This window comes from Stomoxys calcitrans, chromosome 1, assembly GCF_963082655.1.
Source record: "Stomoxys calcitrans chromosome 1, idStoCalc2.1, whole genome shotgun sequence".
Classification (NCBI taxonomy): domain Eukaryota; kingdom Metazoa; phylum Arthropoda; class Insecta; order Diptera; family Muscidae; genus Stomoxys; species Stomoxys calcitrans.
In genome coordinates this window covers 121,724,801-121,868,979 of record NC_081552.1, presented here as the reverse complement: position 1 = coordinate 121,868,979, position 144,179 = coordinate 121,724,801, and the positions used below count along the sequence as shown (strand labels likewise).

The 144,179-nt window shown below is 39.5% G+C and overlaps 5 protein-coding genes and 3 long non-coding RNA genes across 18 annotated transcripts; 4 read left to right on the top strand and 4 right to left on the bottom strand.

Moving 5' to 3' along the window:
• Positions 1-8,478: 8,478 nt before the first annotated feature.
• Positions 8,479-11,781, bottom strand: LOC106094589 (uncharacterized). Of its 5 annotated transcripts, none has more exons than XR_001222584.2 (3): positions 11,326-11,781; positions 9,294-11,271; positions 8,479-9,248 (listed from the first exon to the last, which is right to left on the bottom strand). It is a non-coding gene; the product is annotated as an uncharacterized LOC106094589 (long non-coding RNA). The 5 variants fall into 5 exon arrangements; XR_009396616.1 differs by having other exon boundaries at positions 8,479-9,480; positions 9,533-11,271; XR_009396615.1 differs by having other exon boundaries at positions 8,479-9,832; positions 9,910-11,271.
• A 10,158-nt stretch (positions 11,782-21,939) lies between these two features.
• On the bottom strand, positions 21,940-36,125 carry LOC106094591 (guanine nucleotide exchange factor subunit Rich). The gene is made up of 2 exons (XM_013261813.2): positions 34,674-36,125; positions 21,940-25,848 (listed from the first exon to the last, which is right to left on the bottom strand). The coding sequence occupies exons 1-2, from the start codon at positions 35,950-35,952 to the stop codon at positions 22,634-22,636; spliced, it is 4,494 nt and encodes a 1,497-aa protein (XP_013117267.2). The 5' UTR covers positions 35,953-36,125; the 3' UTR covers positions 21,940-22,633.
• Positions 36,126-43,399: 7,274 nt separating this feature from the next.
• On the bottom strand, positions 43,400-44,095 carry LOC131994308 (uncharacterized). The gene is made up of 2 exons (XR_009396618.1): positions 44,010-44,095; positions 43,400-43,817 (listed from the first exon to the last, which is right to left on the bottom strand). It is a non-coding gene; the product is annotated as an uncharacterized LOC131994308 (long non-coding RNA).
• On the top strand, positions 43,559-49,364 carry LOC131994307 (uncharacterized). 5 transcript variants are annotated; one of them, XR_009396613.1, is made up of 3 exons: positions 43,559-47,131; positions 47,304-47,562; positions 47,657-49,364. XR_009396613.1 is itself a non-coding variant. In XM_059361056.1 (2 exons), exons 1-2 carry the CDS (start codon positions 43,559-43,561, stop codon positions 47,431-47,433), a joined length of 3,606 nt encoding a protein of 1,201 aa, XP_059217039.1. In that variant the 3' UTR covers positions 47,434-49,364. The 5 variants fall into 5 exon arrangements, 3 of the variants coding, with proteins under 3 accessions (XP_059217039.1, XP_059217038.1, XP_059217040.1); XR_009396612.1 differs by having other exon boundaries at positions 47,654-49,364; XM_059361056.1 differs by having other exon boundaries at positions 43,559-47,034; positions 47,304-49,364.
• A 910-nt stretch (positions 49,365-50,274) lies between these two features.
• LOC131994200 (uncharacterized) lies at positions 50,275-52,894 on the top strand. 3 transcript variants are annotated; one of them, XM_059360718.1, is made up of 2 exons: positions 50,275-50,544; positions 50,988-52,894. In XM_059360718.1, exons 1-2 carry the CDS (start codon positions 50,438-50,440, stop codon positions 52,189-52,191), a joined length of 1,311 nt encoding a protein of 436 aa, XP_059216701.1. In that variant the 5' UTR covers positions 50,275-50,437; the 3' UTR covers positions 52,192-52,894. The 3 variants fall into 3 exon arrangements, with proteins under 3 accessions (XP_059216701.1, XP_059216703.1, XP_059216702.1); XM_059360720.1 differs by lacking the exon at positions 50,275-50,544 and adding an exon at positions 50,659-50,896 and having other exon boundaries at positions 50,991-52,894; XM_059360719.1 differs by lacking the exon at positions 50,275-50,544 and adding an exon at positions 50,659-50,896.
• Positions 52,895-60,264: 7,370 nt separating this feature from the next.
• Positions 60,265-61,323, top strand: LOC106094822 (uncharacterized). Its single transcript, XM_013262060.2, has one exon. The coding sequence runs from the start codon at positions 60,385-60,387 to the stop codon at positions 61,078-61,080; it is 696 nt and encodes a 231-aa protein (XP_013117514.1). The 5' UTR covers positions 60,265-60,384; the 3' UTR covers positions 61,081-61,323.
• Positions 61,324-69,105: 7,782 nt separating this feature from the next.
• Positions 69,106-140,376, bottom strand: LOC106094824 (uncharacterized). The gene is made up of 5 exons (XM_059360899.1): positions 139,999-140,376; positions 139,305-139,933; positions 81,590-83,401; positions 69,536-70,086; positions 69,106-69,470 (listed from the first exon to the last, which is right to left on the bottom strand). The coding sequence occupies exons 1-5, from the start codon at positions 140,117-140,119 to the stop codon at positions 69,398-69,400; spliced, it is 3,186 nt and encodes a 1,061-aa protein (XP_059216882.1). The 5' UTR covers positions 140,120-140,376; the 3' UTR covers positions 69,106-69,397.
• Positions 75,425-75,994, top strand: LOC106094825 (uncharacterized). The gene is made up of 2 exons (XR_001222642.2): positions 75,425-75,732; positions 75,803-75,994. It is a non-coding gene; the product is annotated as an uncharacterized LOC106094825 (long non-coding RNA).
• Positions 140,377-144,179: the final 3,803 nt, after the last annotated feature.

Genomic DNA, 144,179 nt, shown 5'->3' with positions numbered 1-144,179 from the left:
ACACCATGTCTGAAATCCCACGTGATCTGTCAAATACTAATGCATGAAAATCCTAACCTCAAAAAAATCACCCTTTATATGCATTTGTTTGCTGCGATAAGAAGGAGAAGAGCTAGACTTATCAATAGGTTATCAATCAGCTTAGAATCATTTCTTGATTCGATTTTGATATCTCCGTTTGTCTGCCCATATATTCTTGTGGTCAAGGTACAGTTTGCATTTGTTGTCTGAGTGTCGTAAAATTTAGCACAAGTCAATTTGTTGGTTCAAGGACGAACGCTATTGGTTTGGAACAAAATTGGATCAGATTTATTTATAGCTCCCATATATAACTTTCATCCGATATGGCCTTTAAGGTTGTAGAAGCCACAATTGTGGTCCGATCTTTACAAAATTTAGCATGGGATGTTTTTTTCGACGTTCTTCAACCAATATGGCACTTTTCGGCTGTAGTAGCCACAATTTGGCCAGAACTTTACAAAATTTAGTGAGGTTTTTATTTGCGTGCACAATTTCTTCAAAATCGGTAGGGATTTACTATAGCCCCCATATATATATATATATATATATATATATATATCTTTTAGCCGTGTACGCTTTTAAAACTGCATGCACAGCCTAAGAAAATCTTGCAAAGTTCAAATAGAAGGTTTTGCCCGACTTTTTGTTTTTTTCATAAAACTGTTCTAATATATATATATATATATCAGCTTAGCTTAAGGAGTAAAATCGGATTTAGACCACACTAGGCAAATGCTCCTTCTAGAGGCTTAGGAAGTAAAATCGCGAGATTGGATTATTAGGGAGTTTTTATCAGGTTATGGACCTGTTTAGACCATACTTGGCAAGAATGTTGGTGACCATAAGAAATAGAATCGGAAGACCGGTTTATATGGGAGTTATATAAGTTAATCAGAATGTTGGAGGTCATAAAAGTAACCGCTATGCCAAATTTCAGCCCAATCGGGTAATAATTGCACCCTATGGAGGCTCACGAAGTCAAATCGGGAGAACGTTATATAGGCGCTATATCTAAACATGAACCAATTTATCTCGTTTACAATCCCTAACGACCTACATCGATGAGAGGTTTTAGTGCAAAATATGAAGCGAATTGCTTTATTCGTATAGACGCTATTGTTATTTCCACAGAGACAAGGCTAGAACGACTAAGATGTCATGGCGATAAAGAATATATTTACTCGTTCTTTATAGGGTCGTAGATATATATTTCGAGGTACTGCATGAAACGAAATGACTAGATTAGTACACCCCATCCGATGGTATCGGATTAAAAAAGATGCCATTTATGAACTTGAGATGTTCAATCGGTATATGTGGGGTTTCATAATGATATAGTCCGATAAAGATGGCAATCAAAAATACATATAAAAGGATTTGGATATAGCTAGATGTTGTAAACCTGATGACAAAATTAAATACCACTTGTTCTATGATGGTGTGGGTAAAAAAGTTTGGAAAAATAAATGTAAAGAAGCGTGGCGAGGAGCTGAAAAAATGTACACCACTGAATCCCTGGCTTTGTTGTACAACGGTTGCGGTGGCTAGGTGATGTTGTCGGAATGAATTTAAAAGCAAGCAATGTGGTATACGCAAACAGGGACGAATAAAACTATGATGGAAAGAACAAGTGGTGAAAGACATCTCGAAACTCGGTGTCAGAGATTGAAGAAAGAGCTCAGAAAATCGAGGCTAATGGGACAAATGTAATAAATATAAAAACAAGTAAAAAGGCGTTAAGTTCGGCAAGGCCGAACTTTGGATACCCACCACATCGGGTATATTTGTAAACCACCTTTCGTCAAAATCCGGTGCAAAACTCATAACTTATGTCCCATAGCAGAAATATGTGGAGGGGCTTAACTTAACTCTTTGTCCACAATTTCGGCAATATCGAACAATAAATGCGCTTTTTATGGCCCCAAAACCTAAAACCGAGAGATCGGTCTATATGACAGCTATATCCAAATATGGACCGATCTGTGCGATAATGCAGAAGTATATTAAGGGGCTTAACTTAACTCACTGTCCCAAATTTCGGCGACATTGCACAATAAATTTCGTGTTTTATGGGCCTAAGACCCTAAATCGGAGGATCGGTCTATATGGCAGCTATATCAAAATCTAAACCGATCTGAGCCAAATTGACGGAGGATGTCAAAGGGCCTAACACAACTCACTGTCCCAAATTTCAGCAAAATCGGATAATAAATGTGGCTTTTATGAGCCTAAGACCCTAAATCGGAGGATCGTTCAATATGGCAGCTATATTCAAATTGGGACCGATCTGTGCCATAATTAAGAAGTGTGTCAAGGAGCTTAACTTAACTCACTGTACCAATTTTCGGCGACATCGGGCAATAAATTCTCCTTTTATGGGCCTAAGACCCTACATCGAATGATCGGTCTATATGGCAGCTATATCCAAATCTAAACCGATCTGTGCCAAATTGACGGAGGATGTCGAAGGGCCTAACACAACTCACTGTCCTAAGTTTCAGCAAAATCGGATAATAAATGTGGCTTTTATTGGCCTAAGACCCTAAATCGGCGGATCGGTCTATATGGGGGATATATCAAGATGTAGTCCGATATAGCCCATCTTCGAACTTAACCTGCTTATGGACAAAAAAAGAATCTGTGCAAAGTTTCAGCTCAATCTCTCTATTTTTAAAGAATGTAGCGTGATTTCAGGCGTTCAGACGGACGGACATGACTAGATCGTCTTAGATTTTTACGCCGATCAAGAATGTATGTACTTTATAGGGTCGGAAATGGATATTTCGATATGTTGCAAACGGAATGACAAAATGAATATACCCCCATCCTTCGGTGGTGGGTATAATAAATGATGACTATTTAATAGGTAGTCATATGGTATGGTAGTTGTCTATGAATGACTATTCATCAGAGATGGCCTGTCAGAAACAGTGACGTATATGACATACATCTCCGACGTATATTACATACGTCGAAAACGTCGTAAACCTAGCCAAAAAACTAGGTTTCTGACAGAAAAAAAAAATTCGAACGAAAATATGTCGAATTTTTGATCTGATTAACTAAAAATTTTGGCATAAGTAATTTTTTCCTCCTGGAGACGAACAATATTGAAATTGGAAAAAATCGGTTCAGAATTAGAAAAAGCTACCGTAGGTTTACACGATTTTTACCAATATTGTTATAAAATGAATGACATCTGAGGTAGTGTCAAGTGAAATGGTAGATGGCGTGTTAAGTATGCTAATGTGAGGTAATGTCAAGTGAAATGGAAGATGGCGTGTTAAGTATTTTATTGAATAAGTAATATTATTTTTAAGTATTGTTATTGAATAACATAATTAACACTCCATGTACCATTTCACTTGACACTTCCTCAGATGTCATGCATTTTTAACATATGTCGTTTACAACAGCTTTCAAAAAGCAAATTAAAACGGGAGAAGCAAATAATTTTGCAAAAGGATACAAAATAATTGCAATTTCTAAATATAATTGATGAAAACTAATAATTTATTGATTTTTTGCTTCACAAAAAAATCCTTAAACGTTACTTTATAAATTGACTTGAAATTTGCGTATATTTCCAATTTATTGTGTGAAAAATGTAAATGCAAAAATTAAAAAAAAAACTTAATATTTCTTTTATTGCGAAATTTTTTTACATATAAACTCTTCTATATACAGCAAATAAGTGACAATAATATTTGTTAAAAATCAAACTTTTACACTGAGTTATTAAGGTTTATGACGTTTGCGACTTTTTCTACGTTTTATACAAGTATACGACGTTTTCGACTTTTTGACAGTCGGAAACCTAAAAAATCGTCTTACGGACCATCTCTGCTATTCATAGACAACCACCATACCCTATGACCCACTCTTAGCGAGTAGCACTAACATTTAAATTAGCGTCATCTAGCAGTCTTCAACTGAAATTGTTTGATCCAATTTTATTTAGTTTATCCAATTAAAAACATGCCAACATGAACAGAGAGAGGGCTGAGTGGTAAAAATTAATCATCAGCATGTATCTTGGTTATAACAATCTATCGTCCTTTGAATAAAGAAAAATAAAAAGTAAAAAGTCGTTAAGTTCGGCCGGGCAGAACCTTGGATACCCACCACCTCGGGTATATATGTAAACCACCTTGTACAAAATCTGGTAAAAATTGCATACCTTGTGTCCTATAGCAGTTATATCGAAATGTGTTCCGATTTGGACCAAGTACTTATAAGTACAATTCAATTGTTCAATTGTGATTAACAAAATAGTGATCTTTTTAGTAGCTATATCTAAAAATAAACCGATCTGAACCATATACGGCACAGATGTTGAAATGCCTAACATAAGTCATTGTGTCAAATTTCAGTGAAATCGGATTATAAATGCGCCTTTTAAGGGGCCAAGACTTTAAATCGAGAGATCGGTCTACATGGCAGCTATATCCAAATCTGGACCGATCTGTACCATATTGCAGAAGTGTGTCAAAGGGCACTACTTAACTCACTGTCCCAAATTTCAACAAAATCGGATAATAAATGTCCCACCACCGTAACAACCCCCAAATAGGACGTATTTGCTCACCAAGACAATTTGGATCGTAAAGAGAGTGGAACTAAAGATTTATAGTTTTTAGGGCCAATACCCTAAACCGGACATATTTACTGACTTTTGCAATAAGGAATTTAAATGAGATTTGAAAACGAATTTGATATCCAATTTTGAGGCCAATGGCAATATGGGGTTTAAATAAATCATATATAGATATATGAGAATAGAGCACGTTGCTGATATATTTTCCGGGCTTAGTGTGTTTGGGGGACCGAACCAATTACCAAAATACCCCTAAATCGGGCATATGTACCGACCATATCAATGTGGAACTTAAATGAAAGGTATTGGAGGGTAGAGCAAGAATTGATACCCATTTTCGGGACCAATTTTCTGGGGGTCTACCCCTTTCCCAAAATACCCCACAAACAGCAATTTTTTAGTGACCATCGCAATATGGGGCTCAACTAAAGGTATTTGGGAGTAGAATACGAATTTGATATCCAAATGTAGGACCATGTATTTAGAGCATCACCCCTTTCCCAAAACACCCCCAAAGGAAACAAAATTTTCGACCATGCCAATATATGGCTCAAATGAAAGGTATTTGATATTAGAAAACCAATTTGATAGCCTATTTTGGGGCCATGTGTTTGGGAACGCCTCATCCTGTAAACTCCTCTTAAGCCAATAGCAATATGGGGTTTAAATAAATGGTATTTGAGAGGTGCTGATATTTTTTCAGGGCCAAGTATCTGGGAGACCACCTCTCCCTCGAAGACACCACAAAATCAGACATCATGAGAATATCGGGCTGAAATAAAGTATTTTAAAAATATTTTAAAAATAGAGTACACCTTACATCCAAACTTAAATTCGTTGACCAATAAAGATCATATGGGATTCGGACAAAGACACTTATATTGTTGAACAATTAGTCAAGCGATATACTATATTCGTAGCATGGTAATTCACTAAAAGCTCTTTAATTGCCGAAAATTAATATTCCAAGGAAACTTTTGTTCCATATAAAGTAAAAGAAGGCGCAGCGGAGCGGGCCCGGGTCAGCTAGTATTATATAAAAATTAAATTGATTTGCTTTGTTTGTTAGTTTGTTTGTCTATTCCGTATAGGCTCAAAAACGGCTGAACCGATTTTCGTGAAATTTTCACAGACGGTAGCCTCCGGTGAAAATAGGGTGCAAACATTTTTTTATATCCGAAGGGGGGACGGACCCTCCCCCTTACCACAATTTTCAAGGACGCCAGATCTCGGTGATGGATGCACTGATTTAAGCGAAATGTTGTATGTCTATGTGAAATTGGTTTAAAACTTTGGAGTCGAATAACCTTGGGGGACGCCCCATCCCAAAACCCATCCGAACGGACATGTTGATTGGGACGATATGGGTATCAAATGAAAGGTTTAAGAGTAGAGTACGAATTGGCATAAAAATGTCACCCTTAATGTCCCCAAAAACACCACCCAACAGGATACTTTTACCGTTTTGGGCAATATGGGTATCAAATGAAAGCTATTTAAAAGTAGAGTACAAATTTTACATAAAAATGCATACTTTGGTCTCTAAGGGGCCAATTTGGTATACATATTCCAAACATATTTACCGACCATAGCAATATAGGGCTCAAATGAAAGAAATTTGGGATTATAGCAGAGTATGATATCCACATTGGGGCTAAATATCTGAAAGGCCGTACGAGCACCCCAAAAAGGACTTTTTTCCTAACCGTGCCAGTATAGAGCTGTGATAAAATAAGAGAGTGAAAGAAGGCGCAGCGGAGCGGGTCTTGTCCAGTTAGTTCGATATAAAATCTGTCTTTCAATTCCTCTAGATGATCGCCGTTATGTGCGCAGACATGTTTCGTTAAAACAAGGAAAAAAAGAAGTAAAAAGGCATTAAGTTCGGCCGGGCCGAACTTTGGATACCTACCACCTCGGGTATATATGTAAACCCCCTTTCGTCACAATTCGGTGAAAATTGGATAACTTATGCACCAAAATTCGGCACGGATATTAAGTGATCTAATAAATATAAGTCACTATTAAACTTTGTGTTTAAAATTTCAACAAAATCGGGTAATAAATAATTATGAGCTTCTGACCCTTAATTAACATATCTAAATACAGTCCGATCTTTACCATATTTAGGATAACTTATGCACCAAAATTCGGCACGGATATTAAGTGATCTAATAAATATAAGTCACTATTAAACTTTGTGTTTAAAATTTCAGCAAAATCGGGTAATAAATAATTATGAGCTTCTGACCCTTAATTAACATATCTAAATACAGTCCGATCTTTACCATATTTAGGTCAGCTTAACCAGCGTGCATCAAAAAGACGTATCTGTGCCAAATTTCAAATCAATATCTCAATTTTGAAGGCTGTAGAGTGATTACAACAGACGGACGAACAGACACACGAACATCGTTAAATCGTCTTAGAATTTTACGGCGATCAGAAATATATATACTTTGTAGGGCCGCAAATTGATATTTCGATGTGTTGCAAACGGAATGACTAAATGAATATACCCCTATCCTCCGTTGGTGGGTATAAAAACTTTAAAAATAGTCTTGTCTGGCCATTGACTTTTTGTAACGATCTTAAATAAAAGCTCCCACTGCTGCCAAAGGTTTACATTGATACGGTTTCTCTAATAGGGAGGGCAATTATCTGTTTGGTCGCAGCTATGTTATGTTCTGGAAGAAGAGCAATCTCTGAATTGGTGGGATTGGATATGTAAGGGTTCAGAGAAAAATCACATGTCAATGGCAATGTCTCATGAAGTCTGCATGCACTTAGCTTAGGATGGAGGAACAATTCATCATTCTTTTAGAATTTATGCTTCTTTTTTCGATCAAATCAAACAATTCTGTCACCAGACGAATGTACATTTCATGAAAGTTATAAAGATTGCTGATGCATTGAAATGAACCTATATGTGTTTTGGAGCTATAACATAAAATGCCTAGCTTGAGATTATGCAATAAATGCTATAACGAAGGTTCTTAAAGCAATTCTGCTCATTTCATCTTACAAATTTCACAGAACAATCCTAACAAGCCGTATTATTTCAAATTAGAAAACTTAACATACCTTGACTTTTGGCTCATTTGAATGTAAATTCTGATTGCTGTTACAACTGCTTTTCGAATAATTTCCATGTACACCTGTGAGCTGAGGTCTGGGAGTAGTGGACTCACAAATGTAAATCGTAGACGTGTGAAGAAAAGTAAAAGTAAAAAAAAAAATAAATAAAACCACGAATTAGTTTAAACCACGAGCACTTCGTGCAAAATATCAGCCAAATCGGATAAGAATTGCGCAGTCTAGGACTCAAGAAATCAAATCAGGAGATCGGTTTATATGGCAGCTATATCAGGATATGGACTGATTTAGATCATACTTAACACAGTTGTTGGAAGTCATGGCAAAACGATATGTGCAAAATTTTAACCAAATTTGATTATAATTGCGCCCTCTAGAGGCTCAAGAAGTCTAATCGGGAAATCGGTTTATATGACATCTATATCAGGTTATTGACACATTTAGACCATACTTTGGAAGTCATAACAAAACCCCTTATGCAAAATTTCAACCAAATCGGATGAGAATTGCACCTTCTAGAAGTTAAAGAAGTCAAGACCCAAGATCGGTTTATACGTCAGCTATATCAATACATGGACCGATTTGACCCATTTACAATCCCAACAGACCTGGACAAATAAGAAGTGTTGGTGCAAAATTTCAAACACCTAGCTTGAATGTTAGTTTGCTTATGTCGTTTTGAAAAACATCAACCGTTCACACAAGTAGAGATGTTTTGGAAATTTCTCTTTTTCACACTCCAACATAAATGTTATGATACACAATCGTTAAGATTTATTTCTTCTTGCTCTTTATCTGTAAAATTTTGTTGATTTTTGGAAAAATTGGCAGGCAATCCAGGCAATATTTAGCACATTTAGGCATTTTTTTGAGCTCGCGCGCATTTTGTGCCAAACGAGTCGTTTTGTCATTTTATATACGAGTCGTTTGCTCAAAACAACTAAGGTCTGAACAATTGCGTAGCGGCCAATAAGAATAATTTGTAACTCTGGATTATTCTATTTTTAGAATCTAGTTTATTTTTTTTATTTAGGTGCGCTTTTTTCTTTGATGATTTCATAGTACACAAACAACCACACAAAGAGTGAATGGCGTTTGTTCTTCTAAGTATTGTCACTTCATTGACTGGCGTTCCAAGCAATAATTGTAGTTTGTGGTTAGGCGTCTTTAAACACCAGAAACTAGGGCCGTGGTTAGGTCGAAGGTTAGTGTTCCAGTGTGGCGTTTGCATAAATAAAATTTATTATTTGCGTTTTAAAGGTGGACTTCCTGCACGTGGTGGATTTTGGTGTTTAGATTCTATTTTCAGTTATCCACAATTTAATAAATTTTTTTGATGATCCATTATATGGAGCTTTGTGCTACCTTTAGCTTTCCAAATATATAATATTTTTAGGAAAAGAGATGTTCAAACGGTAGCTCCCATGCCCATTCATCAAAATTGAAATATCTCGATTTCTATAACGAATTCAGAATCCTCAAAGTTATACAAATGTAGGCCTCTATTTTGGGGGTGTATGTTTCAGCTACCTGAAAGCTGATTACATGGTTAAAGGTACTCCCCATACCTTTCCATACATACCAAAATTACTAAAAAACTCCTTCCAGAGATGTCCAAACTGATGTTCGCATGCCTATTCGATTTCTATAACGAGTTCAGTCAACATCAATACATTGGCGGATTTTTATTTTAATCCCAGAAATGTCCAAAATGTGGCCCGCAAAGTTAATACAAATGTAGGTCTCTATTTTGTGGATGTATGTTTCAGCTACCGAAAAGCTGATTACATGGTGAAATAGTAGGGACAGTACTATACATACCAAAATTTTTAAAGAATTCCTTCCAGAGATGTCCAAACTGATGTTTGCATGCCCATTCAAATAAATTTTAATATCTCGATTTCTATAACGAGTTCAGTCAACATCAATACATTGGCGGATTCTGCTTCCTTGGGACTTTCATTTGAGGGCCACTTTTTTTTTCAATCCCAGGAATGTCCAAAATGTGGCCCGCAAAGTTTATACAAATATAGGCCTCTATTTTGCGGGTGTATGTTTCAGCTACCGAAAAGCTGATTACATGGTGAAATAGTACTCCCCCTTACTCCAGAAAAGTCCAAACTGCGGTTCGTATGACCAACAATTAATTAAAAACAATATATGTAAATTTCTATAACGATTTCAGAAAAGTTGTTTACTTTGGGGAATTCTGCTCCCTTAGGTTTCTTTCGAAAGTCGCTTTTGTTTTTTTAATCTTTTCTAGAAATGCCCGAAAAACGCCTCTCAGATTTTTTGCGAAAATTGTGTGTCAATCCACAGCTGCACAAATGAAGATATAGAAGTGAAACCAACTGAAACAGATTCTCAAATTGTGTGTCAATTCACAGCTGCACAAATAAAGATATAGAAGTGAAACTAACTGAAACAGATTCTTCCTCAATTTAAGCTTTCTTTGGATGTAAATTTTTTTAAAATCCACCCAAAATTCCCGCAGAAATAATGATTTTAATTTTGTGTTTCAATCTCACCCATTCCTGGTTCAAAACAACTTTAACTTCACACCCTTGTTAATGGCCAATCTTACAAGCCCGAAATAAGTGGGCTACGCTATGTCTGGCCATAATCGTCTGGTTCAAGGAGACTTTAATGCGCATTCCGTTTCATGGCATTCTCCCCTAGGTAACGAACAGCGGGGCATAGCTTTGGCAGAGCAGATTGAAGGCTCCACGTTTTGTACGGTGAATGAGGATGCCCCCACTAGGTTTATGAGGAGGTGCAGCAGCTGGCCAGACATTTCCATTGCATCCCCTGATCTCCTGAGTAACGCAACCTTGCAAGCAGTCATTTCCTTGGGATCAGACCACCTCCCCATAAATGTCACCATCGACCGACCACCCGAACTCAGAACCTCTGAGCGCCGGACGTTTATCAATCAGAAAAAGGCCAATTGGGTCGACTTTAGAGAGTACACCAATCGCTGCTTCACATGAACTGACACCCCCCTCAAATGTGCTAGTTGCCGAGTGGAAATTCGAAAACATCATAAACGAAGCAGCCGCTCGCTTTATACTAGTCGGTCGAATACCCATGTCCCAGCACAGGCAGTGGTACTCGCAGACGAGCATGATGGTGTACTAAACGAACTTAAGCAAAATTTGTGGCTGGAACACTTGGAGCAACGTAATTTAGGTACTGTGGTCTACTGTTAGGTCACTCTCGAACTCGGGTAGACGGGATGACAAAATCTCAGTCACTTTTGGCGACGTATCTGCGACTCATCCGAATAGATCCGCCGTCAATTTATTGTGCATCCCGAGACCCGAGCCATTCGTCGTATCCGTGGTCTCCGGGCCGATGGACAACCATCCCAATTTACCGTGGACGATGTTACGAATGTCATCCGTGGCGCCAAGCCATCGAAGGTGTTGGGCCCCGTCGGAATCTCTACACTGATGTTGAAAAATCTGGATCGAGTACCTTACGACTGTCCTCAACTGTCTTTGAAATCTCTTATAGTACCCGAGTTCGGAAGATGGGCAGAGTAATCCCGCTACTGAAGCCTGGAAAGGACCCGAATTAGGGGGTGTTGTACAGACCGATCTCTCTTCTCTTACCAGTAGCCAAGACGCTTGAGAGACTACTCCTACCGAGCCTCGTTGGAGAATTTCCATTCGCCGAGCATCAGCATGGATTTCGAAGACTGCATACATTTGCCGTGGCTTCAATCAGCCCAGACCTTGTGATAGGACGGTGCTCGTGGCACTGGACCTATCGCAGGCATTCGACACAGTAAGCCATGCCAAACTTTTTGAGAACAACGCCAATACGTCCCTCCAGCCAGGCCTGAATCATCTGTGTGGTCTCTCGTCTCGTCTACCTCAACGAACTTGCCTCTTATTTTGCTTCAAGAGATCATAAGATATCTGGCACCAATTAGTTTTTTGGTAGAAATTAGGAAATCTTTAAAACGGCACAACATCAACGTGGTATAGACCCGAATTTTAACTCCTTCCACCTTTAATTTAAACTGGACAGGTTTTCTACACATAGCAAGCGCACATGGTCCTGGTTCCCCGCGCCTCTTTCTGTATTATGTACATTTATTTTATATAATATATTAGGTCTGTTCACGTACTTTTCCAATAAAAATTTGCCTGTAAAAATTTGCAGCAAAGTAAGAGCCATTTTACTGCCCTCAAAAACCTTGCACGCAAAAGTACGCGAACGACTTCCAGAGAAAATTTGCAAAACAACAGCTGATTTTTGTTTTGGTTAGTTTCTTATTTGCTTGCTTAGGAAAAAAATCGTTTTTAAATAAAACAAGTAAAAGCGTGCTAAGTTCGGCCGGGCCGAATCTTACATACCCTCCACCATGGATCGCATTTGCCGAGTTCTTCTCCCGGCATCTCTTCTTAGGTAAAAAAGGATAAAAGAAAAGATTTGCTCTGCTATTATTATATTATTACATGTTGGAGACCTATGTAAAATGTCAGCCAATTCGAATAAGAATTGCGCCCTTTGGGGGCTCAAGAAGTAAAATAGAGAGATCGATTTATATGGGAGCTGTATCGGGCTATAGACCGATTCAGATCATAATAAACACGTATGTTGATGGTCATGAGAAAATCCGTAGTACATAATTTCAGACAAATCGGATAATAATTGCGACCTCTAGAGGCTCAAGAAGTCAAGATCCCAGATAGGTTAATATGTCAGCTATATCAGGTTATGGACCGATTTGAATCATACTTGGATATCATAACAAAACACGTCGTGCAAAATTCCATTCCAATCGGATAAGAATTGCGCACTCTAGAGGCTCAAGAAGTCAAGACCCAAGATCGGTTTATATGGCAGCTATATTAGGTTATAGACCGATTTGAACCATACTTGGCACAGTTGTTGGATATCATAACAAAACACGTCGTGCAAAATTTCATTCCAATCGGATAAGAATTGCGCACTCTAGAGGCTCAAGAAGTCAAGACCCAAGATCGGTTTATATGGCAGCTATATCAAAACATGGACCGATATGGCCCATTTACAATACCAACCGACCTACACTAATAAGAAGTATTTGTGCAAAATTTCAAGCGGCTAGCTTTACTCCTTCGGAAGTTAGCGTGCTTTCGACAGACAGACGGACAGACGGACGGACGGACAGACGGACGGACATGGCTAGATCGACATAAAATGTCGCGACGATCAAGAATATATATACTTTATGGGGTCTCAGACGAATATTTCGAGTAGTTACAAACAGAATGACGAAATTAGTATACCCCCCATCTTATGGTGGAGGGTATAAAAATGCTGGCGATACTTGTGAGATATTTTCTTTAGATAAACGTCAATTTATTGACCCGAGAGTGACAAGGCTAGAAGGGAAGCCATTCGTTGTATCCGTGATCTCCGTGCCGCTGGAGAGCCATCACAAATTTACCGTACACGAAGTTACGAATGTCATCCGTGGCGCGAGACGCTGGTCCCAGATATAAGCTCTACGTTGATGCTTAAGAATCTGGATCAGCCTGGAGTCGAGTACCTTATAAGTGTTTGGAAGATAAGCAGTGTGGTTCCGCTACTGAAACCTGGAAAGGACACGAGCAAGGGGAAGTCGTACAGACCGATCTGTCTTCTTTCATCTGTAGCGAAGACGCATGAGGGACTACTCCTTCCGAGATCCTCCAGTTGGACAATTTCCATTCGCCGAGCATCAGCATGCATTTCGAAGCCTGCATATGACTACAACTGCTTTACATGCCATCACCGTACACAAAAGTAGAAACAACGTTTTTAAGTCCCCTTCTGGCAGCACTTGGTGTGCTGACAAAGGCACATTGGACTAACCACCTAATGCTTCTGGATATTGTGGCTAGACAAATTGCTGCGACCACTGATGTGAAGCTAAGGGAGTTTTTTTTGATCATGTGGCGGCTACAGACACTGTATTTTCATTGAAGATATCTGTATCCGTTTACAATTGGCAGACTAATTTGCACTAATTAGTTCCAATCCCACTGTACGTAACTTTTAACTGCCCAGCCAGACCCACTAAATACCATGGCAGCATCTTCCTTCCTTAACAAAGTCAAAGGTGCAATGTTAGTTTCATTGTAGCTCTTTGATGAGGATGATTCCATCAAAATACTTACGAAACCGATCATTGCTCTTTTCTAGAAGGATACAATATTTTAATTTTTCAAGATTTTCCAAAAAATTCTGCAAACTTTGCACTCTCTAATGTAGAACAACCGATTTGAGGTAAAATACAACTTCTTTTGGCGAGTTTTCTGTAACTGAATACTAGCTTATGCCTTGGATCTTCATTAAAAGTAAATAAAAAAATAAACAAATTTAATAATTAACAATAAACAATATTTTTATTATATCCTCCACCATAGGATGGAGGTATACTAATTTCATCATTCTGTTTGTAACTCCTTGAAATATTCGTCTTAGACCACATAATGTATGTATATTCTTGATCGTCATGACATTTTAAGTCGATCTAGCCATGTCCGTCCTTCTGTCCGTCCGTCTGTCTGTTGAAAGCACGCTAACTTTCGAAGGAGTAAAGCTAAGCGCTTGAAATTTTGCACACATACTTTTTATTAGTGTGGGTCGGTTGGGATTGCAAATGCGCAATATCGGTCCATGTTTTGATATAGCTGTCATATAGACCGATCTGGGTTCTTGACTTCTTGAGCCACTAGGGGAAACCGATCTTGAATATTGACTTCTTGACCGACTATAGAGCGCAATTCCTATCCGATTTGGCTGAATTTTTGCATGAGGTGTTTTGTTATGACTTCCAACAACTGTGCCAAATATAGTTCAAATCAACCAGATATAGCTCCCATATAAACCGATCTGGGATCTTGACTTCTTGATCCTCAAGAGGGCGTAATTATTATCCGATTTGGCTGAAATTTTGTACAACGGCTTCTTCCATGACCTCCAACATACGTGTCAGATATGGTCTGAATCAGTCTTTAGCCTGATAAAACTCCCATATAAACCGATCTCCCTATTTTACTTCTCGAGCCCCTAAAACACAAAATTCTTATTCGATTTGGCTGAAATTTTAGACATAGACTTCTACTGTGGTCTCCAATATTCAATTCAATTAGCATAGCAATTCTTTTCGTTTATCCTTTGTTTGTCTAAAAAGAGATACCGGGAAAGAACTCGACATCATTACATTAAGAGGGACAGACGTGTTTTTAATTGCTCTGTATTTCAATTTCATATTATCAGTTTATCCTAAAATTTATCACTACATATTGGCACTGAATAAAACTTTGTCCATCCGTGTAATACAAAAGATCAATGTTTTCTGGATACAACTGTTGTTCGTGGTAAAATCAGAAAAAATATTTGTACGACATATCCGGCATTTTTAAACAAATCATTGTTTATTTTCTAATAAACCAACCTTACAAACACATACACACTCAATCAAGCATCTCTTCCCAGCCAGCATTTGGATGATCGAATTTTTCGATTGTCTCCATACGGACTTCTTTTTGATTACTTTAGGTGATTAAAAACTGAGGTTCCATACAATTAATCACAATAGACAATCAAATGTGTATGCTCATTGTGATTAAAAACTGATGATCATTTTTACATCAGTTTAACTAGCCATATTTTAACACATTTTGTGATCAAAAAACGATTATTATGTGCGTGAGTTTTTATTTGCAACAAAAATTACAAGGAAATCATTTTTATGTCTACAGGTGATTCAAAAGTGATCGTTGTGTTTTTTTGTGTTTATTTTAGTAACGGGACATATTTGGAATGTGTATAGCGTGCGGAGAATGAGTGGAAAAGCAGTCGATATTCATTTAGTTTGAAGTGTTGAAGTGAGAAGTTGCGTTTATTAATACGGGAACAAATAAATAAATAATTAAAGATAGTGAAAATAAGGTGAGTGAATATAATAGAAAAAAAATAAACAATTTAGAAAGGAACAATGTCAGCCAAAAAAATTAGACGTATAGCTAAAAGAGAAGCTCAAAAAATTTTAGAAAATAATGATACAGTTGAGCAAAGTATGGGAGGGGCGAATGAAATTTGCTCAGACATTATTAATAGTGGATTTAATACTAGACTTCAAACAGAATGTGACAGAAGTGAACATGAATCCCTGAATGAATCCATGAATTTTTGTTTGCTTGTTTTATTGAACAAAAAAATTGTAGTGTCAAACTAGCAAACGAAAATTTTACATGCAATCGAACTTAGGGCAAATAAAAAGCATTTTTGGATTTAATGGTTAACGCAATTTGATTTGTTTTTGGACACACAAAATGTGTTAAATAAATGTGTCTAATATACAAAATGCAAATTCAAGAATTTTCGAATTTGACACATTTTGGGCATAAAAAACAAAACAAGATGGATCAAATATTTGACAAGTTGTAAGTCAATAATATGAATTTAATTTGATTTTAGTATTATATAAATGACATTTATGATATAATTTAATGTATAGAATTGAAAGTCTGAATTTAATTTAATTTAGTTTTAATTTTAATTCAATTTAACAAAATAAATGTAAATAAAAAGACTGGTAAATGTAATGAAAAATTTTGTTTCAAATTATTATTGGATGTGGGTAAAAATGGGTCGGAAATTATTTACAATAAGATCATAAAATTATTTAATATTACGGTAAAATATGGTTTAAAAAGTGTGTCGAAAATGATACAAATTATGATCAGAAAATTACTTAAAATGTCACTAATATGAGAACAAAATATGAGACCAAAATGGATCTAAATGTGATCATAAAATGATCGCAAATGTAAGCAAGAAGAGACTTGACTAAACGAGTAAAAATGATAACAGTTATGCATGAAAACTGCTTTAAAGCAGATATCATAAATGATTCCTCAAGAATAATCATTTGCAGGGTACCATTTCCTCCCGACGACAAATTAGTTTTTGATTATACAATGTTCGCATATCTGATTGTTTTAATCATCTAGAATAGTCAAATGTGACTATCTTTTGATCAAAATTTTCCCAAAATGCTGGCTGGGTTCTCAACAAAATTAAGATCAAAATAAAAATGTCAAATCAGGGCGAGAGTGACAACCACAACCAAATACTCTCTGTAATAAATGCAACAAACCACAAGCTACAAAGTGAAATCATGGAGAAACTAATGGCATAAGTCAAAAGGGGGTGAGAGGATCAACGTATGTCGGAGAGTACGCCAAAAATACCAAAGTTACTCCAGCTTCACCAACATGCATAGAACATATGCAACTAATAAAAGCAATGTTAAAAGAAAGCGAGGAGAGAGTTGTCTCACATATCAACAAGAGAGTCGACGAAACTGAGGCCAAACTGGTATGCATGCAAGATCGTCAAATGCAAGTTGAAGAAACAATAAAAACGCTATGTGAAAGAATTTCTGTGGTAGAGACCGAATGCAAAAAAAATCAAGAGCATGGGAGAAGAAATATTCTCATTGAAATCACAAATACAGAGGCAGGAAAATTTATCTGTTGCATACGATCTGCGTGTTAACGGCATCCCTTATAATAAATCCGAGAGTTTGTACACTGTGTTCGATAGTATCTGCAACGCTTTAAATATACCTACTCTTCAGTATAAAGGCATTTACCTAATGCAAAGTAAAAATAAACGACTGAAGGATACTACAATTATAATTCAAATGCTTACACCTTGTTTAAAAAAGAATTCCCTCAGGGCGTTGTCGCAATTTAAAAGAAACACTAAAAGTCCCTTACTCCTGCAACATATTGGCTTTTCATCAGATCACCCAATACAAATTAAAGAGAATCTCACATCGACGAATTTTAAAATATTGCAAGCTGCTATAAACCTGAGAAAACAAAATATGATTGCATCCACATATTCATACCGAGGTTTAATTTATGTGAAACCCACAACAAATGGAGAAACTCTATTAATCGAAAGCCTTTCTAACTTGGAAAATTTTTTCGATCAACCCCTTAAGCACAATCTGATCATACTTTTTACTGAAACAAATATTTTTATTATTATTTATAAATACATTATTTTTGTTTATAATATTTTCATTGCTAAAATGTTTATAGAAATTAAATACATAACTTTATATAAAGTGTTTCGCGTCGGCAAAACCTGTATAAATGTTACCTATAAATAATACAGACAGTTCCAGAGACGGATTGATGATTCGCTTTCTAGCCAAGCAGAATAGAGGTTTGAATATTTGCCACACCAATGCGCAGTCTACTCAGAAAAATTGATGAATTTCGATATATATTTGAAACGTCAGGAGTCGACATTATCTATGTGTCCGAAACTTGGTTTAGCCCCTCTATGACAGAATGTATGATTGGTACACATGGTTTTAAAGTTTTTCGAAACGACAGATGTTCCTTAGGAGGTGTAGTCGCTATCTATGTTAGGAACAACATCCCGTGTAAGGTTGTTAGAAAATCAGACACGAATGAGAAAGTAGAGACAATATTTGTGGAAGCTATTGCAAATTCACATAAGTTGCTTCTTGGTTGTATTTATAGACCAAACAAATCCATACCATATGACTCAATAATAAGCACGTTACTTGATATGTCCGTGAATTATGATGAAATTGTACTTTGTGATCTGAATACAAATCTTTTCCGAGAATTTACACTTATAGAGTCTTTAAAGGCAATGGGTATTCAATCTGTGAATACGAGCACCCCAACGCATTTCACTGTAAACACTAGTCTCCTGGACCTTTTCCTCGTTTCAAATATGGACAAAGTTTTGCTCTATGATCAATAATGCTGAACCACCACAAGAAGAAGAACCAACAAAATATTATAATTTTAAGAAAATGTGTTGTGGGACTTTTACAAAAGAATTTTATAAAATAAATTGGAACGAAATTTTTGCCATGGTTTCAGCAAATGAACAACTCGAATTTTTTAGTGATAAAGTGCGATATTTACAAAATTGTGCAGTTCCGCAGCAAATGCCTTGTGCAAGAAGTCGAAGAAATAATTATTGGTATAACCCAGCTATAAAAGAATTAATAAACAAAAGAGATATTGCATTCAAAAGATGGAAAATGTTCAAGATGCCTCAGTTGCACGAAGAATTCCGATCACTGAGGACCGAGGTCAACAAGGCGATACAGAGAAGCAAAAGAATCTTACTATGCCAACAAATTTCAAAATGCTACAAATACAAAAAAGAAGTGGAAAACTATACAGGAAATAGGAATATAAAATCTAATGCTGTAGGATTAGACACCATAAACCCAAAATTTATCAAAATTATATTAAAGTTTATACTGCCATTCGTAACACATATTTTTATTACAATTTTGACGAGTGAATATCCCAGAAGCTGGAAATATGCTAAAGTCATTCCAATCCCCAAAACTGCAAAGGAATATCGACCCATATCAATCCTACCTTTCCTGTCAAAAGCTTTTGAAAGAGTTGTTCATCAGCAGATATATGAGTATTTAAATGAACAAAAACTTCTTTCAAATAGACAGTCTGGTTTTCGACCAAAGCACAGCTGTATAACTGCACTTATCGATGTCACCGAGGAAGTAAGATCAAGTTTGGATGATGGAATGCTTTCATGTCTTGTATTGTTAGATCACTCCAAAGCATTAGACTGTGTTGACCATACTATATTATGCAGAAAGCTTAAACATTTTTTCAACCTTTCAAGCACTGCAACCAAGCTAATATCTAACTACTTACGGGATCGTGTCCAGTCGGTCGTGGTAGGAAATCGCGTTTCCACACCATTGCATATAATGCAAGGAGTTCCTCAAGGGTCCATTTTGGGACTGCTTCTATTTTGTATGTATATAAATGAATTGCCAGCCAGACTGACACATTCAAATATCCAAATCTATGCAAACGATGTACATATAAATCTTTCTGAATTGCTCAAAGACAGAACTATGTCATGGAATAGAGAAGCTAAACACCGACTTAGGAAATAACAACATGTGGGCTATGGAAAACAAACTGCACATAAATCCAAACAAATCAAAGTTCATAATTTTTTCAAACCGCTGCCAGGAAGTGGTATGCGAATACCCTGTGCAAATTGCAAATAACGCAATCAAACAGGTAAATAAAGCAAAAATTCTTGGTGTAATTATTAATCAAACACTAACATGGAAGGACCATATCATATCAGCGACAGGCAAAATCTTCGGAATGTGAAGAACACTCTATAAAACACATTTATACACACCACAGAACATCAGATCGCTTTTAGCGAAATCATATCTTGTATCTATACTTCTATATGGCTGTGGGTTGGTTAGCCAATGCGAATCGAGAAGCAGAAATCGGTTGGAAATGGCACATAACGCTATAATATATGTCTATGGTCTAAAGAGATATGCAAGTGTTTCAATTTTCACAAAAAAGTTGCATCGTATCGCATTCGGTGATTTACTTTTTACAAGAACACTTTTAATGATACATAAGTTAGTGTACAACAGAACTCCTGAAAATCTTCACGCCAAACTTAAAAAAGTGTAGATCTAGCAGAAGAATTGTAATAGTACCCATCGCTATCGTCTCCTGATATCTGAATGGCAGTTTTCTACAATGCTATTCGTCTTTGGAACTCCCTGCCTACTCATATTCAATTCATTGGCAACTCAAATGCTTTTAAGAAAGCTTTATATGATTATTTCTAATAATTTTGTTACCTTATATTTATGTTAAAAATTGTATACTTATGACAGGAAACTTATTTATTAATTTGGTTACTTGTTTAATTATCTTATCTATTTTTTTTTTGTTAAATGCTGTTATTATCAACACAAATTTTATTATTAAATCAACTATTGTAACAATTTTATTATTACAACAAAAGTCACATGCTATAATTATAAGATTTAAAATCTTGTTTTATGTGAAACTGAAAACAAATAAACAAACAAATGCGATCCATGGTGGAGGGTATATAAGACTCGGCCCGGCCGAACTTAGGGCGCTTTTACTTGTTTTTTACTTACCTCTGCCTTTTTGGTCCATTTTAGCTTTTGTATTTTCATGTAACGGCTGCTTTTCTTAAAACAGCTGACCTTTACAAAATAAACTGTTAAAAGTTGCAAATTTCTGCTGGCAAAAAAGTACCAGTAGAAATTTGCAGGCTCTCTATTTTCGAACTGTCAAAATTTGCTCTCTCTTCTGCTGGCAAATAAAGTACGCGACCGACTTCCAGTAAAAATTTGTGCAAATTTGCACAAATTTTTAAGTTTCGGAACACAGCTATTCTATAAATAAATAAATATCTGCCACCAAATCTTCAGCCACATTGTTCACTACATACAGACATAAGTTGGGTAGGGAGCTGAAAGCGATGTTCGATGGAGTGACAATTCCGCCCATCAAGTATCCCAAAATAATTGGTGTCACATTTGACAACTCTTACAAATTCTTACTTACATGCCAGGTCCTCAAGCCACTTGGCCGCAGCACTTGGGGAGCTGACTTCTGTAGAGCGAGACACTAAAGATAGAGTAACATGAACAAGTTGCTGTTGAGTAGATAATTTTGAAAAACCACCACCATTCAGTGCTTGGGAGATATGAGCAATAATTTGCTGTACAGAGTCATATGAAAGGATCTCGCTGTCATTTTCAAAAGGTGAATTGATCACACAAACCGTTTTCAAACTGTTTTACTCATATAAAAAAACTATGTGTGTATGTGTGTGTTTACCAATGATTTTGTCATACTACGAAAACAGACTACAAGAAAAATAATTTATCTGAGCAAAATGTACCCGAATACATGCATTTTACAACGTGCACTCAGGGAAATCTTTCTTTTTATTGAAGGGCTCTTTTTTTGCATTCACTCATCTCGTTGTCTTGTTATGTTATTTGTACGTGCTCAACAAGGTTGAGCAATTGGCCGGTCTGAGGTCTCGTCAGCTCTGCGCAACGCATTGGAATAATTTTCAGATCTGTCAGAATGCCGCTCTTCCGCGGCGGGCTGTCTCCTCAGTTTTCACGTGGACCCCCTCCATCAGGAGACAAAGGTCATATTAGATCAAGCAGGCCATTCATGCAGAAACAGTAGCTGATGCTGTGAATAGTGACCGGGTTAATGTGGTCTTTGAAGAACGATCGCCTCTCATTGCATCTGATAAAATTGAAAAAATAGAACACAACACGCTGCTACAACAACAAAATAAAATTACTTGAGGTAAAAAAACACAGATTTAGTTAGTAAAATATAAATAATCTTTATTTATACCCATATATCTAATGTTTGTCCTACTTTGTATACATTATTCTCGTTTTAGGCTTTGTAGGGTTCAGGTTTAGCTAGAGTATAATTGGTTTAATTTCTACATCATACATTATAGTTTAAAATCGTTGTATAATACGTTTATAAATTAAATATATTGATTGGTATTGAATATGCAACTATCATATATAAATGCTACCCAATGGATGGGGAGCAAAGTTGCTTATAATTTTTTTATATAATATCTAAATATTGCTCAAGTTTTAATACAAAGCTACGATGACCATTAACAGAAACACACATATTTTTCTTGCGATAACAACAAAATATATTAAAATTGTAACAAAAATTGTTTAATGAAATCCATTTCGCCATTCGAATCATATTTGAGACGCTTTAACGACTCTTTGGCAAATTGCTATCACTAATTTCGCAAATATTCCAAAAAATAATAATCAACTAAATGTACAAATTCAGCAAAGCATCAACCGCTTTTATGTAACAGATGGGGGATTTAATTTCCAGTATTGTTTGGCTAGAGATTGAGATGTCGGGCCTGTACCATATGCCATACACAATGCACTACAAAAATACTTATTATATTGGAAGTTTGGAAGTTCGTCGCTTTTAAAAGTTTTAATTTTGACTTTATCTGACTGTATAATTACATAACAACGCAACCACTCGATTCATTTCTTTTAGCAGATGCCTGGGAAGGTGAATTGTTTGCTTTATATTCATTAACTTGCGCTGCACGTAATGTAGATGCATTTAAAGTACTATCCGTACTTAATTGACGCGACAACTTATTATTACGGTTGTCGTCATAAGGCCAATTGCAACCGGCATTGTCATTATGTATTTGTGAAATTTTATTGTTTTGCAAAGAATCTACGAGACAGTCTACTGTCTTTGAGGTCTCGTTATGATCACTGTTCTCGGAACTGCGATTATTGTTTAAATTGCCTTGGACAATTGTTGTCGAAGTTGATTTTGGCGACAGTGGAGTCGAAGACGATTGAATGAATTGATCTAACAAGTAAATATGAGGCTGGAGCGAAATCATAAAGGATCTATAGACACACTCCATGTCAAAAGACCAGAGCGCTATACGTTTTAACAAATTTTGTATGCGACAGCACGTCGCTACGGATTCTGTTCGAGTGAGAACGTTGATAATGCGCCCAACGGAAGAGGCATCTTGAAGTAGTATAGACAACACGAATGCGAAATCGATGCAATTCGCTTCGATGAACAATTGCAGCAAATATCGAATCTTGATAGCCAATTTCTCAGGGAGGATCTTCTGATGAATTTCCCCACAAGTTAGACCAAGAGCCAAAGAAGTCGATGACATCTCATCGGCAACTGAAAGAACACGCTTATAAAGTGTATAATCAAGCGAGTCGGACGAAGATTTATTAAATTCACCACCCATGTGCTGAATATGATTTTGTGTGGCCACTGAATTTGGCAATGACGAATATTGAAGTTCTTCGTTTTCTTTGATGGACGGAATATTATTGTGGACAATGGAATTCCCATTATTCGTGCTTGTGGGCGTTTCCATATGGGCTAAACTAAAATACCCGGATTCTGATGTTTGGCTAGAAGTATGTGCCAAGGTAAATTTTGTATCTAAAAGAAATCTTTTCTGAAGTTGGTTGTAGTCCTGATCAAAATCTTCTGAAGGTGATGGAAGAGAAACAGGTGTGGGTAATTGCAACTCTTCGTGCAATGCAGTGATTGCTGCCACGTAATCATCCAAACGAGCCGTTTTTTCAGCTTCCTGTGACAACCATGTTACGAGATGAAAATCCAAAAATGCACTCATATACCCTAAATCAATTAATTTACAATTCTGTAATAATTTCCTTGCATGCTTCTGTAAAATAGCTTCGATGCAGAATGTTTCCCGCTTTTCACACTTAGCAGAGTTGCTGCGTTCAGATTTACGACGAACGACGACTAAAGGTCCGCTGTTACCAGAACCAACATTATCATTGGACGATATTGTTGCCCCAGTAGACGGCTTATTTTCCTTTTTATCTTTCGTTGTATTCGATGCTAAAACAGTGGTAGAGAAACTTCGTTCTCTGCCAATAGGTCCGAGCACTAAGTTAAAGGCATCGGGATTCTGGTTTACCTGAGACTGAGATTGAGTAGGTGGTGCAATTTTCAAGTTGACCACCATAGATGAACGAGGAGAATCTATTTCATTCGGATCGATAGCTTTCAAAAACCGCATCAAATCTTTTGCCAATTCCCAATTCCTGTGCTGCAGGGCAATCTCCAAAAGAAGTGTTGCGTACTGCTTGCTTATAACTGAAGGCTCTAAATTTTGCAAAATGATCAAATAACTGGCTGCTGTAACCAGCTCTTCAGATACCAAACACTGTTGGAATAAGTCCTTCGGCTTTCCCGCCATTGAAAAAAGGTACGGCCATAAAGCTATTTCGGTTTTACGTGCACATTGCACAATCGTTTGCAAATATACTGGGAATTCTCGTATAAAATCCAATATACTAGGCAATAATGCATCTGGAATGGGATCTTTACTAGTGGCTTCTTCCTCTAAAACTTCGTGCAACAATAATTCCAAAGAGTGCGGAAAATATGGTAACCTGCGACACGATTGTGCTATTTCCCAAGCACTGTACCCTAAATTGCGTTTGATAAGTTGCCTCAATATCTTGTGCAAATAGACCTGGGATTTTCTTTCAAGTTGAGAGAATGGAAGAGAAAAATGAGAGTTCGGTTCATTTGTGTACAAAATGGTCTCATTCTCTACACCCAAAACGATGACATTATCAAATAATATTACAAGGGGATACAATTTCAAAGGAAATGAAAGCATAATGCGTTTGGACATGAATGTATGCAACCGATGGGAGGAGTCTCGTCTTTGCTCTGTGGATGGCGGTAAAATAGGCAGCCAAACACGCATGCCATGTATTCCAGAAAACAGCCATAAACAGTCACGCATTGGGCTACCGACTTGGGTTGAATTTGACAGCCAAAAACATTCTACACATGAAGCCAGACATGATGCCATTAAAGAATTCACAACTGCGTTAGTATTATCTCTTTGTATCATCAGTATACGACCGCAAACATTGACAATAATAGTCTCTGCGTCTCCGTTTTCTGGCGAGACTAGTACTTTGGTAGTCAAGTCATTACGCAAGTTTGTAACAGTCAGCGACACAATACATGCGGGATGAATGCAAATACTTTTCACGTCCACCTCGTAAACACAGTCCGCCTTTAAAGTGTATGCATCACATTTCCGCATAGCGAAAAGAGTAACAATGCCATCCGCAGTAAGAGCAATAAGTTGATCCCGAAATATATTCAATGAAATGACAGGTGCCCTCACTTGAATTCGATTTCCGAATTGGTTATCTAATTTACACTCTTCAGGATAGCAACGAATTTCATCTGTCCGATCGAGAAGAGAATAACATCCGCATACAATAAACCCTTTCCACCACAATAAGCCGCCGGATACAACAAAGTCCTTTTCTTGAGACTCGTTTCCAAACAATTTCCACTTTTTGGTTGGCATGGAGTAGTGGGCCAAACCCGTGCGACCAGCAACAGCAACATGAATTCCATCGCTATCTATAGCGGAATACCGAATTGGCCAATTAGTTGCCACATATGTTTGAGGGAGTTGCAGAACAGTCCAATATTTGCTCTCAGCCAGAATACTAGAAATATCGACATTATTCTTAATTTCTAAACAATCGTCAGCTTCATTGATGTCCGATGACTGTGGTGAGGTTGTTTCTGTTTTATTATTTGGAAAAACGAATTTTCCTCCAAAATAAATTTTTTCCAAATTATCGCCCTGATTTAAATATAAAGTGTCATCGCCTAAAATAAAAAAAGAAAATGGGGGCATATAATATAGTATATTAGTAATAAAATAATTCAAATGTAGTTATTTATTATGGTATGACCAGACATATTGAAAATACAATTGACAAGCATGCCATATCCTTCATGTATAGAGATGGGCAATGGGTAAATACCCAAAAGGTATTTGCCCGGTAAATTGGGTAAATAGCCGGATATTTACCCATATATAACCAAAAGCTGGGTATTTATAATTTTGCAGATATCTTGGCTTTATGTTATACATATTGCAAGCAATTTTTGATGATTTCGTATTCTTTGTAGATAAACCTAACTTTCTGATTTCTTTAAATCGGAATTAGTTTATATAGCCGCTATATGCACCGATCACCGACTTAAGATCATGAGGCAATAAATTGCTTATTTTTCATCCGATTTCGATGAAATTTGGCACAGTGGGCTTTGGTAGACCCGTACCCATTTCTGTGAAATATGGTCCAAATCGGAACAAATTTAAATATTGCTGTCATTAAGACCGAATGTCCTATATCACGATATATGGAATTAAGGCCGTAAAAGATCCGTTTATAACCCAATTTCGATGAACCATCATCGAAATTTCAGCGGTGGATTTCCCCTCCTACCGCTGGCAACATTTGTGAGGTACTATGCCATGTAAAGCTTCTCTCCAAAGAGGTGTCGTATTGCGGCACGCCGTTTGGACTCGGCTATAAAAAGGAGGCCCCTTATCATTTAGCTTAAACATGAATCGGACTGCACTCATTGATATGTGAGAAATTTGCCCCTGTTCCTTAGAGGAATGTTTATGTTCAAAATTTGCTATATTTGGTATATCGGGAGATCGGTCTATATGACAGCTATGTACAAATATGATCAAATCTTAACCACGTCTCACAGGAATGAGTACGGGTCTACCAAAACTCACTGTTCCAAATTTCATCAAAATCGGATGAAAAATTCTCTTCCGATATGGAAGCTACAGTGGTAGAAGTACTTAGGATATTATTGCACAAAAAGAGAAAGAAAACATGATTACTTCTGTATGAGGTAAAAACTGAATATTCGTAGGCATGTTGGGCTTTGAATGGTGAATTTAAATTTGATATTAAATATCGGGTACCCATGAATTATAGGGTACCCGTTACGATAATTTTTTCGGTAAAATTCACTTTGAAAAAATAAGAGGGATACTTTTCAAAACGTTATAATTACTTACAAATTGTTTTATTTTTTATTTTCAATAAGGCTAAGGCCCCTTGATTGCGATAGGCCTTCCAAACAAATTGTACCAGAGCTCACTGTGCCAAATTTCATAGAAATCGGATGAAATATGAGCAATTTTATGTCGGGAGATAGGTGTATATAGTGGCTATATATAACTGTAGTCTGATTTTATCGGATCAGAAGGTCAGGTTTATATACAAACAATAAGAAATTATAAAAAATGGTACAAAATGTTTACAGTTACCAAAATGTCTGAAAATTTATAAATGCCCAAAAAAGATATTTATTGAGTATTTACCCGCATTGGGAATTTACCCGGTAGAATGCCATCTCTACTCATGTACTTGAACAACGTCATAACTCCAAAATTTGACTTTGCAGAGAACGCATATTAAGGTTTCAATTGACTTGTACATTTTGAAAAAAATTTAACCTTTACCTGGTGATGTGGTGGTAAATTTTACACACTCAACACATTTTTTTTTAATAACTATCTTCTTTCCCAATTTTGCAATCCAATTCTCGATGTATCTTATCACTTTATTGTCGTGGTTAGACCGATGTGTTTTTGTCACCGTAAGTGCAAAATGTGCCGAGTAATCCATGTGCTGGTGTAAAATTTACCACACGTAGACAATAGTGTAATTTTTTCTTTGAAACATTTTTACCACCACCTCGCCATTAAGGTAAGTTTCAAAGAGTAAAAAACGACCCCGCTTTATATGAGAGCTATATCAGATTCTTGTTTAAACCGTTGAGTGGAGCGGACGTTTTGTTATTTCGCTCCGACAGAATTTTTGTAACTCGTAATAGGTCATTATTTTTGCTGCACAGGCTACCCCAAAGACTACAAGTCTCCTGGCACCCGGGATAGCTGTGAGCACCATGCATGCTCGTACATTGAGGTTCGATCTGTGTGGAGTTCATTGCTGTCACGAGAAGCTTAGCGGGTAGTGGAATGCTCCATACGAAGAAGCTGCAACGGCAGTCGTGGACAATCAGCGGTATCGAGCGGAGAGTCTTTTCCCTTACAACTCCCAGCATTGCCGTTGAATTTCACAGAAATCGGATCAGATTCAATATAGCAAACATATATATGTTTCACCCGAATTTCATTTTAAGAGCATTTGTCAGCATATTTTAAATAGATTAACTTTAACTTTTATGTCTCCTTTTTGACTTTCATTGTGTGTGCCTATTTGGGTTGAAATCGGTTCAGATTTAGAAAAAGCTCCCATAAATATTTCGACCAACATTGACTAATACTCCAATAGTTTAGTCATATGTTAACCGCTCCTAGTAAAATTTGGCACGAATATTTCTCTTACGGCTTTTCAGATTACTGGAAAATTTAATAGAAATCTGTTCAGATTAAGATATAGCTCCCTTATAAATCTCTCGATTATCTCTTAAGGACTATTGCAAAAGCATTTTTCATCTAATCTTGCCAAAATTTTGCGCAACTATTTCCCCTATGACTCCTAAATGCGTACGGATTTTTGGTCAAAATCTTTTCAAATTCAAATAATTTTAATTTCGATACCCAATGTGGGTGTCGAATGTCATCCGTGGCGCCAAATCATCTAAGGCAGAATCTCTACATTGATGTTGAAGAATCTGGATTTACCCGGAGCTGAGTACCTTACTACTATTCTCATCCTGTCTTAGAACACTCTTATAGTTCCCGATGTCTGGAAAAAGTGATCCCGCTACTGGGCAGAGTGATCCCGCTAGTGATGCCTGGAAAGGACCCGAGTTTGGGAGAGTCGTACAGACCGATCTCCCTTCTCTCACAAGTAGCAATGACGCGAGCCTCGTAGGAGAATTTCCATTTGCCGGGCATCAACATGGATTTCGAAGACTGTATAGCACAACAACTGCTTTACATGCCATCACCGCACACATATGCCGTGGCTTTAATCAGCCCAGGCCATGTGATAGGACGGTCCTCCTGGCACTGGACCTATCGAAGGCATTCGACACGGTCAGCCACGCCAAACTATTTGAAGACATCGCCAACACGTCCCTCCAGCCAGGCCTGAAACGCTGGGCCGCGAATTATCTGTGTGGTCGCCACTCATTTGTGGAATTTAAGAATAAGAAGTCGATACACCGTAGAATGAAACAGGGAGTTCACCAAGGTGGTGTGATATCTCCGGCACTGTTTAACCTCTACCAACCCTCCATTCCACCCCCTGCAGACGGAAAAGAGATCTATCATATGCGGACGATTGTACAATCATGGCATCAGGCCCACCACCGATTATTGACATCTGCGATAGGTTGAACGTCTATCTCAACGAACTTGCCTCATATTTCGCTGCAAGAAATCTGAAGAGATCTGCCACCAAATCTTCAACCACATTGTTCACTACAAATACGCGTGAGGTGAATACTGAGCTGACTGTGATGGTCAATGGAGAAACGATTCGGACCATCAAGTGTCCCAAAATACTTGGCATCACATTTGACAGCTCTTACAAATTCTCCTCACATACCACAGTAATTTGCGATAAAGTCAAAAGTAAAAACAAGGTCCTCAAGTCACTTGCTGGCAGCACTTGGGGTGCAGACAAAGAAACCTTGTTGACCACGTACAAAGCAATTGGTCGGTCTGTGGCAAGTTATGCAACGCCAGTGCAGCAGTAGAATAATATTCAGATCTGTCAGAATGCCGCCCTCCAAACTGCGATGGGCTGTCTCCATTTCTCATGTGGACCACCTCAAACGGGAGACAAAGATCCTACCAGTGCGAAGACATAACTACATGCTGTCTAAGCAATACCTTTTGGGCTGTTATCGCAGAGACCATCCAAATCATCATCTTGTGGATAGACATCCACCGCCCAGAAGCCTTAAGGTAGATCAACATGAACTAGAACGTGAGGTTCAGCGCTACAAGAGAGAATCTCTTGATCAAGCGCCATATCAAGCAGGTCTAGACAACATTCATGCAAACACGGTAGCAGATGCGGTATATGGCTACCAGGTGAATGTAGGTAGTCCTTGGAGAACAACCACCTCCCATTGCACATGAAGAAATTGACCTCCCTCGGCAAACCACAGTAGTTCTGGCTCAATTACGTTTCGGCAGATGCAGCCGCCTCAACTCCTACAGAGCAAGGACTGATGCCGACGTGCAAGATGTATGTCCCGATTGTAACCAGGGACCGCACGATACACGTCACCAGTTCAACTACCCAGCCAGACCAGATCCCTGTGGACGCACCCCATCTTAGTCTCAGAGTTCCTGGGTCTTGACACTCAACAGAATCAAGCAGACGAAAGATAGAACACAACAAACTGCTACAACAACAACAAAGAGTAAGAGGAAACTCAAATTCATAACTAATTTCCAAGAGTAACCGTCCACAGACCCAGATCCCTGTGGACGCACCCCATCTTAGTCGCAGAGTTCCTGGGTCTTGACACTCAACAGAATCAAGCAGACGAAAGATAAAACACAACAAACTGCTACAACAACAACAACAAAGAGTAAGAGGAAACTCAAATTCATAACTAAATAATTGTCAAGAGTAAGTAAAAAACAATATAAGGAGTACCGACAGGAGCAAAATACTGTTTGTTCTAAAAATAGACCAATTGTACTTGTTTTCCTTTAGCCGCGCACATTTTAAACAAGTGGTTGGCTGAGTTGGTAATGCATCTAACTAGCAAACGAGAGGACTCATGTTCAAACCCCACTGGGGGCAAAAAGTAACGGTAGCATTTATATCTGATGCAAGATATAATTGGTTCGACCATATTAACTTTCTTTTACTCGCTTAACCATTTTTCGGTTCTAATTATATCTGATGCCAGATATAATTGGCTCTGACCATATCAACTGTTTTTACTCGGGAGTTTAAGATCCATTTATAAAAAAGTATGTCTTATTTTATATAATTATAACAAATTGAATCAAATTATATCAGTATGTATCAAATTAGATCTAATTTGATAAAATTAGATCCAGTTTTAATAAACAATTTTTTGTTTGCAATTTTATCTGGTGCCAGATATAATTGGATCTGACCTTATCAACTTTTTTTTATTGCGTAGACAAATTGCATTCCCAGTGGTCATGTGGCGACCACGGACTTTGTGTTATCCTTGATACGATGTCTGATGTTCCAGATAGTGTGGATTACACATAGCCTGAGCCGTTTTTTGATAAAACGTACTATACCTACCGGGCGCGCCCAAAGATTGCGGATAGTGGGATACTTCATATACGGAGTAGTTGCAACTGCAGTGGCGGGCAATCAGCGGTATCGAGTGGAGAATCTCAGTGAGAGGCCGGCTGGGCACTGGCTCTTGCTTAATTACTGAGTGCCTATGTTAATCTATATGACAAGGCGTAACCACCTACAAATGTGGTTACAACAACGATATCCCTGGTAATAGAAGTCACATAGACTTCTATACGGATGGTTCCAAACTAGACGACCAGGTGGGCTTTGAGGTGTACAGCTGTACGACAGCTTTAGTGTGTATCGAACGGAGATCCTTGCAATTAAAGAAGTGGTGGAATGGCTAGGATATAATGGCAGCCAGACAGCCATCTGATCTCCGGGGAACATATTTTTGAATTCAAAAACCGCCTCGACTGTCGCAGATCTCTCAAGGAAATAGCTGAGCAGTTAAAAATTCACCTGTTCTAGGTGCCGGCCCACAGTGATATAGCAGGGAATTGTAGAGCGGATGAGCCTGCGAGTCTAGAAACTATCTTAAGGTCCGAATGGCAACGAATGACAGATGGTCACAAAGTAGGAGTTGTGAGCACTCCAACATTATGTGGCCCAATCTAGACTTGAAGAGCTTCGCTGTCGCTGATTAGAGCAGACGTCTCATTCTTTGTATAATGATAGGTCACGGTCTGGTTGGAAAATATGCTGACAGTCTGAAGGTAGTAACATTTGCAGAAACTATGAGGACGTCGATGAAGAAGAGACCAAGGAACATCTGCTGTGTGTGTGTCGCGCAATGGAAGTTAGAAGGGGTTCTTCTTTAATTGGCTTTGACAGAACATTTGTTCCACTAGACGAACGTAGAAAAGCATTCCAAGCGCTCATTCTAAAATCTCTGACTCCAAGTTTCGAGGTGTCTCCCACCACTTAAACTTTCCATCGGGCTTTTGGTCTTCCCGGTTTGCGTGTACCACCTTGTTTACCTTCAAGACTTCTTTGCTGGAGCTTCTACATCCATTCTGACAACATGATTTAGCCAACGCAGCCTTTATATTTTGATACGTGTAACTATGCTATCGTCGTCATACAGCTCGTGGTTCACCAACGACGCCTATATTCTCCATTAACCAAACTGGTCCATATAATTTACGGAGAATCTTTCTCTCAAATACTCCAAGCAAGCCTCAGAACCATATAACAACACGGGTAGTATAAGTGTCGTGTATAGTGTAATCTTCGTCTGTCGGGAGGTGGCCTTGTTTCTAAACTGCTTAATCCAAAGTAACCTCCGTTTGCCAGTATTATTCTTCGCTTTATGTCTAAACTGGTGTCATTCGTTTCGGTTACGGATGTGCCGGGGTAGATAAATTTGCTAACTATCTCAAAGTTGTGGTTCCCAACTTTCTCCATTGCTGGGAGTTGAAACCATCCATTTCGTCTTATCTCCATTTACTGCCAGACCCATTTTCACTGACTCTCTTTCGATTCTTTCAAAGGCTGCAATTACTACTTCCTGTAACTGACCTATGATGTCGATGTCGTCGGCATAGGCGAGTAGCATGTGTTCTCTTATGATGAGTGTGCCACATCTATTCACAATGGTTCGGAGAGATTCCTTGCTATTCTTACTGAGGAACGCGTATCAGCTAGTGTCGTCCTGCAGAGTCTTATTAATTTTGCAGGGATACCAAACTCAGATATGGCTTGAAATATCTGAACGTAAAGGGGTATCGAAAGCGGCTTTGTAGTCAACAAAGAGATGGTTGGTGTTGATTTGTCCTTCTCCGGTCTATTACAGGATTTGGCGCAGTGTGATTATCTGGTCCAGGGTGGATTTACCAGGTCTAAAGCCGCATTGATAGGGTCTAATTATCACATTGACTTCAGGTTTTAATCTTTCACACAGTACGCTCGAGAGTATCTTGTATGCGATGGGGAAGAGACTTATTCCTCTGTAGTTGGCACATCCCTCTTGTCTCCTTTATTGTGTATGGGACATAGTATGCTGAGGTTCCAATCATCGGGCATGCGTTCTTCTAGCCAGATTGCGCAGATAAGCTGATGCATACGCTTTGTCAGCTTATCCTCCTGCTGCCTTGTTGTTCTTTAGTCGGGTCACTGCTACTTGGACCTCATTTTGACTAGGAGGTAAACCTTCAATACTATCATCATGGATTGATTCTGGGCTATCTTCTTCGCCGGCAACGTCGGACACTAGCAGTTGGGTAAAATGTTATTTCCACATCCTCAGCATGTTATCTGTGTCAGTTACCAGATTTCCTTCGTTGTCTTTGCAGGAGGATGTGCCTACACCAAAGTCATCGGTTTGATGTTTAACTCTTTAGTAGAATTTCCGGACTTAATTCTGACTCCTGTACATCTCAATTCGCTCCCACTCACATCTTTCCGTCACCTTTTTCTTTCTGCGGAATAGACGTTTCTCCTCTCTTCTTTTCTCCCGATACCTTACCTCTTCTTCATCTGGTGCGTTGCTACTGATTGCAGGGTTGCTTTATATGCCGCATTCTTGGCTTCAGTAGCATCTCGACACTTTTGGTCGTACCATGGGTTTCTTGAAGGAGGCTTCCGGTACGTACTTCGCGGCATTTTCCATGGAGTGGGCAATAGTTTGCCAATGCACCATTGTATCATCGGAACAAGAAGTGCTTTCGTCAAGCAGTTGGGTAAGTCGAGCGGAGTATCCCAATGCCAACTGTTGTGTTTGCAACTTTTCAATATCCAGCTTCCGTGCTGTCAGATCGCACTTTTCTCGCCATGTTCCAACGGGTGCGAACCTTTGCTGCAACAAGGTAATGATCCGAATCTATATTCGCTCCATGGATCGATCGTACATCCAGCACGCTGGATGAATGCCTTCCATTCTATCATTTATTTGGTTCCTCGTGTTTTGATCGGGTGATAGCTTTGTAAATATTTTTAGGTTGAAATTTTATGCTACTAACTACCATGTTTTATTTTCATGCTACTAACTACCATGACTGCTATTTAAACATAACCAAAGCTACTTAAATTTCTTATAAGTATGGAGATAAAATGTTAATATAAGGCGATCTAATGTCAAGTTTGAGAGATTTCACTGGACATATTGTTGTTGTTGTAGCGGTGTGTTATACATTGAGGCGGCAGCCCTTGCCGATGAAGAACTCCATCGGGTCAATCCGGTACGTACAAACGGCTGCCATGGGTTTGGTGGACATATTGTCATTGTTATATAAAAAAAACCCCATTAAATATAATTAGAAATGACCAGCTCAAATATTTGAATGTTCATTTGAAAACTTTTTGAATGACAATTTTTAATTCGACCGATGGTAAAATATAAAAATTGTTACTGTAATAACATACGCTACTGGCAAATACATTTCAAATACAATGAAAACCACTTACCCTGTAACAATATATGAGGATGAGCTGTCATACATGGATTCATGGTGAGCGCACTTTTAACAAAACTTAATTGAAACACGTTACTGAATGTCTCGTCGCTTGATTTCTCGTCCGTCTTTTTTTGTTTGCATGTCAAGAAAAGCTGATAACCCTCAGTTGACCATTCGACTTTAGTGACACATAAAGGATTGTCGTGGACCAAATCGACATGTATACCGAAATCCCAAGAAAACGATGACATCAACAATGCTCCGAAAGTACTCCACAGAGCAATTCCGCCATTTTCCCAGGAAACAGCCAATACACAACCGTCTGGACTCCATTTAAGCTCGTTTACTGCCCCCAAAGTTCCCGGCATCACAGTTGAATTCAGAGAAAGCCGGTGGGAGAATTCCAATCCTCCAGTGGCATCTTCTATGCCATAAACTGTGACATCTGAATTTGATCTGCCATAGGCTAAGAGACGAAATTTGTGATTCACTCCACAGACGGTAGCGTCTTCGATTTCTGGAATCCAAAATCCATGCATATTTGCTGATTCAAATCTCAAATGATTCGCAATTAGAAAGGCAGCTCTGTTATCGCTAAACACTGCCGCACAGCCACCAATAAACGGCGAATATTCTAAAGCAGCCACGTAAGAATTGGGATTCACGGGAGGAATTGTTTTAAGATTACACTGTTGGTTCACATAAAACTGTATTAAACGTAAATTTATCGCACTTGATATGGTCGTAGTACTTCGGAATTCGTCCGACTCTAAGTCGGACCATTGCAGACGCATAAGTTCACAGCGTTCTGTTGCAACCAAAAGTTCGGTTAAACTTATGCAGCATACTGTTGTGACTGTTGAGTTCAGCTCTACAATACAAACTTCTTTCAAATTGAGCTTTGGAATATTTTCCTTGATAAATAATTCAGCAGAATCTCTTTTTAGGCTATATTGTGGTGAATCCATTTGAAGAAATATTCCATTTCCACTGCCATCAAAATCCACCTGGTACAGTATCAAAACACCACCGGTAGTTAGCACTATCAACTGTCGAGAATCAGGCTTCCAAACTACGAACTTATTATCCCCGTAGCTTACTACGGACTCCACACTTCGACGGTAGTATACAATGGGAACTAGTGGGTTAGCATACCAAATACTTAGGAAGTCCCGTCCCACAGCAGCCAAAAGAATCTTAACCGCATCAAAACAAATATGTTTTATATTAGTACTATCGCCAGGTAGGGCCAAATTTATAGCCGTTGGCCAACCGATTGGAAAGTACATGTTTCTTTTTGTGATATGGAAAAAGTTAGTAAATACCACATCCAATCACATACAGATCTGCATAGAAACCTTTGCTCTCGTCTGAATGTATATTACTACTTTACAATCTTATCATTTTCTATTTAATTAAATTATATTCTACGTTTGGCTAATAACTGCACAAATAATAAAGAAAACACTTTATTTAACGTAGTTGCCACATCCACAAATTGTCATTTCAGCTACATAAATTCAAAATAAAACAGCAAGGCTCATGTACTAGGTAATGCAGAGCATTCTGTTCAGCTTTCAAGCGGAATACTGTCGAACTCCATAGAAAACATTGGCGAAATATAGGCGGAAAAATAATAATCAGCTTTTGGTAAGAAAAATGCCGAAAAAATTTCTTGTGGTAACCCTTGATACTATTGCCGCCATCATTTTTGTTTGTTTTATTGGTTTCAAAGGTTTGTTTTTCTTTATTAATTTGCGAAAAAATAAATTAAATAGAGAAAACAATAAGCGCAGATGAAAAAACGCGTATTGGAAATAAATACAAAATTCTCTTACGAAACAATTGAAAATTTCCTTAACCTTATATTATGCTTTGAATATCCATTACAAACCTGGATACCGTTGGCAAATTTATACAAGGTAAAAGTTAGCAGCCCAGCTGATAGAATTTTCAAATATCAGGATAGTATCCATATCCACTAAATCCTCAAATGCTTTGTTTGAATTTTAACGGTTTTTCACATTTTAATTGTTTTAATTTAAAATTCTAACGTTTAAAGGCTAGTACTCTATTCGCTTTTCGCAATATTTTTCGCCAATTATTTTTTTAGATAATTTTAAAGCAAAAAAAAACTTGCTGATTTCATACAGCAGGACATTCATTTCCTTATGGTAAAATTTTAATAATACTGTTATTTGCGTAGTATTCAAAAAAGTAATCGCGAAAAACATGGGTTTTCAACGGTGAAAAACGAACATAGTACCAGCCATAAGGATGGTACCACGATTTTTTTTTTTTTTTTTTTTGAGGAAAAAATTCCTTTAATCGTTCTTTCAATGGTTTGACAAGGAGCATTTCTTTCGACACGAGCCTTTTTTGAGCGATTGACAAGCTGTGTGCGATTCAACGCGAAAAAATTTTTTGACGGTCAAATGTTTATGTAATATTGAATGTATGCTGATTCCACTAAAGCTTAAGGTTGTCTTTCATCGCCAAAAATTGAATTAAGGCCATCAACTCACAGTTGTCGAGTTAATCCACCTTGAAATTTTTAAAAAATAATCGAACTAAAATGTTCACGATTAAATTCCATTTTTTGGGCGGGATGAATCTTTTAAGTTACTGTCAACAACACAAATATCGCTCATATATCCAAACGTTCTGAGTACGTATAACCTCAAAAATATCAAGTTTTACGATGGAGCTGTCAGTAGATAGCAAGATATATTCATTTAAAGGTAGTGGCAGTTGCCCAACAACAAAATATTGAGTCCACTATCTGTCAAAATCAGTGATTAGTGCAACTCTGATTTTGTGTATGTTACTAGTTTGCAGGATGACATTAACGCAAAAAAATCAGCATGTACGGAAAATATCAACCGTTTTCGGCTACTGTCGCCAGAATATCAAGCTGTAAATACACTATTATATTCTGGAGGACGCACTAAATAAACGCATACCGCACATATCCCAGAACTGTTTTTCTGTAGATCAAAATCTTTTATTTAGTATACCACACATATTCACAAACTGTTTTTCCTAGAACAAACCTTCCAGATTACTGTTATGAAACTGAAGAGTAGGACACAAAATTCAGTCTAAAGACCATAAATGGACTTCGTCGAAAAAAGTGCATATGCCAAATTAAAGCAGAACAGATCAATACCTTTAATTTGGTATACCACACTTACCCTAGAACTGTTTTTCGTAGAACAAACCTTCCAGATTTCTGTTAAGAAACTGGAGGGCAGAACTCTAAATACACTCTGGAAGCATAAATGGCCTTTGTTCAAAAAAGAGCGTACGCCAAATTGAAGGGGATCAATACCATTAATTTGGTACGCAACACTTAACCCAGGACTGTTTTTCGTAGAACAAACTTTCCAGATTTCTATTCTGAAACTGGAGGGCCGGACACAAAATTCAGTCTGAAAGCCATAAATAGACTTCGTTCAAAAATGTGTTGCGTGCGCGATGAGTAGGGCCCCATATTGATGCTATTGTGAATGACACGATGGTTATTTAGTTGGCAACTCGGCCGAAACCACTGGTACAATATTTAACTCTCGGCACCGTCAGGTCGCTTGGGGACAAATATAGAGAAATAGAGGAAAAAGAAAAAAAAAAAGGAAAGGCCATGACAGGAAGTTTTGGGAAGATGGCCAGTTTCCTGGGCTTTTACCGATTTCTTTGGTTTTGATATTGGAGCTGACTGGACGTCGAAGTTGCGTGGAAAGTATACCAAACATTGTGGTTCGAGAGAAGTTTTTTTTTGTGGCAAAGTGGCCAGTCGACACAACCCATCCTAAATCAACCACCTAAACAGAAAAAAGAAACAAGCGACTTGATAGTCGAAATATATTATTTTTATTTAATTTTGTTGTGCCTTAAATCTCAATTTGGTGAAAGGAGGGCATTAGCCACTAAATAAAGTGTGAACCAGAGGTCGAAGAAAAAAAAACACTTGTGAATGTGGCAGTCGTACAAACCAAGAAGAAAAAAAATGGTATTTCAATTCTATTATGAGAACAAACAAGAAAGTTTACTGAAATCTTGCAAACTAAAGTGAAAATGTAAGGCTTACAAACTAATTAAAAAGAAAGATAAACTAAAGTCTTACAAGCTTAAGTAAAGAATTAATCGTTACAAACTATTGAAAAGAAAAAAATAAGCAACTAAAGTCTTACAGGCTAGATACAGGATTCACTGAATCCTGGGCTAGATACTTAAAAGCTAATTAAACCTACAAAATACAAACAAAAAAACACATAAGCATGTCACCCAACACGTGCAGCCACCATCACCGCTCCAGTCATCGGCGGAGGCGCAGAAAACCGGCATGATCACACCGACATGCCCATGTAAAAAAACCCTATGTGGATAGTTAATTTACTCGTAACCTTGGACAGAGGAACGACCGACGGACTTCTTTTTTATTTCCGTGGTCTATATTTGCAGCAAATTAAAAGAAAAAAAAAACAGTGAAAGTTTATTTATAAAGTTGGTTAGGCACAATTGTGCGTAGGCGAGACAACTTACCTTTCAGCGTAACATAGAAAGGGTGCCCAAGGCGACATAGGTTGAGCTCATGCTAGGTAGCTTAGGTAGAAGTCATAATAGGGATATTGTCCCATAACACATGCCGATTGTGGTGTCTCTGTATAGGAGAAAAAGCGTGCTAAGTTCGGCCGGGCCGAATCTTATATACCCTCCACCATGGAGCGCATTTGTCAGTACTTTTCCCGGCATCTCTTCTTAGGCAAAAAATGATATAAGAAAAGATTTGCTCTGCTATAAGAGCGATATCAAGATATGATCCGGTTTAGACCACAATTAAATTATATGTTGGGGCCTCAAAAAGTAAAATATATGGGAGCTGTATCGGGCTATAGACCGATTCTGACCCTAATAAACACGTATGTTGATGGTCATGAGAGGATCCGTCGTACAAAATTTCAGGCAAATCGGATAAGAATTGCGACCTCTAGAGTCTCAAGAAGTCAAAATCCCAGATCAGCTTATATGACAGCTATATCAGGTTATGAACCGATTTGAACCATACTTGGCACAGTTGTTGGATATCATAATAAAACACGTCGTGCCAAAATTCATTCAAATCGGATAAGAATTGCGCTCTCTAGAGGCCCAAGAAGTCAAGAACCAAGATCGGTTTTTATGGCAGCTACATCAGGTTATGGACCGATGTGAACCATACTTGGCACAGTTACTGGATATCATAGCAAAACACGTCGTGCAAAATTTCATCCCAATCGGATAAGAATTGCGCACTCTAGAGGCTCAAGAAGTCAAGACCCAATATCGGTTTATATGGCAGCTATATCAGGTTATAGACTGATGTGAACCATACTTGGCACAGTTATTGGATATCATAACAAAACATGTCGTGCAAAATTTCATTCCAATCGGATAAGAATTGCGCACTCTAGAGACTCAAGAAGTCAAGACTCAAGATCGGTTTATATGGCAGCTATATCAGGTTATGGACCGATGTGAACCATACTTGGCACAGTTATTGGATATCATAGCAAAACACGTCGTGCAAAATTTCATCCCAATCGGATAAGAATTGCGCACTCTAGAGGCTCAAGAAGTCAAGATCCCAGATCGGTTTATATGGCAGCTATATCAGGTTATGAACCGATTTGAACCTTATTTGACACAGTTGTTGAAAGTAAGAATAAAATACGTCATGCAAAATTTCATCCCAATCGGATAAGAATTGCACACTCTAGAGCCTCAAGAAGTCAAGACCCAAGATCGGTTTATATGGCAGCTATATCAGGTTATAGACTGATGTGAACCATACTTGGCACAGTTATTGGATATCATAACAAAACATGTCGTGCAAAATTTCATTCCAATCGGATAAGAATTGCGCACTCTAGAGACTCAAGAAGTCAAGACTCAAGATCGGTTTATATGGCAGCTATATCAGGTTATGGACCGATGTGAACCATACTTGGCACAGTTATTGGATATCATAGCAAAACACGTCGTGCAAAATTTCATCCCAATCGGATAAGAATTGCGCACTCTAGAGGCTCAAGAAGTCAAGATCCCAGATCGGTTTATATGGCAGCTATATCAGGTTATGAACCGATTTGAACCTTATTTGACACAGTTGTTGAAAGTAAGAATAAAATACGTCATGCAAAATTTCATCCCAATCGGATAAGAATTGCGCACTCTAGAGGCTCAAGAAGTCAAGACCCAAGATCGGTTTATATGGCAGCTATATCAAAACATGGACCAATATGGCCCATTTACAATACCAACCGACCTACACTAATAAGAAGTATTTGTGCAAAATTTCAAACGGCTAGCTTTACTCCTTCGGAAGTTAGCGTGCTTTCGACAGACAGACGGACGGACAGACGGACGGACATGGCTACATCGACATAAAATGTCGCGACGATCAAGAATATATATACTTTATGGGGTCTCAGACGAATATTTCGAGTAGTTACAAACAGAATGACGAAATTAGTACACCCCCCATCCTATGGTGGAGGGTATAAAAATGAAAAAAGTAGCACATATACAAATATGGTCACAAAAAAAAGGAAAAGAAAATTATACATATATATACTAATCGACGGACATATACTGACGGACGGATCAATAGGGTCTAGCTACAGCTGCTGATGGGGAGCCATCGTCTACTGAGCCCGAATATCCCTCTTTTAGGAAGAAGAAGAAGCAGATCCATAACCAATTGTTTTGGGTTCTCCTTTTTTTAAGCATACCATTGTTTTACTTGATTTGAATTCCCTAATTGTTGTTCCCTTGAGTTTTAAATTCGAATTGTTCTTTTATTTGGAATCCATTAGCTTTCTTTGACTTTCATTGCTTTTGCTGTCAATTTCAAAATCTGATTTCTTTTATATTTGACTCTGTTCTGATGCTCAAGAAATAAATACTTTCGTTTATAACGTGTGAAGAAAAGAAAAGATAACGATGTTGGCTTATGCTAATTCAGAAAGGAGGTAGGGAGCATGTAAGATGTAAGTAAACCGATGTTGGGATGCCTAGCGCATGAAGTAGGTATAATGGTGAAGCCCGATCGTGGTTTCTGTGGGAGGGCCAGACGCTTGGCATGTCAGCCGCCAAGCCACGTATAGTCCGGTGCAGTGTAGGTTATTTGTCCATTCGTTTCGTGAGTAAACCTTTTTCTCTCTTGTATGGACTTATTTCGGCGTCAAACTTTTTCCATATTCATTTAAGCCCGGTATGATATTCTTTTGGTATAGTTTTAAGAATTTCCATGGCAAGAACCACCCCCATCCGGCGAGCGATAGCCGCGCAAAATGCCAACATACCGGCCAAGCCAAAAGGGATAGTTCTAAGCTCTATCTAATCCCCGATTGTGGTGTCGCTTGCTGCCTTGCCGGTATGTTGGCGTCGGTATGTTGGCGGGGGGTGGTTCTTGCAACCAACGACAACGTTCATACCATACACAAAAAATCATACCGGACTTCGAGTAAATAAACAAAAAAGGTAGGCCGAAACAAGTTCATACAAAAGAAAACGAAAAAAAAAGATGACAGAAAGAGAGGAAGGAGTACCGGAAAAGAAGGGCACTCACGATTTAACATACACGGCACTGACACGCTGCTTGGCTGGTGTTCTGCCAAGCTTCTAGCCCTCCCTAAGAGTCTCTCCTTAATTCTCCCAAAAGCCACGCAGGACATCCCGTATTTGCTACCTTTACTAAGCTTTTCTAAATGTTACCAACCACCTTTCTAAATTAGCCTAAGCCAACAGCATGTATAGAATTCCTTTCAATAAACGTTATAAAAGTTTTATGGCAATAAAAATCCAGTTACAAAAATATTAGGAAAATTTAACATTAAAAAAAAAAACAAAAGAAAATCAAGCATCGAAATAAATTCAGACGAAAAATCCAATATACTGAAGTTGCCTCTCTCTTATTCTTCCAGGCCAGAACTAGGGCTAGGGCTTATCAGAAGGTGACAGTAGATAATGATGGACCCTCCGCTGAACTGTCCGTCCGTACGTGTATGTCTGTTTGTAGGTAAGCATGTGTATATTTCTCTTTTTTTCTTTCTCTTGATTGTTGTATCTATATTTGTATTATTTTCTTAATGTTTTTACAGGTTTCTTTTTCAATTTGCAGATTTCTTTTATCTTTTCTTTTATTGTCGTATAATCAATCATATTTCTTTTTAACTATGTCAATTTTTTTCGAAGACAGCACAATCGGCTTGCGTTAATGGGGGCAAAAATTAATTCATTAGCTTGTAGATATCTAACTTTTTGGCATGATTTTATAGATATTTGAGTTGTTATATGTTGGTGAGGGTAACGCTGGTGTTACCAATATTTGAATCAACTGTCAACAATTCGGAGAAATGGAGAAATTTCCCCAGCCAACAACGTCATTTTGTTTATTTATTTTTTGTTGTAATTTATAATCATCTCATTGGTATAAATAAGCCTGTTAGCCCTTTATTAGCCTCTTTTGTCGCCATAGTAAAAAAAATAAGTGAGTCAAGTGCTTTGTATAAAGTTTAAATTTTCATAATTTTATTGTGTTAAATTCATTTTAAAATGTTTATTATTACCTGTTTTTCTTTCAATTTAATATTTGCTTAAAGAGAATAAACAACCCCTATGTTAACAACATCAACAACGTGAACATCAACGGCATTGTTAACAACAACGATCACTCATTAACCATCAAATAAAATCTTTTAATTTGCCAAACGGAATTTAAGCCTTGTGTTTTTATTTGGAATCTGCCGGTTGTGGGTGAAGTTTATTCTGGATCGGTGACAAAGGAACATCTTTATTCTTTATTTATTCATTTGTTTGTGAAATCGTCGAAAGTGTTACGTCTTTGCTGTTTTTATGTCCGACAATCAGACGAAGAAAAGAACCAGTGGCCGAAACACCCAAGGAATTCCTCCAGCCCGTTTTGATTCTGAGATATACGATATGTCGCTTACCCATTCGCCGAAAGCAAAAACGCCGTCTCACAACCCTCAAAACGAACCCTTAAATGCCGCTTCGACCAGTACACCTCCAGCCAACCTCAATAATGTTAATTCTTCTTCTTCTTCACAGCATCAAAAGACACCAGTCAACTCGCAAGCCTCAGTTCCAAAACCTGCAAATGAAATTATTGAGTTGAAGAAACACGTAAATGCACAAATGCAGCAAATGCAACGTCAAATGCAGGCAATCCAGACAGAGATTCTTGCTTCGACACAACAAATGCAAAATACCGCTAAACAAATGCAAGAACAATTCGCCAATTTACAATCACTGTCTGCAATGCCTTCTTTGATATCACTATTACAGCAAACACAAAGCCAAACACCACAGCTGCACGTAAGTCATAACCCACCATCTTCACATTTGCCAACAAGTGAGACGCAAGAGCCATTAAATTCACCAGACCGCACATCGTATCACCAACCGCCACCAGGATCATCCATAACCTCAGATATGTCTGTCCACAGTTCACACTCACAAAATTCATTACATTTGCCTCAGAAGAAAATTTATCCATTACCTACTTTTACAGGCCTTCCCGAAGAATGGCAGACATTTTACGAATCATTTGAAAGCACAACCACTGAATTTGGATACTCCAACTTACACAACATAATGCGCCTGAGAGATTCTTTAAAGGGCCGAGCAAAGGAATCTGTAGAATCCCTCTTAGGTAATTCAAGCAAGGTCGCCGCCATTTTGGAACTGCTGCAAGAAACATTTGGCCGACCGGAACAGTTGATCAGGAGCCAAATTGAAAAAGTAAGGTCGGTGTCACCAATAGCCAATGACAATCTTGAGGCACTCGTCAATTACGCCAACAAAATATGCAACATGGCCACATTTCTAAAGAACGCCAAAGGTGAGCACCATTTAACAAATCCTTCGCTTCTAAGTGAATTAGTGTCCAAGCTGTCAACCAATCGCCAAATGCAGTGGGCAGAAAAATGTCTGCAGCTTCAGGAACCAGCCACTATCGTTGATTTTGCAAATAGGCTTTCTACACTACGCCGCCTAGCCAATATGGTCAACGACACATTGCCAATTGCAAGCACATCTGCTAATCGCCGCCATGTACCAACAACTACTTCACAAACATCCACCCGAAAATTTGCCTGCGTTGGAGTTTCTTCTGGTCATCAATGTCCAGTTTGTAATGGTGAGTGCAAAGGCATTAAAAATTGTCCAACTTTTTTACAGATGTCACTGGATGATCGTTGGAGCAAAGTGAAGCAAATTAAAACATGCTTCAGTTGCTTAAAGAGAGGACATCAAGTAAAAAACTGCCACCAAAAAGGACGTTGTGGGGTAAATGGCTGCCAAAAACCACATCACTCACTATTGCACAAAACTTTTCCGGCATTGGAGTCTTCATCAGCCGTTTTGTCACAACCCAACATGAATACCGACGCAATAACACAACAAACCGAATCGCAATTAGACGCAAGAAGAAATTGCCATGCAACATGCCACACCGAAAACGTATTGTTCCAAATTCTGCCCATAACAATATACGGTAAGCAAAAACAACTCACGATCTACGCGTTTGTTGACGACGGAGCAAATGTATCAATGCTGCACACAGACATTGCAAACGAGCTAAATATACATGGCGAAAGAGATTTTTTGGAACTTCAGTGGCTAAATAATCACCGCACTTCACAAAACACCGAAAAAATTAATATTACGATTAGTGGAATTGGCCACTACAAAGATAAATATACAATTTCCAATATTTATTTATCAGCTGATCTGTCATTGCCAGTGCAGAGTTGCCACATGGCTCATTTTTTAAAATCCCAGGAATGTGAAAAAATCTCAAAATTTCCCGTGCATGATTATTCTAACGTGCGACCAATGATGATATTGAGCCTGCAACACTCATTTTTGACCGTTCCCTTAGAAGTTCCACGTCTTATAAGTGAATTTGGGCCTATCGTTACAATAACAAGATTGGGAGCTATTTTATATGGACCGATACCAGGTGATAAAAATAACACTAATAAACATGTTTTGCATTTTCGTAGGTGTTCAAAAACTGAAAATAATCTACTCGAAGATATGAACAACATGATGCGTGGTTATTTTGATGTAGAAACATTGGGCATCAAAGTTTATACAAAACCACTGATTTCAAAGAAGAACGAAAGGGCGATGCAGTTATTGAACAAGGCTACAAAGTGGGTAAATGGCAGATACGAATGTCCTCTTTTATGGAAGGAGAATGTACCACTAATACCGGAGTCATACGACATGGCACTAAGACGTTTATATAGCATCGAGCAAAAAATGGCTAAAAATCGTGAGTATGGAATCGAATACAAAGCAAAAATCGATGATTATATTAAGAAAGGATACTGTCGGAAACTTACAACTGAAGAAAAAGAAGCCAAATATGATCGTGTTTTTTATATTCCACATTTTGGTGTGAAAAATCCCAACAAAAAAGGTATTCGTCTTGTATTTGATGCCGCCGCTGAAATTAATGAATTTTCTTTGAACAAGGCCCTAATATCAGGCCCAGACCTAAATAATCCACTAATTAGCATTCTTTTTAAATTAAGAGAAGGCCCAATCGCAGTATGCGGAGATATAAAGGAAATGTTTCATCAAATTGGTGTAACGAAAATGGACCAAAACTGCCAAAGATTTTTATGGAGGAATGGAGATGTGAATTCGCCAGTGGACATATATGTCATGGAGCTTCTGATATTCGGTGCCACTTGTTCCCCCACAATTGCCCAATTTGTGAAAAATTTAAATGCCAAAAAATTTTTGGATACACTCCCTAGAGCCGTTCGTGGTATCACAGATCGTCATTATGTGGATGACTATGTCCACTGTTTTCAGTCCGAAGAAGATGCAGTCAAAATATTAAAAGAAGTCATCAAAATTCACAAAGTTGCGGGATTCCACTTACATGGCATAAAATCCAACTCGAAAAAAGTGCTTGATGAGTGTGGTAACCCCGATGGCGATAAAGGTAGTAGTGGCAACACCTTTTGTTATGATGGAGTAGAACGAATACTCGGTATTCGATGGGTACCCGCAACAGATGTCTTTTGTTTTGATTTAAAACTAAATAAAGTGGACGGACGAATATTACGTGGTAAAAAAATTCCAACCAAACGAGAGATGTTGTGTTTAAATATGTCGATCTACGACCCGTTTGGTTTTGTGAGTGACTTTATGGTGACGTCGAAAATTATAATGCAAAGTGTGTGGAAGTCTGGTATACAATGGGATGAAGAGCTCCCTAAAGAAATATATGGCCGCTGGAAGTTTTGGTTAGCCCAATTGCCAAATATTGTGAAATTCAATGTGCCAAGGTATTATAATCCAACATACCATAATAATGATGTCGAACTTCACATATTTACTGACGCTAGTGAGGATGCAATGGCTGCGGTGGGTTATTGGCGTGTGGTAAGTAGTGATATCAAAGTAATTTTTGTGATGGGCAAGACAAGTTGTGCCCCAACTAGATTCCACACAACACCCAAGTTGGAATTACAGGCCGCCGTCATGGGAATACGGCTTAAAGAATTAATTATGAAAAACCATGAAAATTCGATTAAAAATATTGTTTTTTGGACAGATTCTACAACGGTGCTGCAGTGGATCAGGTCCGACCACAGGATGTACAAACAATACGTGGCAAATCGAGTGGCGGAAATTTTAGAAAGCAGTCAGGTGGAACAATGGAGGTGGTGTCCAGGTCCAAATAATCCCGCAGATGAGGCAACAAGGGCAAATCTAACCAAAGAATATAACCCGAACGGAAGATGGAAAAATGGCCCAAATTTTTTAAATGGAGTGGCCGAATGAAACAAAAACAAATTCAGGTGCTGATCGAGGTAAAGTGGAACTTCGTTCAAAGTATAGAGTGCTGGTGGCAAGGCAAGTACATTCAGTTATACCTGATATTAATCGTTTTTCGAAATATAGCAGATTAAAAAGGACTATGGCGTGGGTGTTTCGGTACATGCATAATTTGAGGTGTAAATTAAAACAAAGTGCTGGTAGATCTGGAGAGCTGTCAGTTGATGAGGAAGAAGAAGCAGAGAAGTATCTCTGTAAGCAAGTACAACAAGAGATGTTTGGAGACGATTAACCGATCTTGCTACAAGACAAAGGTTGTCAGAAAAGAGCGAACTCAAATCATTAAATCCGTTCATGGACACCGGTGGTCTGTTACGTGTTTCCGGAAGAATTGATAATGCCACTTTCTTGTCTCTCGATGCCAGAAGGCCGATAATTCTACCAAAAAATCACCTGTTTACCAGCCTTTTAGTGGAATCCTACCACGTTCGTTTTTGCCACATCAATGTTGCCACAGTTATGAGCGAAGTTCGACAAAGATTTTTGGGTGCCATCTCTTCGTCAGCTTTTGAATAAAATCAAGCTCAGATGTCCTATGTGCAAAGTTAGTCGAGCTAAGCCTACACAACCGCAAATGGCTCCATTACCTGTGGATCGTAGTACCCCATATGTGCGACCTTTTTCATATACCGGCCTTGATTATTTTGGCCCTGTCAATGTTACCATTCGCCGTCGTAAAGAAAAGAGATGGGTAGCCCTATTTACCTGTTTAACCATCCGAGCCGTCCATCTTGAAATCTCCACCGATCTGTCTAGCGATGCCTGTCTGCTTTGTATACGGAATTTCATCAACCGAAGGGGCGTTCCAGTGATGATTCGAAGCGACAATGGGACAAATTTTGTTGGCATCGCCAAAGAGATCCAAGGTACGTCTAATTTTCTCGATATTAATGATTCGTTTCGTTCAAGTATGACGGCTCTTGGCATTAAATGGGTCTACAATACACCAAACAACCCTAGTGAAGGCGGCGTTTGGGAACGCTTAGTCCAGTCGGTGAAGAAGGCCTTGTATGCGATGTTGAAGGAACATGCGCCGAAATTGGAAACCCTTCAAGCTCTGCTCATAGAGGCGGAGAATATGGTGAATGCGAGGCCTTTAACTCATATTCCTGATTCTCCTGATGATTCGGAGCCATTGACACCCAATCATTTCATTCTTGGATGTCCCAACTCAACTCATACACCAGCACCTTTTGAGCCAAGGCTAATGTGCTTAAGAAAACAATGGCGAGTGTTGCAGAACATGAAAAATGGCTTGTGGAATCAGTAGGTGCGTGAGTATCTGCCAGATTTGACCCGACGCACAAAATGGTGTCCGCCTTCTCAGCCAATGAAAGTGGGATGCCTAGTCTTCTTGTGTGATGGTGAGCTGTCGAGAAGTCAATGGAAGAGAGGTCGAGTCATCCAATTGTTCCATGGCAAAGATGGTGTGGCAAGATCAGCTGAGGTCCGTACTAGTGCTGGTGTATATCGTCGTCCTGTTTCGAGATTAGCTGTCCTTGACGTTGAAGCGCATGATGGTGAAGCCTCCCCCTCTGGGTCAGTTCACGGGGGTGGGGATGTTGGTGAGGGTAACCCTGGTGTTACCAATATTTGAATCAACTGTCAACAATTCGGAGAAATGGAGAAATTTTCCCAGCCAACAACGTCATTTTGTTTATTTATTTTTTGTTGTAATTTATAATCATCTCATTGGTATAAATAAGCCTGTTAGCCCTTTATTAGCAACGATCACTCATTAACCATCAAATAAAATCTTTTAATTTGCCAAACGGAATTTAAGCCTTGTGTTTTTATTTGGAATCTGCCGGTTGTGGGTGAAGTTTATTCTGGATCGGTGACAAAGGAACATTATACTTCAGGTTTTTCTTCTTCCTGTTTTTTAATTAAGTTTTTTTTTCTTCTTTAGCTTGTAATACTAGTTTATTTATCCTTTTAATTATTTTGTAAGCTTTATATTTTCACTTTAGCTTGTAAGGTATTATGTTATTTATCTTTTAAGTTCACGTTTAGATTTTTAAGCTCGTGTACAAGCTATTATCACACTCTAGGTTATTAGTGGCATTATTTACACATCCATTAGTGGTACAAAATATAATTTAAACGAGTCCTTTCCCGGGATCTCTTCTTAGGCAAAACAGGATATAAGAAAAGATTTGCTCTGCTATTAGAGCGATATCAAGATATGGTCCGGTTTGGACCACAATTAAATTATAAAATGTCAGCCAATTCGAATAAGAATTGCATCCTTTGGGGGCTCAAAGTAAAATAGAGAGATCGATTTTTATGGGAGCCGTATCAGGCCATAGACCGATTCAGACCATAATAAACACGTATGTTGATGGTCATGAGAGGATCCGTCGTACAAAATTTCAGGCAAATCGGATAAGAATTGCGACCTCTATAGGCTCAAGAAGTCAAAATCCCAGATCAGCTTATATGACAGCTATATCAGGTTATAAACCGATTTGAACCATACTTGACACAGTTGTTGGATATCATAACAAAACACGCCGTGCCAAAATTCATTCAAATCGGATAAGTATTGCGTCCTCTAGAGGCTCAAGAAGTCAAGACCCAAGATCGGTTTATATGACAGCTATATCAGGTTATGAACCGATTTGAACCATTCTTGCCACAGTTGTTGGATATCATGACAAAACACGTCGTGCGAAATTTCATTCCAATCGGATATGAATTGCGCACTCTAGAGTGACTTTATGGTGACGTCGAAAATTATAATGCAAAGTGTGTGGAAGTCTGGTATACAATGGGATGAAGAGCTCCCTAAAGAAATATATGGCCGCTGGAAGTTTTGGTTAGCCCAATTGCCAAATATTGTGAAATTCAATGTGCCAAGGTATTATAATCCAACATACCATAATAATGATGTCGAACTTCACATATTTACTGACGCTAGTGAGGATGCAATGGCTGCGGTGGGTTATTGGCGTGTGGTAAGTAGTGATATCAAAGTAATTTTTGTGATGGGCAAGACAAGTTGTGCCCCAACTAGATTCCACACAACACCCAAGTTGGAATTACAGGCCGCCGTCATGGGAATACGGTCCGACCACAGGATGTACAAACAATACGTGGCAAATCGAGTGGCGGAAATTTTAGAAAGCAGTCAGGTGGAACAATGGAGGTGGTGTCCAGGTCCAAATAATCCCGCAGATGAGGCAACAAGGGCAAATCTAACCAAAGAATATGACCCGAACGGAAGATGGAAAAATGGCCCAAATTTTTTAATGAAAAATGAGGTGGAGTGGCCGAATGAAACAAAAACAAATTCAGGTGCTGATCGAGGTAAAGTGGAACTTCGTTCAAAGTATAGAGTGCTGGTGGCAAGGCAAGTACATTCAGTTATACCTGATATTAATCGTTTTTCGAAATATAGCAGATTAAAAAGGACTATGGCGTGGGTGTTTCGGTACATGCATAATTTGAGGTGTAAATTAAAACAAAGTGCTGGTAGATCTGGAGAGCTGTCAGTTGATGAGGAAGAAGAAGCAGAGAAGTATCTCTGTAAGCAAGTACAACAAGAGATGTTTGGAGACGATTTAGCCGATCTTGCTACAAGACAAAGGTTGTCAGAAAAGAGCGAACTCAAATCATTAAATCCGTTCATGGACACCGGTGGTCTGTTACGTGTTTCCGGAAGAATTGATAATGCCACTTTCTTGTCTCTCGATGCCAGAAGGCCGATAATTCTACCAAAAAATCACCTGTTTACCAGCCTTTTAGTGGAATCCTACCACGTTCGTTTTTGCCACATCAATGTTGCCACAGTTATGAGCGAAGTTCGACAAAGGTTTTGGGTGCCATCTCTTCGTCAGCTTTTGAATAAAATCAAGCTCAGATGTCCTATGTGCAAAGTTAGTCGAGCTAAGCCTACACAACCGCAAATGGCTCCATTACCTGTGGATCGTATTACCCCATATGTGCGACCTTTTTCATATACCGGCCTTGATTATTTTGGCCCTGTCAATGTTACCATTCGCCGTCGTAAAGAAAAGAGATGGGTAGCCCTATTTACCTGTTTAACCATCCGAGCCGTCCATCTTGAAATCTCCACCGATCTGTCTAGCGATGCCTGTCTGCTTTGTATACGGAACTTCATCAACCGAAGGGGCGTTCCAGTGATGATTCGAAGCGACAATGGGACAAATTTTGTTGGCATCGCCAAAGAGCTCCAAGGTACGTCTAATTTTCTCGATATTAATGATTCGTTTCGTTCAAGTATGACGGCTCTTGGCATTAAATGGGTCTACAATACACCAAACAACCCTAGTGAAGGCGGCGTTTGGGAACGCTTAGTCCAGTCGGTGAAGAAGGCCTTGTATGCGATGTTGAAGGAACATGCGCCGAAATTGGAAACCCTTCAAGCTCTGCTCATAGAGGCGGAGAATATGGTGAATGCGAGGCCTTTAACTCTTATTCCTGTTTCTCCTGATGATTCGGAGCCATTGACACCCAATCATTTCATTCTTGGATGTCCCAACTCAACTCATACACCAGCACCTTTTGAGCCAAGGCTAATGTGCTTAAGAAAACAATGGCGAGTGTTGCAGAACATGAAAAATGGCTTGTGGAATCAGTAGGTGCGTGAGTATCTGCCAGATTTGACCCGACGCACAAAATGGTGTCTGCCTTCTCAGCCAATGAAAGTGGGATGCCTAGTCTTCTTGTGTGATGGTGAGCTGTCGAGAAGTCAATGGAAGAGAGGTCGAGTCATCCAATTGTTCCATGGCAAAGATGGTGTGGCAAGATCAGCTGAGGTCCGTACTAGTGCTGGTGTATATCGTCATCCTGTTTCGAGATTAGCTGTCCTTTACGTTGAAGCGCATGATGGTGAAGCCTCCCCCTCTGGGTCAGTTCACGGGGGTGGGGATGTTGGTGAGGGTAACCCTGGTGTTACCAATATTTGAATCAACTGTCAACAATTCGGAGAAATTTCCCCAGCCAACAACGTCATTTTGTTTATTTATTTTTTGTTTTAATTTATAATCATCTCATTGGTATAAATAAGCCTGTTAGCCCTTTATTAGCCTCTTTTGTCGCCATAGTAAAAAAAATAAGTGAGTCAAGTGCTTTGTATAAAGTTTAAATTTTCATAATTTTATTGTGTTAAATTCATTTTAAAATGTTTATTATTACCTGTTTTTCTTTCAATTTAATATTTGCTTAAAGAGAATAAACAACCCCTATGTTAACAACATCAACAACGTGAACATCAACGGCATTGTTAACAACAACGATCACTCATTAACCATCAAATAAAATCTTTTAATTTGCCAAACGGAATTTAAGCCTTGTGTTTTTATTTGGAATCTACCGGTTGTGGGTGAAGTTTATTCTGGATCGGTGACAAAGGAACATTATACTTCAGGTTTTTCTTCTTCCTGTTTTTTAATTAAGTTTTTTTTTCTTCTTTAGCTTGTAATACTAGTTTATTTATCCTTTTAATTATTTTGTAAGCTTTATATTTTCACTTTAGCTTGTAAGGTATTAGGTTATTTATCTTTTAAGTTCACGTTTAGATTTTTAAGCTCGTGTATAAGCTATTATCACACTCTAGGTTATTAGGGGCATTATTTACACATCCATTAGTGGTACAAAATATAATTTAAACGAGTCCTTTCCCGGCATCTCTTCTTAGGCAAAACAGGATATAAGAAAAGATTTGCTCTGCTATTAGAGCGATATCAAGATATGGTCCGGTTTGGACCACAATTAAATTATAAAATGTCAGCCAATTCGAATAAGAATTGCATCCTTTGGGGGCTCAAAGTAAAATAGAGAGATCGATTTTTATGGGAGCCGTATCAGGCCATAGACCGATTCAGACCATAATAAACACGTATGTTGATGGTCATGAGAGGATCCGTCGTACAAAATTTCAGGCAAATCGGATAAGAATTGCGACCTCTATAGGCTCAAGAAGTCAAAATCCCAGATCAGCTTATATGACAGCTATATCAGGTTATAAACCGATTTGAACCATACTTGGCACAGTTGTTGGATATCATAACAAAACACGTCGTGCCAAAATTCATTCAAATCGGATAAGTATTGCGTCCTCTAGAGGCTCAAGAAGTCAAGACCCAAGATCGGTTTATATGACAGCTATATCAGGTTATGAACCGATTTGAACCATTCTTGCCACAGCTGTTGGATATCATGACAAAACACGTCGTGCGAAATTTCATTCCAATCGGATATGAATTGCGCACTCTAGAGGCTCAAAATGTCAAGACCCAAATCGGATAAAAATTGCGCCCTCTAGAGGCTCAAGAAGTAAGACTCAAGATCGGTTTATATGACAGCTATATCAGGTTATGAACCGATTTAAACCATACTTGGCACAGTTGTTGGATATCATAACAAAACACGTCGTGCAAAATTTCATTCCAATCGAATAAGAATTGCGCACTCTAGAGGCCCAAGAAGTCAAGACCCAAGATCGGTTCATATGGCAGCTATATCAAAACATGGACCGATATGGCCCATTTACAATCCCAACCGACCTACACTAATAAGAAGTATTTGTGCAAAATTTCAAGCGGCTAGCTTTACTCCTTCGGAACTTAGCGTGCTTTCGACAGACAGACGGACGGACAGACGGACGGACAGACGGACGGACAGACGGACGGACAGACGGACGGACATGGCTAGATCGACATAAAATGTCGCGACGATCAAGAATATATATACTTTATGCGGTCTCAGACGAATATTTCGAGTAATTACAAACCGAATGACGAAATTAGTATACCCCCCATCTTATGGTGGAGGGTATAAAAAATATGGACTAAAGCCTTGTTTATCTCTTGTTTTTCCCACTTTGTTTGGTTCACCAGGCTATTAGTCGGGTAATCAGCTTCGCTCGGATTACCATGTACCGTTTTTTTTTCTCACACGATCCACACGTCCAGCCAGCTCCAATTTTCAAATCCAAGAGAAATGAAAAAGCCCAGGAAATACTCCATTTTCCAAAAATTTCCTGTCATGGCCCTTTTTCCTTTCACTTTTCTTCTCATTGTCCATATTTGTCCCCAAGCGGTTAATGGCCCTACTCAAGTTTTGTCATTGCGTACGCAACAAGTGCATGCATCGAATTAATGGGGAGATAAATACCTTTAATTTGGTAAACTACACTCAACCCAGAACTGTTTTTCGTAGAACATATCTTACAGATTCTATTCTGAGGGCAGGATACAAAATTCAGTCTGGAAGCATAAATAGACTTCGTTCAAAAAAGTGCATACATTAAATTAATGTGGAGATCAATACCTTTAATTTGGTATATCACACATGACCCAGAACTGTTTTTCGTAGAAAATCCTTCCAGATTTTCATTTTGAAACTAGAGGGCAGGACACAAAATTTAGTCTGGAGACCATAGATGGACATCGTTCAAAAAAGTCCTTACGCCAAATTAAAATAGAGATATGAGGGAATGTCCTACTGAACGAAATCAGCAAGTTCTTTTGCTTCAAAACCTATTATCTAAAAAATGTAATCATGAAAATATCCGCTTAAAGCGAAAATAGTACCACCCCGGGAAGCCTCCTCCAAAAAACCCATGGTACGGCCAAGAGTGTCGAGATGCTACTGAAGCCAAGAATGCGGCATGTAGAGCAAACCTGCAATCAGTAGCAACGCCAGATGAAGGAGAGGTATCGGGAGAAAAGGAGAGAGGAGAAACGTCTATTCCGCAGAAAGAAAAAAGAAATGGAAAGACGTGAGTGTGAGCGAATTGAGATGTACAGGTGTCAGAATTAAGTCCGGAAATTCTACCAAAGAATTAAACACCAAACCGATGGCTTTGGTGCAGGCACATCCTCCTGCTGAGACAAATCTAGTAACTGGCACAGACAACATGCTGAGGATATGGAAAGAACATTTTACCCAACTGCTAGTGTCCGATATTGGCGGCGAAGAGGATACCGCAGAACCAATCCCTGATGATGGTATAGAATGTTTATCTCCTAGTCAGAATGAGGTCCAAGTAGCAGTGACCTGACTAAAGAACAACAAGGCAGCAGGAGCCGACGGGTTACCCGCTGAACTGTTTAATACCTGAGGCAACACGCTGATAAGGCGTATGCATCAGCTTATCTGCGCATTCTGGCTAGAAGAACGCATACCCGATGATTGGAACCTCAGCATACTATGTCCCGTACACAAGAAAGGAGACAAGACGGAATGTGCTAACTACAGAGGAATAAGTCTCCTCCCCATCGCATACAAGATACTCTCGAGCGTACTGTGTGAAAGATTAAAACCTAAAGTCAATGAGATAATTGGGCCCTATCAATGCGGCTTTAGACCTGGTAAATCCACCCTAGACCAGATATTCATACTGCGCCAAATCCTGGAAAAGACCCGAGAAGGACAAATCAACACCTACCACCTCTTTGTTGACTACAAAGCCGCCTTCGATACTCCTTTACGTTCAAAGGTATTTCAAGCCATGTCAGAGTTTGGTATCCCTGCAAAAATAATAAGACTCTGCAGGATGACACTTGCTGATACGCGTTCCTTAGTAAGAATATGAAAGAATATCTCCGAACCATTTAATACCAAACGAGGTTTCAGACAAGGAGACAGCCTATAGTGTGATCTCTTTAATATCTTGCTGGAGAAGATTATACAAGAAGCAGAAGTGAATAGATATGGCACACTAATCACAAGAGAGCACATGCTACTCGCCTATGCCGACGATATCCATATCATAGGTCGGTCACCGGAAGTAGTAACTGCAGCCTTTGAAAGAATCAAAAGAGAGTCAGTGAAAATGGGTCTGGCAGTAAATGGAGATAAGACGAAATGGATGGTTTCCACTCCCAAAAAGCTTTGCACAACTGAGCAGATAAAGAACATGGAGAAAGTTGGGAACCACAACTTTGAGATAGTAACTTTATCTACCACGGCACTGCCGTAACCGAAACGAATGACACCAGTTTTGAGATAAAGCGAAGAATAATATTGGCAAACAGATGCTACTTTGGACTAACCTCTCGATAGAAACAAGGCCACCTCTCGACAGACGAAGACTACACTTTACAAGACACTGATACTACCCGTGCTGTTATATGGTTCTGAAGCATGGGTACTTGTGAAACCAGATGAGGCAGTGCTTGAAGTATTTGAGAGAAAGATTCTTCGTAAAATATATGAACCAGTTTGCGTTAACGGAGAATATAGGCGACGTATGAACCACGAGCTCTATGAGCTATATGACGACAATAGCATAGTTACACACATCAAAATACAACGGCTGCGTTGGCTAGGTCATGTTGTCAAAATGGATGAACAAGCTCCAGCTAAGAAGTCTTTCAAACCGGGAAGACCAAACCGGGAAGACCAAAAGCGCGATGGAAAGATCAAGTTGTGGGAGACACCTCGAAACTTGGTGTCAGAGATTTTAGAATGAGTGCAGAAGATCGAGGCGCTTGGAACGCTATTCTACGGTCGGCTAGTGAAAGAAATATTCTGTCATAGCCAATTAAAGTAAACTAAGTACCACCCTTAACTTGTGATCTTCAGTAAACTTATAATGAAACGATATTTCACATTTTTACGCATTGGAAATTAATTTCCACTTCATTGAACAAATATCCAATGTTTTCACGTTTTTTGCATTACATAATAATTTTATTTGTACATAAAATCGGTTAGTTTTGATAAATGCAAAATTTATCGTCCAACAATAGTGACAGATTGGTCAAACAAATGTATGGTTTTTTGTCACCATGTGTTTGTGAGCAAAAATTTGATTGGAGCTGCGTACTGGGCTTAAAGTAGAAATTTGTTAAAATATTATATCACCCTGTACAGTTATCATCAATGTTACCATCATGACATAATAACCAGATAGTGTACCGTAAACAGCTGAGTACAATTTTTTCTCACGAAGTACACTATCTGTCAACGAGTTTTGGTTGTGTGTGTGTATTATAGTTAAGAACCATACACACACAAACAACGAAAAATGGCGCAAAATACTAACATACACAAAATCTGAGTTGCACTAATCACTGATTTTGACAGATAGTGCACTCAATATTTTGTTGTTGGCAACTGCCACCACCAGTAAGTGAATATATCTTGGTTAACATCAAACGTATCTGTGCTGCCCTCCAATTTCTAAATAAAAATCCAGAAAGATTGTTCTACGAAAAACAATTCTGCGATATGTGTGGAACACCAAATTACAGGTTAACGAAGTCCATTTATGGATTCCGGACTGGATTTAGTGTTCTGCCCTCCAGTTTTTAAACAGAAAACTTGAAGGATCTTTGTACGAAAAACAGTTCTGTGATATGTGTGGTACAACAAATTAAGATGTTGATCTTCCCTTTAATTTGGTGCACGCACTTTTTTGAACGAAGTCCATTTATGGCTTCCAGAGTATATTTAATGTCCTGCCCTCCAGTTTCTTAACAGAAATCTGGAAGGTTTATTCAATGAAAAATAGTTTTCGGTTAAGTGTCGTTTACCAAATTAAAGGTATTTATCTTTTCATTAATTTGATGTATGCACCTTTTTGAACGAAGTCTATTTATGGCTTCCAGACTGGATTAATTGTCCTGCCCTCCAGTTTCAGAATAGAAGTCGGGAAAGTTTGTTCTACGAAAAACAGTTCTGGGATATATGCGGTATAACATATTAAAGGTACTGATTTCCCGTTAAATTTGATGTGCAACCGTATCTGTGCTGCCCTCCAGTTTCCAAATAAAAATCCAGAAATATTGTTCTACGAAAAACAATTCTAGGATATGTGTGGAACACCAAATTACAGGTACTTTTCTCCCCTTTAACTTGGTATACACATTTTTTTGAACGAAGTCCATTAAAGGCTTCCAGAGTGGATTTAGTGTCCTGCCCTCCAGTTTTCAAACAGAAAACTTGAAAGATTCTTGTACGAAAAACAGTTTTTTGAACGAAGTTTATTTATGGCTTCCAGAGTGGATTTAGTGTCCTGCCCTCCAGATTCTTAACAGAAATCTGGAAGGTTTGTTCTATGAAAAATAGTTCTGGGTTAAGTGTGGTTTAACAAATTAAAGGTATTATCTCCCCATTAATTTGGTGTACACTCTTTTTTTGAACGAAGTCCATTTTTGGCGTCCAGAAAGTATTTAGTGTCCTGCCCTTCCAGAAAGCTGGAAGGTTTGTTCTACGAAACACAGTTCTGGGCTAAGTGTGGTATATTATATACATAGTACTAAAATAAAACACAGCTATTGATATACATATTTGCTTTACAACTCTCTAATTGCTGTATGCTGATATGTTTACAATAGGCATTCTCAGATGAAGGCTTAAATAGAATGAACGTGTTGAGGAGCGTGGCGTTGAAAATTCAACTCTGTAAACAAATGCTAAAAAGCAACTCGCAAAAGTTTAACAAACAAACAAAAACACTACTTTACATGCGGCAACAGAGAATGAAGGTCTCTTTCAAGCGTTAGAGTTAAAAATTGTTTAACTTTTCCGCATTGTTTTGTGGAATTAGTGTACAGAGTTGCATTTTTGCAACGCGCCACTCAAAAGCAAAGCTCAACACGCTCATTTTTTTTTTGCCTTCACGCATTCGCATAAGGCAAATTAATTCAAGGCACAGTCATTACCCCAACAACAACAAAATCAACTATACAACTCTGTGAGAATGGTGACGCAAATTCCCACTAGGCTCTCAAATTTCTGGACAATGCAAATAAAAACTAGAATGTCAATTAGCATTCTAGTTTTTATTTGCATTATCAGGTGTAGCACCCACAAGATTTATGATTATAAACGTGTATACTATAAATTTAAACGATAAAAATATAAAAAAGGAACAAAATGTAAAAACCCTTGAAATCTAAACGAAGCATTTGACGTCCTAGTGCGATTTGCATACAACTCTGGAATTAGAAAATTTCATGAGCTGTACCGCAATTCTGTTATTCATAACGAACATCGTTTAGTTAAATATGTCGACAAAAAAATCGTTTTCACTAACGATTATGTTATTCTCTAATTCCTCGTTAACAGAAATCGTTATCTATTTTTTCACTCGGGCAACTCTACCCGAAAAAAAAATAAATAATTGCTCTCATAGCCTGATATCCTTCTTTTATTTACATAAAAGCATCACAAATCTAAATAAAATATACACAATTATTTAGGAAAAGTGCTATCAATACGAATTTATTCGAATAAAACTTTTGCGGACATGTGTTTTTCATATTAAGAAACACACGCTACTACGCTTATTAATTGATTGTCCACACATATATCCGACATGTTTTAAGAAAAAACCAGAGAAAATACTCTAAAGCCATCGTAAATATTTATTTTAATTTATTTCGTTAAAGTAATGTAATAATTGGCCGTCGTTTAGTTAACGCATTTTTATTCATTAGCGAAAACAGCTGATTCTAACGATGTCGATTATCGTTAAAAGTGGCTACTGAATACTATATTTGTGAAAATTTCTGTAATCGCTGTTTAACTAAACAATTTCCCTTAAAACACTACTGAATTCCACTACAGGGCTCGCCTTTATTTTTCCAATACAAACACCAAGCTTTTTGATGTACTGTGTAAACTCCCCAATCGTTTGAGTATAATAATTATCGATTGCTAATATAGAATCGATTAGGATATTAAAATGATTACCTCAATTGATGTCAGTTTGTCATTTATTTTATTTTTTGTTTTCTGTTTTCATTATTCGAAAAACAATCTGCGCGCGTGCTTCTAACTGCAGGTTTAAGCTTGCTTGCTTTAATAAAAACTAAACTATGAGCTCACGTGCGTCTGGTATCTCAGAATGTGTTGAAGAAAATGCTGATGAGAAACTAACTATAAATGGCTCTAATAGTATTTTGGATAATTCTGGAGAAGTTAGCAACGCTTCATCATACCGCTTGCATACGTCGTGTTGTTCCACAATATCGAACGATAGCGAAATCTCATCGCTTTCCTTATGTTTGGATAAAGAAATGGAAACATATTCAAAATCCATTGATATCGATGAGTTGCCGGCATTTGAAGTTCGCTTAATTTCTCCCTTGGGACGAACTCCTTCACCCATTGACAGCGAGGATATGGCAACACCAACACACCCACATTCCAAGGAGAGGCTCAATCCAAGTCCATGCATTAATAACCCCGACTACGTAGCTCTTCATGATATAAACGCACAAATAAGCCCGCCCAGTGATAACAATGACCATCCGGAGGAGGAGCAGTGCCTTAGTCGAACCAGCAGTCTAGAGACAATATTTGAAGGAGTGTTTTTAAACACGCCGCCACGGCCTCAAGTAATACACATTCAACGTTACAATCGATCCCGCACAAATCTTGAAAAAGTGGTTCTAAATCGTCTTCAGACCGGCAAAGAGAACAAATCACCACTACAAAAATCGGAAACGCCTAAGCTTCGACATGCCTACGACAGTAGCCCCAACTTTCGTGCGGAAAATAGGTTTTCGTAAATCTTCAACCATTTTATTAGTATCGTTTTGGTATGCTTTATTTTATGGTATTTCTTCATAAGTCCTTACACTCATAGTTCGGTGTATAAATATATAATATCAATGTATTTTTACCTTAGGAAAGTTTATATCGTAGTCAGTACAATGTGCACACACCAACAGTCTTGCATATTCTTTTAATGAAGTTTTGTAATTTTGATTTAAAATAAAAAAAAATGTTTTAAAAACATTGTATGTATAATAGGGTAATGGCTTTTTTATAACCTCATATCCCTGTATTTTATTTGGATGAGCTTTTATGTAAGATTAGATAAAATCTTATTTATAAGGTGATTCGATAAAAAAAAACTCACGCACAAAATGATTTTAAAATTTTGTTTTTCAGCATTTTGTGTTGTTTTTTTAAGTCACTGTAAACAATTATATAATTAAACACAAGCTTTAGAGCCCCATATATGAAACATTACATAGGATCATCAAACACACAAGGAAGTTAAATATTCACGTTTTCATTGGAGAGGATGAATCGTGGTGGGAGGTTGTCCTTGTTGCGGCAGAAGTTGTATAAGCTTTGCATAACTTTGAACGCATGCTCACAGCACTGCTTCTTGCGGGAAATAATGATTGGAGATTCATCTTTTTTTCAGTGGATTTTCAAGCTTTTGGGTAGTTATTCAGAGCTACGGATCTATTTGAAATCCTTAGTGCGGAACAATTGACTTCTCAACCAGTGATCAGTCCATGAGTGAGAAATTATTGAAAAGATTTTATGCAACCTGTTCCGGTTTTCAGGCATCAGAATAATCACAGGAAGAGCTAGAATGGTATGAGAGCTCCAGCGTGTATTGCAGATATTTGGGATCTACGCTCTTGACAACGCCAAGAACGATCCAGCACATGGTGCTGGCAATTTTTGAACTTGGATGGAGGGTGACTTTTCTCATCGAACTTTTGCTGCAGTCGAACTACAACGTCTGTCTTTGCCGGTATTCACGCTTGTTAAATCTGCAACAATCATCACAATTAATACCCCAATCAAATGGCAGCCTGACTCCTTCCTTGGCAAGGGTTGCCGATGAAGGAGTCAAGCTACACTGCTACAACAACAATTGATGCCCATATGTAGAACTCATCTAAAAACTTCTGAATTCCTTCTGCGTCAAAGTGCTTGCTCCACTTTTCCCTTCTTATAAGTAATAGGACAACCGAGTAGCTTTCTTTTGATAGCCTGTGCATTCCTGGCTGACATAGGGTTGGGGTTTTAATGCCCTCAGAGGAAATCTGATGGCACATCGTTGCCTCCCATTGCGCCGACAACTTTAAAATATACTAAGGGTCAAGCTTTATTTGTTGACTTATATGATAAAAAAAAATTCACTGGTTGTCACTGGTATGCATTCGTCGGTGGTTATTAGGGAAATTGTGTCTGAGCTGAAAATCCTTTGGGCGATAAGAAGTTTCGACTCCTTTAAGTCGTCTGGCCCTGTTGATGTATCAACGGTTGTACTACAAGCTGTGTCTGATAGACTGGTTCCTTGGCTTAGAGAGATATACTCTACTTGTATCAGCATGTCATATATACCTGTGGGATGGAGGGACCCGATGGTCATTTTCATTCCGAAAGCAGGAAAATGTTACCGCACGAAGGCGAAAAATGTTCGTCCTATTAGTCTATTATCCTTTATACTGAAGACTCTTAAGAGGTTGATAGAAGCATATCTTAGGACAAAGATCCCTGGAGATCGCCTGTCGCGGCAGCGGCATTTCAACACTTTGGAAAGGGCAAGAAAGGCAACTCTTACTCTATACACCTGCAGCGCGTGTCATGCATTGGGTATATATTGCAGTTGTCAGATCTATAATGCTATATGGTGTTGTGGTCTAATGGGCGGCGCTTCAAAAGTCCATCACTATTCAATAGTCAACCGGATCCAAAGGATGGCTTGTTTATACATCACAGCCGCACAGAGGACGACACCATCTGATACACTGAATTTAATGCTACATCTCATGCCTCTGCACATTGTGGCTAGACAAATTGTAGCGACCACTGCGTGAGACCAAGGGAGCTTTCTATTTGGTCATGTGGAGGCTACGGACACTGTGTATTTCTTGATACAATGTTACAGGCAGTTTCGATTACACCCCAGCTGAACCACTTTTTGATAAAAAGTACTGTACCACTATTCCTGATAAAACCGATTGGAACTACCATATCCCAGTTAATAGAAGTTACATAGGCTTCTATGCGGATGGTTCCAAACTACAGGATCAGGGTGGGATTTGGGGTGTACTTTAAAGATCTAGAACTGGTCAAATCGAAAAGGTAACCCAACCACTGCAGTGTGAATCAAGCGGAGATCCTTGCAATTAAGGAAGGGGTGGAATGGCTAAGATATACAGCCCAATTCTGAAAACTCCCTGGGAATAAACTCCCAAACTCTCCCTCGAATAAAATCGTCCTATTCTGATTGAATAGGTAGAGAAAAATTTTGGGAGAGGGAATTTTCGAAAACAGCTGTTTTGCTTCAGCTGTTTTATTTCGAAAAAGAACATAATATGGAAAAATAGGCAAAAAGAAGTTATAAAGGTTACTAAAAAAGTTTACAAACATGTTTAGTATTGCTTTTGTAATGTTCGTTTTAATTTTTGTATTTTAATAGTGAACAATTATGGCCTACAGCTTGTCACCAGCTTGTCGGTGTTGTGAAAACAACTTTCCGTCTTCATCCAACAATCGTTGGCTAAATTAGATGCTTCCAGAGTGGTCTAATGGACAGAGAAATAGATTGTGTCGTGCTGTCCCTGGTTGCATGCGGGGCACACATCCTGCATGTTGGCGTTTTCCCTTGCCAAAAGGAGTTAAGGTAGCTGAATTGTAATCTAGAGGTTTGCTTCTTCTCGTCGTCATAAATGCTGTGGTGGTCTGCCTGATACGCCGTTTTATCTAAAGGCCTACTTTTATGGGGCTATAAATTGAAGATCTAATCAACATTTCCGGGCGGCGGCCGATTTGTCATTTTGGCTCCCAAATGTGGCGCCAAGTATATTTGAATAATTGCCCACGAACATTCCATTAAGGAACAGGCAGAAGACTTTTTGCACAATATTGAGTGCCGTCCGATTCTACTTTAAGCTCAATGATAAGGGACATCCTTTTAGTATCCAACTCGGAACGGAGTGCTAATAAAATTGAAAAACTTAAGAAAATCTTCTATGGTAGGTACATGACATATTTAAACCGGGAGAACCATTTTTCCCTGGAAGTTATTTTTTTACTTTTTTCGAAGTTTGTTTAGATTAAGGGAAAAGGGATTAGGGAAAAAAACTCCCAATAAATTGTAATTCACAATAGGGGAAAATGGAATAGGGAATAAACTCCCAGGGAATTGTTATTCAGAATAGGGCTGATAATGTCATTACAACACACACATATTTCTAAACGCAAAAACCACCCTCGACTGTCGCAGATCTCTCAACGAGATGGCTCAACAGTTCAAAATTCACCTGTTCTGGGTGCCGGGCCACAGAGATATCCCAGAGAAAGCTGTTTTATAGTTGGGTTCTCTTTTCAGGGTTAGACCTATTCTAGGTGACTATTACATAGGTTCTTTTAAATTGGATAACGTAGATTCCTTTACTGATCATGGTGTCATTTTGGATGGTAGATTACGTTTTAATTTGGGTTGTTGGGTTTTATAAAATGGTGGTCCAAGGAGTTTGATGATCCTTATGTGACCAAACGTTTATTTACAAGCTTAGTTCGGCCTACATTGGAATACGGTTGTGTGTCCAGGTACAATTTCTTCTTTTTGCGCTTAAGGGCTTACCATGGAATTGGGTTTCCTCCTACGAGAACCGCTTGAAACTTATCGACTTATCAACGCTCGAAAGGAGGCGCTTGATGCTTAGGGACGTATTTATTGTGAAATTATTGCGTGGTCAGAATGATTCCCAATTCTAACCTGGCGAATTAAATTTTAATTTCCCTCTCCGAAATACTCGGCATTACATACCTCTTACACTACCTTCAGTGAGATCTAATTACGAATTAAACAATCTGTTTCGTCCTTTGTGTGATGTATATAACAAATTTTATAGTAATATATCCTTTACCGATCCTATTCATGTAATAAAGTTTGTAGTTTGTTGTAAAAGCTTCCAGAGAGGGCTGTTCATCTTATTGTCCTTTCAGTTGTGTGTAATGTAACTATAGTGTTTCACTGACTGAAATTTCTGTAGCCAGTATTACCCTAACCCTCCATTGGGGGTGTACGCATCCCTACGTAATGGGAGGTGGCCCCCTCGGTCGCGTGGGAACGAACGAAAGAAAAAATTCTCTAGGGAGAAAGCTCAGTCATTCTATCGTCTGTATGAGGATGTTGCTGAGAAACCTTGGTTTCTCAAAAAAAATCATAGCTCGAGTCAAACGAAGATTATAAACAGGCTACACACGGGTCATGCGTGTGGTAAAATGTATCTCCATAGGATTGGGGTGATCCTCGCACTCATTTGTAATAGGTGCTGGAGACCTGGAACCAGCCACCATGCCATTTTTGAGTGTATAAAGTTTGACACAATGATATTGAAAGCTTACTGTTGCCAAAGGATTCTGGTGTATATAGAGAGCTTATAGCTTTAATATTGGAAGCGAACATCAATATATGATTTTAGATGCAGCTGTAATATTGGCTGTGGAGCTGTTTTTTTGCCGTTTTCTGGAGCAGTATCGTTTTGACTACAAGCTACGATGTCTTGGAGCGTATGAGATGCCACTTACCTTGAATGTAGTTTGGGTCTATATATTGAGATCGTTACTAACCTGGCTTTTAGTGCCTGATAAGCACCGCCATTCGAAACCCACAATACAAAAAGACATGCTTGCTCACCAAATCGTAGTCAAATAAATGTTTTAAACAATATTTATCAAAACCGTTTTTAACAAGTCAGAGCCAAGTAAAAAATCAAATTTTATAAAACATACAAGAAGCGTATGTTCTATTGTGAGTAGCGTGCCACATCTATTCACACCTGCATCTCGTATAATCTTCTCCAGTAGGATATTAAAGAGATCACAGATAGGCTGTCTTCCTCTCGAAACCTCGTCTGATATTGAACGGTTTGAAAAGGTTATTTCCCAGCAAGCGTCAACTTGTAAAGTCCTATCAGATTTGCAGGGATACCAAACTCAGACATGGGCTGAACGTATAGGGCTGTCGAAGGCGGCTTTGTAGTCAAGGAAAAGATGATAGGTGTTGATTTGCCCTTCTCGGGTCTTTTCCGCGATTTTGCGCAGTGTAAATATTTAGTCAATAATGGATTTACCCTGGTCCCTGGTCACAATCGGGACATACATCTTACACGTCGGCATCAATCCTTGCTCTGTAGGAGTTGAGGCGGCTGCATCTGCCGGATCGTAGATCTACCTTAAGGCTTCTGGGCGGTGGATACCTATCTCGCATCCGCTATCGAGCGAGTTTTTGTTCGAAGATTGATTTCGTTCCGTAAGTACAAATTGGACCATGGCTTACGATCGTAATTTTTTCAGAGTCATTGATTTCGTGGAAGAAAAAATCGATACCCCGATCATATGTTGCCACCTCAAATGTAAACAAAGCAAAAGTTATTCCTACTAAAAAAAAATAAATAAAACACGTTCTAAACAATATGAAATTGTTTTTAACGATATATTACTCTTTTTACGCTATAAATTGCTGTTTTATGTGAAAGAGGACAAATAAAGTATGTGGATTCCGTCGCCTCTAGGACAGCCAAGGGTTTCTTTGTCAGCACCCCAAGTGCTGCCGGCAAGTGACTTGAGGACCTTGTTTCTACTTTTGACCTTATCGTAATGGAGGATAGGTAGAGGTAAAACAGTGCCGAAGATATCACCCCGTCTTGAGGAATTCCCTGTTTCACTCTACGCTGCTTCGTTTTCTTATCCTCAAATTCCAAATATGACTGACGACCACACAGGTAATTCGCCAGCGTTTCAGGCCTGGCTGGAGGGACGTGTTGGCGATGTTCTCAAATAGTTCGGCATGGCTGACCGTGTTAAATGTATTCGATAGGTCCAGTGCCACGAGGACCGTCCTATCACATGGACTGGGCTGATTGAAGCGACGGCAAATGTGTGCGGTGATGGCATGCAAAGCAGTTGCTGTCCCATGCAGTCCTCGACTACATGCTGTCTAAGCAATATCTTTTGGGATGCTATCGCAGAGACCATCCAAATCATCATCTTGTAGATAGATATCCACCGCCCAGAAGCCTTAAGGTAGATAGATGTACATGATCTAGAATGTGAGGTTCAGCGCTACAAGAGAGAACCTCTAGATCAAGCAGCACACTAAGCAGGTCTAGACAACATTCATGCAGACACGGTCGCAGATGCGATAAATAGCTACCGGGTGAATGTAGTCCTTGGAAAACGACCGCCTCCCATTGCACCTGAATAAATTGACCTTGCCCGGCAAACCAGAGTAGTTCTGGCTCAATTACGATCCGGCAGATGCAGCCACCTCAACTCCTACAGAGCAGGGATTGATGCCGTCGTGCAAGATGTATGTGCCGATTATGACCAGGGACCACACGATACACGTCACCTGTTTAACTGCCCAGCCAGACTCACTCGACTCAGACCCAGATCCCTCTGGACGCACCCCATCTTAGTCGCTGAGTTCCTGGATCTTGACACTCAACAGAATCAAGCAGACGAAAGATAGAACACAACAAACTGTTGAACAAGCTGGCGCACCTCTTCGGATCAGTCATAGTTACGTCGTCAAAAGTGATTGAGTTCCTGTTCGAGGTTCGAAAGTGACTTAAGAGTAGACCACAGCTAGCCTAAACCGGTACCTAAGTTATGTTGTTCCAAGTGTTCCAGCCACAAATGCCGCTTATGGTCGTTGAGTACGCTGTTTATTTCAGAGCATGGGCGCAAATAAGCCTGATGTTGAAGAATTTGGCCTTTATGCGGATTGTGGCTAGCTTCTCATCTACCGGAGACACGTGTTTCAGTCTCCGACTAGCACATATTCACAGCGAAATTCATGTCTCTTTTCATGACAGCTATAATATAGGGCGTCACCACTCGGGGTTGTTGTAGAGCCCTTCCCGAGCCATCGAACTTTCTGTATGGCAGTATTGTCAACACTGTACTTTTCCAATACACCCGCCAGCGCATACACTTCATCCTCTTTATAAAGTGTGCGTGCATTCCAGGTGCAGATACGCAAATTATGGTCCTTAAAATGGTTGCGGGGGTCGTTCTTTAAGTTTACCGGGTGATGGGCTACTAACCCGACGCTCCAACCTATCGTTTCATCGTTCTATAGGTGAAGTCGTGACACATTTTAGCTCACTACCTTTAACGGATGTTATATTTTGCTGCGCTGTTATTATTTTGACCGTAGCTGTCGTTGTTATTGTTGTAGCCACATAGGTGAACAAGCTCGTTCCGATCCATAGGTTATTTAAAGGCGCCAATAACTGGCTACAACATATTTGCATGTGGAGGTGGCGATCCTCGTCAAGCTCTTATAGATGAGCAAGCTCCTTCTCGTCTGTACGACAGACCGCCGAGGGAACATGATGGCCACTGGTTATTTAGAGGCGCCAAGTATTTAAGCAAGAGCCGGTGCCGCCCGACCTCTCATTGAGACTCTCCACTAGGTACCGCTGATTGTCGGCGGCTGCATTGCAGCTACTCCGTACGGAGCATTCCACTATTCAAAACCTGTAGATTACACCCGTTGCACAGGTTAGCTGAGAGCTAACTTGTTCCCGCGGCGATCAGTCTTTTGGAGCGGAACGAGCTTGCTCACCTACAGGAAATTGACGAGGATCGCCACCTCCACAAGGAAAAGTGGCTACAACAACTAAATACATTGTCCTTGAGTTTAGAAAAGGATTAAACATGTTTTATAACATACATAATTATTTTTCAGTATGATTATATAATCTGCCTGCCGCTAATGCGGAGTATTTAGTAGGCCTTGCAGTGATATCTGAAACTTTCGGGGATTTCACAAAATAGTATGGTGGAAATACTTTTATTTTTATATAAAAATTGATATATTACACAAATTATGTTTAAAATTATGCCAGTTACATGTAAAAGTTATTAACAAAATAATAATAACTAAAACCATTAACGAAACAGGTAAAAACGTGACGAAAATTAAAAGACCCATGGGATAAATGTTTTTTACACATTCCATCTTTATACCTAAACTCTTAGTTTAACTTTGTACATAAACATTTTTGGTTGCAGGGAATTTTTCGACAATTTGCAGAAATTTTATACCTGTTTTAATCAGAAATTCTGCGAATGGCGTGAACTGGAAAATACCTTCACTTTCAGCAGGCCTGGATTTACTTCATTCCATCTGTTTAAAATAGTGATAAATGTCATCAATCTGAATTGAAATAAATGGAAAATTTTTATGCTTACTTAAGACACCGCTCCTCTAATCTGCCTTTTACTTTACTTTTTATAATAGAAATTCCTCCCGCACTGTGTTTTCCACGACCGGTGATTATAAACACATATTTATAATTTCGCGAAGCCATTCTTAAAGAGGTAATGTGACGATCTAAAAAGAGGTCCAAGCAACCCATAGCTTCCGCCAAGTGTAGGTAGTGCAGGTCCAAGTGGTCTGGATTACTTTGTGTATATTTGTGAACATTAATAATGCAATTTGCGGCTCGGTGGTTATACATATCAATTTTCTGCTTATGTAAATTAGCAATTTGGGAGTAGTAGATGCCAGCGCCACCGTTTCCTGCCTGAATAGCTTCCTTAGCCTTCTGATAGCATTCAGCTCTAAGCTGACAATGGTGGGCAGCTAAATTTCGCGCTTCTTCGAATTCTTTAAGAGCCAATCGTTTTGCATTTTCCGGTGACCATGACGTTTCATCATTGTTATTTTCGTTGCTATCACAGGTGCTATGGCGGGAATGTTGATAACGATTGAAAATTGCACCTGTATTCCCCTGTTCAACCTATGGAATAAAATATTAATCAAAATATTTGAAGATTATATCTTGCATACTTAAACGGATAGACTACTTTAAAAAGGCAGGTAAATATCTAAGAGCTAAGAGCTGTGTGAGTATACTTGACCCCATGAAAGGAGCTTTTAATAACGTGAACTAGGAGACTATACATGATGCTCTGGTAAATTGTGATAATGCGACGCTGAAAGGCGGGAAGTTAAGGAAGATTGTAACCAGAGAAACTTCGCAAGAAGGGAGTTTACTTCATCTTTTGGGGCTATTGGCTATAATGGGAGTGGGTGAAGGTCGTTGCCTTTGTGGAGGCTTGAATTGGCTGACTGCACCATACTCTCGCCGATGAGAATTTCTTCTTTTGCACCGCGGTAAGATGTATCTCTGTTTGTGTTTCTCCGTGATCTTTTTCTCATCTACCTTCTCTAAAGCGAACACAATTCACCTAAGATCTCGCAGTGAAGGTTGTTACCGACCGAGGCTGCTACACAGAACGAATTTTCGTTCATAAATGTAATGATCGGGTTTCATAACCTTTTGTTCATAAATATTATGAACAGCTTTATTATATTAATAAAGAAATAATAAATGTTATGAAAATTCTTAATGAAAAACAAGATATGGTCCGGTTCGGACCACAATTAAACTATATGTTGGAGACCTGTGTAAAATGTCAGCCAATTCGAATAAGAATTGCGCCCTTTGGGGGCTCAAGAAGTAAAATAGAGAGATCGATTTATATAGGAGCTGTATCGGGCTGTAGACCGATTCAGACCATAATAAACACGTATGCTGATGGTCATGAGAGGATCCGTCGTACAAAATTTCAGGTAAATCGGATAATAAGTGCTCCGAGAGCAGCACTGAATGCGGTACTCTGAGACCTTTGCACTTGCACGCGGAGGGCGTGTTGTTGAGGTCTGCCTTCTGACTGATGTAGTTAGGGACATGGTACTCTTCGGATTTCGGGCATTCGTTTGTTCTGCGGAAGACCGATGGCGTGGGACGACGACGGGGCATTGGCGACGCAACGGATTGTATACCGGGCGGATCTTTCTTCAATGGCGAATTGGAGTTTGTCTTCCCGGAGAGGTAACTTTGGGCTGGAAGCGTCCCGAACTTCTCCGGTCCCTCTTTTAACAGAGATTGGTCCAAGTCCAAGATGCAGTGTCTTTCATTATCCAGAATATCTCTACCCAAAAAAATACAACACCAAGTAAAATAACCACATTTGTTAACAATTTGAAACTAACAATTTTTGTAAATAGCTAATTGTCATCGTTCGCTAGAATTAATATACAAGTACATTTAAAACCTACGAAATATGACAATGTTGCTATCAACATGATGAAATCATTTCGTAAAAAGAACTTAGTACTGCTTATTTGAAAAAATTTCGTAGTCATTTAACGAAATTTTTTTTTTATAGGGCGTTTTGACACTTGCTCGAACGAAAACTCGAAGTCAGTACTAGGCTTAAAACTTTAAAATGAGCGAAAAAAAAACTTTCGAATATGGAGAAATGGAAATATCAAAATATCTCTCCAGACATAATAAGTAGCCATCTTAAAAGTCGTCACTTTAAAATGTCCGCCAGGGAAATGTTAACCTTTGTTATGTGCTTTCCAATTATGATTGGAGATAAAGTTCCACAAAATGATGAAGTTTGGAAATTTGTTTTATTATTAATTGAAATTGTTGAATGTGTTTTAAAATTCCAAATTGATTAATTTTTAATTAAGTCCTTTGAAGCAATCATTAAAAAATATAACAAACTGTACTTTAAATTATTATTTAATGACACTTTAAAGTCAAAATTTCATATCCTCTTGCATTATCCAGAAGAAAAGCTTGCGGACCGGTTCGAAAATTTTGGTCGTTTTCATATGAGGCAAAACAGACATTTTAAAATGTACACACACGCAATTACATCTCGAAAAAATGTGTCTGTTTCGGTAGCTAAAAAGTACCAGTATGAGTTTGCAAATTTTTTGTCCGAGGAAACAAAAGGTACTTCACTTACAAGTCTAGAAAAAAATAGAGTTGACACACATTTATTGAAATATATTAGTTGTTTACTAAAAAGACCAGCAGATGATTTGAAAATATATGTCGTATATAAGATGTTAAGTACAAAGTAAATTTCTATGTGGCAACAGTAAATTTCGATTAGACCTATGTCAGTAATCGGCTTGTTGTGCGCTCTAAAAACTATAATTTCGATTATATTCTCCTTACAATTGTTAATGTTGTTGTTATTGAAAATGAAATATTTTTGTTTAGTTAAAAACTTAAAATTATTTTGCTTTTGGCCCGGCCGATACGGGATAACTATGAGCGCTTCACAGGCAGGAACTTTGGGCTCCGACTTGTGTGGTGTCCATCGTTATCACGGGAAGCTTAGCTGAAAGCTACCACAGGCGCGTCCACAGGTTATGGCCGCCGGCACTCAGCGATTTTCGAGAGGAGAGTCTCAGTGAGGAGTCAGGTGGCACTGACTCTTAATTAAATACTGAGTGCCAGTGATACTTGAGATGACAAGGTAAGTTTTGGCGCCCTCAAATAACCAATGGCCAACATCAGCGTCTGTTCCCAGGTTAGGGGCGGCTGGAGGCGAGCGTCGGATCTTGGAGCAAGCGGCTCGCCACAACGAGGGATACATGTGCGATCCCACAAATCCCATGCGGTTGGGGCGCTGGGGCAGTAATCCGCCCCGGAAAACTATGAGAACTACTATGAGAAATAAAGGAATAGTAAAAACGGACCTCCCCAAAGTTGACGACCCACGCAAACGAAAAAAGGACCATGATTCGCGGATCTGCACCTGGAATGTCCGCACTCTTTATAGGAAGTGCGATGGACTGGGAATGGCGTCACTACAACACCAAACGGTGACGAACTATACTATAGCTGCCATAATACAAGGCATGAATTAGGCTGTGGATTTGTGGTTAGTCGGAGACTGAAACACCTTGCCTCAAGCTTTACTCCGGTGGTTGAGTGGCTATCCACAATCCAAATTTGTCAAGTTCAGCCTTATTTGTGCCCATGCCCCGACGGAAGACAAGGACGAGCAGACCAAGGATATTTTCTACGAGCGCCTAAAGAGAGAATATGACCGCTGCCCCGCCCATGATATTCAAATCGTTCAGGGAGATTTTAACGCCATGTTAGGGAAGAAAGACATCTTTGGTCCAACAGTCGGAATTCTTAGCCTCCACGATATAACGTCCAGTAATGGGTTGAGGCTGATAGATTTCAACGCGACAAAAAACATCGTAGTTAGTAGCACCAGATTTCAACATAAAAATATTCACAAAGCCACATGGCTGTCACTCGATCAAAACAGGAGGAATCAAATTGATCACGTTGTGATAGATGGAAGGCATTCATGCAGTGTGTAGGATGTATGATCGATCCGTGGAGCGAAAGTACGATCTGACACTGCACGGAAAATGGCAACGGCATACTCCAATCGACTAACCCAACTGCTTGATGAAAGCACTTCTTGTTCCGATGATAAAATGGCGCAGTGGCAGACCTTTGCCCACTCCATGGAAATGCCGCGAAATCCGTACATGGGTACCGGAAGCCTCTCTCAAGAAACCCATGGTACGACCAAAAGTGACGAGATGCTACTGAAGCCAAGAATGCGGCATATAGAGCAACCCTGCAATCAGTAGCAACGCACCAGATGAAAGAGAGGTATCGGGGGAAAATGAGAGAGGAGAAACGTCTATTCCGCAGAAAGAAAAAGCAAATGGAAAGACGTAAGTGTGAGCGAAGAATGAAGTCCGGAAATTCTACCAAAGAATTCAAAAGAAGATGGCTTTGGTGCAGGCACATCCTCCTGCAGGGACAAAGAAGGAAATCTGGTAACTGACACAGATAACATGCTGAGGATATGGAAAGAACATTTTACCCAACTGCTTGTGTCCGATATTGGCGCCGACGAGGATACCGCAGAACCAATCCCTGATGATGGTATAGAATGTTTACCTCCTTGTCAGAATGAGGTCCAAGTAGCAGTGATCTGACTAAAGAACAACAAGGCAGCAGGAGCCGACGGGTTACCCGCTGAACTGTTTAAGACCGGAGGCAACACGCTGATAAGGCGTATGCATCAGCTTATCTGCGCAATCTGTCTAGAAGATCGCATACCCGATGATTTCAACTTCAGCATACTATGTCCCGTAAACAAGAAAGGAGACAAGACGGAACGTGCCAACTACAGAGGAATAAGTCTCCTCCCCATCGCATACAAGATACTCTCGAGCGTACTGTGTGAAAGATTAAAACCTAAAGTCTATGGGATAATTGGGCCAATGCGGCCTTAGGCCTGGTAAATCCACCCTCGACCAGATATTCACACTAAGCCAAATCCTGGAAAAGACCCGAGAAGGACAAATCTACACCTACCATCTCTTTGTTGACTACAAAACCGCCTTTGATACTTCTTTACGTTCAAAGGTCTGAGTTTAGTATCCCTGCAAAATTATTAAAACTCTGCAGGATGACACTTGCTGATACGCGTTCCTCAGTAAGAAGAGGAAAGAATCTCTCCGAACCATTTAATACCAATCGAGGTTTCAGACACAGCCTATCGTGTGATCTGTTTAGTATCCTGTTGGAGAAGATTATACGAGATGCAAATGTGAATAGATATGGCACGCCAATCACAAGAGAACACATGCTACTCGCCTATGCCGACGACATCGATATCATAGGTCGATCACCGGAAGTAGTAACGGCAGCCTTTGAAAGAATCAAAAGAGAGTCAGTGAAAATGGGTCTGGCAGTAAATGGAGATAAGACGAAATGGATGGTTTCAACTCCTAAAAAGCCTTGCACAACCGAGCAGATAATAATACTGGCAAACAGATGCTACTTTGGACTAAGTAAGCAGTTTAGAAACAAGGCCACCTCTCGACAGACGAAGATTACACTATACAAGACACTGATACTACCCGTGCTGTTATATGGTTCTGAAGCATGGGTACTTGTGAAACCAGATGAGGCAATGCTTGGAGTATTTGAGAGAAAGATTCTTCCTAAAATATATGGACCAGTTTGCGATAATGGAGAATATAGGCGACGTATGAACCACAAGCTGTATGATCTGTATGACGACTATAGCAAGTTACACGCATCAAAATACAACGGCTGCGTTGGCTAGGTCATGTTGTCAAAATGGATGAAGAAGCTCCAGCAAAGATGTCTTTGAACGCATACACGGTGGCATACGCAAACCGGGAAGACCAAAAGCCCGATGGAACGATTAAGGGAGACACCTCGAAACTTGTTGTCAGAGATTTTAGAATGAGCGCAGAAGATTGAGGAGCTTGGAACGCTATTCTACGTTCGGCAAGTGGAACAAATGTTCTGTCATAGCCAATTAAATTAAAGTATTTTATTTTTGGGACATTTTGGGGCATTCGAAATTGATCCAAGTGATTTAAGTCAATTTAAAGTACTAAAAGTCAATAAATTGATTTGTCACTGTAATAAAAACTGCAGGCAAATATTTGCTTCGCTTTAAAGAATTGATATGTATAAACATTGATTTTTATAAATTCACATAAAAACATAACAATGAATTATTTCCTGGAACTTTGGAACACATAATCGCGACTTTGAAAGGTAAGTGTATAATAACGAACTTGTTTAATTTTATCTTATCTTTTATTTAAATTTTTTTTATTAATTTTAGATAATTACGTGTGTTGTTGTTATTTTTCAGAAGAAAGAATTACTCTGGAAGTTCTCAAAATAATGACCTACAATCAAATGCAAGATCTGATACAAAACTGAAAAAATATGCGACAAAGTTGTTTTTACATATAATTTAGAAAAATTGAGAGATAAGGAAAACCTTCCAATTAAAACCACCAATATAATTAAATCATCTTTAAAACATCAGGCAGTACAGGGAATGGAAACCCAATACAACCTGACGAACAGGGACCCGACGATGGAACCATTACCGACTTTATAAAAAGTCGGAAGACTAGACTAGACAAAGGACTTAAAACGATGACATCAGGCAGTGCAGTGACAGGAAAGTCAATGCAGTCCAAAGAACAGGGAGCAGACGATGAGATCATCACCTACTCCGAAGATGCCCATTTACTGGAAGACCAATGATTGAGGTAATCCAGATATACCTTCACCGGAGCGAGACTGCTACACAAGCTCTGATAGAGAAAATCAGAAAGGGCATGGTTCATATTGCCTTAATTCAGGAGCCATGGACGACCCGGAACAAAATTTCTGTACTTAACCATATCAACTACCAATTATTCTATGCCAAAGCTGGTGCTCGGCCGAGGACCTGCGTTGTCATAAAAATTTGAATTATATATTTTCCCCAGAGTTGTCAACGTCGGAAGCAACAGTGGTGAGACAGGGAGACAGTGGAGCACACCTGGCATCACTTTAACGACCTTTCGACTCTCCGACACCGCCACCCACGTCGGAGCTGCAACGGCTGGTGAGGAAATGCGAACTCTCACCACATTTCGTGGAGTAGTACTAACACTAACAAGCGGGTCCAAGCCCTGGCAGAGTTCGTGAATACTAACGACCAAATAACACTTAATATTGGTAACACCGCTACCTTTGTTAATAGGATTAGGGAGGAGGTATTAGATGTGACGATATGTTCGGAATATCTAATCGATGAGGTTCAGGATTAGAGGGTCTCCATAGAATACTCTTTCTCTCTCTGACCATCGCTACATAAGGTTTAGAATAGCACGGCCAGCGCCGAATGCGAAAAACTTCCGGAATAAGTTGAAAACCAACTGGACTCAGAAGAAGACTTGGGCAAGACAAATTAGATTGTCCAAGCATAGAAGACATTGACGAAAATGTCAACAGGATTACGACTGCACTGGTGGGGTCCTTCGAAGACAGTTGTCCTCTTCGAGAAAGGAAATCAGCCCAAGAAAAACCCTGGATGACCGGGGAGATTCGCAATATTGGGAAAGAGGTCCGCAGACTTTTTAACAGAGCACGTCGTAAAAAGGCGGAAGTTTATTGGGCTCAAGGAATACAATAAGATTACCAGAGCGGCAAAACGAGCCTCCTGGAAGCTTTTCTGCGAACAGGTCGTTAGCGTTAATGACGCCGTCAAGATAAAAAAGTTTCTCTCAAAAACCCATGTCCAAACTGAAACTTTAGTAGACGACATGGGAGTGAGAGCAGAGACAACGGAGGAGAAGTTAGGGCTTTTGATGAAAACCCATTTTCCACTGGATACCAAAGGACTCACGAAGATACCGGAATCTTGGAATAATGACGTTGATCGAAGGTTTATAATAACGGAATTTATGGTGAAGAAATCCTTGAGGAGCTTCAAACTATTTTAGTCACCCGGACCTGATGGAATATTTCCGACGTTACTACAGAAAGAGTCAGACCATCTAGCGCCTTGTCTGGCCAAAATTTTCACAGCGTGCATAGGACTTTCAGATACTCCGAATGCCTGGCAGGAGGCAAGGGTGGTGTTTATACCCAAGCGAGGTTGTGCATAAAATAGAAGAATCCTTCGATGCCAATACGTACACACTAGCGGTATGCATTGACATCGTGGGGGCTTTTAACAATGTGCGGACCGCCACATTGATTCAATCCTTAGAACAGTACCGGGGGGACCCGGTCCTTAGAGACTGGATAAAGCATATGCTAAGAAACAGGTGGATAAATTGTGTGTCGCATGGCATAAATATATGGGAGAAAGTAGCACAGGGCACGCCATAGGGGGGGGGGGGGGGGGGGAGGGCGTTTTATCGCCACTCCTATAGGTGACCACCATAAATGACCTATTGCTGACTGAGGAGGGATTTGAACCCGTCTGCTATGCAGACGATGTTATAATACTTCTAAGGGGTGAGGATCCGAACGAGCTGAAAAATGCCTGTTCACGAGGAAGACGAAGACGATTTCGATATCTGACAAGGTCAAATACTTAGGAGTGATCTTGGATAGGAAACTGAATTGGAAGTGTCACATTCAGGAGCGTACTGAGAAGGCTCACAGATGTTGGACACTATGTAGACGGGCCGTAGGCTCGAAATGGGGCCTGAATCCTAGGATAGTCCACTGGCTCTACAGGAGCGTGATTAGACCAATACTTACTTACGACTCAGTAGTTTGTTGGGCTGCTATGGAGAAAAAGTGCAACATAAGGACCATCCAACAGGTTCAGAGAACATGTTGTCTTGGCATAGGTGGAGCGATGAGGACCACGCCCACTAGGGCACTGGAGACTATTCTAGATATTCGACCCATTGACATACAAATTAAGTGTGAGGCAGCCACTGCGGCTATGAGACTTAAAGCGATGGGAGAATCGATTGAGGATGGGAGCAGCTCATACCATCGGGATATTATCGAGGCGACGATTGGAAACCTGGAAGGAAGCGAAGAGGTTTCCGATCGGATACCTGAGATGAACCTTGAAGTCGAGTGCGAGGCACTGCTGCCATCGGCACAGTCTTATATTGACGGGACCTTAGTATTGCCATCTGGAAGATCATGTTACACGGATGGATCAAAGCTAGAGGACAGAGTGGGCCTGGGGGTTTACATTGGGAACCCAGGGACTGAGATCTGTTTTAGACTGCCTGGCCTTAATACGGTCCTGCAGGCGGAGATCCGGGCGATCACGGAATGCGTGAAGTGGTGTGGTGCTAACGCTAGGACGTCAAGTGTGAACATCTTTACCGACAGTAAAATTGCCATAAGGGCAATAACAACCAGGACGGTAAGGTCACGAACAGTCTTGCAGTGTAAAAATGAGATTAACGCCTTCTCTGAGAATGGCAAAATCCGCATCGTTTGGGTGCCGAGCCATAACGGAGTAAGGGGAAATGAAAGGGCAGACGATTTGGCGGTGAAGGCCAGAGGACTGCCGTCAATAAACTTGGTTAACCCGAAGCCTTTCGGGTCGACGCAGACCGAGTTAAGAGAGTGGGCGACGAATGCGCATGCAACATTGTGGAACAGCGAAATGGGTGGATCCAGATCGTGAGAAGACGAGGCTATTACCGAAAGGAAGCAAGGAGGAGGTCAGTATAGCTATTGGTATCATAACGGGACACATAGGACTACGAGCTCACTTATGTAAAATCGGTGCGTCAAGTGATAGCATGGGTAGAGCATGAGAGGAAGATGATGAGACGTTGGAGCATTTCCTATATCATTGCCTGGCTTTCGCGTCCAACAGATACCGGTACTTTGGTGGAGACACAATATCATAAATGAACCAACTTAGGGGAGTGGTATTGAAAACAATTAAGGATTTTGTAAGTAGCACGGAATTCCTAACTTAACACTTTCTTTTTAGATGTTACTTTACAAGCCGATTACTGGCTTAGGTGTATGTCCATAGTTGCATGGGGCGGATTAATATCTGCACCCTCTTTTCAACCTAACCTAACCTATGAGGACTTATTTCATTTACGGGGGAATTATTTCATTTCAATTGTGGGGAGTTATTTCATTATGAAATTACGCCCCAATTTTAGGGATTTATTCTATTTTCAGTTTTGGGGAGTTATTTTGTAACGCCGTAAAAAACACGTTGGAAGTATCCACCTACCAGGGAGTGTGGATACTTCCGACGTAGCGTAGTTCGACTAGGGGAGAAAGATGGACAATGTCCACTGGACATTCCCCAGCTCACAAAGGCGACGGTCTTTTCATCAAGGAGTGGGGCAGCAAATTCGTGACGGAACGCATGCTGGGATTTTTAGCCAAGCAATATCAAGGTTTCTTTGCGGAGAAATGGAAGGTCTTCTACGGGGAGGAGAAGGAGGAAGGAACTCTCCCTGTAGTGGTCAAGACTCCGTGACAAGTTTGGCTAAGAATAATGGCATGGCATTTTATGGGGGCAAGGCTGTCTTTTTGAAGATTGGGAAGATTAGGATAGGCAAGGATTCTTATATTGAGACATGAGGCCGTGCAGTGGCAGGTGACTCAACCACCACCCAACGACGAGATCATCACCGACTCTCTCAATATTCAATGCAGCCTAAAGAATAGGAAGCAGACGATGAGACCATCACCCATTCCCAAGAAGTCCATTTACTCAATATTTGGAAGGCTAGGAATGGCAAAGTTCCTCACATTAAAACATCAGGCAGTGCAGGGACGGAGCAAAGTTTCTGGGCTGAACCATATCAACTTAAAATTATTCTATGCTAACACTGGTACTCGGTCGACGACCCGCGTTATTAGTTATATAAATTTAAATTATATATTTCCCCCAGAGTTGTCAACGTCGGATGCAACAGTGATGAGACAGGGAGACGATGTAGCATACATGGCATTTTTTATTTGCGTTTCGCCTCTCTGCAACGGCTGGTGAGGAAGGCAAAACAGACCGGACCGGGGTGCTAATAGTATGCGATGCGAACTCTTACCACATTTCGTGGGGTAGTACCAACTTTAATAAGCGGGGCCAAGCCCAGAATTCTTGAATACTAAAGACCTACCAACACTTAATATTGGTAACAACGCAACATTTGTTAATAGGATAAGGGAGGAGGTTTTGGATCTGACAATATGGTCGGAAAATTTAATCGATAAGATTCAGGATTTGAGAGTCTCCATGGAGCACTCCCCTGCTCATAGCTACATTAAGTTGAGACTAGCACGGCCAGCCTACATGCTCTTCTGACTCATAAAATGTACTATCTCGTCGATCTTGCTTGAAAACCGTTGCAATTCAATTGCAGAAAAGATACACTTTGCGGCACTGGCCCGAAAATAATGGGGGTTGGGTGTATATTGCCGCACAGGGAGAGTCGGAGGAGTCACATAGTCCGAGAACGGTTGTGACCCTATGCCTATGTTCGCACACCACGTTGTTGTTGTTGTAGCTACATTTTCATGTGGAGTTGGCGGTCCTCGTTAAGCTCCTGTATATGAGCAAGCTCGTTCTGGTCCAAAGGAAAGATCGCCGCGGGATCAGGGTGGCCTTTGGTTATTTAAACACACCAATAACTCGCCTTGTCATATTGAGCATAATAGGAACTCAATATTTATGCGAGGTGCCGTCCGGCCTCTCACTGAGTCTCTACGCTCTATATCGCTGATTTTCCGCGACTGCAGTTTCAGCTACTCTTTATGGAGCATTCCACTATCCGCAACTTGTTGACTTAAGCGGTAGCTCGCAGCTAAGCTTCCCTTGACAACGGTGCGTACCACACAGATCGGACCTCAAAGTTCAAGCCTGTGTGGTGCTCACAGCTATCCCGCGCCGGGGATAGCTATACTCCCGTAGTAATGTAAGGCCACTATCCGCAATTGTGAACGCGCACGGTAGCTGCCAGCTAGGATCGTCGTGATAACGAAGAACACTACACAGATCGAAGCTCAAAGTTCCCGCCTGTGTGGTACTCATCGTTATCCCATACCGGAATTTTTGGTAAATTTTGCTTGCAAGCCTAGCTAAAGAAGTTCATACATAATAGAATAGGAAAAAACTTACCCCATCATCTTCCTGAAGAGTATTGTCGGCTATGGTACTATTTAAAATTGCCACCGTCTCATTATAGTTATTATCAGTAGTCGTTAGAATATCAAGCAGAGTTTCACGCGGTATATCGGGGAAAGTTTCGCAAAGTTTCATTTGTGTCAAATGGGCTGCTAGATCAGTCGGTTGAGATAGCTTTTCTATATCCATCCTCTTTTGGTCACTTTCTTCTTTTTCCCTTTTGTAAAGATTCCAAGCACACTCAATATTCAACATTTCTCTTAGGTTACTTGGCGATTGTTTGTATTCGGCATATTTTGGATGCTTCAAGAGTCGGGCAAATTCCTCGTCTTCGCGCACCATCTTTTGCCGTTCTTCTTCGAAATGATTATAAGCTGATTCCATCCATAACATATATAGCTGTTTAGCTAAGGATCGAGGCATAAATACCTTTAAATTCAATGGCAATGACGAAGGAATTCGTTCCTCAAATGAGGATTCATTGCGGAAATTTTCAAGCAGTTGTTGTACCAAATGCTCTCCCAACGACATTTCAAGCATTTCATCGGATATATTGTCACAATCGCCTATATCGTCATCTTCATCATTGTCATCGACATCTTCGTCTCCATCATTAATAGCCATAGTATTTTGAAGTTCTTCATTTCCTCCACTGTAAAAGGGGATGGAACCGGATGATGTGGCTGCCCCTGAAGCCAAAGTACTGCGAAAGTTTCGAATTTTCAACAGATGTTCTGAATAGTGGTCATCCCCGAGAACAAAACGGTTTTCTATGTCTTCTTTAACTTCCAGCAGACTAGGGTCAAAAATTTGATGGGGACGAACAAATCTGGACCTTTGCGAACGATTTTGTAGCTTAATGTCATTGGGCTCTTGACGATTGCTGGATATTGCATGTTGGGAATCCTTTAAAGTTGTGAATTCAGAAAATTTATATTCCATTTTGTCTACATCCATGGGCGGCGCCACGTTACACGAACACGTAAATGTATCCGAACAATGAATATTTTCGTCTGACTCTGTGTCGCCTCGAAGCCTTGTAAGTTCATCTTCTTTCAGCAAAATATCAACAGCCCAATCTATGTCCCCGTTGCATTTGACGAAGAGATCCCACAATCCACCAATTTCTTTATTGGGATAGATTTGTCGTAACGTAACAAATAAAACATTCTCATTAGGACATTCAACACTGTGGCGTTCAAATGAAACATTATAGACCAATTCTGACTTCGAATCATTATTTTTTTTGTTTTTCTTTTCATTAGTCATCACTTCGTCATCGCGAAGCAAATCAATTAAAGACTTTTCTTCATTCCCCTTATTTGTCTTTTTTTCTGTTTCCAATGTTGTTAAAGGCTTCAGTTTAGGTTGATCTGTTCCCCAAAAATCTATTGACTCTGCTTCATAGGGCTTCCATACATTCGATAACTTTTTTTCAAGCAAACTATAGACGTCTCTTGCTGACGCCGACTTAACCGGTGATGGTGCATATAAAGTTGTCTTTTCTGGTGGGGTTTGCAACAAGTCACGTGGTTCGAGGCTTCCACTTTGGATGGTTTCTGTTTGTTTCGGTGGAGAAGTACATGATCTAAATTTCTTTCGCTGAGTTTTTGGTGCATTGGTATCGTAAGTACTCCAACTACTTGTGTCCGCATCCCCATCCCAACCACTAGTGTCCGTGTGTGTTGTGGGCATATTATCAATAACATCGTTCTTTTCAGCCACTTCTGTCGAACTTTCAAAGGCAATTGGCGGAATAACACGCATTTGAGGCAAGCTTACGGTATATTTGGTGTTTTTTAACATCTTGAAGAATACAATAAAAGACGCAGTTTTAGTATTATTTATAAATAGAAAGTACACAGAAAAAATATCACGAAAATTTTTTAAATTAAAAATTTAATTGAAAATTAATTTTTTTTTTATGAAAAAATTTATTGAATCAATTATTATTTTTTTAATTGAAACTTAAATTTTTCAATTACGATCGTGATTGAAATTGTTGTCGTTTTTAATTAACAACTTGATTGATCCAATAATTTTTTAATTGAATCTGAACTTTTTTAATTACGATCGCAATTGAATAAATTTTCAATTAAAAAATTAATTGATTAAACAATTTTAAATGCAAAGTGATTTATAGCTTTTATCTTTTTGGCAACACTGGTTTAAACAGCTCACCCACTTTCGTGTTTTGTTTCACTGTCAAACATCTTCATCTTGGTCTATAATTTATCCATGACTCGTCTTACAAACGAACAACGCTTGCAAATTATTGTATTTTATTATCATCGCGCGCTTTTACGACGAAGCTCATTTTTGGCTCAATGGGTACGTAAATAAGCAGAGTTCTCGATTTTAGAGTGAAGATCAGCCAGAAGCATTGCAAGAGCTACCAATGCATCCAGAAAAAGTTACAGTTTGGGTTTATGGGCTGGTGTCATCAAAGATGATGCTATTGGTAACGTAACTGTGAATGGTGAGCGCTACCGTGAGATGATATCCAACTTTTTCCCCAAAATGCAAGAGCTTGATATGTGGTTTCAACAGGCGGTGCCACATGCCACACCATGGTCTTATTGAGAGGCGAGTTTGGTGAACATTTTATTACAAGTTCGGGACCGATCAATTGGCCGCCTAGATCGTGCGATTTAACGGCTTTAGACTATTTTTTGTGGAGCTATGTTAAAGCCCATGTCTATACAAACAAGCCCGCTTCAATTGACGCATTGGAAGATAAGCATTTATTCGTGAGATACCTGCCGAAATGTTGGAAAGAGTTTGCGAAAATTGGACTTAGCGGATGGATCATTTGAGGCGCAGCCACAGACAACATTTGCATGAAATAATCTTCAAACATTAAATTATATGGACCGTTTTTTAGTATCGATCTAGTTATAACATACTAGTTCACACAGGCACGCTCCGCTATGCCCTCTTTTACAATACACAAAACAAAAAATTTGTGAAGCTACTTAATATTGTATTTTTTCATAGTCTTATAGGTATTATATGACCCCTTATTTTTTAACCTTTAATAAAAGTAAAAGGTTTCACGTGTTTGCAATAAAGTCCAAAAATGTGTTTACTTCTCAATAAAGGGCGGTCAAAATAATAGCAGTGATAACTAAAACGTTACAAAAAATTTAGATATCTTATTTTATCTAGCTTTTTTTGCATAAATTTTTTAAAATACCTTAGTTTTTATAAATTAGTAATTTATTGGGCAACCTTTGATGCGTTAAACTTTTTCACAAATTGGTTCGACTGAATTTTTCTTTCGGATTTTTGTCAGTCGCCTTGAATAACACACTAAGGCTTACAGTTTTTATTCGGTTTTGCTTTGTGCATCTTCATGTCCATTTTTGAAGTTACACCACACTGTTGCATTAAGCACCGACGACTACACAAGTCATTCCATTAGGTCGTTATTAGTTTCTTGAAACCACCTTACTGCCAAAAGACTGGTATACTTTGGGTCATTATCTTGATGAAGTTTACAAGATAAAGTCATTTGAACCTGCGCTCATGGAAAGCTTAATATTTAGGAGTATTTCAATGCATTTGGTAGCATTTATAATATTTCCGATGCTTTATATAGGACCAACACCTTAGTAAGGAAAACGTCTCTGATCCATTGCATTTGATCCCCCATGTTTTACCGCCTTAGTGGTCTATCGAAGATTATATTATTATTTCTACGACCGTTTTACATGTTTTCAGGACCGATAATCACCTCACTAAACAATTTTGTTTGTTTGTCCATTTTTCAATAGGCTTATTGATGTGAGATTTTAGTATCTGAAATCTTTTTGTACTATATATATTTTTTTTCAAGTGTTAATTTCCTGGACTTCGTGCATACAAATTATTGTCGTGTAACACCCTACGAATCATTTCCATGCTAACGGACGAATATATACTGTCTCTAATTATAGTGACAGTCACTAAGTGCTTTCTGGTGCTTACATTTTTAATAATGCGTCGCTAATGGTTTTCTATATCTTGCTTTCACTATCAATTTGTGCAAAAATTCGTTTCCTATCATTTTTGCAAAACAATTCAATAAAATTTAAATTTCTTGTTACTTCAGTCAACAAACTTTTTTGTCCAACGATAGGTGTCCCCATTCCGAAGATTTCCACGGCGATAGGACTTTCAAAAACCTAGGTAGTTACTCAGTTTATAAGATTATGAATTTTTGTAATAATTGCGTATAAAATTTTAGAAATCTGTCCCCTTCTGTAAAGAAAGTATCAAATATTATCAAGAATAACAATACATCGGAAAATCATTAAATCCCCCAATATATATTGTCAAGGTATAAATGAGTCCCAATTGTGAGCGCTTTAGCTCAAGTCGTAAAGAATGTACCCCTAAACATCTTCATTTAAATAGTGATACTCTTTCTCTTGCACCATTTTTTTTCTCTTACTCTCACCACTAATTCTTCCCCATCCATAATGAATGCTTTAGAAAAAAAGCAACAACTATTTGTTTTGTCCATGCTTTTTCTTCTTTTATTGAAAATTAATATATTATTTTTATAGCTTTTCCTTACAAAAAAATTAATTTTCGTATATATTCGCCGCTTTAGCCGTTTTACCGTAATATGTACCACAATATCGCCTTTATAAAACCCTTGGCCGTTTAATAATGTATATTCTAGACTAGCATCCAAGTGTTCCGCTCCGCTACCCCTGTTTTTGATACCCATTTTTTGGTGTAGGACTTCCAAAAGCCTAGGTAGGCACTTAGTTTATAAGATTATGAAGTTTTGTAATAATTGCGATGTCACAAAACCCATGCGGTTGGGGAACTGGGCCGGTAAACCGCCCCGGAAAACTATGAGAAACAAAGGAATGGTAAAAACGGACCCCCAACGTCCACGACCCAAGCAAACGGAACAGGACCATGAACTGCGGATCTGCACCTGGAATGTCCGCACTCTTTATAGAAAAGGTGCAGTATACGCGCTGGCGGATGTATTGGAGAAGTACAAGGCAGATATAACCGCCTTACATGAAGTGCGATGGACTGAGAATGGCGTCACTACAACACCAAACGGTGACGAACTATACTATAGCTGCCATAATACAAGGCATGAATTAGGCTGTGGATTTGTGGTTAGTCGGAGACTGAAACACCTTGCCTCAAGCTTTACTCCGGTGGATGAGTGGCTAGCCACAATCCGCGTAAAAGCCAAATTTGTCAACATCAGCCTTATTTATGCCAATGCCCCGACGGAAGACAAGGACGAGCAGACCAAGGATATTTTCTGCGAGCGTCTAGAGACAGAATATGACCGCTGCCCCGCCCATGATATTAAAATCGTTCTGGGAGATTTTAATGCGAAAATAGGGAAGAAAGACATTTTTGGTCCAACAGTCGGAAAGTTTAGCCTCCACGAGATAGCGTCCAGTAATGGGTTGAGGCTGATAGATTTTACAGCGAAAAAAAACGTTGTAGTTAGTAGCACCAGATTTCAACATAAAAATATTCACAAAGCCACATGGCTGTCACCCGATCAAAATACGAGAAACCAAATTGATCACGTTGTGATAGATGGAAAGCATTCATCCAGCGTGTTAGATGTACGATCGATCGGTGGAGCGAATATAGATTCGGATCATTACCTTCTTGCAGCAAAGGTTCGCACCCGTTTGAACATGGCGAGAATAGTACGATCTTGTACCTACATGCCAAATTTCAGACCTCAAGATTTATCTGAACAGAAAGTATAAAATGGTAAAAATGTTGTTACTAAAATGTACGAATTTTGAATAGATCATTTATGTGCAAAAATTCAGACCTCAAGATCCGTCTGAACAGAAAGTACAAAATGATACCAATTTTGGTACCAAAATGTACGAATTTTAAATGGATCGTTTAGTCATCCATTATCTATTTTTTAGTTGTACCTACATTCCAAATTTCGGACCTCTAGCTCCATCTACAAAGAAAGTACCAAATAGTACCAATTTTGGTACCAAAATGATAGGTTAGGTTGAAAAGAGGGCGCGGGTGTTAATTCGCCCCATGCCACTATGGACATACACCTAAGCCAGTAATCGGCTTGCTGTGCGCTCTAAATACAAAAAAGTAATCACGAAAATCTAAGTTAGGAATTCCGTACTACTTACAAAATCCTTAATTGTTTTCCACGCCACGACTCTAAGTTGGTTCAAGTCTGGTATTGTGTCCCCAACTAAGTGCTTGTATCTGTTAGATGCGTAAGCAATGACAAAGGAAATGCTCCAAAGTCTCATCATCTTCTCCACATGCCGTACACATGCTATCACTTGCCGCACTGATTTTATATAAGTGAGCTCGTAGTTCTATGTGTCCCGTTATGATACCAATAGCTATACTGACCTCCTTCTTACTTCCTTGCAGTAATAGCTTACCTTAATGTTAGAATTGTGAAAAAATCGTTTAGTCGGACTTCATATATTTCTAAGTTCTACCTACATCCCAAATTTCAGTCCTCCTGCTCCATCTGCACAGAAAGTTCCAAATGGTACCAATATGTACGAATTGTAAAAAGATTATAGTCGCCCATTATATTTTTCCTAATTGTACCTGTATGCCAAATTTTAGACCTTTAGCTACGTCCGTAATGAAAGTACTTAATGGTACCAATTGCGGAACTAAGTACTATCTTTCCATTTTTTTTTCACCCTTACCCTTTTGCACCAGATTTCTTTTAAGTCAAAATTCTACCTCTGTCCATCCGCCCTGTACAAAGTTCACCCATTTCATACTTCCAAAAACTCTTATAGTCACCCAATTATGGTTGCCAAAGTGTACCTAAGTTCCAAAATTCAGGGCCGTAGTTCAATTTACAAGAAAGTACCAAATAGTGTGGTACTAAACGTACTATTTCTCCTACTTCCTGTACGATTTTGCAAAATTTTTTCATTATGCCTTGGTTTTTCGAGACGCTCTGTAATTTGATCCTAAGAACATTATTCTAGCCCTTTCCTTTCGCGGTGGGCAAATATGTACCATTTCGTACTTTTTGGAACTTTTTAGTATCTAAACGTACGAATATCACCAAATCCAGCCTAATCCCGTGCCTATGGCCCAAGACCAACATTCGTGCAAAATTTTATGATTCTAGCTTTAGGTCAGTCACTCAACTCTTTTATATATATAGATAAATGTTTTTCTGTTGGGGTTACTTTCCCATAAAGTTATTGTAATAAAAATATATTCATTGCAAATGCAAATTTTGCCCAAAAACATTTAATTTCTCTAAGGAACAGGGGCAAACTTCTCACATATCAATGAGAACAGTCCGATTCAAGATTAAGCTCAATGATAAGGCCTCCTTTTTATAGCGCGACATCTCTTGCGAGAGAAGTTTTTACGTGGCATAGTACCTCACAAATGTTGCTAGCATTAGGAGGGGAAAACCACCGCTGAATTTTTTTCTGATGGTCTCGCCAGGATTCGAACCTAGCCGTTCAGCGTTATAGGCGGACATGCTAACCTCTGCGCTACGGTGGCCTCATATATTAATTACTGTTAATCTATGTCGGTAGCCAGTCCTTAACCTGCCCCGCTAATCTTTCTTTTATAATTCGGGAAACAATATTTTCCGTTGCATGTTTGGAAAAACCCCCGGAGGTGTTCTGTTTCAAAGCAGTGATCGTGAACAGAAACATAAACCTCAAACTCGTGTTCCAAGAGTTTTAGAGATGTAAATCATGTTGCATCGAAATCGAGGGTAGGGCGCACCCTCGATTTCCGCGAGCTTTTCGCAAAAATTTTAATATAATATTTGAATATTTGCAATAAATTTTTTATCAAATTAAAGAATTAATTGCATATTTCGGAAATTTCAATCATTTTTTTAATCAGATCAATTAAAAGATTCATTGGATATTTCGAAAATTTCCATTTCAGGCGGACATAACGCCCAATAACAAAGATGACAGAAAGGCCAATAAAAATTAGGCGTTGTGAATTTTTACAAAAATATTAAAAATTGGTTTATTATTAAAAAAAAGATCAAAAAGTTTAATGGGCGTTCTGACCGATATTTGGGCGGCCACAATTCCCAAACAAATTTTGGGCGTTATGATTGATCAGGGTAGGTCATAACAACCAAAAATTTTTCGCGTTATGTCCCGTGGGCTTTATGACCGGTCACCGAAAACTACGTCTTACAATGTCTTATCGTGTATAAATGCATTGCGAAATAGTCTTTAATGGAAAGCTACGTTTCAAAATTGGAATTTTCATATAGCTACAAAAAAAATTTAATAGTTTAAATAATCCAAAAATCCTTCTAGAGCATTGCATGTTAAAGGCAACACATAAAATCCAATCGCGACTTTAATAATAGCATTATGCCACCCGACATTCCTATTTCATACATACTATATGGAATTAATATTTGCATTCTGAAGCATTGGGCTATTAGAAAAATTACCTTTTAGTTGTCGGAATACCCTTTTTTTCTCCGTTTCAAAAGGACGGATTTTTTAAAAATGTTATTGAAAACAAAAAACAAAAACTAAAAAAAAACACGTAAAAGGCGTTAAGTTCGGCCGGGCCGAATCTTATATACCCTCCACCATGGATCGCATTTGTCGACTTCTTTTCCCGGTGTCTCTTTTTAGGCAAACAAAGGAAAGGATAAAAGAAAATTATTGCTATGCTATCGGAGCTTTATCAAGTTATGGTTCGATTCGGACAATAATGGAATGAATGTTGGAGACCATAGTAGAAGTCACTGTGTAAAATTTCAGCCAAATCGAATAAGAATTGCGCCCTTTAGGGGCTCAAAAAGTAAAATAGGGAAATCGTTTTATAGGGGAGCTTTATTAGGGTATAGACTGATTCAGACCATATTTGACACGTATGTTGAAGGTCATGGGAGAAGCCGTTGTCCAAATTTCACCCTATAGAGGCTCAAGAAGTTAAGATCCCAGATCGGTTTATATGGCAGCTATGTCAGGTTATGGACCAATTTAAACCATACTTTGCACAGTTGTTGAAAGTCATAACGAAACATGTCATGCAAAATTCCAACGAAATCGGATGGAATTTGCGCCCTCTAGAGGGTCATGAAGTCAAGACCCCAGATCGGTTTACATGATAGCTATATAGGGCTATGAAACAATTTCAACCATACTTACAACAGTTTTTGGAAAACATAATAAAACACCTCATGAAAAATTTCAGCCAAATCGGATAAAAATTTCGCCCTGTAGTGGCTCAAGAAGTCAAGATCCCAGATCGGTTTATATGGCAGCTATATCAAAACATGGACCGATATGGCCCATTTACAATCCCAACCGAACTATACATATAAGAAGTATTTGGGCAAAATGTCAAGCGGCTAGCTTGACTCCTTCAAAAATTAGCGTGCTTTCGACAGAAAGACGGACGGACATGGCTAGATCAACATAAAATGTCATAACGATCAAGAATATATATACTTTATGAGGTCTGAGACGAATATTTTGAAGAGTTACAAACAGAATGACGAAATTAGTATACCCCCATCATTTTTTTTCAATTTAATAGCAAACTTTTTTAAATAAAAAAAAAAATAAATATAACATGTTTATAAAATAAACTAAATTTTCAAATTGAAACATTAGTTCCACCTTTAAAAATTTGTCAAAATAATTTTCCCATTTTAGAGACACATTTCTTTGAAAAACAAAATGTTTTTTGAAAATCAAATCTAAACAAGCAAAAGCGTGCCGAGCCGAATCTTGGGAACCCACCACCATGGATTCTGCTAAAATATGCGAGCTATATCTGGCTATAACCCGATTTGGACCGTACTTGGCACATTTGTTGAGAGTTATAACAGAACATATACGCAAAATTTTAGCCAAATCGGATAAAAATCGCAGCTTGTAAGGGCTCAAGAAGTCAAATCGGGAGATCGGTTTATATGGGAGCTATATCAGGTTATAGACCGATTAGAACCGTACTTGGTATAGTTGTTGGAAGTCATAGCAGAACAATGTGCGCAAAATTTTAGCAAATCAGATGAAAACTGTGGCTTCCAGGGGCTGAAGAAGTCAAATCGGGAGATCGGTTTATATGGGAGCTATATCAGGTTATAGACCGTACTTGGAACAGTTGTTGGAAATCATAACAGACCACCATGTGCACAATTTCAGCCAAATCGGACAAAAATTGGGACTTCCAGGGGCTCAAGAAACCAAATCGGGAAATCGGTTTATATGGGATCTATATCCAAATCTGAACCGATATGACCCATTGTCAATCCCCAACGACCTACATCAATATTAAGCATCTGTGCAAAATTTCGAGCGGTTAACTCTACGCATTCGACCGATATCGTTATTTCGACAGACGGATGGACATGGCTAGTTCGGCACAGAATGTCGAGACGATCAAGAATATATTTACTTGATGGAGTCCTAGATCAATATTTCGAGGTGTTGCAAACGGAATGACTAGATTAGTATTTTCCCCATCCTATGGTGGTGGGTAAAAAAAAACATTCAGGACGCTTAGGTTAGGTGAGGTTTAATTGGCAGACTGCCATCAGACTCACTTAGACGTTTTCGTCAACTGTGATACCACAAGAACAGGAGAAAGAAGAAGGCTTCTAGTTCCTATCCTTGAACCAGCCAGATCGCTTTAAAAAGTCCAAAAACTTGCGAAAGTTCACATCCGCCAAATCAGACAATTTCTCAAAAAGCCAGTGAGAGACACACACACAGCAAATGTTCAATAATCTCTTCTTCCTCGACGTCCTCACAGCGTCGGCAAATGTCGTTACTTGCAACCTTCAGACTGTCAGCATGTTCATACAGTAACCTGTCATGACGGACACAATAAATGAGACGTCCCTTTTAAGCCAGCGACAGCAAAGAGGTTGACCTCTTCAAGTCTAGACCAGATCACATAATATTGGAATGACCATCTATCATCCATTACCCTTCAGGCCTGATCCTGAAGACTTAGCTTATATGTCGCTGGAGGCACACATACAGAACATATACATACACATACAGATTCCAGTCCCTCTGGAATGTGTTAGGTAGTCCCTTGCCTCGCAAGGAATATCTCTGTGGACCGGCACCCAGAACCGGTGAATTTTGAAGAGATCTCGTTGAGAGATCTGCGATAGTCGAGGGCGGTTTTTGAATTCAAAAATACATTCTCCTGAGATTTAACGGCTGCCCAGCTGTCTGATTTATGCCAGTCGTCGTTATGACATTGCATCTTAGCCATTCCACTACTTTTTTAATTGCAAGGATCTCCGCATGCTACACAGTGCAATGCTCGGGTAACTTTCTCGATGTGACCAGTCCAACTTCTTCAGAATAGACCCCAAAGCCAACCTGGTCGTCTAGTTCAGAACCAACCTATAACCGGTTCTATTATCAGGGATATTGATATTGTAGCCACATGCGGAGGTGATGATCCTCGTCAGGCTCCTTTAGGTGAGCAAGCTCGTTCCGGGCCAATGGACCGATCGTCGGCAAAAGGGTGGTCATTGTTTATTTAAAGGCGCCAATAACCCGCCTTGTTATATCGAGCATCATAGATACTCAGGCACAATCCCATGACCCGATGGGATCCTTTATCGACAAGGGCTGCCGCCTCGGTGTACGTGTTCTTTTTTTTCGTCATGGGAGAGGGACATTCCGGAGTGCCTTCTCCCGGGACCCTGGTACTGTTTGGTTTGCCAGAACCACCTCCATCATTGGTCGGTGAGGTGTAACCGGTGCATGGAGTGGGTATATTTCCGATCTTGTTCTGGCTTTACATCACTACGGGAGTGTAGTCACACCGAAAATGTTGCAAGGTGCTGTGCGAACATAGACAGCAGTGGGTCACAAGCGTCGTCGTCGTGGTCTTCTGCGTCCTCGTTGGTGTTGTTGTCGTAGCAGTGTGTTATACACTGAGGCGGCCGCCCTTGCCGATGAAAAACTCTATCGGTACAATCCGGCACGTACAACCTGCCATGGGATTGTCTGCGTTATCGTCGTCGGATTATGTGACCAAATTTTTAATTGATCCAATAAAAAAAAAATATTGAAATTTTCAACTAATTTTTTAATTGGATCAATTAATTTTTTTTTACAACTTTTATTGAAATCCTGTTCAGCAGAGAAACACCTCAACGAGGTGTACTGTCTCCTGTACTTTGTAATATAGCCATTAACAATATATTTTTGTCTCTATAAGAAAAAAATGTAAAAGTAGTCGTGTATGCTGATGACGTGGCTATTGCGGTTAGGGAAAAGTTTCCCAGAACTCTAGGAATTATACATCAGGAAGCTCTACGTACAATAGCTAAGTGGGTCCACCTACTTTTCAGTACTCAACCGGATCCAAAAGATGGCTTGTTTGTGCATCACAACCGCAGGACGAGGACGACACCATCTGATGCTACATCTAATGCCCCTGAACATTGTGGCTACACAAATTGCTGCGACCACTGCCGTGAGGCTAAGGGCGCTTTCTCTTTGGTCATGTGACGGCTACGGACACTATGTTATCCTTGATAGAATTTCCGATGTTCCAAGCAGTGTGGATTATACCCTGCTTGAGCCGCTTTTTGACAAAAAAAAAAAAAATACTGTACCACTATTTCTGAAAGAACCGATTGGAACTACGTATCCATGGTAATAGAAGTTACATAGACTTTTATACATATGGTTCCAAACTAGACGACCAGGTGGGCTTTGGCGTGTACTCTAAAGATCTAGAGCTGGTTATATCGAAAAGGTTACCCGACCACTGCAGTGGGTATGAAGCGGAGATCCTTGCTATTACGAAAGTGGTGGAATGGCTAAGATGTAATGTCGAGCCGACGATTGTCATAAATATCTTTTCAGACAACCAGGCAGACATTAAATCCCGGCAGAACGTATTTCTGAAAACAAAACCGCCCTCAAAAGCTATGTTATCTAATCTAGACTTGAAGAAGTCTACAGCTTTGCTGTCACTGGCTAGAACAGACGTTTCAGTCATTGTGTCCGTCATGACTGGTCACTGTCTATTCGGAAACTATGCTGACAGGCTGAAGGTTGCCAGCAACGACTTTTACAGAAGCTGTGGGGACATAGAAGAAGAAGAGACTATAGAACACCTTCTGTGTGTGTGTGTCCTGCTTTGAAAGTCAGAAGGAGTTCCACTTTAGGTGTTGCGGATGTGTATGTTCGCAAGTTGTTGAGCTTTTCAAAGCGATCTGGATTGTTCAACGATAGGAACTTGAAGGCGCATTCCTTCTTCGGTTCCTGTGGTATCACAATGGACGAAAACTTCTAAGTGAGTCTGATGGCAGACTGCCATCTAACCTAACCTTGAAATCTGATTCGTATAGCCGGCTGCTGTGCGATTGCTACCAATTTACCGAAATGTGGGACGTATGGGGCTTTGAAATCTCCTTGCAGTTATATTCTAGGGGACAGTATGTAATATGGTGCTTAAGTAAAATTAATTAAAGGCTGCAGAGCAGATATTATAAAGGAAGGCATGGCAGCCGGTTGTGCGTACCGGATTGAAACGATGGAGTCCTTCATCGGCAAGGGCTGGCGGGTGGAGCAAGCTACAACAACAAGAACATAAACGAAAGGGTATTGGGGTAAGACCAATTTATTATTCAAACATTTTTCGATTCAATAAAAAATGATTGATTCAATTAATTTTTAATTGAAAAGTAAAAAAAAAATTCAATGACGATTGTGATTGAAAATTAAAAAATAAACTGAATCAATTAATTTTTGCAAAATTTCAATTACGACTGTAATTGTGAAAAAAATCATATTCAATAAAAAATGATTGAATCAAATAATTTTTTATTTGAAAACAATTTTATTTTCAATTAAATTTTTAAATGAAATTTTTAGGTGACTTTTTTCCTTTATAATGGATGTATTAAACCAAGTTTCGCAAACACATATTATGTCAACTCCAGACATTTCAGAATTATCACAAAATTCATCTATTTTGTTTCTCAGACTTTGTACATTAATATGACAGATATTCAGGCCAGTTTTCTGTCTACACAGTACTCTGTTCATGTTATATGATCCGTTATGGCAACTCAAACTACTATATCTTATGGACATTAAATAAAAATGAGAACGCTTTTGCTTGATAACGATAAAACATACGGTCCTGCAGGCGGAGATCCGGGCGATCACGGAATGCGTGAGGTGGTGTGTTGGCGAGGACGTCGAGTATGAACATCTTTACGGACAGTAAACAGGCCATAAGGGCAGTAACAACCAGGACGGTAGGATCACAAACAGTCTTGGAATGTAAGAAGGAGATTAACGCCTTCTCTGAGGATGACACGATCCCCATCGTTTGGGTGCCGGGCCAAAGCGGAGTTAGGGGGAATGATAATACAGACGATTTGGCAGGGAAGGCCGGAGAACTGCCGCCAATAAACTTGGTTAACTCAAAGCCTTTCGGGTCGACGCAGTCCGAGTAAAGGGCGTGGGGGACAAATGCGCATGTAACCATGTGGGGCAGTGAAACGGTCGGTAGGATGGCGAAAATCCTATGGGGAGATCCAGATCGCGAGAAGACGAGGCTACTACTGAAAGGAAGTAAGAACTAGGTCAGTATAGCTTTCGGTATCATAACCTGACACAAAGGACTACGGGCTCACTTATGTAAAATCGGTGCAGCAAGTAATAGGGCATGTGGGAAATTGGAGCAATTCCTATGTCATTGCCATGTTTTTGCGGCTGAAAGACACCGGTACTTAGGTGGGGACACAATAACAGACATGAAACAACTTAGTGTCGTGGCATGGAAAACATTTAGGGTTTAGTAAGTAGCACGGAATTCCTAATTTGGATTTTCTTCTTCGAGATTACTTTTTAGTATTTAGAGCGCACAATAAGCCGATTACTGGCTTTGGTATATGCCCATAGTGTCATGGATTAATATCCGCACCCTCTTTTCAACCTAACCTAAGCCACGGTAGGAATAAATCGATGAAAGTTTCTTCTGTTTCTTCAATTTAATACCCGATTGTAAAATCTTGAAGTTTATAGCAGTATAATGTAAACATAATTTGGCATAAAATTTCTTTTTGAATTGTGCAAACATCTTTAAGATATAATTCTTCGTTAATAACGTTAAAAGCTGTACACTACAGTGGTATCATTACTTTTGTTTCCTCTTTTATACCCACCACCGAAGGATGGGGGTATATTCATTTTGTCATTCCGTTTGCAACACATCGAAATATCCATTTCCGACCCTATAAAGTATATATATATATGGGCGGCGGCCAATGATGATTTTGTCTATGGAAAAAAATAAAAAAAATTTAATATCATTTTTTTAAAAACAAAATTTCACTTTCATTTTTAAGACATCATTTTGATCAGGCCTGGACCACCTTCAAATTATTTTTCTGAAGTATAAATCTGTAAAAACTTTAAGGTCTCTGTGGCCTCTTTTAAACAAAAAGTCATCTCTCAATCCCCAAAACCAAAACCTCCAATATAAAAGTCTTTAGACCGATATTGACATACGCTTGTCCAATATAAGGCTGCAAAAACTCATTTAAAGAAATTACAAATAATTCAAAATAAATGTTTAAAATTTTCAAATAACAAGTAAAAGCGTGCTAAGTTCGGCCGGGCCGAATCTTATATATCCTCCACCATCGATCGCATTTGTAGAGTTCTTTCCCGGTATCTCTTTTTAGAAAACAAAGGCTAAAAGAAAAAATAGCTATGCGAATTGAATTGAGTGTTGGAGACCACAGTAGAAGTCTATGTGTAAAATTTCAGCGAAAACGAATAAGAATAGGGCCTTTTAGGGGCTCAAAAAGTAAAATAGGGAGATCGGTTTATTGGGGAGCTGTATCAGGCTGAACCGTCATAGGAGAAGCCGTTGTACATAATTTCAGCCGAATCGGATAATAATTACGCCCTCTTGAGGCTCAAGAAGTCAAGACCCCAGATCGGTTCATATGACAGCTACGTCAGGTTATGGTCCGATTGGAACCATAATTGGCACAGTTGTTAGGAACTATAACAAAACATCTCATGCAAAATTTCAGCCAAATCGGATAAGAATTGCGTCCTCTAGTCGCTCAAGAAATCAAGATCCCAGATCGGTTTATATGGCAGCTATATCAAAACATAGACCGATATGGCCCATTTACAATCCCAACTGACCTACACTTATAAGAAGTATTTGTGCAAAATTTCAAGCGGCTAGCTTTACTCCTTCGGAACATGGCTAGGTCGACATAAAATTTCACGACGATCAAGAATATATATACCCCCCATCCTATGGTGGAGGGTATAAAAATAAGCAAGAGCGTGCTAAGTTCGGCCGGGCCGAATCTTATATACCCTCCACCATGGATCGCAATTCTCAAGTTTTTTTCCCGGCATCTCTTCTTAGGCAAAAAAGGATATAAGAAAAAATTTGCTCTGCTATTAGAGCGATACCAGGATATGTTTCGGCTTGGACCACAATTAAATTATATGTTAGAGACCCGTGTAAAATTTCAGCTAATTAGCTAATTTGTATAAGAATTGCGCCCTTTGGGGGCTCAAGAAGTAAAATAGAGAGATCGATTTATATGGGAGCTGTATCGGGCTATACACCGATTCAGACCATATTAAACACGTATGTTGATGGTCATGAGAAGATCCGTCGCACAAAATTTCAGGCAAATCGGATAATAATTGCGACCTCTAGATGATGGTAGCGATGTCAGGTTATGAACCGATTTGAACCTTTTTTGACACGGTTGTTGAAAATAGAAAAAAAAGAAAAAGAATAAAATACGTCGTACAAAAATTCATTCAAATCGGATAAGAATTACGCCCTCTAGAGGCTCAAGAAGTCAAGACCCAAGATCGGTTTATATGTCAGCTATATAAAAACATAGACCGATTTGGCCCATTTACAATCACAACCGACCTACACTAACAAGAAGTATTTGTGCAAAATTCCAAGCGGCTAGCTTTACTCTCGATGAATCCATGCAGTCACTACAATTAACACCATATTTTTCCTTCATTTTGCTAAATAGGCTTATATGTTCGAAAGGTACATCCAAGCAGCAAGTATGATACCATTTACGACAGCAGGACCATTGTATTGAAGTCTGCCTTTTGCTTGTTTTTTCCACAAGGGGATAAAGTACATTGAATACTCGGTGTCATTGTTGCTAATACAAAAGCAGTAACGGGCTAGCATATGGCAAACGGTTTTTAGGTTATATTAATACCAGGGCAAATAAATTAGATATTTTCAAAAAAAAACTTTTATCTGTGAGGAATAAACTCGATGTCCAAAATAAGCAGCACTATTCCTTAATTGAACACAAATCATGAGATAATGAATAAAATATCCGTAATTTATTAGTTTTTCCAAGACAGACTTAGCAATCACAAAAAAAACTAATAATATTGTCATCGCGACAGAGTAACCAGTTTAAATAAACAATGGCCAACGTGTTTCCGCGGCGGTCCTGTGGACCGGAACGAGCTTGATGTTGTAGTCACATACAAATGTGGCTACAACAACAACCCAATCGTGTGGTGCTCTTGTGGCTTTCGCCCTATCGAAGAGTAATCTGCAGCCCTTCCTTACACTTACCAGTTCATTAACTGCCATGGGATTGTAAAAATGTTGTTGGTTATTTAAAGGGGTAGGTAAGGGCTTTGTATTGTAGCCGTTGAGTGAAGCGGAAATGTTTTTATTTCGCTCCTCAAAGAAAACTTAAATATATATTCGTATCTCGGAATAGGTACTACCTATTACGAAAAAATTTTAAAGCCTTTTGAAGTAGGCTAGAAATGGACTCCAAAGACTCAACATCTGCGGTGGTGGCGTCAGACCGCAGCATGTTGTCCTCCTCTCCTATAGGTGTGGATGCCTTGGCACCTGTAGTCGAGAGTAATGCTTCAAGCGCACAACTAGTAGTCAGACTAATAAATGAAGAAGAGACAGATAAACCAGAGGGATGCACAGTTCGCCCCCAGCCTTGAGTTTCTGACTCGGATTCAGACAGCGACTATGCCAATGAAACAGTCATCGCAGCCGAATCGAGAGATGAGGGCATCGGGATGACAGCAGAAGTGAGCGATGCCTTTGCTAAGCTCACAAGCACGAGCACGACGGTGCATGACGAAGGCAAAAGTGCAGGATGCTGGAAGGGATAGAACTGGCATTCCAGGCACTTCTACGGAAGCTGGAAAAAGAATCAGATCTCCCGAAGAGCATAACACTGCTAAAATACTGTACTGAAAAAGAGAAAGAGCTCCCCGCTTTCAAGTACTCTGGGAAAATCAAGCCAGCCATCCCGCAATGGAGACTCCAGAATGTGTCCTGTGGAGGTGGACAAAGTTGGAACAGGAACGAAGTGGTTAACGATCGGAGAGTCTGTAGAGGGTCCACCCATACAAATGATGAGCTGCGAGTTTAGAGCGTACATCTTTACGCTGCGTTTTGCGTCGGCGGAATGTATTGATACCGTCAAATAGCTAATCAGAGGTATTCACGCTCCCTGGGAGGGCGCAAAGCTCGAACTTGTGAGAAAGCTGGATATCCCCCAGCTCACCAAGGCTACGGTCTTCATCAAGGGATGGGGCAGTAAATTTGCGACTGAACGCATGTTGGGATTCTTGGGCAAGCCAAGGTTGGTCGCAGAGAAGTGAGATGTCTTCGACTGGGAGGAGAAGGAGGAAGGAACTCTCTTTGTGGTTGGCATTGATTAAGACTTCGTGAAGAAGACTAAGACTAAAGGCATGACGCACGGGAGCAAAGCTGTCTTTTTCAAAATTGGGAAGACTAGGATAGGCAGAAGTTTTCATCCTGCGACAGCAGGCAGTGCAGTGGCAGGTGACTCAACACCGCCCAACAAACAGGGGGCCGATAACGAGACAATCACGGCATCTCTCTGTTGTTAATTCATTTGTAGTTTATTCCAGACTGACTGGTAAATTTGAATATGAGTACAATGTAATAGCGAATACAATAAAGAATGAAATATCAAAAAGGAATAGTAAAAACTAATATACACAAAAGGGAATAGAGAACACAGTGTTGCAATACAAATAATGGTTGTGACTACTTCGTACTTTCCAACACCTCCCCTCGAAGTAGGACGTCCTCTATAGAATCTCGGCCACGCCCAGTTCTCGAATATGTTGTTGATGCTTACTGGAACCAAGGCCCTTCGTGAGTACGTCAGCTGTCATATCTTCGGTCCTCTTGTACTCCAATTTAATATAACCAGAATTTCGGTACTGTTGCAAGAACTGATGTCGGACGTCGATATGCTTGGTACGAGAGTGGTATCCGACGCTTTGTATCAATTTCTGGGCACTCTGACTGTCGTTGAAGATCGTAATGCAGTTTTTCGGCAGTCTGATTTCCTCAAAGATTCGTCGAAGATACAAGGCCTCCTTTGAAGCCTCTGTAATAGCAAGGAGCTCTGCTTCTGTGCTCGATAAAGCCACAGTCCTCTGTTTTCGAGCTTCCCAACTGATTGCTCCGGAAGACATTATGAAGGCAAATCCTGAGTAGGAGCGTCTATCGGATAGATTGGAACCCCAATCAGCGTCCACAACCGCATACAATTGAATGTTGCTTTTGGTATACTTTAGTCCATGATCGATCGTCCCTTTAAGATAGCGTAATACCCTCTTGGCGGCCTTCCAATGTTCAGTATTGTAATTCGAATTAAACTGGCTTAAGAAATTTACGGCGTACGCTATATCAGGCCGAGTGCTGACTGCTAAATACATAAGGGCACCGATCAAGCTTTGGTAGGGATGTTTTCGCATTATTGTCGCATCAGGTTCTAAAGGCTTATCCAATTTACATTGTTGTTCTAAAGGTGTCACAACCGGTTTGCAATTTTGCATGTTGAAACGTGCAAGAACGGATTCGGTATATTCCTTCTGCTTTAATGACATTTGACCATTCTCCAAATCCTGGTCAAATTCTATGCCCAAACATCTGCTGACCCTCCCAAGGTCCTTCATCTCAAAGGATTCTGCCAAAGACTTCTTTATGTGGCATAGCTGTTCCTTATCGTCCGTGGCTATTAATAAATCATCAACGTAAACAGTGACTAGCGTGATCTTCTCACCTTTCCTGTTTATGAATAAGCAAGGGTCCTGTTTCGATGGTATTAATCCAAGTTGTTGTAATCGGTGACTCAGTTTCTGGTACCACAGTAGGCCTGATTGTCGTAGACCATATATTGCCTTGACGAGTCTGCATACTGGATTTTTATATTTCTTCAAATTCCTGAGCCACGCTTCCGCAATTTCAACGGCTTTCTGATTCTTCTCCTTGCTTGTTCCAACCGTTTCTCCTCGTGACAATTTGTGCAAGACTTCCTCCAAATAATCAGGTACATGCATGAAGACTCTTTCCTTAAGATCTCCATTCAGGTATGCTGTCACAAAATCCATCTGATGGATTTCCAGGTCATTTTCGACAGCTACAGCAGACATTAGTCGAATGGTCGACGATCGAACGACGGGTGAGTAGGTGTCCGAAAAATCCTCCCCTGGCCGTTGGGAGCACCCTTTTGCGACTAGACGAGCTTTCTTCTTATCGTCCATTTTAGTGCGAAAAACGAATCTATTGGCAATCACCTTCTTGTCATCTGGTTGTTCGGTAATTTCCCAAGTACCATTTAATATCTGTGCTAAAAATTCGTCTTCAATTGCCAGTCGCCATTTGAGACCATCTGGGGAATTCATCGCCTCGCCACAGGTAGTAGGTTCGTCGTTAAAAACGGCATTAATGAATTCGCAATCTTCAAACCCCTCGAAATCATCCATGTCCTCTTCACTATCCTCTATGGCGTCAGCATTTGTGTTCTGGGTCTGAAATGTATCATTCGCGTTTTGAGATGATGTCTGGGACTGTCGTTCTCGCTGTTCCGGGTACTCCTGTTCTCCTATTGGCATTTCATACTCGTATTGTGGCTCCAAGTCTTCTCTGATTATTGGCTCAAACGCTTCTCCATAAAAGTCTTCTGTAAACTTGACGTCACGGCTAATAATTACATGACGTTTCTTTGGCGACCACAAACGATATGCTTTCGCCTCTTCAGAGTAACCCACCAAAATACATTCATCAGAACGCGAATCCAATTTCCCATTCGTCTTATCCTTGATCAAAACGTATGCCCGGGTGCCAAAAGTTCTCAAGTGTTTAATCGATGGAGTCTTACCTGTCCAAATTTTTATTGGTAATTTTCCATTCAATGATCTAGTGGGACATCGATTTCTTAAATAATTAGCGGTGTTTACGGCCTCCGCCCAAAATACCGGGGGTACTCCTGCCTGTTTCATCATGCACCTAGCCATCTCTAGCAACGTCCGGTTTTTCCTCTCCGACACGCCATTTTGTTGCGGCGTATGAGGTGCCGTCAACCTTCGTCTAATGCCGGCCTTTTCCAGGTAATCATCGAATTCTTTATTTAGATATTCGGTGCCGTTATCCGATTGGAGAAATTTAATCTTTTTGCCAGTTAATAGTTCCGATGAACTCTTAAATTTCTTAAAAGCACCCAGCACGTCAGATTTCTGCTTCAAGAAATGGACTTCACAGTATCGAGAATAGTCGTCGATGAAAGTGACAAAGTACCTTGCGTTCGAATGTGAATTAACTCTCATGGGGCCACAGACATCACTATGAACCACTTCCAATAATTCACTGGTACGATTATCACCTCGACTGCTGAAACTATTTCGTGTCTGTTTCTCACTCAAGCACACCGCACATGTTGACAATCGTTGGCCTTTCTTGATTTCAATCCCATGTGCGCCCTTAGTATCGGCAAGCAATTTCAAATCATGTTCATTAAGATGGCCTAATTTCTGGTGCCACAGGTCGATCTCACCTATTTTCTCTTCAGCTGAATTAACAGAGTCAATCGAGTTTATAAAGTAAAGATTACCTTTACGAGTTGCTCTGCAAACTTCATTTTTACCGTCCATTATAAAGGCTTCATCCCTATGGAAGTGCACCTGGTATCCCTTATTCGTCAGTTTTGAGATGGACAGCAAATTGGTGCGTAAATCTTTAACATACATTACGTCTCTTATTATAAAAGGTTGCATTTGCCCTTCGTTAGCAACTTTTATTTTGACGTCACCAATACCAGATATTTCGCTCATCTCACCGTTTGCCAAACATAAGCTTTTCCTTATGCTTTTCATTTTAACAAACCCTTCTTTGTATGCGCTCATATGAGAGGTGCAGCCGCTATCCAAACACCATTCGCTAGAGATGTCAAAACAATTTAATGTCACATCAACACAATTAAACAGCGACTTCTCTTTTCTGCCCTCGCTCTCCTCAGCATGGTTTGCGTTTGATCTGCAGTTTCTGGCATAATGCCCAAATCTTCCACATTTGAAACAACCCTGTTTTTGCCTTTGCTTTTGTGCCTTTGCATTTTCGACTTTATCCTCTCTCGCCACTCTTTCAAATTTTCCGTTGACGTTGTTTTTCTTTGGCCTTACATACATTGCATTTTGCTCATCTCGTTCTGTTTTTGCTTTACGTGATTGGTCCTCTTCGAGTATTTTCACTCTCAACACATCGGGCGTTGGCAGTGCATCCCTTGTCTCCAATGCACATCGAAATGTCTCGAACGAGTCTGGCAAGCTGTACAGAAGCAAAATGGCCAGTAAATCATCTCCGATGGTTACATTGATTTCTTTGAGTTTGGTCACTGCGTCGAAGAATTCGTTCATATGATCGCGAGCACTCTCACCCTCCTTCATACGTGCCAAAGCAACACGCCTTAGTAACGTTGCCTTCCTGGCAGGCCCCTTCGACTGGAATGTGGACTCCAATTTCAGCCATATATCCCTAGATGTTTTACACTCGGATATGAGCCCCAATTCCGATGGTGCCATTGATAACAAAATATCCGCGCTAGCTTTCTGGTCGGCGATCTTCCATTTCTCGATTTCGGCAGCTTCAGCTAACGGGCATTGTGATGCGCCACTGACATATGCCCACAAGTCATTTTTATAAGAATTGCACGAATTTGCAATTTCCATGTATCGTAATTCTGGGAATTTAAAGGCTCAATCCGTATTACGTTGCCCGACATATTTATTTTTCATAACCGTACTCTTCGCAAATAAAAATCGATTTAATTCTTTACGCGTCTTCTTGAAAACGGAGCCTGGGCCCATAACCTGTTGTTAATTCATTTGTAGTTTATTCCAGACTGACTGGTAAATTTGAATATGAGTACAATGTAATAGCGAATACAATAAAGAATGAAATATCAAAAAGGAATAGTAAAAACTAATATACACAAAAGGGAATAGAGAACACAGTGTTGCAATACAAATAATGGTTGTGACTACTTCGTACTTTCCAACACTCTCAATATTGGAAAGACTAGGAGAAGCAATGAACTTAATACTAAAATATGAGGCAGTGCAGTGGCGAGAGACCCAACACAGCCTAACAAACAGGAACCCGACGACGGACCCATCACCGACTTAAAGATTCGGAATACTGGGAAAGGTAAAGATCCTAATATTAAAACATTAGGCAGCGCAGCTACAGGAGACTCAATGCAACCCAACGAACAGGGAGCCGATGATGGTACCATCACCTACTCCCAAGAAGCCCATTTACTTAAGATTTGGAACGCTAAGATAGGCAAAGAAACACCAGGCAGAACAGGGAATGGAAACCCAACACAGCTTAACGAACAGGGACCCGAAGATGGAACCATTACGGACTTTATAAAAGTCGGAAGACTAGACTTGGCAATGAACCTAAAACGATGACATCAGGCAGTGCAGTGACAGGAAAGTCAATGCAGTCTAAAGAACAGGGAGCAGACGATGAGATCATCACCTACTCCCAAAATGCCCATTTACTGGAGGACCAATGATTGAGGCAATCCAGATAAACCTCGGAAGATTAGACTTGGCAATGAACCTAAAACGATGACATCAGGCAGTGCAGTGACAGGAAAGTCAATGCAGTCTAAAGAACAGGGAGCAGACGATGAGATCATCACCTACTCCCAAAATGCCCATTTACTGGAGGACCAATGATTGAGGTAATCCAGATAAACCTCCACCGGAACGAGACTGCTACACACGCTCTGATGGAGAAAATCAGCAAGGGCAAGATTCATATTGCCTTAATTCAGGAGCCATGGACGACCCGGTACAAAGTCTCTGGACTAAACCATATCAACTACCAATTATTCTATGTTATAAATGGTACTCGGTCTACGTTATTTGTCATAGAAATTTGAATTATATATTTTCCCCAGAGTTGTCAACGTCGGATGCAACAGTGGTGAGACAGGGAGACGGTGGAGCATACCTGGTATCACTTTATATGCCTTTCGGCTTTTCGACACCGCCACCAACGTCGGAGCTGCAACGTCTGGTGAGGAAAGCAAAACAAACAGGAAACGAGGTACTAATAGGGTGCGATGCGATTTCGTGGGGTAGCGCCAACACTAATAAGCGGGGCCAAGCCCTGGCAGAGTTCTTGAATACTAACGATCTAATAACACTTAATATTGGTAACACCGCTACCTTTGTTAATAGGATTAGGGAGGAGGTATTAGATGTGACGATTTGTTCCGAAAATCTGATCGATGAGGTTTGGAGGGTCTCCATGGAACACTCTTTCTCTGACCATCGCTACATTAGGTTAAGAATAGCACGGCCAGCGCCGAATCCGATAAGCTTCCGGAATAAGTTGAAGACCAACTGGACAAAATTCGGAAGGCTACTCAGATGAAAACGTGGGCAAGATAATTTAGATTGTCCAAGCATAGAAGAGATTGACGAGAATGTCAACAGGATTACGACTGCACTGGTGGGATCCTTCGAAGTTAGTTGTCCTCTTCGGGAAAGGAAATCAGCCCAAGAAAAACCCTGGATGACCGGGGAGATTCGCAATATTGGGAAACAACAGAGCACGTCGTAAAAAAGCGGAAGTTTATTGGGATGTGTATTGCACACAGCTCAAGGAATACAATAAGATTACCAGAGCGGCAAAACGTGCCCCCTGGAAGCTTTTCTGCGAACAGGTCGTTAGCGTTAATGACGACGCCAAGATAAAAAAGTTTCTCTTAAAAACCCATGTCCAAACTGAAACTTTAGTAGACGACATGGGAGTGAGAGCAGAGACAACGGAGGACATGTTAGGACTTTTGATGAAACCCCATTTTCCACTGGATACGAAGGAACTCACGGAGACACCGAAATCTTGGAATAATGACGTTGATCGAAGGTTTATAATAACGGAATTTATGGTGAAGAAATCCTTGAGGAGCTTCAAACTATTTAAGTCACCCGGACCTGATGGAATATTTCCGACGTTATTACAAAAAGAGGCAGACTATCTGGCGCCTCGTCTGGCCAAAATTTTCACAGCGTGCATAGGACTTTCATATACTCCGAAAGCCTGGCAGGAGGCAAGGGTGGTGTTTATACCCAAGCCCGCCAAGCAAGTTATGCGACACCAAAGGCCTACAGACCTATAAGCCTTACATTCTTTCTATTCAAACCATGGAACGTATTGTGGACACCATGATAAAAAGTATGACATCCACAGAACTGCTCAAATGCAAACAGCATGCCTATGTCAAGGGAAGGTCGGTGGAGACTGCCCTGCACGAGGTTGTGCATAAAGTAGAAGAATCCTTCGATGCCAAAACGTACACACTGGCGGGATGCATTGACATCGAGGGGGCTTTTAACAATGTGCGGACCGACACACTGATCCAATCCTTAGACCAGTAACGGGTGGACCCGGATAAACCTTAGAGACTGGATAAACCATTTGCTAAGGAACAGGTCGATAAATTGTGTGTCCAATGGCATAAATATAAGGGAGAAAGTGGCACAGGGCACGTCACAGGGGGCATTTTATCGCCACTCCTATGGGTGACCACTATAAATGACCTATTGCTGACTGACTGCTACGCAGACGATGTTTAATACTTCTAAGAGATAAGGATCCGAACGAGCTATGCAGAAGGGCCGAAAGGGTCTTGCATATGGCATATGACTGGGCTAGACCTAGAGGTCTCAATGTTAACCCAGAGAAGACTGAAATATGCCTGTTCACGAGGAAGACGAAAGTGGGCCAATTTAACGCATCACGTTTCCTCAATAAGACCATTTCGATATCTGACAAGATCAAATACTTAGGGTGATCTTGGGCAGGAAACTGAATTGGAAGTGTCACATTTAGGAGCGTACTGAGAAGGCTCTCAGATATGGGGCACTATGTAGACGGGCCGTAGGCTCGAAATGGGGTCTGAATCCTATGATAGTCCACTGGCTCTACAGGAGCGTGATTAGACCAATACTTACTTACGACTCAGTAGTTTGGTGGACTGCTATGGAGAAAAAATGCAACATAAGGACCATTAAACAGGCATAGGAGGAGCGATGAGAACCACGCCCACTAGGGCACTGGAGACTATTCTAGATATCCGACCTATTGACATACAGATTAAGTGCGAGGCAGCCATTACGGCTATGAGACTTAAGACGATGGGAGAATGGATTGAGGATGGGAGCAGCTCATACCACCGCAGTATAATCGAGGCGACGATAGGAAACCTGGAAGGGAGTGGAGGGGTTTCCGTTCGGATACCTGAGATGAACCTTGAAGTCGAGTGCGACGCACTGCTGCCATCGGCACAGTCTTGGATTGACGGAACCCTAGTATTGCCATCTGGAAGATCATGTTACACGGATGGATCAAAGCTAGAGGACTGAGTGGGCCTGGGGGTTTACATTGAGAACCCAGGGACTGAGATCTGTTTTAGACTGCCGGACCATAATACGGTCCTGCAGGCGGAGATCCGGGCTATCACGAAATGCGTGAAGTGGTGTGGTGCTAACACGAGGACGTCGAGTGTGAACATCTTTACCGACAGTAAAATTGCCATAAGGGCAATGACAACCAGGACGGTAAGGTCACGAACAATTTTGCAGTGTAGGGAGATTAACGCCTTCTCTGAGGATGGCAAAATCCGCATCGTTTGGGTGCCGGCCCATAACGGAGTAAGGGGAAATGAAAGGCAAACGATTTGGCGGTGAAGGTCAGAGGACTGCCGTCAATAAACTTGGTTAACCCGAAGCTTTCGGGTCGACGCAGACCGAGTTAAGGGAGTGGGCGAAGAATGCGCATGCAACATTGTGGAACAGCGAAACGGCCGGTAGGACGGCGAAAAACCTATGGGGGAATCCAGATCGTGAAAAGACGAGGCTATTACTGAAAGGAAGCAAGAAGGAGGTCAGTATAGCTATTGGTATCATAACGGGACACATGGGACTACGAGCTCACTTATGTAAAATCGGTGCGGCAAGTGATAGCATGTGTACGGCATGCGGGGAAGATGATGCGACGTTGGAGCATTTCCTTTGTCATTGCCCGGCTTTCGCGTCCAACCAATACCGGTACTTAGGTGGAGACACAATATCAGACATGAACCATCTTAGGGGAGTGGCATTGAAAACAATTAAGGATTTTGTAAGTAGCACGGAATTCCTAACTTAACACTTTCTTTCTTAGATGTTACTTTATAGTTTTTAGAGCGCACAACAAGCCGATTACTGGCTTAGGTGTATGTCCAAAGTAGCATGGGGCGATTTAATATCTGCACCCTCTTTTCAACCTAACCTAACCTATTTAAAGGCGTCAATAACCCGCCTTGTTATATCGAGCTTGATGGGCACTCAGTATTTGTGCAGAGTGCCTGTGAGAGGCCGGTGCCGCCCGGCCTCCCACAGCAACCTGTGGACGCACCCGGTAGCTCGCAGCTAGGCTTCTCGTGACAGCATTGACCACCACACAGATCGAACCTCATTGTTCCAGCCTGTGTGGTGCTCACAGCTATCCCGTGCCAGGCTCTAGAGGTTCTCTCTTGTAGCGCTGAACCTCACTCTCTAGATCATGTAGATCTACCTTAAGGCTTCCGGACGCATCCGCAAGATGATGATTTGGATGGTCTTTGCGATAACAGCCCAGAAGGTATAGCTTAGACAACATGTATTGATGAGTAGTTATGTTTTCGCAATATGTGCGGTGATGGCATGCAAAGCTTGTTTTGATATGCAGTCTTCGAAATCCATGATGATGCTCGGCGAATGAAAATTCTTCAACGAGACTCGGGAAGAGTAGTCCCTCAAGCGTCTTTGGTACTGGTGAGAGAAGTGAGATCGGTCTATACGACTCCCCCTTACTCGGGTCCTTTCCAGGCTTCAGTAGCGGAATCACTCTGACCATCTTCCAGACATCGGGTACTAAAAGAGTGAGGTCGGGCGAAACCGGTTCTTGCACAAATACCGAGTGCCTATGATGCTCGATATAACCTGACAGTACAGAATTCTACTATTGGTACAAAGAAGTCGGTTTCAATTCGAACTCATCATTGAAAGCAGTGAAACCACTCCTCCTCTGGACACTGGACACTTGTCGGTGTCCCGTCTCGATGTCTTCCCCTCCTGTTTCGATCCTGGCAGGGGGATTTCCAGTCTCCTGCAAATCCGCCTGACTTTAAGAGATGGGGTGCGGAGATGCTGCTATTTGTTAAAATTTGAAACGTCAAAGGAACGTTTCTCTAAAAAACAGTTAAATTATTTTGACAAATCTTCAAAATATAAACAATTTTAATATCTTTTTTTTTAAATTTAATTTAAAAATTTAGATTTACCAAGATATAGTTGGATCTAATTAGATTCGTCGTATCCAATTATATATAATTATATCTGACGCTATATATAACTATATCTGGTAGTGTATATAATTGGATATGGGACCAGATATATTAATACTTGCTCTATACAATTATATCCAAAGAGATATGCTATTTACAACTATATCTGGTTTTGGAAATAATTATATCTGGCCTTAGATATAATTATATCTTGGCCAATATATATGTATATATTGCGCTACATATAACTAAATTTTGTCCTTTCAGGGTTGTATAGTAGAAATGCTAATATTTTATTTTATATTTTATGTAGCAAATAAGATATTTAAATTAGTTCTTGTTGTTTTAGCATTGTGTTGTACTCTGAGGCGTAATCTTTAAGTATTAAGTAAGGCAGGCTTTTTAAAATGCCTGAAAAGAAGTCTGGAGGAATTCCAAAGACATACCCGCAAGCTCGCTTTAAAATTTACACGGCGTGTCATTGGCGAACAGGGCATCGGCTTTCACTTTTACAATTAGCTCTTATATAAGCCCTATTGAGAGAGTTTAAATAATGCCTTCAACCGCTGGAAACAGACCATTTTTTCTTAATTTTTAGAATGGTTTAAATTAAAAAAAAAAATTACAAAAAATTTTTCGGTTTTTTGTTTATTTTGCATTTGCATTTAAATGTCGTTGGCTTAATTTAAAAAAAAGATTGCTGTTGCTTTTTTATTTTGGATTTAAATGAAGTCTTTTATCAAACTCTTAATTTTGTACCGTTTTATCGATATTAGCGCTACATTTACCTTTTGCCGCCAGTGGGGTTTGAACATGGGATCTTTCGTTTTCTAGTCAAATGTGCTATCAACTCAGCCAACCATTTGTTTATAGTGTGCGTGGCTAAGGGTAAACAAATACAATTGTCTATTTTTTCCTTTTGTCGACAGTTATCATTTTTATAACCACCACCGAAGGATGGGGGTATATTAATTTTGTCATTCCGTTTGCAACACATCGAAATGTCATTTCCGACCCTATAAAGTATATATATTCTTAATCAGCGTAAAAATCTAAGACGATCTAGCCATGTCCGTCCGTTTTGGCCATAAGCAGGTTAAGTTCGAAGATATAGTCCGATATAGCCATCGGACTATATCTTGTGTTGGGGCCTTCGACATCCTTCTTCAAATTGGCCCAGATCGGTCCAGATTTAGATATAGCTGCCTTATAGACCGATCCGCCGATTTGGGGTTTTAGGCCCATAAAAGCCACATTTATGATCCGATTTTGCTGAAATTTGGGACAGTAAGTTATGTTAGGCCAGTCGACATCCTTCTTCAATTTGACCCAGATCAGTCTAAATTTGGATATAGCTGCCATATAGACCGATATCTCGATTTAAGGTCTTGGGCGCATAAAAAGCGCATTTATTGTCCGATTAAGCCAAAATTTGGGACTGTGAGTTGTGTTAGGCCCTTCAACATTCTTCTTCAATTTGGCTCAGATCTGTCCAGATTTGGATATAGCTGCCATATATACCGATCTCTCGATTTAAGGTCTTTCGCCGAAATTTGGTACAGTGAGTTGTGTTAGGCCTTTCGACAGCCCTCTTCAATTTGTCCCAAGTCGTTTCAGATTTAGATATAGCTGCCATTAGACCTATCTTTCGATTTAAAGTCTTGGCCCCATGGAAGGTACATTTATAATCCGATCGAAATTTGACACAGTGACTTATGTTAGGCTTTTCGACTCCCGTATCGTATATGGCTTAGATCGGTCTATATTTGGATATGGCTACCAAAAAGACCAATATTTTGTTCTTCAAAATTGAAAAATGACTTGTACTTATTAGATCACTCAATATCCGTGTCAAATGTGGTCCAAATCGGACCATATTTCGATAAAGCTGCTATGGGGGCATAAATTATGCATTTTTCACTGAATTTTGATGAAATGTGGTTTACATGTATACCCGAGGTGGTGGGTACCCAAAGTTCGTCCCGGTCGAACTTAACGCCTTTGAACTTGTTTGCCTTATCTTGGAAAGTAGTTATGAATTTGAATTTCCTCTTACTCTTTGTGTTTGCATTGTATTTCGTTTATGTGTAAAGTATTTAGCCCATAAAAGGAGTATTTCTTATACGATTTCGGTGAAAACAGCGAGTTTTGGTAGACCTTTACATCTATTAGTTGAATGTGGTCCAAATCGACCATATTTGCATATAGCTGCCATATAGATCGATCTCCCGAAATAGAGTTTTTAGCCATAAGAGAAGCATTTTTTATCCGATTTCGGTGAAATATGAAACAGTGCGTTTTGGTAGACCCCTACATCTTTTTGTTGAATGTGGCCCAGATAGGACCATATTTGGATATAGCTCCCATATACGAGGGTTGCCTTTTATATTCCGGGATGTGAGAACACAAAAACAAATATTAATCATCGAGATGAATCTTTTAAGTTACTGTAAACAGCACAAATAGCGCTCGAATGTCAAAACGTACGTATAAACACAAAAATGTCAAGCTTTACGATAGAGCTGTCCGATCTCGAAATATAAAAGGAAACCCTCGTAGATCGATCTCCCTTAATAAAACATTGAGCCAATAAAAAGAGCATTTTTATCCGATATCGGTGGCAGAGTTGTTAGAATCCATACCAGAACACCATGTGCAAAAGCCAAGTTCAGCCAAATTGGATATGAATTGCGACGTCTAGGACTCAAGAAGTCAAACCAGGAGATCGGTTTATATAGCAGCTATATCCGGGCTATATCTGGATATAGACTGACTTAGACCATACAAGCACAGTTCTTGGAAATCATACCAAAACGACATGTGTAAAATTTCAACTAAATTGGATAACAATAGCACCCTCTAGAGGCTCAAGAAGTCTTATCGGGAGATCGGTTTATATGACAGCTATATCCATGGAATGATTTAGACCATACTTAACACAGTTTTTAGAAGTCATACCAAAACGATATGTGCAAAATTTCAGTCAAATCAGATAAGAATTGCGTCCACTCGAACCTCAAGGAGTCTAATCGAGAGACCGTTTTATATGGCAGCTATATCAGGTAATGGACTGATTTAGACCATATTAAGCACAATTGTTGAAAGTCATAACAGAACACCTCAAAGCAAATCGAATAAGAACTGCGCTTTCAAGAAGCTCAAGAAGTCAATCCCCTAGATCGGTTTATATGGCAGCTATATGAAAACATGTACCCTTTTGGCCCAATTACAATCCCAAACGACCTACACTAGTTGTTGTAGCCACATTTTCATGTGGAGGTGGCGACCCTCGTCAAGCTCATTCCGGTCCAAAGGACTGATCGCCAGGGAAACAGGTTGGCCATTGGTTATTGAAAGGAGCCAATAACTCGCCTTGTCATATCGAGCATCATAGGCACTCAGTATTTATGCAAGAGCCCGTGTCGTCCGGCCTCCTACTGAGACTCTCCGGTCGATACCGCTGATTGTCCACGACTGCTGTTGTAGCTACTCCGCATAGAGCATTCCACTATCCGCAACCTGTGGACGGTAGCTCGCAGCTAAGCTTCTCCTGACAGCAATGAACACACAATGATTGGAGCTAAATATCTCAGTCTATCCCGTGCTGGGACCTTCACTAGTGAGAAGTATTTGTGCAAAATTTCAACCAACTACTATGGATTCTACTAAAAATTTACCTTTATTAATTCAGTTCGTATTTGTATAATTATTTTGCAACATTCAAATCGGGGGTTGATTTCGACTTTTATGGTCTCAAGAAGCCATATCGGGGTTTCGACATTTAAAGAGGTCTACATCAGTATTTAGACTGATTCGGATCATATTTGCCACAGACGCTGGATGTCGGTGTGCAATATTTCAGCCAAATCAAATGAAAATTGAGGCTCAAGAAAACAAGTTCATTTGGGGGCTATATCAGTATAGAGATAGATTCGGAACATACTTGGCAAAGATATTGGAAATCGGGACGGACGTTTTTGTGGAGAATTTCAGCCAAATCAGGTGAAAATTTGGTCTTCTAGGTGCCCAAGAATTTATATCCGGGGGTCGGTTAATATGGGGGCTACATCAGTATACAGACCTATTCGGATCATACTTGGCGTAGATGTTGGAAGTCGGAACAGAAATCTTTGTGCCAAATTTCAGCCAAATCGGATGAAAATTGAGGCCTCTAAGGGCTCAAGAAGTCAAGACTAGGGATCGGTTTATATGGGGACTATTACCAAACCTGAACCGATATGTCTCATTTGCAATCCCCAATGACTAACATCGATAAGAATTATCGGTGCAAAATTTCAAGCGGATATCTTTATTCGTTCGAATGCTATCGTGATTTCAACAGCCAGACTGGTGGATATAGCTAAATCGCATCAGCAAATGATTTTAAGCCGATCGGTAGACTTGTCAATGGGTCTAGCTCTTCTCCTCCTTAGCATTGCAAACAATTGCAAAAAGTTATAATACCCAGTACCACAGTGGTGCTGTAGGGTATAAAAAGCAAACTAAAAATACAAATGTATTACATCTCATTCATTTAGTCATATTCTGAAAAGTTGTCATGGAATGACTGTGGCGTTTTTATTGACTGACAAAATGCTGTCTTTTAAACCTTCTATAGTACAGGATTCCAAAAGTTGAGTGTGTATGCGTATGCGCTCTCTTGTAAGGTCGACTTTCATCAGTTTTTAAGAGCAGGCCAACTGTTTTCAGCCGCTGGGATATTTTACAAGCAAAGTTTCCAATTCTCAAAACGTAGCATATTTTGTCATTTCTTTTTTAAATTTGATCAATATGTGATTGTTGGTGTCAACAATTGGTCATATGTGATATATGAAAGTTTTATTTTCTAAATGTTATAACAATAATATTGCCAAATTTTAGAAAAATTTGACCAAAATGTGGGTTCCAAAGGAGAAAATACAAAATCTGGGCCGATCAGGACCATATTCGGCACAGTTGTAGATGTCTAAAACTGCACTTACCAATTTCAGCAAAATCGGATAAAAAGTACGCATTTTATAAGCTTAAGATGTTTAATTTGGAAATTTCTGTATATGGCTGCTATACCAATCACATTCCAAACAATTCAAATATACTTATCAACTAAAAACCAACGCAAAATCTTTAAAACTGAAGGATACAATTTAGTTGAAACAAGTAAAAACGTGCTAAGTTGGGCCGGGCCGAATCTTATATACCCTCCACCATGGATCGCATTTGTCGAGTTCTTTTCCCGGCATCTCTTCTTAGGCAAAAAAGGATATAAGAAAAGATTTGCTCTGCTTTTAGAGCGATATCAAAATATGGACCGGTTTGGACCACAATTAAATTATATGTTGGAGACCTGTGTAAAATGTCAGCCAATTCGAATAAGAATTGCTCCCTTTGGGGGCTCAAGAAGTAAAATAGAGAGATCGATTTATATGGGCTATAGACCGATTCAGACCATAATAAAAACGTATGTTGATGGTCATGAGAGGATCCGTCGTACAAAATTTCAGGCAAATCGTCCTCTAGAGGCTCAAGAAGTCAAGTCGGTTATATGGCAGCTATATCGGGTTATGAACCGATTTGAACCTTATTGGACACAGTTGTTGAAAGTAGGAATAAAATACGTCATGCAAAATTTCAACCAAATCGGATAGGAATTGCTAGAAGCTCAAGAAGTCAAGTCCCCAGATCTGTTTATATGACAGCTATATCAGGTTATGAACCGATTTGAACCATACTTGGCACAGTTGTTGGATATCATAACAAAATACTTCAAGAGTCAAGACCCAAGATCAGTTTATATGGCACCTATATCAAAACATGGGCCGATATGGCCCATTTACAATACCAACCGACCTACACTAATAAGAAGTATTTGTGCGAAATTTCAAGCGGCTAGCTTTACTCCTTCGGAAGTTGGCATGCTTTCCACAGACAGACGGACGGACGGACATGGCTAGATCGACATAAAATGTCGCGATTATCAAGAATATATATACTTTATGGGGTCTCAGACAAATATTTCGAGTAGTTACAAATAGAATGACGAAATTAGTATACCCCCACCCTATGGTGGAGGGTATAAAAATATGTTATAGAATGTAAAAATTGTCAGCAACACAAAATTTAAAGTTTCTTAAAAGTTTAAATTTAAAATTTAAGTTCGTTAATCAGCCCGCTGTAGCAAGACTAAGTAATTCAATAAATTGCGAATGAAAGTACATAGGCTTACAGAGAAATTTTTGAGGTAGTGAGGCAAAGAGTTCCATAACCTGGCCACACGAACTGAATATGACCGCTCAAGAATAAGGTGAGAAAATTGTTCTAAAAGTACTGATGTATTTCTAGTGGTGCTTTAAAAACGTATTGAATTAAGGACATATTAGGGTAGGCAGAATTTTACAATACAGAAAAATAAGTAGATACATCTAAGATCCATAATATGATCAAAACAGCACCCTAAAAATTGAGTACAGTAATAACTATAATCAAATCGGGCCCGATTGCCATAAACAAATCGCAGGATACCATGAAAACAAGAGTGCAGATTTCGTATATTTGCGGAGTGCGTCCCAGAAAAGACCACGAGGCTGTACAAAATGTTAGGCATTGGATGCCAACGTAGCGCAGAGGTTAGCATGTCCGCCAATGACGCTGAACACCTAGGTTCGAATCCTGGCGAGACCATCAGAAAAAATTTCAGCGGAGGTTTTCCCCTCCTAATGCTGGCAACATTTGTGAGGTACTATGCCATGTAAAACTTCTCTCCACTGCGGCACGCCGTTCGGACTTGACCATAAAAAGGAGGGCCCCTTATCATCGAGCTTAAACTTGAATCGGACTGCACTCATTGATTAGTGAGAAGTTTGCCTATGTTCCTTAGTGGAATGTTTATGGGCAAAATTTTCAGTAAGCAGAGCATGGGAAATAGGTTAAATAAGATCAATGCAATATAATCCCCCCAAAACCAGATTTACTTTAGAACAGACGCTCGAAATGTGGGCAGTAAAATTAAGAGTATTATAAATATCGAACCCGAGACAAGACACAGAATAAACACAAGAAACATTTAAAGGAATTATTTGAGTAGTTTGTAATTGGCTTCACCCCCAACAAAAAACTATGCATTTAGTTTTATTAGCATTAATATTGATCCTATTCTCAGTATTCTAATCGTAAATACGGCCAATGTCTACATTTAAGGCTAAAACGCAATCAGTTACAGAAGTCGAAGAAAGTGAAGTAAAAATTGAATATCGTATTAACGCACACGAAGAAAAAGAAAAACAAAATTGAAAAAATAATGTATCCAATAAAATATTATGATCATAATATCTTATGGTCAACAGATACTTTAGTCTAATATTGCAAGTATACCCGAATGCCTATCATCCAAACAACGTCTTATCTTATCAGTCCTATGTAGAATCAATGAAGTTGTGTTGTGATGTTTCCGATAACCAGATTGACGGTTATCAAGAAAATGGTTTTCGTCTAAATGCAAAATTATTTGATCCTTAAAAATCATCTCCAAAACTTTAGACAATGACGGTAACACAGAAATGGGTCTGATATCAGAAAACGCAGAACCCGGAGTCACCTTCTTTCGAAGTTGCATGTATCTATGCCTTAGCATGTTTCCACACTAAAGGAAAAATACCAATCATAAGAAATGTGTCAAAAAATTAAGAAAATGGAATGGAATTAAAGGATAAATACATTTTATAAATTTTATCGGAATGGAGTCAATACCCGTTACATTAGACTTAATCCTAAATATTGAACTATAAAGTTTACTTTCATCAATACACCTAAAACTAAGATCATTGTCACGGTCAAGTCGAGATATGTTATTAAAACTAGACATAGGAGACGGAACAGTAGTAAAAAAAATTGTTTATTTCGTCAGGATCAATATCACAGTTATAATTATTGCATCTCGGCGCTCCATGGTTATTCATACGCGGCCAAAAATCGCGGGGACAATTAATCCTATGAAAAAGATGAACATCATGGTCCCTTTTAGCCATCCTAATAGAACTGCGAGCAGAAGCCCTGTACTTTCTATAAGTTTCCTTGTTAAAACTTGTCATATCTTCAATGTATGCTCTATAAGCCATGTCCCTATTAAAAATAGCAGTTGTTAAGTTTCCTTGTTAAAACTTGTCATATCTTCAATGTATGCTCTATAAGCCATGTCCCTATTAAAAATAGCAGTTGTTACCTCAGGAGTAAACCATCTACGATTCCTAGAGCTAATTAATTTAGTTTTTTCAGATACATGTATATCAAATAGATCAGTGATAAGATTATTAAAAAAGCCAAGTTGAACGTCCGAATCGATAGTGTTGAATAAAAGGCAAAAATCATGAGAGAAAACCTAATTTGCCAGTGCGGCATAAATAATAGCCTTATAATCCCTAAAAATAATATATGAAGCAGAAACAGAAACTTGAAGATTATATTGCAAAAGTAAAAAGGCATGATGTGAATTAAGAGATGGGAAATAAAATTGATTTGGCATGGTCACAGTATGTGTACTCCTAACTAAAGCGAAATCAATCAAAGAGTTAGAATTAGGATGAAGATCGTAGTGAGTGGAAATATTATTATGAACTACTGCTAAGATGCATCTAGTGAGCATATGACGAAAGGGTCTGTAATTGTGAGCTTTAGAAACATCGTAATTAAAATCAATCATAACAAATTAAAGTCTCCATATTCCAAATTGGAATATAGATCTAATTTTAAGGCTACAAATTAACATGCTATGAACTGTAGGTCCGACAGTCGGGAGGATACCTAAGAAACGTTTACAATTGACGTGCATGTGATTAAATCCCATCTGTTGTCTGGCAATTTCTTTTCAGTAATCTATAAAAATCCTTAATTTCTTGTCATATTCATTACCTAGCTCGTTTCTTTGCCCCTATGAGAAAAAATAATAACAAAGTTAATTTTGCTGCCACTATTACACCAAAAACGTCTTATGTAAGATCCGTCAATGGCAATTTCACCTATATTCTTATCAAAAGTCATAAAAAGTGTAAAAACTGTGCGATAGATTAAAGCTTAAAACTAATAAGCATGAATAATATGAACAAAACATGTTTGTCAATTATTGAGGCTCAAAAATTTAATTTCAAAACAAACAAGTAAAAAGGCGTTAAGTTCGGCCGGGCCGAACTTTGGATACCCATCACCTCGGGTATATATGTAAACCACCTTTCATCAAAATGCAGTGAAAATTGCATACCTTATGTCCCATAGCAGTTATATCGAAATATGATCCTATTTGGACCAAATACTTATAAGTAGAAGACAATGTTCAATTATGGTCTTTTTATACCCTCCACCATAAGATGGGGGGTATACTAATTTCGTCATTCTGTTTGTAACTACTCGAAATATTCGTCTGAGACCCCATAAAGTATATATATTCGTGATCGTCGCGACATTTTATGTCGATCTAGCCATGTCCGTCCGTCTGTCCGTCCGTCCGTCCGTCCGTCTGTCTGTCGAAAGCACGCTAACTTCCGAAGGAGTAAAGCTAGCCGCTTGAAATTTTGAGCAAATACTTCTTATTAGTGTAGGTCGGTTGGTATTGTAAATGGGCCATATCGGTCCATGTTTTGATATAGCTGCCATATAAACCGATCTTGGGTCTTGACTTCTTGAGCCTCTAGAGTGCGCAATTCTTATGCCATTGGGATGAAATTTTGCACGACGTGTTTTGCTGTGATATCCAACAACTGTGCCAAGTATAGATCAAATCGGTCCATAACCTGATATAGCTGCCATATAAACCGATCTTGGGTCTTGACTTCTTGAGCCTCTAGCGTGCGCAATTCTCACCCGATCAGAATGAAATTTTGCACGACGTGTTTTGTTATGATATCTAACAACTGTGCCAAGTATGGTTCAAATCGGACCATAACCTGATGTAGCTGTCATATAGACCGATCTTGGGTCTTGACTTCTTGAACCTCTAGAGGGCGCAATTCTTATCTGATTGGAATGGAATTTCGCACGACGTGTTTTGTTATGATACCCAACAAGTGTGCCAAGTATGGCTCGAATCCGCCCATAAACTGATATAGCTACCATATAAACCGATCTTGGGTCTTGACTTCTTGAGCATCTAGAGGGCACAATTCTTATCCGATTTGAATGAAATTTTGCATGACGTATTTTATTTTTACTTTCAACCACTGTGTCAAATAAGGTTCAAATCGGTTCATAACCTGATATAGCTGCCATATAAATCGATCTGGGATCTTGACTTCTTGACCTCTAGAGGTCGCAATTATTATCCGATATGCCTGAAATTTTTTACGACGGATCCTCTCATGACCATCAACAAACGTGTTTATTATGGTCTGAATCGGTCTATAGCCCGATACAGATCCCATATAAATCGTTCTCTCTATTTTACTTCGTGAGCCCCAATGGGCGCAATTCTTATACGAATTGGCTGAAATTTTACACAGGTCTCCAACATAAAATTTAATTGTGGTCCGAACCGGACCATATATTGATATCGTTTTAATAGCAGAGCAACTCTTTTCTTATATCCTTTTTTGCCTAAGAAGAGATGCCGGAAAAAGGACTCGACAAATGCGATCCATGGTGGAGGGTATATAAGATTCGGCCCGGCCGAACTTAGCACGCTTTTACTTGTTAGTAGCTATATCTAAAAATAAACCGATCTGAACCATTTACGGATGTCGAAAAGCCTAACATAAGTCAATGTGTCAAACTTCAGTTAAATCGGATTATAAATGCGCCTTTTTTGGGGCCAAGACTTTAAATCGAGATATCGGTCTATATGGCAGCTATATGCAAATCTCGATCGATCTAGACCAAATTGCATAAATATGTGGTGGGGCTTAACTTAACTGTCTGTCCCAAATTTCGGCATCATCGGACAATAAATGCACCTTTTATGGGCCCAAAATATTAAATCGAGAGATCGTTCTACATGGCAGCTATATCCAAATCTGGACCGATCTGAGTGAAATTGAAGAAGGATGTCGAAGGGTCCAACACAATTCACTGTCCCATATTGCCGCGACATCGGACAATAAATGCGCTTTTTCTGGCCCCAAAACACAAAACCGAGAGATCGGTTTATATGGCAGCTATATCCAAATCTTCAACGATATGTTCCATAATGCAGAACTATGTCAAGCGGTTTAATTTAACTCAATGTCCCAACTTTCGGTGGCATCGGATAATAAATGCGCCTTTTATGGGCCTAAGACCCTTAATCGGAGGATCGGTCTATATATGACAGCTATATCCAAATCTGGACCGATCTGAGCCAAATTGACGAAGGATGTTGAAGGGTCTAACACAACTCAATGTCCCAAATTTCAGCAAAATCGAATAATAAATGTGGCTAAATCGGCGGATCGGTCTATATGGGGCTATATCAAGATATAGTCCATCTTCGAACTTAACCTGCTTATGGACAAAAAAAGAATATGTGCAAAGTTTCAGCTCAATATCTCTATTTTTGAAGACTGTAGCGTAATTTCAATAGACAGACGGACATGTCTAGATCGTCTTAGATTTTTACGCTGATCAAGAATATATATACTTTATAGGGTCGGAAATGGATATTTCGATGTGTTGCAAACGGAATGACAAAATGAATATACCCCCATCTTCGGTGGTGGGTATAAAAAAAGTATATAAAAAGGAAAAAAATACTTAAATTGAGATGAAAAATTAAGATGCAGGTCTTATCAAAGCTGAGCTTTGATTAGAAGCCTCCCTAGTCTCACCCTCCCTCCCATCCATTTTATTAAAAGAACATCTCTATTCGCATTTAAACGGGTGGAGTTAGGGGCATTGGAGATAGAACGCCTGCCTCGCTGACTTCGAATGAAGTTAACTTCCACATCATTATTAATATCTCGCAGATCGTTGTAAGTGCATAACCTTTTCATACCACTATTATCAAATACTACCGCTTTAGCAACTGACGGCAATAAGTTAATTCGTTTAATCTTCATTTCCTTGGCCAGGGAACGACGCAGCATCTTTATTCTCAAAGCATCAGATGTTAGGTTGTCATTAAGATTAAATATTTGTGTCAAACAAGGAAGAATGTTTTAAGGTCTTATTTGACATATACTTATTCATAAACTCGTCTCTCTTGGCCGTAGAACAAAACTTTATTAACATGACTTTTTTACCGCCCGGCCAAAACGAGGAGCTGATGTCACCACCAACAATATTAACTCCAAGAGCAACTGGAATAGCCATATCTATTGGTTTTACAGTAGGCGGTAAACCTGACATGTTAGGTTAGGTTAGAAAGTTTAGCCATAGCCACAACGTTATTCTTCTCACATCGTTTACTATTAATTTCAACAGCTTTCAAGACAGGTGGAAGGCATTTACCTATTTCACATCGAATAGTTCTAGGTAACGCAATTATTAAGACATCCATTTTCTTTGTGAGGTTTTCAATGGCATCATCTCTGCCAATGGTAACAGATGACGAACATCCCTGACATTTCCAACCAACAGAACCACTTTTTTTGATCAGGGTGTCGTACCAGCATCAACAAGACCAGAACATTTTTTAGGTGTAACCATTATTCACAAATGCAACAGCAAATACCACCAGCAGTCTTTGTTAAATTTTTGGCACAAACGGGGCAACCAGTCGATGGTATTATTTTTATTGAAGAAGCAGCGCAAAAGATAATAAACAAAACAGCAGCAGCGGAAAAATAAGAAAACACGCGGGCTTAGAACCAGCATCACGATTGTGATTTATATGTATTTTATCGCCGGGATTAAGAAAATTTCATAAATCTCAAGTTGCAGTCACCTTATGTTATAATAAGTGCAGAATATATAAAAAATATTGTTTGAGCAGCGTAAACTTTATTATTCCTCCATGAAGCAGGATTGCCATATACAGGTTTGGCAAACACTAGCTTTACGAGGAGCAGCTCACCAGACATCCCCTGATCTTCTGATTGACGCATATTGGCAAGCCGTCATCTCTTTGGGGTTCGATCACCTCCCCATAATTCTCACCATCGACCAACCACCCGACTTCATAACCTCTGAAAGCCGGACGTTTATCAATCAGAAGAAGGGTTGGCTTCAGAGAGTACACCAACGAGGGGGGCATGCAAGGGATTAATTTAGAAAAAATTTTCCAGGAAGTGTTCTGAGATGAATCATATGACCTGACGCATTAAACCACCAGCCTTATTGCTCGTCATTGGGGTGGGATCTTACCAAAAATTCGTCGTATGCGTGCACTTATTACGAAGAAATAGTAAGGAAAATAAAGTACAAGGGAAAGGAGCAAACACGAGAGAAGAGATACCATCAGAAAAAAGAGGCTCCTACTTCCATCATAGTTCGACTATGCCATGATAAGATGTCAATGCATGGCAATCCGGAGCAGGAATAAAAATTCCACGTTTGAGTGGTAGACCCATTACTGCTTACCCTACTTCACTAATCCGAACCCTTTCTAAATCAAACATATAAAATTCAACTTAAACCATTAAAAAAATTCCACATTTTATTTAGAAAAATTCTCATTATAGATTTAAAAATGGCAGAATTCAAAAATAATTCAAAACATTATATGGGAGCCTAATTAGTAACTTAAATTAATTATCAATGATGAACATGGTATAAATAACATTATCCTTTACCAATTCTGCAACTTTAGTTAAAAATGTAATGTATGCAAAATTTAAAACACAACAAAAAAACTTATATATTTTTGTTTTTCTTACATTCGAATTTTAACCCGAATACCTAACATCAAAATGTGTCCTCTTTTCTGTTTTTTTTTCTCCTAAATCTCCCAAATTATATACAATTAGAAGTTATTTAAAACTTTTATTAAAAATGTGCAAAAATAAAAAAATAAATCGGTTTAAAACGAACAGTAATTAATCGCAAAATTCACAATTTCATGCATTCACATTTGCCTGTATATTTGTGTGTTTCAGTTTTTCCTCTTATTACAGCTCAATTTGTTTTTTTCTGTTGCCTATGATCAGCTAGCTGTAAGGTACATTGCCCTTTCATTTTCTAGCTTTGCACACACTTATGTACACGAAAACTGTATGAACTTAAGATGCAAGTTCATACAGCCGTCACATAGGTGAGACCCAAGGAGGCACAATACCAGACATGAACCAACTTATGTGAGTGGTATTGAAAACAATTAAGGATTTTGTAAGTAGCACGGAATTCCTAACCTAAAATTTTTTTAGAGGTTACTTTAAAGTTTTTAGATGTTTTAACGCATATACAGGGTTGTTTAAACGCATATACAGGGTTGGGTTTGTTAATAAAAGGCAAAAAAATCATTTAATTGTACAAATAAATACACGAAAAAAAAACAAGTGCAGAGCTTCTCAAACCGATGAGTAGGTTGCGTTAACAGAGGTACAATGATTGTGGCAGCGCTCTGCCTGTTAACTGAGCACTTAACATTAACATATCCAACACTCGTAAATTTGAAATACAGGAAATGAAAATCAAACAAACACCAACATAAATGTCCTTTCAAATAATTTAAATGATTTTAAGGCCAGTTAAAACATATGAATGATTTTTTTTTTTAATTTTTGAAACAAATTTGCAATTATTTTTGTTATTGATATTGGCTTTGAGAGCAATAACGGTTATCCCGCTCACTCTCCAAACCTGTAATTTATTGGTGCTTGTTTAATGGTAGTATAAGAGATTTTGACTCACTTTGATATTGATGGAGCTTCCACGATGAAAGGCCTTCAACGGAGGGGGGTTATTATTAATTTCAACGTCCAGTCAATGACAGTTAAATACACTTTGTAATTTTTTTTTCTCTTACACAAGTTTCGCATTAGAAAACACAGTTTGTATATATGTTTGATATGATATTAATAGTTGTTTTTTCTTTGTTTTCCAGTAATTAATATAAAACATTTTCGTTAGAAACTGATTAACACACACCACATATTTTTTAGTCAATCCAGGGTTTGAAAACGTTCCATTACCGATTGTTCTGACTTTTGCACATTCGCAGAGAAAAACAAAGAGCTTGCAATGCTCATAGAAACAAAAATTACGAAAACAATTCAATTAAATTGAATGAAAAAAATTGATTTTTTTGTTTTAATATCAAAATAGAGTTTTTCTGTTTTAATTTAAATTACTGCCAAAACACGATTTCGCTAAACAACGATTTTCCTTTAAAGACTTATAACTCCGGAAAAAAAATGCGAATCAAGGAATATTTCTGTCTACACCCCGACCGGCCAATTAAACATGTACAAAGTGACTGAGTACAGCAAAATGTTGGAAATGCTTTGTAGGCAAGGCTACTTGTGGGCATCAAGGGTATCGGTGTATCAAACCAGAAGAAAGGAAAATCCTGGAAACAAGGGGAAAAACACCACAAGGGGCCGCCAGCATCAATGGGAGAAAAAGAAGCTTTTCGGCGAGAGCTAAACTTACCAGGATATTCAAAATAAAATATATCAGATTATATTGCCCGAGAAAAAAAAAACAATAGAATGGCATCTGTATACTAACCAACACGTCTTTCATAAAAATTTGGAAGTCACAAGAAGCCAAAACCGTCGACTTAAAAACCAATCAAACCGAATCACAACTTCACCGATATGAAACTTCATATTTTTTCGTAATCGTTCAAATCCGACATTAATTTTTTTCTCGAAACTTTTCCATCCTAACTCCTATTCAATTGTATGGAGGTAAGGACACTTGGTCTTTAGTTTGAATTTCCGATGGATGATTTCTTCAAAGTTATGCACTGTGGATATGAACTGAAGCCGAAAGGCTGAATACCAAGGCAGGCTCTAATTTCCAAAAACCAATATGGCCACTTTTTGTTCCCATTAATATAGAAAAGAAACTCAAACCGAATGTACTTTTTGTGTATAGATTCAAAGTTATCGTAGCACAAAGAAAATTACTACCACAACCACGAAAGAAAGTTATAGTTACTCTCTTTATAGGAAAATATCGCAAAGAGATAACAACCTAGGGCGAATATTAGCTTAAGTAACACAGAAGTCCAAAAAAAGGAAACATTCGAATGAATAAACTAACAAATTAAAAAAAAGATAAAATAAAAAAAAATAAATAAATAATTACGGCCGTGCTGAAATTCGAACCAGGGACTCCTGGTCCAAAATTTGACGCACTTCCTCCAGGCTACTGGAGGCCACGAAACCATGCCAACTAAGTGTATCGAACACTGACAGCAGTATAAGTCCGTTATGATTTGAAGACCCATTACAACATTACAGCATTGTAAGTAGACGAGAGGAAGATCAGCTACAACAAAAACAACAATATCAAATTGCTGTTCTATAAATAGTATATATTCCATATGAGCGGAGCTCTCATGTAAAACAATGGATGTAAGAACAACACTCATTCGAGATGTAATGTACATTATTTTAATGCCAAGTAGCCAAATGTTAATAAGCGTAACAGCCTATAACTGGGTGTCCAAACCTTTAATTTGAGTGTGCCAAGAAAAAAAATTAAATATCCATGCGTAAAGCAAATCTACATGCGCCACTACAAGTTGCGAGCTGAATCTGGAAATAAACAGGGTAGTCAACGAACAGGGTAGTCAACAGCGGAATTTGTGGCTTGAATACTTGGAGCAATGAACTGTGATCTACTGTTAAGTCACTTTCGAACCCCGGTAGACGGGATGACAGGAACTCAGTCACTTTTGGCGACGTAACCGTGACTGATCCGAAGAGATGCGCCAGGTTCTTCAACCGTGAGTTTATTGTGCATCCCGAGAGTGACAGGGCAAGGAGGAGAGCCATTCGCCCTATCCGTGGTCTTCGAGCCGATGGACAGCCATTACAATGTACAGTGGGCAAAGCTACGAATGTCATTCGTGGCGCAAAATCATCCAAGGCGGTGGGCCCCGACGGAATCTCTACATTGATGTTAAAGAATCTGGATTTACCTGGAATTGAGTACCTCACTACTGTCCTCAACCTGTCTTTAAATACTCTTATAGTTCCCGATGTCTGGAAAATTGACATAGTGATCCCGCTAATGAAGCTGGAATGGACCCGAGTTTGGTTGAGTCGTACAGACCGTTCTCCCTTCTCCCACCAGTGGCAAAGACGCTTGAGGCATTACTCTTCCCAAACCTCGTAGGAGAATTTCTATTTCCCGAGCATCAACATAGATTTCGAAGACTGTATAGCACAATAACTGCTTTGCATGCCATCACCGCACACATTTCCCGTGACTTCAATCAGCCCAGGCTATGGGATAGGACGGTCCCCGTCAATCCCATGGCAGCCGGTTGTACGCACCGGATTGACCCGATGAAATCCTCATCGGCAAGGGCTGCCTCCTCAGTGTACGTGTTCGTCTTTTTTCGTCATGGGAGAGGTTCCGGAGTGCCTTCTCCGCACGCTTCTGGTCCGTGCCGGGATTGAAAAGAACCCCGGACCCTGGTTCTGTTCGGTTTGCCAGAACCGCCTTCATCATCGATCGGTGTCGGTGAGGTTAACCGGTGCATGGAGTGGGTACATTACCGTTCTTGCTCTGGCCTAACTTCACTACGGGAGTATTGTCATACTGGCTATGTCGCAAGGTTCTGTGCGAACCTAGCCAGCAGGGGGTCACAAGCATCGTCGTCGTCGCCTTCGGCGTCCTCGTCGTCGGACTATGTGACCACCCGCCCTCTCCCGTACGGCAATTTACGCAACGACAGCATCCTAGCCCTACTATTGCCAGGCCAGTGCCGGGAAGTGTATCGTTCTCGCAGTTAAACTGCAACGGACTGCGTGGCAAGATTGATGAGATAGTAGATTTTATGAGTCGGAAGAGCATATTGGTCGCAGCGATCCAGGAGACAAAGCTGACCAACACCTGCAGCTTGCACAGTTGTCACGGTTACAATGTGCTACGTAGGGATCGCTCAAGGAATGGAGGTGCGGGATTGGCCTTCGTTATACACCTATATCGCATGCGCTTGACGCTAGTGACTCCTACATGGAATGAATGGGGGTAGCAGTCAGGTCTGGTACTGCCGAGATAGAGATGTATAACGTGTATATACCGCCGGTTGGTAGCTGTGTCCGATTAATGGCCAAGCTTACAACCCCGACATAAGTGGGTTGCTATCTGGCCGTAATCGTCTGGTTCTGGGGGATTTTAATGCGCATCACACGTCATGGCATTCTACCCTAGGTAACGACCAGCGTGGCATAGCTTTAGCATAGCAGATAGTTAGCTCCACGTTTTGCACGGTGAATGAGGATGCCCCCCCTAGGATTACGAGGAGGTGCAGCAGCTCGCCAGACATCCCAATTGCATCCCCTGATCTCCTGAGTGACGTATCCTGGCAAGCCGTCATCTGTTTGGGGTCAGACCATCTCCCCATAATTCTCACCATCGACCGACCACCCGACTTCATAACCTCTGAGCGCCGGACGTTTATCAATTATAAGAAGGCCGATTGGACTGGCTTCAGAGAGTATACCAATCGCCGCTTCAGTGAACTGCCACCCCCCTCTGATTTGCTTGTGGCCGAGAGGAAATTCCGAGACATCATTAACGCAGCAGCCGCTCGCTTTATACCAGCCGGTCGAATACCCCAAGTGCGACCCAATTTCCCGGCGCAAGCAATGGTACTCGCAGACGAACGTGATGAGATTCGTGCTATGGACCCCGCTAAACCCAGAATCAGCGAGCTGAATCTGGAAATAAACAGGGTAATCAACGAACATAAGCGGAATTTGTGGCTGGAACACTTAGAGCAATGTAACTTAGGCACCGGTGTAGGCAAACTGTGGGCCACCGTTAAGTCACTCTCGAACCCCGGTAGACGGGACGACAGGACCTCAGTCACTTTTGGCGAGATAACCGTGACTGATCCGAAGAGATGCGCCAGGTTGTTCAACGGTCAATTTATTGTGCATCCCGAGAGAGACAGGGCAAGGAGGAGAGCCATTCGCCGTATTCGTGGACTCCGAGCCGATGAACAGCCATCACAATTTACCGTGGGCGAAGTTACGAATGTCATCCGTGGCGCCAAATCTTCCAAGGCGTTGGGCCCCGACGGAATCTCTACATTGATGTTGAAGAATCTGGATTCACCTGGAGTTGAGTACCTTACCACTGTCCTCAACCTGTCATTGAACACTCTTATAGTTACCGATGTCTGGATAATGGGCAGAGTGATCCCGCTACTGAAGGCTGAAAAAGACCCGAGTTTGGGGGAGTCGTACAGACCGATCTCCCTTCTCTCACCAGTGGCAAAGACGCTTGAGGCATTACTCCTCCCGAGCCTCGTAGGAGAATTTCCATTCGCCGAGCATCAACATGGATTTCGGAGATTGCACAGCACAACAACAGCTTTGCATGCCATCACCACACACATTTGCCGTGGCTTCAATCAACCCAGGCCGGTCCTCGTGGCACTGGACCTATCGAAGGCATTCGACAAAGTCAGCCATGCCAAATTATTTGAGGACATCGCCAACACGTCCCTCCAGCCAGGCCTGAAACGATGGGTCGCGAATTATCTGTGTGGTCGCCACTCATTTGTGGAATTTAGGGATAAGAAGTCGAAACACCGTAGAGTGAAACAGGGAATTCCGCCAAGGTGGGGTGCTATCTCCGGTACTGTTTAATCTCTACCTATCCTCCATTCCACCCCCTCCAGACGGCATAGAGATCGTATCATATGCGGACGATTGTACGATCATGGCATCAGGCCCTCCACCCATTGATGACATCTGCGATAGGTTGAACGTCCACCTCAAAGAGCTTGCCTCATATTTCGCTGCAAGAAATCTGAAGATATCCGCCACCAAATCTTCAGCCACACTGTTCACTACAAATACGCGTGAGGTGAATACTGAGCTGACTGTGATGGTCGATGGAGAAATGATTCCGACCATCAAGTGTCCCAAAATACTTGGCGTCACATTTGACAGCTCTTACATATTCTCATCACATGCCACAGCAATCTGCCATAAAGTCAAAAGTAGAAACAAGGTCCTCAAGTCACTCGCTGGCAGCACTTGGGGTGCAGACAAAGAAACCTTGTTGACTACGAACAAAGCAATTGGCCGGTCTGTGGTAAGTTATGCAGCGCCAGTGTGGTCTCGTCAACTTTGTGACACGCAGTGGAATAATATTCAGATCTGTCAGAATGCCGCCGAACTGCGACGGTCTGTCTCCTCAGTTCTCATGTGGACCGCCTCCATAAGGAGACAAAGATCCTACCAGTGCGAAGACATAACTACATGCTGTCTAAGCAATACCTTTTAGGCTGTTATCGCAGAGACCAAATCATCATCTTGTCGATAGATATCCACAGCCCAGAAGCCTTGAGGTAGATCTAAATGATCTAGAGCGTGAGGTTCAGCGCTACAAGAGAGAACCTTTGTGCTCAACAACAACCAATCCCATGGCAGCCGGTTGTACGTACCGGATTGACCCGATAGAGTTCTTCATCGGCAAGGGCTGCCGTCTTAGTGTATAATACACTGCTACAACAACAACCTCTAGATCAAGCAGCATATCAAGCTGGTCTAGACAACATTCATGCTGACAACGGGGTGGTTTGATTTCAAAATGAAACAAATTGGCATTTAAAACTTTTCCTAATCTCTCCGCTTTATGAAAATGGAAATAAATGAAAATTTGTGTGAAATTTTAAGTATAAAGCTGAAAAAAACCAAGTCATAATTTTGATATTTTAAAATTATATAATCCTTATCTCATTAACGGTAATCGATAACATGGTACATTGTGCATGATCCAGAAAGTTGGAAAAGTCAAAAGTGGTCAATTTCGACACCCTGTATCTAACCCTATGTTAGATATATGGACCCACAACAGCACTTTCCTGAAAACTTGTGTCCTCCTCTACAAATGTCTAGAACATTTTGTACTATAATTAACAGGTAAAAAGTTGTAAACCTATTTCCAATTATTTTGCCGTTTGTATAGTGGAATTCTCCATACGGAGTAGCTGCAACGGCAGTCGCGGACAATCAGCGGAATGGAGCGGAGAGTCTCAGTGAGAGTCGGGTGGCACCGGCTCTTGCACAAATGCAGGCAGCGTTACCGTTGTGCCACTTTAGTATCAAATTTGACATTTTTTTGGACGATGCCACTTGTATGCCAATTTTTTTTTATTTTGATACTAAATGCCATACCTTTAACATTTTTTCTTTTCACTTTTCCATCTATTTGTGCCACTTGTTCAAAAATACAACTATGTAGCGATTGTTTATTGTTTGACGTCCAACAAACCGCATATAAATTTTAATTTTTTCGAGAAATTTAACATTTTTGAGCTGAACGAGAGTAACTGCACAAAACAAAAAAAAGTTTGTTTGTGTTTGTGAAATTTATCACTTAACTATTTAAATACCACCACCGCAACTCGCCAAAACATTTATTCTAAATCCTACAAATACATGTTCTGTATATCGTAGATCGATTTTACGAAGTCAGTTCGTCCGTCTAAATTTGAATTTGGATTTTTGGTTTCAAAAAGTCTCCTCCGAAAACTAAGGATTGATTTACGGTGGTGGGAATCTAAGATTCGGATTGACCGAACTTATCTTTTATACACCTTTTTATGTTATGTGTGAAAAAAAAACTGAATTGTTTGTTTTTGTTATACACCTTTTATTTTTTATGAAAAGTATTGTGCCAAATTTTGGACAACAAGTTTTTTTATGTTTTTTATGTAAAAAGCTGAAGGTTTTTTGTATGCTTTTATTTTTTGTTACTCCTAGCCTTTTTGCTTGTTTTTTATACCCACCACCGAAGGATGGGAGTATATTCATTTTGTCATTCCGTTTGCAATACATCGAAATATCCATTTCCGACCCTATAAAGTATATATATTCTTGATCAGCGTAAAAATCTAAGACGATCTAGACATGTCCGTCCGTCTGTCTGTTGAAATCACGCTACAGTCTTCAAAAATAGAGATATTGAGCTGAAACTTTGCACAGAGTCTTTTTTGTCCATAAACAGGTTAAGTTCGAAGATGGGCTATATCGGACTATATTTTGATATAGCCCCCATATAGACCGATCCGCCGATTTAGGGTCTTAGGCCAATAAAAGCCACATTTAGTATCCGATTTTGCTGGAATTTGGGACAGTGAGTTGTGTTAGGCCCTTCGACATCCTTCGTCAATTTTGCCCAGATCGGTTCAGATTTGGATATAGCTGCCACATGGACCGATCTTCGGATTTAGGGTCTTAGGCCCATAAAAGCCACATTTATTATCCAAATTTACTGAAATTTGTGACAGTGAGTTGTGTTAGGCCCTTCGACATTCTTCGTCAATTTGGGTCAGATCGGTTCAGATTTGGATATATCTGCCATATAGACCGATCCTCCAATTTAGGGTCTTAGGCCCATAAAAGCTACATTTATTATCCGATTTTGCTGAAATTCGGGACAGTGAGTTGTCTTAGGCCCCACGACATTCTCCGTCAATTTAGCCCAGATGGGTCCAGATTTGGATATAGCTGCCATATAGACCGATCTTCGGATTTCGGATCTTAGGCCCATAAAAGCCACATTTATTATTCGATATTGCTGAAATTTGGGACAGTGATTTGTGTTAGGCCCTTCGGACCAGATCGGCCCAGATTTGGATATAGCTGCCATATAGACGGATCCTCCGATTTAGGGTTTTAGTCCCATAAATGCTACATTTATTATCCGATTTTGCTGAAATTTGGGACAGTGGTTTGTGTTAGGCTCCTCGATATTTTTCTGCACCTAGGCCCAAATCGGTCCAGATTTGGATATAGCTGCCATGTAGACCGATATCTCCATTCAAAGTCTTGGCCCCATAAATGGCGCATTTATAATCCGATTTAATTGAAATTTGACACAGTGACTTATGGTAGGCTTTTCGACATCCATGTCGTACATGGTTTAGATTGGTTTATTTTTAGATATAGCTACTGTACTTATAAGTATTTTGTCCAAATTGGAACATATTTCGATATAACTGCTATGGGACATAATGTATGCAGTTTTCACCGGATTTTGATGAAAGGTGGTTTACATATATACCCGAGGTGGTGGGTATCTAAAGTTCGGCCCGGCCGAACTTAACGCCTTTTTACTTGTTTTTTATACAAATGAAAAAAATGTGGCACTTTTTGTGCCACTTTTCATAAAAATGCCACTTTTTTTTACAAATGACAGTTTTTGTACCACTATTTTAAAATTTCCAACGGTAACGCTGCCTACAGGAGCTTGACGAGGATCGGCAGCTTCACATGAAAATGTGGGTACAACAACAACATTATAAGCAAGTGGTTGGCTGAGTTGGTAGCGCAGTACCCATGACTAGCAAACGAAAGTACCCATGTTCAAACCTCAATGGTGACAAAAAGTAAAGGAATCCCTTATAGGAAAAAAAGGTAAAAAATAGGAATTTAATTAAAAACAACAGCATAAAACAAAAAAACCCCGGACAAAAACAAGTAAAAACGTGCTAATTTCGGCATGGATCGCATTTGCTTTTTCAATATATATATGAGCAACAACAAGTTATTGACCGACATGGACCGTATTTGTCTTGCCTGTTAGAAGTCCTAGAAAAATACCACCTCCAAAATTTCAAGCAAATTCAGGCAATAACAGGTTATCAACCGATTAATACCATACTTGTTGGAAGTCATACCAAAACGACCTATGCAAAATGTCAACCAAATTGACACATTTGTTGAAAGTCATAACAAAAGACCACGTGCAAAATTTCAGCCAAATTGGATAAGAATTGCGCCCTCTAGAAGTTAAAGAAGTCTAATCGGGAAATCGGTTTGTACGGCAGCTATATCAGGTATAGACTGATTTAGACCATACTTTGCACAGTTGTTAGAAGTCATTCTTCAACTATATCTGCAAATTTCAGTCAAATCGGATAAAAATTGCGCCCTCTAGAAGCTCAAGGAGTATAATCGGGAAATCGGTTTATATGGCAGCTACATCAGGTTATAAAACGATTTAAACCATACATAGCACAGTTGTTGGAAGTGACACCAAAATACTACGTGCCAAATTTCAGCCGAATATAAAAATTTATATCGTCAGATCCAAATATATCTCGTATAAGATATATCTGTATCTAATTAGATCGAAATGAATCTGCCATATCCAATTATATATAATAATATCTAATGCTATATACAATATCACTATATCTGGCAGTAGATATAAATGGATATGGGGCCAGATATAATTATATCCAAAGAGATATGTTATATGTAACTATATCTGGCCTAGAACATAACTATATCTGACCTTATATATAATTATATCTTGGGCTATATATATGTGTATATCTTGCGCTACAAATAACTGGATTTAGTTTCTCCAATGTTTTAAAGTAGAAATGCTTAAATTTTATTTTAAATTTTATAACAAATATTTTTTCAAGTTTTCTTGTCTGTTAGGGCGAGATCATAAAATTTTACAAATTTTGTTTGTTTCTCTTTCGAGACGAGCTGAATGATCGAAGATGCAAATGGAAAAGGAAAGCCAAAGGATATATTTACATTAGTTACAAATAATATATTTACATTAGTAATCTTAAAGTATTAGGCATTTTTCTACCAAAGTTTCCAACTCTCAAAAGTGAGATATTTTTTCCTTTTTTTTAAATTTGATCAATATGTGATTTTTGGTGTTAGCAATTGGTAATATGTGATATATGGTAGTTTTATTTTCTAAATGTAATCTTATATATAAAAATCAATTTGTGTTTGTTTGCAGGTTTGTTTGTTTGTATGTTTGTGTGATCCTTATAGGCTCAGAAACGGCTGAACCGATTTTCTTGATGGTGCATATTGACCCTGTGGTAAAAATAGGGTACCTCATTTTTTGATACCTGAAGGGGGGCGGACCCTCCCCCTTACCCTAATTTTCAGAAACGCCAAATCTCGGAGATGGGTGGTGCGATTGAAGCAAAATTTTGTGTGCTCTCATATAGTACCCTAAAAATAAAAATTTGGTATCCAAATTTTGGATGGGGTACCTAGGGGGGCTGCCCTACCCTAAAACCTACCAAACATATATTTAGACCAATCACGACAATATGGGACTCAAATGAAAGGTATTTAAGATTAGAAAACGTATCTGTTATCCACCCCTACCACCAAAACACCCCTAAATTAGACATATTTACCGACCATGGCAATATGGGACTCAAATGAAAGGTATTTGCGAGTAGAATACGAATCTGATATCCAAATGTGGGACCACGTTTCTGGGGTCCACCCCTTTGCCAAAACACCCCCCAAACATGGCTTATTTAGTGACCATGGGAAAATGAGGCTTAAATAAAAGGTATTTGTAGGTATATGTAGAATACAAATCTGATATCCAAATATGGGACTAAGTGTTTGGGGGGCCCCCTTTTATAGGCAAAATAACCTATTTCGGGAGATTGGCCTATACAGCAGCTATATCCAAATATGGTCCGATCTAGACCACATTCAACCAAAAGGTGTGGGGGTCTACCACTGTTCAAAATTTCATCGAAATCGGGTAAAAAATCCTCCTTTTATAGGCTCAACACTCTACACATGAACGATATGTTGGGTGCAACCCAAATATTGTAAAAAGATTAAGAGGAAACTCAAATCCATAACTACTTTACAAAAGACGATGCTGTTTGTTTTGAAAACAGAAAAAGTGTAGGTAACACTTATATAGAAAAATGGTAAAAAATAAGAGTTTAATTGAAAACAACATCTAGATGTATAAAAAAACAAGTAACAGCAATTTTTTTTTAATTTAAGATCCAATTTGATATTATTATATACATTTGGATCTGTTTATATCTCCGACAAATTCAAGATACAATTGTTTCTAATTGTATCAGATTGTATTTAATTTGATACAATTATAACCATTTATATATACCCGTTTTTCGGATCCAATTATATCTGATGCCAGATAAAATTGGATCTAACCATATCAACTCCAGATCGCTTTAAAAAGCCCAATACTTGCGAACATTCACATCCGCTAAATCAGACAGGTTATCAAAAAATGAGAACCTAAAGTGGAACTCCTTTTGACTGCTAGTGCGGGACACACACACAGGATCTTTAGAGTACACCCCAAAGCCCACCTAGTCGTTTAGTTTGGAACCATCCGTATAGAAGTCTATCAGGAATAGTGGTACAATACCTTTGATCAAAAAGCGGCTAAGGTATGATGTAATCCACACTGCCTGGAACATCAGATATTGTATCAACTATAACACAGTGTCCGTAGCCGCCACATGACAAATGAGAAAGCTCCCTTAACCTCAAGGCAGTGGTCGCTGCAATTTGCCCAGAGGCATAAGATGTACCATTAAATTCAGTGCATCAGATGGTGTCGTCCTCAGTGCGGCTGTGATGCACAAACAAGTCATCCTTTGGATCCACTTAAGTATTGAGCAGTAGGTGGACTTTTGAAGCGCCGTGAACCAAACCATAACACCATATAGCGTCATATAACACACCCAATGCATGACACGAGGTCTAAACCCCCAACTTTTGCCAATGGCTCTCTTGCAGGTGTATAGGGCAAGATTGGCCTTTCTTGCCCTTTCCAAAATGTTAGATTTGAAATTCAATTTCCTGTGCAGCAAAACGCCCAGGTATTTGGCGCTTTCTGTAAATGGAACATTCTCTCCACCCAAGGCGGCAGGTTCCACTGTAGGTAACTTGTATCTCCTTCTGAAAAGAACTACTTCTGTCTTGCACGGATTTATTCCTAGACCACTTTCGGTAGCCCACTTTGCTGTTGCACGAAGAGCTTCCTGAAGTAAATCTCTTAGAGTGCTGGCAAACTTTCCCCTAACCGCAATGGCCACGTCATCAGCATACGCGACCAGTTTTGCGCCTTTTTCTACCCGAGACAATAATATATTGTTAATGGATATATTGCAAAGTAGAGGAAACAGTACACTTCCTTGAGGTGGTCCTCTGCTGACCCATCTTTTTAGATCCACAGATCCCAAGCCTGCATTTTTTAGTAAGTTATTAATAAACTTTCATACGGTAGAGTTGATGCCTAGAAACTCCAACTCCTTCATGATTGACGTCGGTTTTACATTATTGAAAGCACCTTCAATGTCAGAAATGCTACTGCATATTCCTTGACGGCGAGAGAACCCTCTATATAGCCGACTAGGTCGTGGATCAGTGGATTTTCCTTTATTATATGCATGCTGCTGCCGCGGCAGGCGATATCCAGGGATCTTTGCCCTAAGGTATGTTTCTTTCAACCTCTCAAGAGTCTTCAATATAAAGGATGACAGACTAATAAATCGAACATCTTTCGCCTTCGTATGGTAGGATTTTCCTGCTTTCGGAATGAAAATGACCTTCGTGTCCCTCCATCCCACAGGTATATATGACATTCTGATACAAGCAGAGTATATTTCCCTAAGTCAAGGAACCAGTCCGTCAGACACAGCTTGTAATTCAACTGTTGATACATCATCAGGGCCTGGCGACTTGAAGAATTTTCGGCTCAGACACAATTTCTCTAATAACCTCTTACGAATGCATACCAGTGACAACCTCTTCTGGCGCCACGAGTAGTTCTAGTGTTTCCTCACTAGACATTGTCCATACATTCTCTGACTTCTGAATATACATACCCCACCGTAATACGTCTCGAGGACAGAATCTTACTTAGCCTAGAAGCATCAGATTTATCCGGAGCTGCGGAATTCTACCAGGATTTGTTGAGTCTTTCTCAGTTCGCCATTATATTTTCTTAGCTCAGCCTTATAGATGTCCCAATCGTGTGGTGCTCTTGTGGCGTTTGCTCTGTTGAAGCAAGTCCTTCCTTAGACCAACTAGCTCTGGGGTCCACCATGGCGGTCGCTGTTTGCCCCTTGGCTTGGTACAAGGGCATGCTGACACAAGCGATTCATTCAGGGCCTTGATGATTGGCTATGTCTATATCATCCGTATTTTCCAATTCCTTTTCTGGTCTAGAAGGGATAGACGTGCAGAATTTGTGCCGAAATTTATCCCAATCTGCCTTTCTTCTGTTTAGCCGAGGGAAAACTTCTGCAATATTTTCTCCAAGGCTAAAACTAGTACTACGGTGATCAGAGAAGCTTTGGTGATCCAACACTTTATTACAAATCATCTACTCGTTAATACATTTCGTTTTATATTAATATTGCTTAAGTTGCAGCACTTCACTTGTGATTCGTGTCCCTTTTGTCAACCCACATATACATACCAAGTTACATCGGAATCAGTGGTGCGCCCTACAAAATTGATTTCCCCGTCCGCCAATCATAGCATTAAGCTAACCTTAAACGGAAAACCATAATAGTGCGATGGAAGAGAACAACTAGTGTGTCAAATTTGGTAAGTGTCAATCATGCTTACATCGTAGACCCGTTTTCACGAAATATTTAATATAAGTACAACCTACCAATGGCCCTTGGAACCTACAAACCTAATATGGTTGAAGAAGTATTTTAACGAAAGACCAAACGCGTTCCATAGTGGTTGGTGTGTTGTGATTTCTGGCTTTGTTGTTGTCGCAGTGTGTTTTACACTGAGGCGGCAGCCCGATGAAGAATTCCATCGGGTCAATCCGGTACGTACAACCGGCTGCCATGGGATTGATTTCTGGCTTTACTTTTCTATTGCAAAAATCTTCGTTCATTAGGATCGTCTCCAAAGAAAAATAAACGAAAATTTGTGAAATAAAATTGATAACAAAATAATTAGAATCGCTTTGGGGTATTTTAAAACTTTTAGATACTCCAAGACAACAGTTCCACATGTTTTTTATGCCTAAAATATTCTAAATATTTCTTATAATACCCAACAATTTTTTATACAGAATTCGAAAAGTAGTACACTTGGAGAATTCAACAGACGAGTAAGCAATATAAAAAAAACTTTTGCTCTTACTACATTCTCCATATTGAAAATGTGTTTTTTAATTTACCTTCATCAAGTCTGGTACATCTCCTTTCTCATACTTATCCATCATAGTACGGATTTTCTCAGCTGCTACACCATGGATATTACGTTGTGCTAATTTGCCTGCACACTTGCTCCACGAAGGCTTTGGTTCCACAATTTCAATCGTGTAACCATTTTGCACAGCATACTTTACGTATGGCATCATCTCCCACAACTTCAAATTTGTGTTGTCCACAATAATTGGACTAAAACCACTCATAGCCTTCTCTCGTACTCTGTTCTGATTAAATTCATGCGCCTCGGAAAGATATTTTACATTATATCTGTAAACGCCCTTAGAATTGTAAAAATAATCGTCGGCGCTGAAGATAAAATCTTCGATGTGATCAAAAGGCGACTGTAAGTCAACAAATGTTTTGACAATTTCATGAGCGGTATAAGTCTTTCCTACGCCAGGAGGACCCCGCATAAGAATCAAAACTTTATATCCCTTTTTAATATTTTCTCCTATACGTTGGTACCGTTCACAAATTTGTAAAGTTTCTTTATTAGGATGGTTTGTGGCTGGATTAGGATCAGCCTCCGTTTTATTTTTTTCCCTCAAATTGGCGTTGTTTACAAAATTCATCCACTGGCTGACACACAACTCCACTAAGCAAAAAGGAATAAAAACAAATCAGGTATTAACTTTCGATACTCTACATATCAATACTCACGGTTCCAATTGTTTTCTACGCACAATTGATGTAATTGCCATTGCGGTGTTGTGTAAAACATTTCTTCGAGTTTTTGCAGTACTTGTTCCTGCTCAGGTGTTTCTGCGTAATTAGCGTACATTATTTCCTCTTGATTTATTTCTGATAAATAATTTGTTACGTCGTAGTTTGCTATTCTATTAGGAAACTGATTGAAATTATTTTGGGTAGTTTACTTTGTTCTCTGCGGAAAATTTCAACAACATTATTCTAAATTGGGAATTAAAATAAAGCCACGGCAGGGAAATCCAAAATTATAAGACGGAAATTAGTTAAAACAATAGCAGTGTTATTATTGTTATGGAAGAAGTATGACGGTGTGGCCACATAAACGCAGATATGTTGCCACGCGACGGGTGGCAAGGGTTCACTAAAGAAGGTTAGCTCCATGGTTGAATTAAGAAGGTTGGCTCACTTGCCCAGCTGATGGAATTGTTCAACTCCAGAGTTGTATCCAAATCCCACCAGAACGTAGAGCTGACAAACTATCGATAATGGCAACATTCGATTTTTACTAATAACAAATATCGATTCTACCATTAATTTCCCATCAGCTATAAATCAAACAAAGGCGGATTTAAGAAGATAGTCTCACGCGAACAGCTGTTTGCAGACCGTCTGGTTTTGGCTGGTACTATGTTCGCTTTTCGCAAAACTTTTTCGTGATTACTTTTTATACCCTCCACCATAAGATGGGGGGTATACTAATTTCGTCATTCTGATTGTAACTACTCGAAATATTCGTCTGAGACCCTATATAGTATATATATTCTTGATCGTCGCGACATTTTATGTCGATCTAGCCATCTAGCCGTCTGTCCGTCCGTCCGTCTGTCTGTCGAAAGCACACTAACTTCCGAAGGAGTAAAGCTAGCCGCTTGAAACCTATATAGTATATATATTCTTGATCGTCGCGACATTTTATGTCGATCTAGCCATGTCCGTCCGTCCGTCCGTCTGTCTGTCGAAAGCACACTAACTTCCGAAGGAGTAAAGCTAGCCGCTTGAAATTTTGCACAAATACTTCTTATTAGTGTAGGTCGGTTGGTATTGTAAATGGGCCATATTGGTCCATGTTTTGATATAGCTGCCATATAAACCGATCTTGGGTCTTGACTTCTTGAGCCTCTAGAGTGCGGAATTCTTATCCGATTGGGATAAAATTTTGCACGTAGTATTTTGTTATGATATCCAACAACTGTGCCAAGTATGGTTCAAATCGGTTTATAACCTGATATAGCTGCCATTTAAACCGATCTTGGGTCTTGACTTCTTGAGCCTCTAGAGTGCGCAATTCTTATCCGATTGAAATTAAATTTTGCACGACGTGTTTTGTTTCGATACCCAACAACTGTGCCAAGTATGGTTCAAATCGGTTCATAACCTGATATAGCTGCCATATAAACCGATCTTGGGTCTTCTTGAGCCTCTAGAGGGCACAATTCTTATCCGATTTGAATGAGTTTTTGCACGAAGTATTTCGTCATGATATGCAACAACTGTGCCAAGTATGGTTGAAATCGGTCCATAACCTGATATAGCTGTCATATAAACAGATCTGGGGACTTGACTTCTTGAGCTTCTAGAGGGCGCAATTCCTATCCGATTTGGCTGAAATTTTGCATGACGTATTTTATTTTTACTTTGAACAACTGTGTCAAATAAGGTTCAAATCGGTTCATAACCAGATATAGCTGCCATATAAACCGATCTGGGATCTTGACTTCTTGACCCCTAGAGGTCGCAATTATTATCCGATTTGCCTGAAATTTCCTCTCATGACCATCAACAAACGTGTTTATTATGTTCTGAATCGGTCTATAGCCCGATACAGATCCCATGTAAATCGTTCTCTCTATTTTACTTCGTGAGCCCCAATGGCTCAAATTTCACACAGGTCTCCAACATATAATTTAATTGTGGTCCGAACCGGACCATATCTTGATATCGTTTTAATAGCAGAGCAACTCTTTTCTTATATCCTTTTTAGCCTAAGAAGAGATGCCGGGAAAACAACTCGACAAATGCGATCCATGGTGGAGGGTATATAAGATTCGGCCCGGCCGAACTTAGCACGCTTTTACTTGTTTTGCCTAAGAAGAGATGCCGGGAAAAGAACCCGACAAATGCGATCCATGGTGGAGGGTATATAAGATTCGGCCCGGCCGAATTTAGCACGCTTTTACTTGTTTTAGATAATAGTTTTTGAAGCAAAAAAACTTGCTGATTTCATTCAGTAGGACTTTCCCACATTACTTATGAAAAAATGTTATTGAAAGTATTATGATTTCATTGAGATTTGTGAAGTGTTTCAAAAAAGTAACTGTGAAAAATATATGTTTTCAACTGTGAAAAACGAATATAGTACCAATCTTTTGACGGTATTAAGATGACAGAATTTTGTATGCATTCTCCGTTTTGTTATCTTCTTTCTCGCATTTTCTCTGCTCACGTGCGCGCATGTATACACACATGCACACAATTTTTTTTTGTGTGTTGACAAAACATCGATCGTTGTGGTTGTGAGACCAACTTTAATTGTTTCGCCATAATTTCAAACGAAAATAACGAGTAAAAATCATTGCATAGAACAAGTAAAACCGAATTTAAGAAAGTCAGTTGGAAGTTACGTGTTTTGGTATGAAAACAAAAACATTTGATTGCTGTCAAATTTCGCTTGTGAAACAATTAAAAATTTCAGCGGTTATTCTGAAAGCAGAATAGAAACCCAACCCCTTAGGGACTCACAACAACGCGAAAATCAACACAGTGAAAAAATCAAAACAGTGATCTTGGTGGAAAAAGTCCTTCATTCATATCATTCAGATCATATTGGACCCCAAATACCACACACATGAACTTACACACTCACCTCAAAACTTTGCTCCCGAATGAACACAATTTAGCAACACATATGTTTTTTCTACTATACTACACACTTTTTGGGGAAATTTCCCTAAATCGTTGTTTGGTGGTTTGACAAGGTTACCAAATTTGATTTTTTGGGTTTCTTTGGCCAAAATGTTACCATTTACATATGAAAATTAATATGACAGCAACCAATTTACCAGCTGTTTACGTACATGGTTACACACAAATGTGAGTGGGTGTGGGTACGGTCCCAAAATTCATATATATATGTTATTGCAATTTCAACCAAAAACCCACCCCTTCGACATTAATAAATAATAAAACACAATACTATTGGGTTGCCTAAAAAGTAATTGCGGATTTTTTAAAAGGAAGTAAATGCATTTTTAATAAAACTTAGATGAACTTTAATCAAATAAATAATTGCCCTTTTTTCAATAACCTTTTGCCATCTTCCTGGCAAATTTAGTATTCCACGCTCATAGAACTTCTGGCCTTTATCTGCAAAAAACTGAACCAAGTGCGATTTTATAGCCTTATCATTGCCGAAAGTTTTACCATTTAAGGAGTTCTGCAAAGATCGAAATAAATGGTAGTCTGATGGTGCAAGGTCAGGGCTATATGGTGGATGCATCAAAAGTTCCCAGCCAAGCTCACTCAGTTTTTGGCGAGTGACCAAAGATGTGTGCGGTCTAGCGTTGTCCTGGTGAAATATGACACCTTAACGATTGACCAATTCTGGTCGCTTCTCCTTGATGGCTGTATTCAATTTGTCCAATTGTTGACAGTAAATATCCGAATAAATCGTTTGGTTCCTTGGAAGCAGCTCAAACTATACCACACCCTTCCAATCCCACCAAACAGACAGCATAACCTTCTTTTGGTTGATATCAGCCTTTGAAGTGGTTTGAGCTGGTTCACCATGCTTGGACCATGATCGTTTTCGACTAACGTTGTTGTAAACAATCCATTTTTCATCTCCAGTTATGATTCGTTTTCAAACGGATGGAAATCATTGCGTTTAAGGTGCATATCACAAGCGTTGATTCGGTTTGTTAAATGAATTTCTTTCAATACATGTGGTACCCATATTAAAATTGACGCCAAACAAACAAATGTAAACAAAATTTCGCGCACTTTTTTTCTAAAGCAAGCTAAAAGTAACAGCTGATAACTGACAGAAGAAAGAATGCAATTACAGAGTCACAAGCCGTTGAAAAAATTTGTCAACGCCGACTATATTACTACTATATTACCGACAATTACTTTTT

Excerpts from the sequence above, each read along its gene's own strand:
- LOC106094591 (XM_013261813.2), bottom strand. The coding sequence starts at position 35,952 with ATGTACTTTCCAATCGGTTGGCCAACGGCTATAAATTTGGCCCTACCT. Across the intron at positions 25,849-34,673 it reads TCCTCATATATTGTTACAGG|GCGATGACACTTTATATTTA; the intron begins GTAAGTGGTTTT and ends TTTTTATTTTAG.
- LOC131994307 (XM_059361055.1), top strand. The coding sequence starts at position 43,559 with ATGTCCGACAATCAGACGAAGAAAAGAACCAGTGGCCGAAACACCCAA. Across the intron at positions 47,132-47,303 it reads CGGTGGGTTATTGGCGTGTG|ATTCTACAACGGTGCTGCAG; the intron begins GTAAGTAGTGAT and ends TTTTTTGGACAG.
- LOC131994200 (XM_059360718.1), top strand. The coding sequence starts at position 50,438 with ATGTGCCAAGGTATTATAATCCAACATACCATAATAATGATGTCGAAC. Across the intron at positions 50,545-50,987 it reads CGGTGGGTTATTGGCGTGTG|CAGATTAAAAAGGACTATGG; the intron begins GTAAGTAGTGAT and ends TTCGAAATATAG.
- LOC106094822 (XM_013262060.2), top strand. The coding sequence starts at position 60,385 with ATGAGCTCACGTGCGTCTGGTATCTCAGAATGTGTTGAAGAAAATGCT.
- LOC106094824 (XM_059360899.1), bottom strand. The coding sequence starts at position 140,119 with ATGTACGCTAATTACGCAGAAACACCTGAGCAGGAACAAGTACTGCAA. Across the intron at positions 83,402-139,304 it reads ATGTACCAGACTTGATGAAG|ATGTTAAAAAACACCAAATA; the intron begins GTAAATTAAAAA and ends GTATTCTTCAAG. Across the intron at positions 69,471-69,535 it reads TTAGAGGAGCGGTGTCTTAA|ATGGAATGAAGTAAATCCAG; the intron begins GTAAGCATAAAA and ends TATTTTAAACAG.